At 44.8% G+C, this 141,011-nt stretch overlaps 8 protein-coding genes across 17 annotated transcripts in view; 4 read left to right on the top strand and 4 right to left on the bottom strand.

Moving 5' to 3' along the window:
• The window catches only part of CLIP3 (CAP-Gly domain containing linker protein 3), a 36,795-nt gene extending 33,348 nt beyond the window's left edge, over positions 1–3,447 (bottom strand). For 2 of the 3 annotated variants that reach the window (XM_061596752.1, XM_061596750.1), the window contains exons 1-2: positions 3,060–3,195; positions 95–232 (exon numbers count right to left, since the gene is read on the bottom strand). In XM_061596752.1, the coding sequence (XP_061452736.1) occupies positions 95–230 (136 nt within the window). In that variant the 5' untranslated portion in view covers positions 231–232; positions 3,060–3,195. Of the gene's footprint in view, positions 1–94; positions 233–3,059; positions 3,196–3,375 lie in introns of those variants that run through there. The other variant, XM_061596751.1, reaches the window with a different exon arrangement.
• Positions 3,448–9,417: 5,970 nt separating this feature from the next.
• THAP8 (THAP domain containing 8) lies at positions 9,418–19,343 on the bottom strand. Its single transcript, XM_061596399.1, has 4 exons — positions 19,067–19,343; positions 16,811–17,003; positions 13,061–14,113; positions 9,418–11,966 (listed from the first exon to the last, which is right to left on the bottom strand). Exons 1-4 carry the CDS (start codon positions 19,147–19,149, stop codon positions 11,820–11,822), a joined length of 1,476 nt encoding a protein of 491 aa, XP_061452383.1. The 5' UTR covers positions 19,150–19,343; the 3' UTR covers positions 9,418–11,819.
• WDR62 (WD repeat domain 62) lies at positions 19,322–42,916 on the top strand. 3 transcript variants are annotated; one of them, XM_061596397.1, is made up of 31 exons: positions 19,322–19,337; positions 20,419–20,772; positions 22,591–22,682; positions 23,505–23,567; positions 24,075–24,132; positions 25,404–25,574; positions 25,996–26,130; positions 26,599–26,781; positions 26,894–27,054; positions 27,739–27,910; positions 28,553–28,690; positions 28,986–29,161; positions 30,482–30,573; positions 30,797–30,922; positions 31,204–31,271; positions 31,786–31,907; positions 32,966–33,041; positions 33,321–33,432; positions 34,941–35,004; positions 35,292–35,414; positions 35,539–35,675; positions 36,209–36,261; positions 37,543–37,734; positions 38,419–38,555; positions 38,865–39,001; positions 39,767–39,913; positions 40,343–40,469; positions 40,571–40,676; positions 41,537–41,603; positions 41,903–41,988; positions 42,300–42,916. In XM_061596397.1, exons 2-31 carry the CDS (start codon positions 20,665–20,667, stop codon positions 42,564–42,566), a joined length of 3,696 nt encoding a protein of 1,231 aa, XP_061452381.1. In that variant the 5' UTR covers positions 19,322–19,337; positions 20,419–20,664; the 3' UTR covers positions 42,567–42,916. The 3 variants fall into 3 exon arrangements, with proteins under 3 accessions (XP_061452381.1, XP_061452380.1, XP_061452382.1); XM_061596396.1 differs by lacking the exon at positions 19,322–19,337 and having other exon boundaries at positions 19,921–20,772; XM_061596398.1 differs by lacking the exons at positions 19,322–19,337; positions 39,767–39,913 and having other exon boundaries at positions 19,921–20,772.
• Positions 42,917–49,588: 6,672 nt separating this feature from the next.
• OVOL3 (ovo like zinc finger 3) lies at positions 49,589–56,334 on the top strand. The gene is made up of 4 exons (XM_061597764.1): positions 49,589–49,691; positions 50,704–50,837; positions 51,706–51,889; positions 56,045–56,334. Exons 1-4 carry the CDS (start codon positions 49,589–49,591, stop codon positions 56,332–56,334), a joined length of 711 nt encoding a protein of 236 aa, XP_061453748.1.
• A 958-nt stretch (positions 56,335–57,292) lies between these two features.
• On the bottom strand, positions 57,293–61,505 carry POLR2I (RNA polymerase II subunit I). The gene is made up of 6 exons (XM_061597480.1): positions 61,329–61,505; positions 59,858–59,912; positions 59,433–59,506; positions 58,487–58,561; positions 58,174–58,225; positions 57,293–57,526 (listed from the first exon to the last, which is right to left on the bottom strand). The coding sequence occupies exons 1-6, from the start codon at positions 61,385–61,387 to the stop codon at positions 57,464–57,466; spliced, it is 378 nt and encodes a 125-aa protein (XP_061453464.1). The 5' UTR covers positions 61,388–61,505; the 3' UTR covers positions 57,293–57,463.
• Positions 61,506–77,641: 16,136 nt separating this feature from the next.
• Positions 77,642–99,805, top strand: LOC133370628 (sphingolipid delta(4)-desaturase/C4-monooxygenase DES2-like). Of its 2 annotated transcripts, XM_061597212.1 has the most exons (4): positions 77,642–77,944; positions 79,287–79,319; positions 90,681–91,423; positions 97,671–99,805. In XM_061597212.1, exons 1-4 carry the CDS (start codon positions 77,863–77,865, stop codon positions 97,812–97,814), a joined length of 1,002 nt encoding a protein of 333 aa, XP_061453196.1. In that variant the 5' UTR covers positions 77,642–77,862; the 3' UTR covers positions 97,815–99,805. The 2 variants fall into 2 exon arrangements, with proteins under 2 accessions (XP_061453196.1, XP_061453197.1); XM_061597213.1 differs by lacking the exon at positions 79,287–79,319 and having other exon boundaries at positions 77,644–77,944; positions 97,671–99,803.
• Positions 99,806–105,733: 5,928 nt separating this feature from the next.
• LOC133370275 (sphingolipid delta(4)-desaturase DES1-like) lies at positions 105,734–128,685 on the top strand. 5 transcript variants are annotated; one of them, XM_061596366.1, is made up of 4 exons: positions 105,734–106,117; positions 107,457–107,522; positions 121,432–122,174; positions 128,009–128,685. In XM_061596366.1, exons 1-4 carry the CDS (start codon positions 106,036–106,038, stop codon positions 128,150–128,152), a joined length of 1,035 nt encoding a protein of 344 aa, XP_061452350.1. In that variant the 5' UTR covers positions 105,734–106,035; the 3' UTR covers positions 128,153–128,685. The 5 variants fall into 5 exon arrangements, with proteins under 5 accessions (XP_061452350.1, XP_061452351.1, XP_061452352.1 ...); XM_061596367.1 differs by having other exon boundaries at positions 105,737–106,117; positions 107,457–107,489; XM_061596368.1 differs by lacking the exon at positions 107,457–107,522 and having other exon boundaries at positions 105,744–106,117.
• Positions 112,532–113,089, bottom strand: LOC133370820 (zinc finger protein 22-like). Its single transcript, XM_061597685.1, has one exon. The coding sequence runs from the start codon at positions 113,087–113,089 to the stop codon at positions 112,610–112,612; it is 480 nt and encodes a 159-aa protein (XP_061453669.1). The 3' UTR covers positions 112,532–112,609.
• Positions 128,686–141,011: the final 12,326 nt, after the last annotated feature.

The following is a 141,011-nucleotide window of genomic DNA, read 5'->3' as shown; positions in this document are numbered from 1 at the left end:
ATATACACAAACTGGACTGAGACTGGCTCCAACCACTCCCCCAGCAAGATGGCCCCATTCTTTGAAAACGATGGAGTTACAGGACTGAACTCACCATAATCTTTGGGGAGCGGAGCTGGGGCAGAGGGATGGACAATAGGCTTCTTCCTCCTCTCCAGGACAGGGCTCTGGAACTCCATCAGCTGGTGGCCCTCCTCAGAAGGGAGTTCTGTCGAGTCGTCTTTGGTCATGGCTGTTAGATGTTAAGGGAGGGAAATACAGGAGTTTGAGTTCAGCAGCAGAATTTGAAATCCCCAAATATAGAGGCCTATCCCAGACCTAGAAAAACACCAACTACAGGACCTTTCTCTCCCTGCAATGCAAATTCGCCTTTATGTGTGCTGTCCTCCTTAAAGGACTGTAAAATAGGCCCAATCTGCACTGTACATTTAAAGTGGTATTTAACCTGTCATGGCGAATCTGACAGCTGCAGTTCTCAGAGTGGTTTAACAATCAATCCTTCTTCCCAGGGAACTCTGGGAATTGTATCTCTGTGAGGAGAATAGGGGTCTCTTAACAACTCACAGCATCCTTAACAAACAATAGTTCCCAGGATTCTTTGGGGGAGGCCAAGAGTGTTTACAGTGGTATGATACTGTTGCAGAAGTACAGTGCAGATGGAGACATAGTTTCAATTGTGGTATATATTTATTTAGCAGTGCATCTTGGGAGCTTCCAGACAGGGGCTTGATATTGGAAGCAGATCATTCATATATCGCAAATGGGTCATTGGCGACAGGGTGTTTGGTTTTTTCAACTTGTGCATTTTTCCTCAGAAAGGGTAAATCAAATGCAGGGAGGGGGATATAGGCTGGCATTTTGATGCCAATGATGTCCTGTGGACGCTGCATGCATGAGGAGTACCCATCCCACAGTAAACACCTGTCTGGAGGCACTCTTTATCCACCAAGAATAAAACCTGTACCTTGAACAGTTTATAGAACAGGGAAGTTTGGCTGGTGGACGTGCCTTGCACATTTTCCAGTGTTTCACAGATTTAAAAAGAGACACTTTTGTGCACTTGTAATTATAATTCAATCCCCTTCCTCTCTATTCCACATTACTTACTCTTACTTACTTATTACCTTTATACCCCACCCTTCCTTGAAGGAGCTCATGGTGGTATCCGTGGTTGTCCCCTCCCCATTTTATCTTTATAACAACCCTGGGAGGTAGGTGAGGCTGAAAGAAAGTAACTGGCCCAAAATCACGCAGTGAGCTTCATGGTTGAATGGGGATTTGAACCCAGGATTCCCAGGTCCTTGTCTGACACTCTAATCACTACACCACTACTCTAACCATTACTCTACACTTCCCCTCTTGCTCCTGCCTCGCTTTCTTCATTTACTAGGCAAGAACCCCATCTTCAACTGAAGCAGGATATGTAAACTATGGATATGTTGCCACCCTGGGCTCCTACTGGGAGAAAGGGCGGGATACAAATCTAATAATAAATAAACTGCTCTTGAAGGTCACTGATTCATAGGGTCGCCATAAGTCGTAGTCAACTTGGAGGCACATAACAACAACAATAAATAAACTATGCTCACCATTTCATCTTCATCATCATTATCATTATTAATTTAATGATGATGATGATAATAATCTATCCTGCCCTTCCTCCCAGAAGGAGCCCAGTGTGGTAAACAAAGGACAAGACACTAAAAACATTTTAAAATCATTTTAAAAATAACATTTACATTTTTTAAAAAATTAATATTACAAATGTTTTTATACAGTGTTTGATGGCACCGTGGATTGTATATGCTGCAACATACTTAGGGAATAAGCCCCTTTGGAGACAATGGGGCCCACTTCTGAGTAAGCATGCATCAGATTGAGCTGTCAAACATATTCAGGAACAGTTAATGTCTTGATAGGCAATCATGGGGGGGGGGGTACAGAGGAGAAGCCATGCAATGGTGTGCTGTTTTCAGGCAGGCAAATATCGGAGGAAGGATGGTCAGAAGAGCCAAATGAAATGAGAGTCTTGAGCATCAGGGTGAAGGCAGAATGAAAAGGTCATCACAGAACTGGTGGGGGAGATACGAAGCAGCTGGGAAGAGAGGGGATAGCAAATACAGGAAAGAAAGGGGGACACTCGGGTGGGTGGGTGGCCCTGCTAGAGGGACAGGGTGCTGTTTAGGAGACTTAGGAATGGATGGGGGGAGATGAGGAAGGAAGAGGGGGCAGAATGGTGTCGACTGGAGGGATTCACGGGGATATGTCACGTGGTGGTGGTGGTGGTGGGGAAAGGAGATGCAAAAGGACTAACAACAACAACAATAATAATAATAGGGTGTGGCCTCTACCACAGGTGATGGAAATGGATGTTGTGGTTCTGGAGCCTCTAGGTACAAATAGGCGTGTTCTTCTGGGAAGGTGTTGTTGGAATATGGAAGGCTGAAGGGGGGGGAAGGATGCCTGGCAGGGAGTCTAGAGGGTGGGATGAGCGAGGGTGCTTTGGAGTGGAGATGGGAATTCAGGCTGGAGATGGGGGTCTGACTAGGGGAATACAGGGCAGGGAGGAGATGTGGGGGGTTGAGTTAAAGACGTGGGGGGGGGTTCAGGAGTGCGTAGTGGGGGGTGGACCCAGGAGGGCACAGAGATGGGGGTAGGGCTGTCGAGAACAGGTCGCCCAGAGAATGAGGAGAGGAGGCTGCGTTTCTTGGGTAGTAGAAATATTTATTTCGATCAAAGACCAGCAAACAGAAAATAGAAAACACCAGAAACGCAGGGTACAGAAAGCAGAAGCAAAATAATAATAATAATAAGCAACCCTGCATCACTGATAATAATATATATTATTATAGGGGGAAGAATCTGTTTAGCAGAGGATTGAGATGGGAGGAATCTGGATTTGTGGCGGGGGGAGGCGCATCTTTGAAGGTCTTCTTCCGAAAGGGATGGAGGCGGCCACGGGAGAAGCGCTGAGCTCGGCCAGGGCCCGACATCCCCCCCCCCGCCGCCTCTCCCTCCGACTGCCCGTCCCCCTGTGGGGTGGATGGGGCATCCCCTACCGTGGAAGTCTCGTGGTCCCTCTCCTCGGCTGCCCGTGCTGGCTGTGCACCTCCTGCCTCCGCGGGGATGGAGATGGACGGGCGGTCAGAGCAGAATGGAGGAGACTCGGCAGCAGCAACGCTCATGCGCCGCCCCGCAGCATCAGCACCAGCCGCAGCAGCGGGCCGAGGCTCATCCCGCCTCCTTGGTGGCGGGGGGGGGCAGAGAAAGGGAGCAGCGCAGTGGCAAAATCCCCCCCAGTCAACTCTCTTCGCCCCCAGGTCTTCGTTTTGCAGCCCCCGCCCAAAATCGGCCTCAGCCGCCACACTGGCCTACCTTGCGGGCTTGTTGCGAAGGAAACGATCACGCGCGTGAAGAGTTCTGGAGCGCTTCGGGACCCACCAGACAGATAAAGGGTGGGTGCCCTCTTTAAGGCTAACATATTATGCTGAGGGCTTTCCTGGGATGATAGGGGGGTTGTTTGGTGTTTGAACCTTTCCAGTCTGCCTTTCGGCTCCGGTGGCAATCTGCGCAGCCAATAATTTAAGTACCAGATTAAAATAAAATAAATCTAAAATGGTAAACAACAACTTACATACAAGGCAGTAGGGCCCGTTCTCATGCTTTATTGTTAATTCCTCAATGTTTGCCCCCATTTTTTAAAAATTTTTTTAACTAATCCATTCTAATAACTTGTCTGTTTAATAAATCGATTCTACTCAGTTCAGTGGGACTTACTCTCACATAAATGTATATAGGATTACACAACTTAAAGGGTTAATCACCCTACAACTCTGCCTAGATGTGGTGTCTATGATGTCCAGTGGCTGAAGCTATAATCTAGATGAACCCAACTGAAAGTAAGCCCCCACTGAACTCAGTGGGACTTAAGTTCTGAGTAAACATACTTAGGATTTAAAAATTCATGCATACTCCCAGGTAAGAGCGAACAGCAGTCTTCGCCAACCTGGTGCTGTCCAACTGTTTTGGACTACAGTTCCCATCAGACCCTGCCTGTTTTAATCATTAATCAAATTTAATACTGTTAACTGCTTTGGGTGGTCTTTAGATTGCCAAGACAGGATATACATGTGAATATAGAAGTGTAATTTATATATTATATTGTTGCACACCTCCCTCAATCTCCGAGCGGTGAGATTTCAGGGGTCCCTGCGCTTCTCCAGGGTTTGGTTTCCTTTGGGAAGAAGGTCAGCGGAGTCTGTGGTGTCTTTATGAAATATGGTTTATTTATTTACACACATTCCAACCTGAGCTCAAGGATGGAGGGTATTCAATGCATCAGCAGTCCAATATCCAGCTTTTCCATCTGGGTGCAGGGACATCCTATAGCCATGATGCAGAGGGATAGCCTCTCTGCGTGCCTGCAGCCCCAGCCATTCTCTAGAACACACTCTAAAACTACCAGCACAAAACTTTCTTCAGCTCCGGGGGGGGGGGGAATGCTCTCCTGAAGAGCTTCAATAACGAAAGGATCTTCCTGGCCCATTTTACCAGTTGCAGGGGCAACTAAATAGGCCCATTGACTACCTGGCCACTCTTACTATCAAAACAAGGACTCATCGGCCACCAAAGTCAGTTCCTCATTCCAAGGTACAGGATTCCAAATCAGGGGCTGGAAAGGTGACCCACAGAAATCATCAGTTCCAACCCCCCATGCTCATAACAATATAATGAGAGCCAGTGTGGTGTAGTGGTTAGTGTTGGACTATGACCTAGGAGACCAGGGTTCAAATCCCCACACAGCCATGAAGCTCACTGGGTGACCTTGGACCAGTCAGTGCCTCTCAGCCTCAGAGGAAGGCAATGGAAAACCACCTCTGAATACCGCTTACCATGAAACCCCTATTTGGGATCGACTTGAAAGGAGTCCATTTCCATTTTTCCATATAAGTGTGTCATAGCTTATCAAGCAGTACAGCTAGGGCTGGACTTCAGGGCTGCTGTCCAGGGCCCCAAAAAACCACCTAGCAGTAGGAAACAAGCCCAGACTTCCGGGAAGGGTTGCTTTGCCTGTGCTGCCTCTGAGTCGAGCTCTCGTCTCAGAAGAAGCTTTTTCAGCTTTAAAATCAGTCAAAACGTTCTTTTTGACTGGTAAAGATTTTCTCCCGGACAGGGAGAAACGTAGAGATTAACCACAAAGCCTGTTTGTGTGGGGAGGACTGGATTTCATTTATTTATGAGAGAAGGTTCAAACTGCAATGCCGGACGGACTTTCATCAAGCTCTAGCTGATTACAGCGACACATTTATCTTTTCTTCAAAGAAAAACGGACTCTAACAGGCAGATAAGCATCCTTCTTTCTATTTTCTTTTTTCACTTGGTTTAAATTGTTGCAGCAAAAAAGAGATTTGTCAATGAATCAGCTGTGAAGAACTTCTGGGTGAGTTATGGCTTTTCTCTTTCACTCACGAAATTAAGGAGGAAAGAAATTGAAAAAGCTTATATTTGTTTTTATTGCAAAAAGCTGTCCTGGAGGTGCATTCTAAAGATACCAACGGAAGAGGGATTTCTATTTCGAGGAGGGGGAAAAAAATTATTATTTTTTTAGTCTATTTCATTTTGACGAATCTGCTTGTTCATGACGCCACTAATTGTTTTGATGTTGGGAACTAAGTTTGTTTTGTATTCCTGAACACATAAAAGATAAGGCAGGCTGTATTGTCTACACTGATGTCAGCAAGCCTGGAATATTAACCCAATTGTGGCTGAAATAATTTTTGTTTCTGTGGTTTTAAGAATGACAACCAGGAAAGTGATTGAGACCATGGAAGAAATTATGTTTCAGAAAATAATGGGTGAGATTGAGATAACGAAACAAACCCTGAGACAGGGTAGACAGGAGATGAAAATTGAATTTAACAAAATGACGCAGGAGCTTAAAGAAATAGGAGATTCTGTGAGAGAGGTGTTTGATGAGATTAGAGATGAGAAAAGAAAAATTAAAGGGAAGCTACAAGCCCTGGAGATTGGAACAAATGTGAAATTGGAAAAAGATTTGGAGTTTATGGATGTTAGAAATAAAGTTTACTGTTTGGAATTCAACATTGTCTCTGAAGAAATTAATGAAGATTTTGGTGGTAAAGTTATCAATGTCTTGGATAATTTTCTGGACTGGAATGATGTGATGGAGCTTGACATAGAACAAATCTATGGAGTTGGCTACAGATATGTGACAGTGGAGAAACTCTTAAGAGATGAGCCAGTGCATTTTGTAAAAAAGAAGAACAGAGATATGACTTTGCAGCAATATTTCAGCAACATATTCAGAATTCTTGACTGGAATGATGTGATGGGGCTTGACATAGAAAAAAATTATGGAATTAACTACAAATATGTGACAATGGAAAAACTTTTAAGGGATGAGCCAGTGCATTTTGTAAAAAAGAAGAGCAGAGATGTGACTTTACAACAATATTTCAGCAACATATTCAGAATTGTGGCAAGGACATATTTGTGATGAGGGAAATTCCCATCAGACTCTTGTTATATGACTATGGCTATGACAGCAAGATCATCATGGGATACTGATAATGGATGAATGGATACTGAAACCACTGGATTTAACAGGACTATTGAAGATGGAAGATGGAATTAATATTGATAATGGAAGAATGGTTATGGAAATTATTGGACCTAACAGATTTGACGAGATGGATTAATCAATATGTTTATTTGGACTATGGCTGTGACAACAAGATTATTATGGGATACTGATAATGGAAGAATGGCTACTGAAATTACTGGACTTAACAGGATTATTGAAGATGGAAGATGGAATTAATACAGATAATGGAAGAATGGCTATTGAAATTATTGGGCCTAACAGATTTGAATTAGATGGATTAAGCGATATGTTTATTTGGAGAAAAATTGAAAGATATCTCTCTCAAGGAATTGAAACCTCTCTTGGACTTTTTGTGGAAAGAATAAAATAACGTTTATGAGATTTGATGATTAATTAAGATAACTACTGGAGGAAAGTGATTTTATAATATAATTTTAGAGACAGGATTGTTATATATTGTAGACCTATAACTGATCTGCAACAAATCGGAAGTCAACATTTTATTTTATTAATTGTTTTTGTTTTGTTTTGTTTTTTGTCTTTGAAAATTTGAATAAAAATTAATGATTAAAAAAAAAAAAGCAGGAGCAAACAAGCCCTGCGTCCGCACCTGGACTGGCAGGGACATACCAGTGTTGGCCCCAGTTGCTACAAGCATCCTTTTCCTTGGTAAAATTAGTCAGGGGACAGCTGCCCAGGCATGTACATAGCTACACAGATACATGGTATTATTTTTACTTTACAAATATATGCCCTTGTTCTGCTACAATATAAAGCTTTTTCCCAAAGTCAAAGAGTTTACCCTCAGGACATCAGAGGCAAACTCCATTTTATGTCCATGCTCCTGATTGAACCACTGTGGAAGTATACAGTATTGTACCTTAAGCAGGGGTGGGCCCCTGCCTAGGACCCTGAAGAGCTGCTTCCAGACAGAGAGGAGAAAAGTGAGATGGACGGGTAGTTTGGGTGCGAGGAGCCCAGAGTGTCCTATTAGCCACTGCTGCAGATGACCAGAGTTTTTGCATTTTTGAGAGAGTGGATCATTTTTATCAGCTTTGCTTTTTCCAAATCATCCAAGACTTTATAAGCCTCTGTTGTGCCCCCATTTAAGCCATACAGTCTTCCTCTGTTGCTTGCTTCAGTTGTCCCAGCCATCTCCCCCTTTACTATGAGGCTTTTGGCAATCTAAATTTTAATGAGTAATACTGGAAGCCAAAAGTGCAACCTTGCACAGCCAGCATTTGGGGAAAGCGATGCAGAAGCCAGATTGCAACTGCTGTGCCCAAACTGACTGAACAGGAGAGCTGGTGCTTTGAGTCTCCAACTAGGGAACAAAGGAGGTTTTGCCAGGAATTCTGTTGGCAGAGAAGCCGAGGAGAATCCATTACCACAAATCAACTTCAGAAGCCTCTACTCAACCCATTCCTCCTCTCCCACTTTTATACACTTGGTGTATATAAAACAGTATGCTTGTAATTAGTATGGGAACAGCACAAAGGGATGGAAGAGCTTTGACTGTGCAGCCATTCAGGGATTAGGCTGTCTCTTTAAGCAGCTGAAAAGGGAACAATAAAATGCCAAGCATCCCTAAGAGGGCAGCATGTGTGGGTGTGAATGTCAGCAAAATAGCCACTGCCCAATAGCAGTGTAGAAATGGTGCAGAAACAGGATGTCTGGTCCATTAGAAAAGCCTTCGCCAACCTGGTGCTCTACAGATGTTTTGGGCTACAGTTTCCATCAGCCCCGGCCGGCTGATGATCGTTGTGGTCCAAAATATCTGGAGGGCAGCTGGTTGGTGAAGGCTGTAGTAGATCATGATCTACAGGGACATTTTTTTTTAATCCTTTTATTAGAACACGCTGTTAACATTCACAATGTGATGCACAAGCTTCAGTGTTACACAGAACTCTTCTGGAGGCTAGATTTTAAAAAAAGATTACAGTCAGTAGTAAAAGATGTTTCTGGAAGATACACCTGAGGAAGTCTCATTCAGGTTCACAAAGCACAATATGAACTTTTAGCTGATCCTAATTAAATTGCGTTTTGCTCTCCCTGTGAATTATGCAGAAACGGGATTTTTTAAAACTGCCATAAAGTTATAAATCACTTTTAATTGTGGCAGTAAGCTGCCCAAAGAAACGTCATTAGACAGTATATAAATATTACAATAAAAGATACATGGGAGGCCTCCCTACTCCTGAACAATAGTGACAGTGACACAATACCCACTTCACCTGCCCTGTAATCCACCATTGCCTTTCTCCAACCTCCAACTAAAACATTCAGAATCACAAAGTTTGAAGAGACCTAAAAAGTTATTTGATTTCCAATAGGATGTCCTAATAGCCAGGGCTGTGGGTATGCTGTGGTAAATAAATTCTTCAGCCCATGTTAACTGTGGGGAAAACAGCTTATTTTGCATAACGTTTTTGGATTTGTTAATCACAGGGAAGGAAGAGTTGTGCAGGTCACTGAGCTCTGCACTTAGCTACTGGAAACTACTAAGCTACACCACTGGCCACCCATTTTTCCAAATCATCTTTGCAGCCAAAAGGGCAACAAAAGCTCCCTGTTTATCTTAAAATGAAAGCAGAGATTTCCTGAAAACTGAATTCTGTACTTAGTGTCACATTCTGTACTCACTAGGTTCCTGCAGAATTCTAACGACCAGCCCAACTTGTGCCATGTTGTCTTTGTTGGGTAGGGAGGATATCCAATGATGGGTATTCAAGTCTTCCACATTTTAATCCAGCCAAAGCCTCAATTTACAGAAGGATTCTCAACGGTTACCCCATTTTTCAACATGTTCCATTTATTATTTTTTAAAGTATTATTTTGGCACTGTTAAAACACACATTATCACTCCCAATGAGGTTCTCCCTCCCCCCTCACCTCTTTCAGCCCATCACCAAGATCTACAATCACAATGTCATTTTTTTGTTTTTGCCTTTTCTCCAATCCCTGGGTTAATTTTCAAGCACAGAGACCCATGTTAAAAAAAAATATTAAAGACTTAATAACAATAAAATATATTTATAACAACATTCACTCACACACACAGCTAAATAACTCTTATTTAGCGGGGAGCTGGGAAGACTGGCTGCCAGTGGACAAAAATATTGTACGAAATGGAAGCCCAAGGTGGAGGAACAGGAGGGCATCCTCAAACCACACGTGTCTGAAAAGAACAAAGCCAGAGGGGAGAAAGACTGAGGGAAGCAGGGAAGACAAGAAGAAGTCAACATTCCTGCAAATCCTGCCTATATTATGTGTGGAGATGGGAACGACTTATGGAAGCAACTTCCATTACTGAGGCAGTCTGCCACTGAAGACCAGTTGCTGGGGGGGCTATTTATCTTCAAGCCCTGCTGGTGGCCTTCCCAGGGGCATCTGATGAGCCACTGGAAGCAGGATGATGGACTAGATGGACCCTCAGGCTGACCCAGCACGGCTCTTACAGTACGATGTAAAAGCATGTGGCAATTGGCCCTTGGTGGGAAATAACAAACCTAGATAAACCAGATATGCCTTTTGCCAAAGCTCTGTTTGAGATCTCTTTCCCCCTACCCCCCCATGTGATTATATCATGTGAAGGGGAGAACTGGGATGAGGCCATTGGCCCTGTCCCGCCTTCCTCATATTCCTGTCGCTGGCGATACCACTTTCCATGTGTTAAAAGGCTCTCCTATGGCCTGTAGAATCCTGACCTTCCAGGGTTCTAAATTGCACGAGATTACGTAAGAACAGGCGTTAAGCCCCCCAAGTTGTAGGCACAGCTAGTGCACTCCTCAACACCACCCCTCTGCCCATCTGAGGAATTTTGATCCCCAAGCAGTGCTTAAGAACTTGAAAACTGGCATATTCCTGCTATCCTGCTCTGACTCACAGAGGCTTTGTTGTCACTGAAGAGAAAAGCTTCGGATCATCAACATTTTGGCAAAGGACATGAAAAGCATGGTATATAAATGATTGTGCATATCCAGTACCTTCCTAAAGTTTACTAAATTAAGACAGTTGATCCAGGTTGCTTCCTTCATCTCCCTCTGCCCTTTGCCTTCAATTGGCTGCGGCCTGCTTGAGCTACCTGACTGAAGAAGAATGTAACAGAAATCATTTTTAAAGAGACCATAAGGAATTGCAATAGTCAACACAAACGCAAGCACTAAATCTGAACCGAGTCAGTAATTACACAATCAATCAAGCAGCTGGATAATTGAAATGATAAAAGTGACTCCCTTTTGAGTACTGGAACTTTAGTATTTCAGTTCTCTGTGGATGATGCCATATTCTTGCATATGATTTCGTATGTGCTGAATACAATCTCATGGTTTCCATCTGGCTTTTGCAGTAGGCAATGCTGGGACTGCCATTCTTTAGGGCCTCTTGAAAATGGTTTGGTTCCATTACATATTCTTCACCAAGGGGTAAACAGTGTGTGTCTTTTATGCTTTTCTTCGCTCTATGAAAAGCTATCTCCCCTCACCACCTGATGGCACCTGCTCTCAGGCACCAGGATTCCTTATGATCCCTCATATGCCCAGGTACAAAGGATCTGTGGGGATGTGCAGCAAAGACCCTGGGCCTCCCGCCTGCCTTAGGGTTAGTGTGGAATGTGATGAGATGCCACTAGTCGCTGCGGTAAGTTATGCTGCAGGTGGGAAGACAGAGGACCACAACACACACACACAGCCCTGAAGCTGAGCCCTTTAGAAAGGCACCTGGGAGGACCCGACAGCCAAGTGCAAGAAGTGCACCTCTCTGAAAAAAAACACAGCAGTTTGGCCACTGAGATGGAACTGGCTCCCAGTCTAGGGTTTGCTAGAAGGGCAATCTGGAAAGGACAGTCTGATGATAATAATGAACTAGGTGACAGCAGCAGCTTCAAGGCTCAGGTGCAGAGGAGGAGGTGAACACACACACAGCCAGTGGTTCATTCCCACAACCAAGACAGTTTTATATACAATTATTTCAGATGGGGGGGAACCTCCCCCAAAGACTTTCCCACAAAATAAGGTGCCGCAGCAATAAGGCCATCACTTATGCAGCCGAAATCAGAAAAGGCCCAGCAGCACCACATCTGTGATTCTTGCAGCGGAAGGGTGCAGGCTCCAGATATCATCTGGACAGATGCCTTCGGCCAAGTCAAACGCAGAGGGGCGGGCTGGCTCCCGATTGCCTTCCACATCCTCCAAGGTTACTGTTCTTCCACATGGATGATGGTCTCGTTTCCCTCTTCCGGCAGCTGGGGCACAGCATAGACCAGCGCCTGGTCACTGTCCTGGCAGATAATGGCTACTGCGCCACCACTCTCGGGCACAATTGTGCTAGACTGCAGGCAGGCCTAGTAAGGTGAGAACAAAGGTGGGGTGTTAAAGGTCCCCAATACCTCATGGTTGTTGGAAATCATGGGAGTGGGATGGGGTGCATCTCTCTCCAACAAACGCAACAACCTACACTGTGTCGCCTCTCTTCTTTCTTCCAAACACTTCCTAAAACCTGTCTTTTCTACGATTCCTTAGGAATCACCCTCAGGCCTCCTCCCCAACAGTAACAATCCCCAAGCATATGTTAACTACATTTGCTGAGGTTCATTCCCTGTTACTTCTTCCGTTCCACTCTTTTCTTGCTTGTCTCCCCCACCAAAACTGAAATGTAAACTTATGTTTCTTGTGGCAGGAATCAGTCATATGTTGCTTTAAAAAGCAAACACAGTATGTAAATAATGATGCTGCATGTGGAAGCTCCACTCTTTTTGCCTGTTGGAGGCTTTGCATAGGCACAGAGATCTTCACCAATGTTTTAGGAACATGGGAGGCTGCCTTATATTGAGTCAGATCATTGGCCTGTCTAGCTTAGCATTACCCACACCAGCAGCCTTCACATTTTTCAGACCCAGATCCGCCTTCAACCCAAGCATGCACTTGGGGATCCATTTCTGAATGTTTTATCATGTATTTGTATGCAATAGTGCTGCCATCGCAACCCACTTAAGATCTGGCCATGACCTGGTAGCGGATCCTAACCCACCAGCTGAAGCCCAATGATCTACATGGCCTGGCAGTGGCTCTCCACCGTTTCAGACAAAGGACGCTCCCAGCCCTACTGAGAGATGCCAGGGATTGAACCTGGGACCTTCTGCATGCAAAGCACGTGCTTTACCGCTATAAGCTATGTTCCTTCCCTTATATCAGGTGTGGGGAACCTGTGGCCCTCCAGATGTTGCTGAACTCCAACTTGTTGCTTGCTGGGGCTGATGGGAACCAAGCCTCTCTCTGTACTTATGAGAATTAGAATTTTTTTCTTTAAAGGGGGGAAAAAGCAGAAGCTGGGAAATCCTGGTAGACCCAATCTCACACCCGTGCATGCGCAAAGTGGCCTCTCAGTCCCCAACTGCTGATGCAGTCCGATGGCACCCATTCCCCCGCGCCAGCTTACCATCTCCAGGAGTTTCAGCTTCTCCTCGGACACCAGGTTCTCCTTCCGCAGCTGCTCCACTACCCCCTCCATGGCTTCCAGCTTGGCACAGTGCCGGCGGTGCCGCTGCTGGAGCACCTTTACCTTCTTCTGCAGGCTCATCACCACTTCCACCAGCTCCGATGTCGTCCCCTCGTACTTGTGGTAGCAATGCTCCTCCAGCTCCTCCACCAGAGACTCGGCGGAGCTCAGCTCTTCCGGCTTCACTTCCTCGGTCGGGGAGGCCTCTGGAGAGGCCTGGTTGGAGACGATGGGGACGGTGGAAACAATGGGAAGGCTGAGGGCGGAGGAGAGCACAGTCTCGGGGGGAGTCACACCCGAAGAGGGGGCTGCTGCAATAGGAGCAGTTGGGATGGTCTCAAAGTAAGCCACCATCTCAGTAGAGGACTCCTGCAGCGAGCTCAGGACGGCGGCGGCGGCGGCGGGGTTGGCCTCCAGAAACGGCTCAATGGAGACATTCTCAATGATGAGGGCCCCCTGTTCTGCTGCCAGTGGTTGATCTCCCACCAGGGCCTGCAACGGCGGCTGATTGGCCGCTGCTGCCACCACCTCACATGGCACCGCGACTTCTGCACAAAATGGCTTGGAGGCCCCCACGGAAGAGCTTGGCATGGCTTCCAGAGCCGACGGTGGCAGCGAGGCCAAGAAATCCACCACCTGTTGGTCCACTGGGTCCGGCAGAGGCTGGCCTGGCACAGCCTCAACTGGGGAAGCCACCGTCAGAGTTACAGCCTTGAGGGGCTCTACGATTTGAACCAAAGGTACCAGGTTCACAGCCCCAACCAGGGACCCTGAAAGGGTATGGAAGTCTAGGTCTGAGGCAGAGGACTGGGTTTCCACATAGATAGGGGCAGCTGCCACACTGGGATCAATGGCTATGGCAAGTGTTTCCAGGGTGCTTGGCTCTGGGTGGTTTATGGCTCGGGGTTCTGGCATGCTCTTCTCCCTGTGGCATTCGAGGATGAGCTTCTTGCCTGGGACATCTGAGGGAGTCCTGGCAGGGTTTTCCCTCTTCTGCAAAAAGTAAAAGCAAGCAAGCAAATAAATAGCTGTCTTTCAAAGATACGGGGTTACCAATCTCTACACCTGACTAGCTACATACATACAACACAGTCTTCGACCTGAAGTTTACAATATAATAGACCTGACACAGAATAAAAAAGGGACATGAAGGAGAATGGAGAAAAAAGCACAACAAACACTGTGGTGGTGCCTTGAAAAAGACGAACAAATTCATTGTAGCATTGAGCTGTACTTAAGACCAAGAATGATGTGCTGGTCCTTTAGGTGCTGCAAGATCCTTTGCTGTTTTTGCTGCAAGAAATGAGCATGGCTACCCCCTGGAAATCGCCAAGCACGAGCTCTTCAAAGAGTTCTGCTGACGTGTCATGGCCTAAATGGAATGGCTTCCCTGGAGCCAGAGGCCAGTTGGCCCCAGCAGAATCGATGGAAGGGACTCCTTGCCTTGCTTCTTCCTCTGCTGCAGGAAGGAACATTCCTAATGGCCCTGTACTCCCGCTTTTTAAAATGGTTATTGTTGACTGCATTGTATTTTATTATGTATTGTATTATTATGTATTGTTGAATTTAATGTTGTACGTCGCCTAGAGTGGTTTCGGCCAGATAGGCGACACAAAAATTAAATGTATTATTATTTATTATTATTATTATTAACCCACATGTAGCTTGCCGGATTGCTGGACTCCTGCAATCCAAGAGCAGGCATGGAACAGTGGTGTAGATCTGAGCTGGGAAGTCCTCAGTGCAAATCTCACCCAGGCCACACACTTAGCAGGCAGCCTTAGGCAAGCCAATCTCTTCTCAGACTCATCATTCCATCTTGACTAGTGCCAATTATCAGGAATACATGGTTGGCCTTTGTTGCAGAAGTTTGCCATCACCTCCAAATCCTATCAATTTCACACTGCACTTCTGCCTCCGAGAATTCTGCAGGAACAGAGCTGATGCTCCTCTGACATGCGGCACTTCAGAAAACAAGACACCTTACTGCGTTTCTGGAAGTCAGCCTAAGATCTGACAAACCCTCCTGCTCTTCCTCCAGGATCGGCAGCAGACCCTTGATAATAATGCTGGCCTGCCACCACAGTGTTTTGTAGGGATTACAGAGAATGTGAACAACTCTGAGCTCTGTCGAAAGTGCTATATAGATGCTAAGTACTGTTATCCAGACTAAGCCACCCATTACAGGAGCCCACAGAGAAAGGGGGAGACCACAGCAGAGAAACCACTCCTATCAGGCTGCAGAACACAGAAAGATGGGAGGAAGGGCCACTCCCTCAGCTCTGCTACCAGACAAGTCCATCGTCCTCTCCTTCAACTGTTTTACATTCAAATTCATTATAATACCTTAAGAAGTGGTGCCTGTTTGCCTCCCGACCCGGATCCCCTTTTCCTTGTATGTTTTGTAATTAAGAACGTAAACCTGTGGCAGGGCCTATTTTGTTTGTTACTGATCTCATGTACGCCACTCTGGAGGCCTTTTCAGATAGAGAGAGGAGAACAGCGCTTTCAATAAATGCACACATTTATACAATACCACAATGAGTAGGGTACAGAGTTTGAGTGACCAAGAACAAAAGCCTGACCGTTCCCTCCTCCAGACTTTTGACCCTCTTCAGTGAGCCTTTCATCTCTTATCTTGTGTAGCTGAGCATTTAGGACATGTGTTTTTAACTGTTTTGCCGTGTTCATAGTGACTATTTCCCTCAAAACAGGCTCACAACGGAGCTTAGACACGGTTCTCTTCAGTGCTATTAATCTGCATTGCAAATCACATGACAAATGTTGTTTACTCTCAGGTCCAAGTCCAAGACGCCGCAAAGATGGAATGTGCAGTAGCCACCAAAGGGATTTTCTAAAAAGCAGAGCATGTCTAACACGGCCCATTAGCATGAATAGGTTGTGGGGGCAAAGAGACATACAGCTCCCCAGTACAAATGGAACTACTGTCTTCAGAAACCTCACCTCCCAACTACTACATAGGGGGAATTTAATATAGGAAGGATATCTGACCATTGCTGTGTCTGAAATTAAACTGGCTGGCTGCTGCGGGTACATGGGCTCTTAAACATGGGTACACGTCTAAGATCATTTAATAACCTTCTGGTACAATGTCATTTCTTCCCCCCCACCCACTATTATCCACCCTGAGCATTTAGGGCAGAACGGGCTCAAAGTCTAAATTCATCTCGTTTAAATGCTACGTTATGGGTGAGGAACCCTTTTCAGCTCAAGGCTCACATTCCTTCATGGGAAACCTCTAGGGTGGGGTGGGAGGGATTCATCTGCTAGTAGTGGGTGTGGTCAGAGGGGAAAATGGGCCAAGCAGTGGGCATGGCACTCACCTTTGTACAGAAGGCAAGATTCCAGCAACACAGAAGTCGGTGCTTTCTACATGCACATCTCTCTGTGCTCCATCCAGGCAAGCAAGAGGCACTGTAACAATTCCAGGACGCTCTAGAGAAAAGCACTCAAGGAGAGGTGTACCCTGCGGTGGGCACAGCCTGGGGAGAGTCCCAAGGGCCAAACAGAGAGGTCTACAGGGCTGCATTTGGTCCCTGGGTCTGGGGTTCCTGACTCCTGGGCTATGTGTTTAGTATACTTATGCATCAGCTCAACAAAAACCTCAGCTTGAAAAATGGCCCACTTCATTCTCAGAGGTACTTTCTTGGCAGGCAGTCACACACTCACCAGCGAGCCATCCGGTGTCTGGAAGATCGTGGGAATGGCGTCAGGCTTCAGGTAGCGCACTCCCCAGCGGTATTCAAAACAGGATGGTGCAAAGTGCTCACTGCACAAGTGCTGATGTTTCGTTGGGACCCACTTTTCTTGGTTCATCTGGGAAAGCCATTGCTGGAGACGTTCGGGGTTGTGCAGAGGAAACCTGCGCAGAGAACAGACAAGAAGCGATTAAATACCAAAATCTAAGTACATGTAGTTGAAATAAATGCATGTTCTCCTCCTGTTTAGCCCACTTCCTTCCCCTTCATCTGCTGTCTTCCTCATTTCTCCTGGGAAGGGGAAGCGTAAGGGGCCATTTGCAAGGAAAGGGTCATAGCTCAGTGGGAGAGCATATGCCTTGTGTGCAGAATTCCAAATTGCCCCCCGGACTCGTTTGTACTGGACACTTTCGAATTCCCTTCCCTTAAATATTAAGACAGGCACCATCTCTGTTTCCATTTTGGCACCTATTGAAGACCTTCCTCTTTCAACAAGCCTTGTAAGTACAGACCTTATCCCAGTCTGCGTCTGTGTTGGAATTGCTTTTAGAGCTGTTTTTAAAGCTGCTATGTTTTGATATGTTTTAAAGTTATTTTGTTTTTTTAAGATATTTTAGAATGTGTTTAATGTTTTTGTTTGCCACCCTGGGCTCCTTCTAGGAGGAAGGTGCGATATAAATTTGTTAAATAAATAATATAAATACAATAAAGAAAAAAACTGTCTCCAGCATCGCCAAGTAGGGCTGAAAATGTCCCCTGCCTGAAACTCTTGCTACCATTCAGTGTAGAGAATACTGAGCTAGATTGACCAATGGTCTGCCTTAATGCAGCTTCTGATGCTGCTAGCTCAGTGGCAGAGCAGAAGGTCACAGGTTCAGTCCCCAGCAGCATCTTCAGATAGGGCTGCAAGAGATTCCCTGTCTGAAACCCATGAGAGCCACTGGCAATCTGTGTAGACAATATTGAGCTGGCTGGACCTATGTCTGACTTGGTAAAAGGCAGCTTCCTATTTTCTTTTTCAGGCATGTAGGCCTCTTGGGGCAGGGAACCTGTCCTTTCCCTCTTTGTAAAGCACTGTGCACAGGAATAGTGTTAAATAAATAAATATTCTGACTCGCTTAAGCAGCCTTTCACTGAAAGCTGATGTAGACTGGTGTGAGCCACCCTCATTTACAAGGAACATATAGCTCAAGAGTAAAATGGGATAAGAACCGTAATCGAATCTCCCATCTCTTTGAATTTATTTTAAAAGCAGCCATGTAGTGTGTTAATTGTGACCAAGATCAGAATCACAGCTCTGGGGGCAAGGGGTTATTGCTTTCCTGCCTCTCTGTTTCACCCAGTGTAACGCTCCCCCTGACATTTCCCACTGGGAAAATGAGGAGGAAGATTTACATTGGGCAAAGAGCACTGGGGCGGGGAGGGGGGCAGCTCTGAGAATGGTTGCCCCAGTGCTGCTGATAGCACAATCCAACCCCATCCTCCTCTTTTAAAAGAAATGTAAAAGAAGTAGGATCTCCTATCTCCAAGACATCTCCTCAAGTTTGGCCTGTATCCTACTTATATCAATCAGACATTGAATTCAGGAACCTTAACAACTAACGCAACAGTCCCCTTTGTTCGAGACTTAAAAGGAGATGACCAGTGGAGCAAAGGGATCAGGAGACTGTCCCACAAAGATGTTTTCTGATAAGGAGGGAGGAACCTCTTCTTACTCCAACACCTCAAGGTAACATCCCACGTTTGAAGCTCTACAAGCAAACGGCTAAATGGTAGCAATAACTCATCCTGATTTCTTCTGTAACGAGTGACACCCAAAGCTGCTTGCAAAGTACACCACACTGTTCCAAAGCATTACAAAAGGGCCAGGCAAAGGTGATGCTAGGCAAACAAGCAGCAGAGCGCCTTACGCTCAAGCTAGCAGCTCGATACACTGTCGTCTAAGGAACCACCCCACCCCACAGCTCCCTGCGGCCCACCCCTCGCCCCCTGCGGTTGGCACCCTCCACATTTCCTTGGCTGCCCGACGCCCAAGGGGGTGCAAGGCGCTATACGCGCGTACGGGAAGAGCAGTCCCGGCTCTGCACCGACCGGGGGAGCTTTGTTCCAGGTGCCTCTCCACAGGAGTAGCTCCTCGTAACATCACAACGCTCCCCCGTGACATCACAACCATTCCATCCCAGGGACGTGGCGTGACATCACGTTCCCCCACGAAAGTTAAACTGACTTGTAGAAACTGAGGCGCTGGTTGTCCGGCCGGGGCTGCCCCGCGGAGTTGGAGCAGTTGGGCGCCCGGCAATACTTGGTCATCGTCGCCCGCTCCGTCGACGGCTCGCCCCGGCCTGCGCAGTGACAAACACCTGTGGAAACCGAGCACAGCCCAGCCGCACCGACTCCAACGCACGTTTGTTGACGCCGCGACGTCAGAGCTGCCCGCTTCCCCCCTTTCTTTTTTTGTTCCGGGCTCTTCCTCTCAGGCCTTGCGCACGCGCAGTCGGGTAAGGTGAAGCTAACATCCGGGTCATTTTGGATTTCAGTCGCGAGCGGGCGGGACTATAGAGATAGGAAAACGAGAGAGTGCCGACTCTACAGTTCATTGGCGAGTAGAGTATCTCCCTCTCCCCCCCCAATAAACAAAAATCTAAATAAGGTGTATTTTCTGAGGTCTCATTGCGTGTGGGAAATTTGAGTTAAAGAAATATGAAAAGCTTTTTTAAAAAGTGTACGTTTCCTACGAAATTATTATTTTATTTACTAAATTTATATCCCACCACGAAATAAGACCTGAGTTAGATAAAGAGCTTCTATTTTCGCTGCTGTTTTTTTTTGTGTGTGTGTGGGGTCGGAGAAGGGTTTTGCTGCTGTTGCTCAGTTATTTCTGTATTAAATTCCTGAGTTTTGCATGCTTTCTGACTTGGCAGCTGCCATTTGTTGCCCTCCCGGGGGGACAAAACAGTCCAAAATTGGCGTCCAGTGCCAACCCGGGAGCTGGAAACCACGTGTGACTCTCAATTTATTAAAACTCACAAGAGGCAACGCCATGAAACGTAGAGTATATATTTAAAATAGGCAAACATTAAAGAGTCCTCTGCTAGCTTCCAGGATAAGCTTTGAAAGGACTGGCTGCTATTGAATTCAGTGGGACTTACTTCTCTTTCTGGACTTGCTCTCTTAAGGAATTTATTGCAGCACCGGTGTATGTGTTCTAGAGTCCGTTTCAGCAGGTGAAACAGCTTTAACATAGACTCGTAGAATTGGAAGGGACCTATAAGGCCATCTAGTCCAACCCCCTGCTCAATACAGGAATCCAATTTACAGCATCCGCGACAGGCAGCTGTCCAGCTGCCTCTTGAACGTCTCCAGGGTTGGAGAGCCCACCAACTCATGGGTCCCGTTTTCATATCGCTCTAACATTTAGGAAGTTTTTCCTGAGGTTCAGATGTTATTTCCTCCTGTAGTTCGAGATGTTTTTCTATCGACAGTTGCGTGATTTATCACAGCTGGAACAGGTTTTCTTAATTTATTATTAATAACAATGATAATGAATTTTTACAATTAAAATTATTGTGCGGGGCGAAGACAGACTCGAACGAACACCCGAGTGAAGGGGCGGGGCCTTCTCATTGGCTAAGCCGACAGATGCCTTCGAAGCGGAAGGCCGTTGGCTGCACTTAGCGGTGACTGACGGCGATACACAGCCAATGGCAGAGCAGTGGCGGTTTTCCGCGCGCAGTTTGGGACGGTTACGCCACCGGTGGAAAGGAGAGCGCGGCGCTGAGGGAAGGACCGGTGGAGGCTTAGCGGCAGCTTGAAGGCCCACGAGAGATGGCCGATGGAGGCGGATTTTATACGCGAGTGCTGGGCTCCGGCGCAGACTCGCCGCCACTCCTCAGCCTGAGGCGAAGGTCGAAACTCAAGTGGCCAGAGGAGGCGGTGAGAGGGGGTGTGGCCAACAAGCCGGGAGGGGTGGGCGCGTCTGAAGATGGGCGGGGCTAGTTGGAAAGCCGCAGGAAGGCGAGAGACAGCGTTCGAAGGGGTGGAGTTTGGAGGATCTGTAGGCGTGGTTAGGCGGTGTTGGCGGGTGGGGTTAAAGCGTAAACATAAGAAGAGCCTATTGGATCGGACTAATGGCCCGTTGGTCCAGCATCCTGTTCCCACAGTGGACAAGCAGATGCTCCGATGGGAAGCCCACAAGCAGGACCTGAGCGCAAGAGCACTGTTCCCTACTGTGGTTTTCCAGCAACTGACATTCGAAAGCATATTGTGTCCGCCTGTGGAGGCAAAGCACAGCCCTTGTGGTGGCTAGTAGCCACTCATAGCCTTTTGCGCCACGTATTCAGCTAATGCTCATTTAAAGCCATCCAAGTTGATGGCCATCACTGCCTCCTGTGGGAGCGAATCCCATACTTTGAATGATGCGCTGTGTGAAAAAATCTTTTCTTTTGTCTGTCCTGAATCTAAACTTGTGATATCCGCAAGTTCTAGTGTTATGAGATAGGGAGAAAAGCTTTGCGCTGTCTACTTTCTCCATGCCTTGCATAACGTTATACTCTTCTGTCATGTCACCTGAGCAATAGCGACACTTCTGGGATCTGCTCCCTTACCCCATGAGTCTCAACTGTAGCACAGGCTGCTTTGAAGGAATTAGTTCCTCTTTCAGAATTATTTCTCTGCCCATTGAATCAGATATGTAGGTGTTATATGCTGCATTTGATCTCCCTGCTTTGAGGGACATGGACTGGATGCGTCCATCTTGGTGGGTTCCTTTTTTGAGATATATTTTATTGCTCCTACCTGGAGATGCCGGAGATTGACTCTGGGGACATTCTGCATGTATCAGTAATGCTTGTTACTTGATCGATGTAAACTTTAAATAAACCATGTTTTAACAATGTAATCAGTAATGTTCATGTACAGTATTAAAAACCAGTTAGAACAGCTCCACAATTTTACTTGTACTGTAGATATAAAAATATTAAAAAGCAAACTTCTGGTGTATCTTTTTCTTCAGCTCATGAACAGCGAGGGTTCGGGTGCATTTGGTTCCATACTGTTCTTTAGGGCTGCCATGAAGACTTCTGTGCCTTTAACAGCAGTGTGACATGCAGAAATTCAGTCGACATTAACTTTTCTCATCACTAGAAATAAAAGCCCTGCTGGATCCATCTAGTTCAGCATCTTGTTAAGTAGATGTTTCTGGGCCACCTAGAAGCAGGGCATGAAAGTGACAGTTTTTCCCTCCTGTTGTTCTCCAGAAATTGGTGTAGAGTTGTATTCTTATTCTGAAGTTGAAGGTTGCATATTGCCATTATGATTAATGGCATTGACATATGAATACCAGGGAAAGCCTCAGGCTGAATTTCTGCTTGTTGTTAAACATGAAAAATAACTATACTTAACTATACTAAAAGACACAACCTCTTTTCTTGCTTTCAGGGTGAGTGTGTATGGATACTGATACTAAGGCAGTATGTGTCTGAATGCCAGTTGTCAAAATTGCAGGAGGACAGAGAGAGCTCTGGTACTCAGGTCCTGCTTGTGGGCTTCCCAAAGACACTGGGCCGTTGGCCTGATTCAGCAGGCTCTTCTTATGTGCTGAGGCCTGCTGGCCCAGTCAGAATGTTGGGCAGGGCAGAGCAAACACTTGCTTCTTGCTCTGGTTTCCCTTTGGATGTTCACATCATCCCAGACAGATCATAGATTTATATGTGCTAATAGATGTTACTGTTTTCTTTGCCTTGTTTTGGATAGGTTATGCTTGAGAAAGTGTTGGGAATAACTACTCAGACCAGCAGTGCTTTAACTTGTGACCCAAACACAGGGCAGATAGCGTATCCAACAGGGTAAGTGCTTTGTCATAGTGGTCATATAGCTAGAAAGTTAGTGGCCAGGTGCTCAGTAAAACTGATGGTTCAAACAAATAAGCTGTGCTATGTATTGCAAGGGATATTTGTTTGCAAATTTTATTGGGGGTTGGGGGAGATTTTTGTGGTCTTAAATATGGCAATTGATTAGATCCATAAGCAGAAGTCATTGCTGTGGTATGTGTCGATTATCCTCTGCATGCCTATACACTAATATTCTATAAGTTGTGTTGCGAGAGGGGAAGGGAGTTTGTGACCTGTCATATTGGCCTCATTTGCACATAATACTAAACCATACTTAGTGCTACAGGAGTAATCCTGGACCATCCTCGGGCTTGGATGGTTCCCCTTTCCTCTCCTCCTTTGGTACAGCTATGAGGAAGTGACTAGAAGGATTTGATTCCATTTTCTGTGAAATATGGTTGTTGTCATGTCTGAACTAGGAACTGTGATAGATTTTAGCTATGGTTTATTTGAACAATCCAGAATTATAAAACCAGTTTGAAGGTGGCTTGTTTGGTCAAACTAGCTAAAACAAGCCTGGTTCAGATGGAATAAACTATTGTTAGTTTCAAACAAGAGGCAAATGCTTCGACTTTCCTCCTTGAGACTGTGCTGGAGAGGGAAGGAGGAGGGCACAAACCCAAGGAGCAAAGATGGCAGCGATGCTGAACAGCTTTTGTATATGAGTATTCCCCTCCTCTAGGAACATTTTTCTAGGCTCTAAATGTTAATCACTTTGCCCCATTTCCAGTCTGAGGAAATTCTTCCACATGTAAATGTCTTGATCTTTCTTTCCAGATGTGTGGTTGTGATTTTAAATCCTCAGAAGAATAAACAGAAGCATATTTTTAATACTGCTAGGTAATGTATATGTGCATTTTCATATCACTCTTGATAGTTTGCATGCTTTTACTCCAAAAGTTGCTGCTTGGATGTAGATTCCTGACAAAGTATGTATGAGTGCAGCGTATTGATAAAGATTTCCCAGACGATAGAACATTTTCTATGTTGTTTCATTAATCAGTTTATTGGTTTTGACCTATGAAGTGGCTAATTGGAAAAAAATGGTTAATCATCAACAAGAACAGATGCATGGGGTGGAATATGACTTTAAAGTGCCAGAGGTTTAAGGGTTCTTTGTTGTCTCCTTTCTAGAATTAAGAACTTAATTTTGGCAAAAGCTTTTGTGAACTAGAGCCTAAAATGTATCATGCATTTGAAAAACTGGGCTCTAGTCCACACACATTTTTTTCTACAATAAATGTTTGTTGTTTTTGCTGTAATAGGCTGACATGACTATTCTTTGGAAATCATTTTTGTGAAGAGAGAAAATGGAACTGTGTTTTTTTTCCCCTTTCCCACTTTTAGGAAAACTGTGAGTGCTGTATCTTTTTCTCCTGATGGGAAATACATTGTAACTGGTGAGGTGAGTTTTGTGTTATAAATCATGAAATTATTATAAATCATGCATAAATCGTACACACAAAGAATGTAAAAGTCTTAAAGGTCTAGAGATACAAGATAGGTGCTAATACGTTTTTCAAGTCCACGTTTATCACTTGTAACTTGTGGCAATGTCTAGAATTCCCCTTTAGCAAGAGATCTACATCTTGACCAAAGCAGTTACTATCTTCTTTTTTTCTTACTAGCCAGTAACTGCTAAGAATATATAAAGAGGCATCCTTGTTGTCTTAAATATGGCAGGCACAGGCCATCACAAAATACTGAAATACGAGAGATTAGGATTAAAATGCCAGTTTAAGATGTAAGGTCTAGGTGCATAGTACGATTTCATGTTGTGTTTTAAAAATGACTTAATTAGGCATTCTAGCCATCTCCTTGTGCTGGATGTTTCCAGTGTGCTTCCTTCCACATACCTAAATGGTTCCTCCCTTCTTAGAGCTCATTGTAAAGCAGCACAGATAGTAGTTGTGTAAGAATATGCCAGTAATAACTACAGTAACAACAATGTGCAGAGCAGACTATAACTATCCTATGGGTATTTCATGAGGGGGATAGTAGAACATTGAGGTCAGAAGGTAGCACCTCTCTTTAAGACTAGAAACTAGCCACATCTCCAATGTTTTGCATTTGAATCTTGCTCATTTTATCCCACTCTTCAGCCAAAGAAGGTTTACAGAGGCTCAGAATCTAAGAGACATGACACAAATGGAAAGGGACTGGGGATTGTAGACTCAGATATACTAAGGCTACATCCACACCATAAGTTTAAAGCACATGGCTTCTCCCAAAGAATCCTGGGAGCTGCTTTGTTAAAGGTGCTGAGAATTGCAGCTTGGTGAAAGGTAAACTACAGTTCCCAGGATTCTTTGGGGGAAGCCATGTATTTTAAACGTGCTTTAAATATATGTTGTGTATGCAGCCTAATTCTTAAGAGATCTTGGAGAGAACAGCAGGAATGGGGAAAAAATGGAGAGAAACCAAACGTTGCTGGTTTTTCAGCAAAGCCCTGCTGTGTCATGTCTCCTCTAGCCTGATGGAACAGCCGGTGTAGATGGCAGTTGATGGAGGAAGTAGCCTGAGGCAGCTGGTCTCTTTGCAGGACCTCTCCATTGGCTCCGCTATTTTGCCTCTCTCCCCCTCTCCTAGCCTGATGAAATTAGGGTTAGCCGTAGCCCAGACTGAAGCCCTGCACCAAGCACTGTTATGGGTTTCCTCATTTCCTTGTTCCTGCAGAATGGGCACAGGCCGGCAGTCCGAGTGTGGGACACTGAAGAGAAGACTCAAGTGTCAGAGCTCCATGGCCATAAGCATGGCGTGGCATGTGTGGCCTTTTCTCCCAACATGAAGTACCTTGTCTCGGTGGGATATCCGCATGACATGATTGTCAATGTGTGGGACTGGAAGGTAAGAACTGCTGTGTGGGACCGATGGGCTCATAACCGCTGTCACATTCAAGGGCAGGAATTTTGTCTGAGATGTTAAGGCAGCCTCTGTCAACCAGGTGCCCTCCAACTGTGTTGGCTGAGGCAGATGGAAGCTGTAGTCCAAACTATCTGGAGGGTGTCAGGTTGGCACAGGCTGTGTTAGGATGATTCATTGGGGGGGAAACATGCAAAAGAATCTGGAATGTACAGTTTCTGCGACAAGAGAACCCAGATCCTAAGAACATAAAGGGAAAAAATACAGTTCTGTGTTCTTAAATTTACACCGCTCCAACCAGAAAAGATTGGCATGGTACTGTCTTAATGGGTTCTGTTCAGGATTATTCATGCCCTTTGTATATCTTCCAGAGATTATTGGTGGGTACTTATTTTTTGCCTTGCAGAAGGCCACACTCATTGCCTCCAATAAAGTGTCTTGCAAGGTTATGGCCATCTCCTTTTCAGAGGACAGCTACTTTGTTACTGTTGGCCATCGGCACGTGAAGTTCTGGTTCTTGGATGTATCCAGGGAAGTTAAGGTAACCCCTCTGTATCCTGAAAGCTCCTTTCAAAATAGCTTCCTGGTTATATTAAGTAATCTGGCTCCGTTGTACAACTTGTCCCTTCCATTATTTATTAATTTTTCCATTATTTGTCAGAAACCCTTCTAAGCCAGCTACGTTTCTTTGCAACTGTATGGATCAACTCCCCACCCTGATATTCTGAGCATTCTAACAAGGCCCTCAGATTCTATATTTAAAAATCTGTTTGCAGCCTCACTCATGTGACCACAGCCATTAATGTGTCTCACTGACAGAAGTAATTAACCAGTTTGTCTTCTGTTGAAAAATAAAATAAAATTAGGATCTGTTGCCTGTGGATGCAGAGAAGTTTTTTCTGCACTATGAAGGCATGGTGAGAAAAACAGTTGTTAGCCAGTGTCTCGCATTGAGAAAACACGGCAGGCTATCTTAAACACTGAGCTTGAAATATTCTGCTCATTTCAGGTTAAAGAGACAGTTCCACTTGTCGGTCGCTCTGGCCTTCTTGGAGAGCTTCACAACAACATCTTCTGTGACGTGGCATGTGGGCAGGGCAAAATGTCAGGTAGCACGTTCTGCATTTCCTATTCTGGGCTCCTCTGCCAGTTTAATGAGAAGCGTGTGCTGGAGAAATGGATTGATCTGAAGGTATGATCTGAAGGCCTCTTTAGGAGCCATTTTTGTTTCTGGTACAGCTGTTGGAAGATAAGACTCCTGCTTCTTTGTAATCTAACTGTACACACTTTTTTTCTTTTTTCAGGTATCTCTAGCCAACAGCATTTGTGTTAGTGAAGAATTTATATTCTGTGGTTGTGCAAATGGAACTGTGCGCATCTTCCTCACACACAACTTACATTACCTCTCGGACTTGCCAAAACCGCATTACTTGGGCATTGACGTAGCTAGAGGAGAAGTGCTGAGGTACAAAGCTCTGAGATGCAACATGCCAAGAATATGGGCTCAGTTATTTGCAGGCACGTAGCTAAGCAGGAGCTTAATGCTTTGATGCTGGTGCAGAGGGATGCACAGGTCTTTTCTTTTATTTTTCCCAGCCTGCCAGGAACTCTGCTAGAAAACGTGTTGATGTGTTTAGGCTCTTGGTTCACAACTGTGCTGGAATACGTGGTTCTTGTATTATTTTTAGCACAATGCTACCATCTGGTGTTTTAGTTTCTATCATGTTTTGTGCAGTGGGGTGTGTGTGTGTGTGTGTGCTTGTGCATTAAGCAAGCAAGAAATGTAAGGAGGACATCATTTGTTAGCAGGCTGTTGCACTGCCTGGATCCACCATGGCTGGAGTCTTGCCAGTCTTAGCTACATGAAAGTCCAGCTCATGAACCTGAGCTATATAGCAAGGTGGCTGAACAAGAGGAAGGATCCACAATGATGCTTGTAGGCTTGCAGACACTTAAGTCTTCAATCCACATGAAGCTTAACTTTCCCTAGTGTTGGGGACCTTTTCATTTTGGTTTTGTGTTGTCACTTTCCTGGCACTTAGCTTGAGTTCTTTGCAGCTTATCTAAAGCATAACCTTGTAAAATGAAGTTCAACCATTTGGTGCTTTTTTGGTAATTAAGAAGAATACCCATTGATCTTTTCAAAAAGGCCAGATGCCATCTACCCAGATACTGTTGCCTTGGCCTTTGATCCCTCCCATCACTGGCTCTCCTGTGTATACAAGGACCACAGCGTGTACATTTGGGATGTGAAGAACACTGGTCAAGTTGAGAAAGTGTGGTGTGACCTTTTCCACAGTTCATTTGTATGGAATATTGAGGTAAGGGAATGCTTCTCTTTGGAAATGATATGAAGAATTAACAAAATGGCATTTGTTTATTTATTTCATTTGTATGCCTCTCTTCATGAAAATCACATTATAAAAGTGAATTAAAAATATAGCAAAAATCATTCAAATTTTAGTTAGTAATAGCTAAAACGCACACATCGTCAACTATAATCAAATACAGCAGTGGATAAAAACAATTCAAACCAAATTACTCAGCAGCACGGGATCGTAAACAGGTGTGCCTTAAACTGGTGCCCAAACTGACTACTGTTGGCACATGATGCACCTCCAGAGAGACAGAGAGTTCCATAAATGAGGCGCCATGACAGAAAAGGCCCCATCTCAGATCTCCACTCATTGGGCATTGCCCAATGGCAAGACCACAAAAAGTGTCCCTCCTGCAGATTTCAGCTACCAGGGTGGCTTATAAATTCGCTGGGTTGGACCTATTTAACTGTTTCTCTTCCTGGACAATTTGTCTTTGCAGTTGAGCATCTTGATGTACCTTTTGATTCAGTTGCCAAGAAAGTGGATTGTCCTCATCATGCAAAAGAAACTTGGGCCATCCTAGCTTCTGGAGTTTGTGACTGATTTTTGTGTTTCCTCTTTTGATTCTTTGTGGATATATCTAAGGTTTATCCTGAGTTTGAAGACCATAGAGGCTGTTTACCCCCAGGATCCTTTCTAACATGTTCGTCAGACAATACTATACGCTTTTGGAACTTGGAAAATGGCAAAGAAGTGGATTTTCAGAAAAACATCTACAGTAATGTAAGCATCATTAAGAGGCAGGTCCAGACTTGATATGTTACCAGATTGCTGCAAAAAACACACACCCCAACCCTGAGTTGACTTGCATCAGTGCGGGAGTGGTCTGAGTGCATTTCAAGGTCTGAAAGGCATGCTAGTGACCATAATTGACTGAGGATTTGCTAAATCAGTTCCCTCCTGGTTTGTTACTAAGCATTCCTATTATTATCTTTTGGGTGAGTTTTCTTTTTAACGCAATAGCATACATGCGTGTGTGTATAGTTATATCTATAAAAATATTCCTTTCTCTATGAAGAACTTGCTAAAGATTATGTATGTGGAAAATAACATCCAGCATTTGCAAGATTCAACAAATGTGCCAGACCGAGGTGAAAACACCAACTTCCTCGATGTGAAATCTGGTGTCCGTGTGATGCAAGTCAGCCCTGATGGCCAGCACTTGGCCTCTGGTGATAGAGCTGGAAATTTGAGGTGGGTCTTGGGGTCTGTCATGCTGCTTTTGGGACAGCTAACCTCTGGACTCCTGGATGATGTTGGTGCCAGCTCCCATCCGCCTCAGCCAGCATGGCCAATAGTCAGGGATAATGGGGATTGTACTTCCAACAGTATTTGGAAGGCCATAGATTAGCCACAACCTCTGGAGGGCCACAGGCTAGCCAGTCCTACCCTACTTCTCTATCATGTTTCCATTAGCGACACAATAGTTCTGCCTTCAGCAAGTGCTCCCAAGCACTTTAATGAGGATATCTTTTAAATGGGATTCTGCCATCATTTATGACTCGAGTGCCTATTTCAGCACTGGGTCTGGGAGGAGAGCCTCCTTCTGATTTCAGCCTTTGTTCAGGGCTGTGTGTGCTGTGCTGCCTGCCCTGAGTGCCATGGATGGACAGGATATTTTTTTTAATAATTCCTTCTAATAGTGAACTCAAGTGGCCAAATGCCTATCGATTTGGAAAGAAAATGAGGCCACTCAGAAATACTATAGCAGTTTCTACGTACTCCTGGGACTCACTAGGCATGCAGAAGTATATATGTTTGCATATTTAAGAGAGAAATAATTCTAGGACGTATGAATTTTTTAGGTGTCAGTTGAGAAGTGTGGGGGAGGGGTGACCAGAGGGGTGGGGAAGTGGCATTTGCCTGATCAAACCCCAGCAACTTTTAATAGATATCCTTCAGGAAGAGATAAGGGTGGAAGGGCAGGGGGGATGAGTGCCATGAATTTTTTTAAAAAAACATGTCTCTTCCCTGTACTGAGCAGATGTTACAGAAAGAAGGAATGCCGCCCTGGGCTCCTGCTGGGAAGAAGGGCAAGATATAAATGAATTCGGAAGGAAGGAAAGAAGGAAGGAAGGAAGGAAGGAAGGAAAAATACCCCCCTTCTCTAACGCCAAACATGGATCCATTAGTGCTATAAAGTACAACAGAGAAGGCCTCAGAGGGTTGGGAACAAAAACATGTCCCCTGTCTACATCTTCTCTCTCTCCCCAAAATGTGAGGTCTGACCAGGACTGCCAGGCTCCTGTTCCTGGGCAAGAAGACTCCTCCTAGGGGGTGGGGATATACTGCCACTTTTCCTGCAGGTCCCACTTATTCTGTATCTAGTGCTAGATTCTGTGTGTTCATGTAAATGTGGAACCGACTTAGCTAAGGTGTTGTGTACGCCAGTCACCCACAGTGGGTTTCTATCTGGATTCCTCAAAGCGAGCAAGCTCCCAAGAAATGCCACCCTTAACAGCACTGTGTTCAAATACTTTAAAAAGCTATAAAAATGTGGGTGTTGTCTTACAGGATACATGAGCTAAAATACATGGATGAAGTGATAAAAGTGGAAGCCCATGACTCAGAAGTTCTCTGCTTACAATACTCTAAGCCAGAAACTGGTAAGTTTCCTAATCTGAAAATGTATACAACTGACGTTTATTCCAGATTGGTACATGTTGGATTTGTTTATGTGTGTGTTTATATATTCATACACACATACACACACACTCGCATTTACTCCCTTCACTTCTGCCTTGCTGGGATTATGGGGACTGTTTTGTTAAATTGTTTTTAAGTCCCTTTCTGAAATGCATAATTCAGTGTCCTTTCTGCCATCTACAGGGATGGCTCTGCTGGCCTCAGCAAGTCGAGACAAGTTGATTCATGTGCTAAATGTGAGGAGAAATTATAAACTAGAGCAGACGTTGGATGACCATTCCTCCGCTATCACTGCTGTGAAGTTTGCTGGTAAGTTGCCCAGTCTTCTGCGTTGACTGCTTGTATTTCTCAGAACCTGTATGTGCAATTGCGATTGCACGGATCACTTGTTCTTTCTGTGTTCTTGTGCAACTCTAGTTTCACTTGGTTTGCATGGAAGAAGTTGATAGTACATTGTTTATAGTGCTTTATTGTAAGCCACTCTGGTAAATGTATTTGAAGAGTGGGGTCTAAGTAAATATTAGGAGGTTCTTCTCCAGACTCCATTGGCCTCCACAGTTGTTCTTTTTTCCTTTCTTTCTCACCTACAGGAAATGGAGCTATTCAGATGATTAGCTGTGGAGCTGACAAAAGCATCTATTTTCGCAGTGCGCAAAAGGTGCTTACAATTCATTTCCAGAATTTACTGGGACAAAGTGTGGTGATGGCCCCTCACTTTAGATGCCTTCAGAAAGAGGTTTGGGCAGGTTCATGGAAGAGCCAGAGTTCTGTTGAAACAGCTCTCAGCCCTGCCGGCTGTGCAGACCCTTCAGGCTCAGAGGCAGAGATTAAATGAATGCCAGTTGCTCAGAAGCAACAGCAGGGGGAGGGCTATGGCCTTCTGTGGCCTGTTTGTTGTCCTCCCAGAAGCAGGATACTGGGGTGAAGCAGCCCCCTTTGGGCCGATGCACCAGGACTGCTGTTGTATATTGACCAGAACAGTTTGTTTTCCTCTCCCAAAGATTTGTTGCCAGCTAATAAAAGGGCATCTTCCTCCTTTTGTATCTAGATAAAAGTTATACAGATTCATTCTGACTATATCCTGTGTGAGCTTGCTACAGACTCTTACACCATTGTTGGGATAAAATCCCTGCACCAATTCAGATCCTAATTGGGTTGGTTTCGCTCCACAGGTTGCGGAGGGAATTAACTTTGTCAGAACTCATCACGTTGCTGAGAAAACAACCTTGTACGACATGGACATTGATATAACACAGAAATATGTCGCGGTGGCTTGTCAGGACAGAAATGTCAGGTAAACTCTTCCATAATTTCAACTTCCACGCTGGTGCCCAGCAGTTGCAAATACTTGATTGTATCTTGGAACTGCAGAGTTTTTAGATCTCCCGCAGTCCTGAGCACTGAAAGAAAAGAAAGAACCTTTGTCTGCCATGTTCCTCCTCCTGATGTCCAGTCTTTATCTTAACCTGGCTACACTCTTACAGTTCTGTAGCGCTCTCTATGTCCATCCTGTCACCTTGATTATTGATTGACTAATCCTTGATACCACTCAGGCCGGGGGAGAAAGATACGCTGCTCTTGCGCCTGGAGAGTGGCTGCTGCATCATCCACGTGCTTAGCTCCAAAGGGGAAGGGACAACCGCAGCTTTCAGAAAATTGTGTGGGATTTCTCTATTGCTGTTGGTCTGCAGTGACTGGGTCTTGAGTGACACCATATCCTATGTTCTGTTGTCATGATGTGGGCTACTTCCCCTGCTCCTCTTACTGAAATGAGATGGCAGTTCCTTGCGCCAGGTTTGGTGTAAAGTTGCACCATCGACGGGAGAATGGCCGTGGCTCTGGTGGAAGTGTGATCCTCCCTTGTCCCACTCATGATTCTGCCCTGCCAGCATAACTGTTGTGGCGGTGACTTATCTTGTGTCCTGCTGGCCTCGTGGGCTTCTGCCGAGTCCTCAGCCAACATAACTCAAGTATAGCGCTGCTCTCTGAAAGTGTTGAGATAAAAACATGAGGCATAGTCTCCTTGGAGATCTCTCTCACAAGCCTCCATTGGAATGAATGAGAGATGCACTCTTGCCCGACTCCCATTCAGTCTGACGGAGGCTTTTGTAGGGAACACTCCCAGAGGTTTTGTCCACAGATTTCATTTATCCCATTTAAGCACAAGGCATGACTTGTGTGCATTGAAAGGGCATGTATTTCTCTGAGAAGAGGACACCTGTTTGCACAATGAACTGCTTTTACAAAGGCTTTGTATGCAGAACATAAGGCCGAACATCAAAGAATAGCTCTTCAACTGTGGCAGACTAACAAGCTGCTGCATGCACCAACCATAACTTAACCTTCCTTCAGGATATACAACACTGTCAGCGGGAAGCAGAAGTGGTGCTATAAAGGCTCGCAAGGCGATGACGGATCCCTACTGAAGGTAACCAAGTTAATATTGAAAAACTGCATGTAGCATTCATGTTTCTTCCCAGTGCAACAACAGATATTGTTGTCCACAGTTGGACACAGCCCTTACGGGATGTGGCCTAATGTCTCAAAGCGCTATTGCTTTCTACATAATAGTCCTAGGAATGCCAAATGCACTTGTTTAGTTGAACCGAGAGTAAGTGATCCATTATTCAGCCAATTGTGAAGTGTTTAATAGAAATTAAAGTAAATCTGAGAGAGTGAGGTCGTTTCGTTTCCAATCCCTCTGTAGGTCCAACTGGATCCTTCCGGAACGTTCTTGGCCACCAGTTGCTCAGATAAGAGCATTTCCATTATAGATTTCCACTCTGGGGAGTGTGTTGCCAAAATGTTTGGACATTCAGGTTTGTTTTGCAGCGTTGCTGTTTTTGGGTTTAGTTATTTTCCAAGAGCATATCTTGGTCTCCCTTTTATGTCCTCTTGCTATAAATATGCATGCTAATTACTTTGGAGGCAAACTCCCAGAAACTCTCCCTTGAAGAAATAGGATAGAGTTCTTCAGTACCCATTCATCTCCCTATCAGTCATCGTTCAGTTGGCTTCTTGTGCAGAGAATGCCTAGAAAGTTGCATGGTCATGCCATTTTGCTGGCTGACTGGATATTTCACTCTGGTGCAACATTTCACAGTTCTCAGACTGCTAGTGAATGGTGGGAACAGAAGCCCCCTGCTGCCATCCAGCCATGTCAGTTTGGCACGGAGGCTCTACAGCAGGGGTGGGGAATTAATAGCATGGACAATGGTCAGGGGTGGTGGGAGCTCCAATACGTAGAGGACCACCTCTGCTCTACAGTCCCAACTAGGTGCACATGATGTCATGTGACACCACTGACCCCTTTGTGGGCTTCTTCTGTGGGAACTAGGTCATCTGACTCTTGGGATCTTGGTTTTTCCCTTTTGTGCTCCAGTCGTCAGTCTCTGTTACTGAGTAATTTCACCTGCTTGGGACAGGAGGCAAGGGCAATGTGATCACTGCCTCTGCATATCCAAAGAAAAACCTCAACTACCCCTAATTCAGACTCATACATCCTCTGGCAGAGAAGCTGCTGCTTGTTCACTCCATGTGGACTCCACTCCAGTGTGGAGCTTACCTAATCCCAATATCTATTTCTTTTTCCTTTTTCACTGCTTTCCTATGTTGTCAACCCACAGTTGGTTTCCAGCAGGGTTCTTGCTCTCATGCTGATCTTTTCCTCCTCCTCCTCCTCCTCCTCCTCCTCCTCAACTCAGTCTTTACAAGAAGGCTGTCAGTGTCAGTTTTCCTTCTCAGTCGATGGCTTGTGTCATCTTCTGCGTGTATCAGGCCAGCTTCTCCTCCCCATCAGATGTGTGAGGTAGAAACCACTTTGCAGGCTGCAGGCCGTTCATGTCAGTGTGTCTCTTTGGAGGTGGACACTTGGTTAATGTTTATGTTTTAATTTCAAGTGCAGAACAGGGTTTAAACTGTTAGGGTGCAGGATTATTGCAGTCTACTGCTCTTGCGAAGGCATGCACCATTTAGCCATTGTGGCTAATAGTCACCTGATGGGCCACTGCCACTATGGTCTGTTGTAAAGTGGTCAAATCCCTTTTAAAAGCCATCTAAATCCAGATGCCATCAAATTCCAGATTTTGTGTGACCTTCCTTTTGTCTGCATTGAACCCACTGCCAACTGATTTCATTGGATTGCCCCAAGTTCCAGTATCTACTACAGCCTGCCCGTATCTGGTGCTCTCCAGCTGGCTTGGACTACAAGTCCCATCAGGCCGAGCCAGCACAGTCTCATTTCCATAACTAGTAGTGATAACTAATATGAAACAGTGATTGGTTAAAACTAATTCAATAGAACAACCGATGTTTCTTTAAATTACAGAAGTCGTTACAGGGATGAAATTTACCTTTGACTGCAAACGCTTGATCACCGTCTCGGGAGACAGGTCGGCAGCTTGAACTGTAAAAGATGCTTGTGTGAAATTGAAACTTGTTGATACAGGAAGGCATGAAAGTGGGATGATGTGATGTACCTTTGGTGCTCAACCTGCTTTAAGAGAAGAGCACCTCTGGATGAGGCTTCCAAATGCTTGTAGCATGTTGAGATCTAGGCAAGACAGAGCAGCAAACACAGGGAGAATTCAATACTCCATGAATATTGAATTCAATACAATTCAATGGAGAGGCATGGAGAATTCAATACTTCTATTGACACTCTTCCCTCTATCTCCAGTTGTATCTTCATATGGCATCTTAGTCCTGAAATTACCACCTGCATGAAACAGCACTTGATGGAACTGGATCAAGTCCGGCAGAAGAAGAAAGCCAGGGAGCCAACGTGGTCTCATCAGGTCAGGTACTGAAACAACCTTTGTGTTTCGGTCTTGGGGTGACACTCTCTGCTCCTGTTGGGAAGACTAGGGTGATTCTGCCATTCTTATGCAATGATGATCTCTCCCCGCTGCTATCATCTCCTTCAGGAGGGAGACCTTTGTTGCTGTGCCAAGTGGAAGAAACCCCTGTGGTGCTGAACATCTGGCTGATTATGACACCGAGGAGGAGAGGGAAGAGGAAGAAACAGCTCTTCAGACTCCTCTGAAAGTTGACCTTGATGCAGGTATGGAGGCGCTCCACCCTTCCCAAGGGAGAGTGAGGCCATGGAGATGGGCAGGATTTTGAACAGACACCACAATGAACTGGAAGCCACCCCCAACTGCATCCTCCTTCAGGATGGCCCTCCATAGCATCTCTTTGGCTTTTTGCTCTCCTCTTGCCATCTCTCTCTCCTCCCCGCGCCCTCCCCCGGTAAAATTCCTTATAACATTTTGTTAGAATGCAAAGTGTGGCTGTAGCTGGATTATGCGCATCAAGAGTCCTGAGAATCTATACTTTGCTTTACTTTTTTTTTTAAAAAAATCTGATTTATCATTCCGGTTTCTGGGAACTGGTAGATATAGATTCTACATGACCCAGTTCCACTTTTGAGTGTTTTTTTGGTTGTTTTGATTATCATATGCAAAGGTGGGAGGGGATTTCTTGTTTCTGGTATAAGAATGTTGCTTATCTCTATGGAAAGTTTAACACTGCTATCACATTGCTCATCGTAATTCTCTCTCTCTCTCCCTCCCTCCGTTTCCTGTTGCTCTCCAGCTCCTGCTTGTATCCTCACCAATGGCAAAATGCCCATGTGGGCAAAGAGGCTGGTATGTAATGTGGTATTACAATAAAAAAGAGTTGTCTTTTATATATGGATTAGTTAGCCTTTGCCAACCTGTCACCCTGCAGGTGTTTTCGACTACAACTCCCATCAGTCCCACACCGTGCTGATGGGAGTTGTAGTCTAAAACACCTGGAAGGTACCAGGTTGGCGATGGCTGGATTAAGAGATGTAGAATCTTGGGCACCTAAAAAGCCCTGGGAGGACCAAAGTGGCTGCAAGCTCCTCCTCGGGAACTTGCACATTCAAGCTGCGTCATGGATTGGATTGGCGCGATGTATGAACGCTTCCAGTGGCACCAACTTTAAGCATGGTTAAGACACGAGGTTCTCTCTTAACTACAGTTAATGCTAACCTGGATTAACCTGGCATGCTTAACCATAGTTCAGGCAGGCAGCAGGACTTGCCACTCCAAAAATGAAAGAAACAACGCTTCTCCAACGTAACAGTCGAGCAGTTGGGTGCATTATGGGTGCACCAGTCGAGAAAGTGCAAGGATATTGGTGCTCGGATATTGGAGAATCACAAAGGGACAACTTTAAGACGAGAGTCAGAGCTTGGAGAAGGGCCATTGCTCGGCGGAGTATCTGCCGTATATGCAGAAAGTCCAGGTTCAATCCCCAGTGGCATCTCCAGGTGGGGCTGTGAGGGACTCCTGCCTGAAACTCCGGAGAGCCAGTCACTGGCCAGTTCTGAGCTGGATGGACCAGTGGTCTGACTTGGTATGAGGCAGCTTTCCACGCTCTTGTGGTATGCTGGGTTCTGAAGAAAGGCAAGTGGTCCTCGTCAATAGCCAGATTCCTGACCATCAGGAAAAACCTCCTAACTGTTAGAGCCATACGACAATGGAACAAATTACCTGGAGAGGTGGTGGGCTCTCCAACACTGGAGGCATTCAAGAGGCAGCTGGAGAGGCATCTGTCGGGAATGCTTTGATTTGGATTCCTGCGTTGAGCAGGGGGTTGGACTTGATGGCCTTATAGGCCCCTTCCAAGTCTATGATTCTAATATGTCAGTAATAAAATTGAGAACTTACATTACTGTGAACTGTGGATCATCAAATGTTTGAATTTTTTAAAAATTGCAGATCTATGCAGAAAAAGCTTACGTACAAAGGAAATGAAATATTTGTAGGCTAGGGTGTTTTGTTTTTAAGCTAGCAGCCATGAACACATTCCATGGTTATTTATCTTTCTTGGTGGTTTTTAACCCATGCACATGAGTGGAATGAAAACACAATGCTTCCTTTAAACTTCTCTCTCTCTAGCTTGGAGAGGCAGATAATTCGGACAGCTCTACCTTTAACTCCAGGGTGAGTTATCAACCACAAGGGCGGTGGGCTGAACGTGCTGCCAAGGAGCCACTTAAGATCATGCTGGACACAAACTTTAGTTACTTAAACAGCAGCATGAATGACGACGAGCTGGAACCACAGAGACTGGATCAGCTGCTCTTGGAGGTGAGCAATGCTTGCTTGGTACAAGGGGCTTCAAGGAGGTTTCTCTCTCCTTTGCTGCCCCCCCCCCATTTGAGAAACAGACCCCACATCCTTTGGGTCCAGGAACAGGAGCCTGGGGATAAGCCTTGGTACTAATTTTCAGTGGTGGGATTTATTCCTGGAGCATATGAAGTGTATGCCGTTCAGTGTGCGTAGAGGTTCCTTTTATTTCACCAGTGAGCCCCCATCCACCTTGGACAGTGTGGTCTCTAGACACACTTGTGTGGCTCCTGTTCATTTAGTGGAGTTTGTGCAGGAGGCTTATAGTCTATTGGATCAGAACCTGCCTCTCTCATGCTGTATGGTTTTAAATGGCCTGGACACTTGAGGAAGCGGCTGCCTTGGATTCCTCAAGGAGTTGAGTGCATTTTCCAGCTAACTCATGACTTTTGAGTCTCTGATTAAATCTTGAGTAGATTAATTGATCGGAGCATGTCATATTCCCAGCTACTGTCTGTAAACCTGTTTTGGAACCATTTCATAGCTCTTGGTGTTCTGGCTCCAGAACATTTCTCGTTTCCGTCTTTTCTGCAGACTTTTCTTGAATCTTCTTAACATTGGAAGGAGAGTCATGAGGACTAATTCCATTTTGTAAAAAAGAAACATATAGTAATCAGGTAGTTTTTTATTTTTATTTTTTGCAAGTCCAAGAACTCCCCTAGCAGCATAATTGAAGATTTCAAACAGCCAGATCTGTCCTCCGAAGAGGAGGTGATGGAAGAGCTTGAAGTCAGCAGGAGCAGCCTCCCCGACGTGCAGACGAGCCCATCCGAGGGAGAAAGGTTAGTCCTTGCTGAACACTCAGGGCTGTAACCCTAATCATCCTTATCTGGAAGGAAGTTCAGCTGAACTCTGTGGAGCTTACAGTTAAGTCCGTGTGTTTAGGATAGATCCGCAAGACTGATGGATGGGAACCTCTTCTGCAGAAGTCCTATTGATGGCTGCCCCTGGTCTAGTTTGTGGTTCACTGTTCTGTTGTCCTATGGGATCCTCGTCCCTGAAAGTTTTGAAATAAACTTGAAATGATGAATGAATACTTCACCCCCACCCCACCCATAGAAGCATTGGCATTTTGTACCTGTTTTTTAAAGGAAATACATGAAGGAGCTGCACCTCCAGCCAGCTTATCTGAACGAAGGTGCTGATACGAAAGAGAAGCTGCCAGATAAAATCTGCTCCGTCACCTCCTTGGTCTCCGAGGCATCTGCTTTGGGCCACCAACGGGAAGGTACGTTTCCTCACTAATCCTGCCAATCCCTCCTGCTCACACCGAGGAGCTCTTTGTGGGCCTGAGCTGCAGAAGGACTTGCACCCCTCAATGGGCCATTGCCCTCCCTCGAATTAGTGCCAACTTCCCCAGTGGTCAAGGAAGCATGAGGACTTGGCCCTTGAATCCCTGAAGTGCATGTGAGAGGAAGGGAAGGAGGCTGGCTTTCTGTGCCTGACAAAGGAAAGTGGATGGGCAGTCTCTCTTGGCCTCTTTCCCCACCCCACAGATTGAACTCGGGGGAGGGCAGCAGGAAGGGTGTCTGCTGTCATGGTTGTCATAACCCTCCTAAGAATGGCCTTGTATGAAAGGTAGGTGAAGAAGAGGGTTTTACAGCAGTGGAATCTGAGCTTTTTCGCCCCAGCCAGCTATGAGAAATGAAGGGTGTCATAGCAGGATAAGTAAGGCAGAGGCGGCTTATGCCACATTGTTCAGAAGATCAGTGGCGGCTGGTGGCTCCATGTCAGTAGGGGAGTGGAATCCACTCCAGGTTTTAGTCCAAAGTTTCTGCACCTTGGACAGCTGCTTGAAAGTTCGGACTAAAACCTGGAGCGGATTCCACTGCCCTGCTGACGTGGAGCCGCCTGCCACCATTGGTAGGAATGGTGGGAGCAGATCTCTGGCCCAGCACCCAAAATGGCTTTTGCAGTCTGCAGCCTGAGCTCCCCTCTGAGCTTTTTCCTTCCTTCTCCCCCGCCTCCCTGACTTTGAACAACATGCTGGTAGACCAAGAGTCTCTAGTGTCAGAGGCAGAAGGAGAAATGACCGACGTGGACGAGAACTTCCAGCAAAGCAACTCTTTGCCCCAAACCCCAGAAGAAGAGAAATTCCTCCGGCATCACTTTGAGACGCTTGCCAGTGCTCAGGCTGAAGGTAATGCAGGAGCTACCGAAAGGATAAGAATGGCACAATTGCCGTGCTGTCCCCATAAGCACAACCCTTGCCTAACCGGTGAAGAGGGGTCGTTTCTCAAGGAAATGCACTCTTTTGATTTGCTGAGTTTGGACTAGACACCCCTGTAAGAGACAGACCTCATGGTAGTAGGCCCTGCTTGGGTCATTGGCACGTCCACGGCTGATCAGATGTCATTTGCCCTGGACCGGCATTCATTTTAGCTATTGCTAAAATTGGCAATTTGACAGTGTGAACAGGCCTTTACTCATCTAGGAATGAAAGGCCAAGGGCCAATGTGCCCCACACCGAAATATGGATTCCCTTCCTAGTTTATCCATGCCTGTGCCTTTTGGTACCAAAGCTACTGAGAAAGAGAAGCTCACGCTTGCTCTTCCCTTTTCCATTCAGAAAAGTTTGACGGTTGCCTAAAAGATCTCAAGCCATCTGAAGAGGAGGATGAGGAGGGTGCCTTGTTCCTGAACCCTCGCCTGAGCATTTCTGCTATGTTCCTCTCTCGCTGCCAAAGAAATAGCAGGTTGGGAGATTTTTATGCATATATATATATATATATATATACAGATAAATCCTCCATTAATGAAGAAGCTGAATCTGAAAGGTTGTGCAAATTTCTCACAGGTTTGCAGCTGCCTTTTTCCCAAGGGTCCATCAGCACTCTCAGACTGCCGCTGTAGAGCAGGAGAAGGCGGAGGCCCTGCTGCCCAGCGAGCTCAAGAAACTGGAGGCACGTTGACCACCTGAGCCATGAATGAGCAACTGGGCTCGTTTCTTTTATATTGTAGATGTGGAATATTCAGCCCATTCTGCAAAGGTGGAGCAGGGCCATACCTTGGTGGCAGAGCGCATGCTTTGCAGACAGAAGGCCTCAAGATCACTTCTAGGGATTCCCAGTTAAAGGGTTTGCGGTGGCCGCACTGGGAAGGACCATCTGAGAGCCGTTGTCTGTCAGAATAGACGGACCAATGATCTGACTTGGTATAAGGCAGCTTCGTGGGCACACATCATCTCAGAGCATTCACAAACTTAAACAATTTGAAACTGGTTTAACTTTCATAGCTTCCACCAAAGATCTCTGGGAGTTGTAATGTTGTGTGTGTGACTTGTGTGTGTGTGTGTGTAACTCATGAGACATCTTTTATTACAGGTGTAGGGAACCTCTAGTCCAGATGTTGCTGAACTACAACTCCCATCAGCCCCAGCAAGCATGGCCAATGGCCAGGGATGATGGGAGTTGTAATTCAGCAACATCTGGAGGGCCAATGGTTCCCCACACCTGATTTGCTACATCTCCCAAGTGAAGCCTTCATCCTCCAGGTGTTTTTGACTACAGCTGCTATCAGTCACAGCTAGCACTGGTGGAAGTTGTAGCCCAAAACATCTGGAGGGCACTGTGTTGGCAAGGGCTGCTAAAATGTCTGAATGCTCTAGCCTCAGAACCAACAATTTATCTGGCCACCACTTTGTGCTTCCAGCAGTTTTGTAGACAAGGGACTGAGGCATTGCTTTTTGACTTTAATGTATTTAAATTGAAAGTAGAACCCTTAGAATTTGATTTCTAACCATCTGTAATACCACTGGTTTTAGAAACTTTCAGAAGAAACTCACTCTGAGTTGAAGGAAAAGCTTGATGCTAGAACATACAATATCTCAGGTAGGAAACTTTCTGGAATGTTGGGTTTATGGTTTTGTCATATTGCATAGGCTGAAGTTAGGACCCCCCCCCTTTTGAATAAACATCCATCGCTGCAGGGTATAGATTTGACTGTCACTGTGTAGGATTTCCAGAAATGCCAGTTTATATGATCAGTTGCCACCTTCCTGTTGCCTTTTTGAGATTGAAAGAATGCTGTTGGATGCATTCCACTCCCACCCCACCTTGCTCCTCTCCTTCTGGTAAGGCTCCAAATGTGATCATTGATCTCTCTCTCTTTTTCCTTCCCATGTTCTCAGAAGCACAGGTTCTTGTCAGAAACTTTGAAATGAACCTGCAACCTCTGTGCACCAAATTTGAAGAGACTTTGCAGCTTTACGATAAGGTAAGATATAGGGCAGGCAGGTACATATAACTTTAAAAAATAATAATAGCTCTGGATTCCTCAATCCAAATCTTCTCAAACCATATTTATGCATCAGATTGACCTATCACATGTCCTAGGTGGTGTTTTAGATTGGGTTGTTGGGTGCTACTGCTGTCACACACACCCCTCAATTGCTTTTTCTTTTCTGATGATGCTGTGGGTGTGGATAGTTGGCTCGCTGCCTTGTTACTGCACCATTTTGCGCATGGGTGCTAATACTAGAATTCCTATGGATCCGAGTATGAAAATGTCCGTCCTTTGCTACATAGGTGACTTCCTGTAATGACTCTACTGAGGAGGAGCTTCTCCATATAAAGAACAAGCTGGTTAGTACTTTCTGTTGGATGAAAAATGAGCTGGACTCCAGAGCTATCAAGAACAACACAGATGTGGCAACAGCCACAGATGGCCCAACCCACTGGCTGAAGCACCTTGAAGACAGCGAGACCCACTCTCTCTTAAAGCATTACTCTGACTCACTGCTGAGTATGGTCCAGAAGAAGTTGGATGAATCTCACAAAGCAGATGTTGCTTGAATCACCCCAAGCAATGACTCCACCACCACCTAAAAAACATGATTGTAGTGCTGAGCTCCAGCAAACGTGGACATCGATTTCTGTGTAACTCCTGAGGAGTTGGCTGCTAAGACAGAGCTGATTTAACATGTTTACCTCTTGCGTTTATTTTGTGCAATTCCCCTTCTTTTTTTCCTGACAAGCTGTTGCTGTTTGAAAAAGCTAAAAAAAGAACACTTCTGAAAAGCTTTTTTTATAAGAATGAGTGTAGTAAGAGGAGAAAATGGGTGTTCCCCCGTGGTACTTTCGTGTGTGTGTCTTTTGTAACACTGCTTTGCAACAGAAGTTCTTAAATGTTTGCTGTTTTTTCCCTAGGTTTAAAAAAATAATAAAATTTTATTAGATTTTGAAAGGAATGTGCCCATGTTTATATTTTTATTGGGTGGAATCCACCGTTGAGTGGGCATATTTCCGCTTGTGCAGTGGAACTTCACATCACCGCATGCCCCCCAAATCTGCTCCAGACAGTCCCCTAACCCTCTAGAGAAGAGAAAGGGAGGCCAAGTTCCATTGCACAAGCAGGAGTCTCTTCCACTCACACACAGACACTGTTGGATTGGGTGGTGTTCAGTGCTAAGTCAGGTCTATTAACTTCAGTGGGTCTACTCTGATTAGGACTTAGTTGAATACAACCTATTGTACGTGAGCCTTGGAAATAGATGATCATTGTTAAGAACATCCAGAGGGATACCTGTTGCAGCAAAAATGAAGTCTTATTGCACCTTAAAGTTTAAAGGATGTATTATGCCATAGACTCCACTAACATTTATGACATAAATTCTTTAGTTTTTAAAAGTTACAAGATTTTGTGCTGTCTTTTTAAGATTTCAGTTCAATTTGGAGCAGAGCTGTGCACATTCTCATGTTTCTGCAATGACCACACAAAGTGATTATGAAGATAAACCTTAAATATGTGGTCTGTTTGAACAATTCCCCATATGAAAAATTCCCTGCACATACCTAATTTGATGACACTGAGAGATTCTCGCCTAACCTGGGCTGCAGTCTACAGTGGTAGAGGTTGCACTGTTTTAATAAAGGACTAAGATTGCCACACTTAGAATAACCTCTCCTTGCCCCTTGCCCAGATAAATCGTTGTATCTTATTTAATTACAAAGCATTACAAAGCTGTATGTAACTCCTCTGGGGCCTGTGCGAGATGGGTGGTATAATATTTTGGTGTCTAGTATTAAAACATGTTTTTTTACCTTTTAAGTGTGTTCAGCACCTTACAAACTTCATATAACTTACAGCAGCCCTAAAAGGTAAGCTAATAGTCCTATATTGAAGATTAGGGGAGGGGAAGATTAATTAAATAATTACTTTGCTGGATCTGGTTTTATAAAAAGTTTGGAAATAAGTTAGTTACTTGTGAACAAAAAGGGAGGCCATGATTCTATGGGACATCAGACCCAGCACCCCTCCTTTTTTGAGTTAAAGGATTTCAGGCTGTTTGATCCAGTCCAAAAGATTTCAGTGCTGCTGATCTGATCTCTCTTTATCTGCACAGTAACTACAGTTGAAGACAGAACAATGGACTTCAGTCTGATTCAGTAAGGCTCAGTGGACTGGTAAAACACCTGTTTTGCATGCAAAAGGTTCCAGGCTCAGTCCCCAGCATCTCCGGGTAGGGATAGGGGGAAAAAAACTATCTGAGATCCTGGAGAACTGCTGCCTGAGTAGACAATATTAACTCAATGTTGAGAGATCAGCCAATAGGTTTGACCTGACATCAGGCAGCTGTCTATGGTCCTGATTTTTTATGTTCATCATGTAAACACGTTAATTCACTTTTCCAAATGCCACACCTTTTATATAGCCAAAGCAGCACCTAGGTTTGCACAAGACACCCTCCCCCCCTCAAAGTGGAGAGAAACAAAAGAAATGGCATCTAAATAAATAAATGCAATAAAGCAACAATCCAATGAGGGCTGAGAATGGTCACTGATGTTGAGGTGACCACTATCTTGGATGGTTTTAGAAGGGGATTAGACAAATTCATGGAGGATAAGACTCAATGGCTACTACTATTCATGATGGCTATTGCCATCAGAGACAGACAGGATGCCTCTGACTATCCGTTACTGGAGCTCATGATCGGTAAAGGGCTATTGTGCTCATGTCCTGCTTATCGACTCTGCAGTAGTTAACCACCATGAGTAAAGAACTGTGGACTAGATAGGCCTTTGGTCTGTTCAAGCAGGAGTCTTACGTTCTTAAGACTGACTGTTGAGAGGGAAAAATGGGAAACGGGAGGGCAAGGAATGGAATGGAGTATCCTAGAAGGTGGCCTGGCTTAGCTGAAACCCTGAACAGGAGTACTTCCGTGGCAACATTTTGTTTATTTGTTATTTATTTATTATTAGCATTTATTAGTTGCTTGTTTTCAATAATAGAACTCAAAGCGACTTACAAAAAGGAAGCAAAAACACAATAATTGAAATAGCTTGCAACAAAAGCAGACAATTACAAAACAATTTCAAACAAAATAATACAACCATAACGGGAAAAATAACAAATAGCAAATATTACAACAATACAAAAACTATTTTGTTGCAGCTCCTGCTAGCGATACAGTAAGCTAAGACCTCAGGTGAACTTTCTGGCTTGGATTGTTAATCAAAAAAATTTCCAAGAGACTGGTTGCATGAAATCAAACTGCTCAGAAAGCTGTCCATGGAAACAGGTTTATTCAAATCTGAGCAAGACATGGAAATGTGGCTCTGTTTGAAAGGAGAGATTTGTTTGCTTTTAATGTGTCATAGGTACAGCCGAGAGCATCTGGACCAAGTGCTGGAAAAACCCACCGAGTCAAGGCTACCCAAGCAGCAGCTTCAAGCCCCTGGGCTTGCTAACCGAGTTAAGGGGAAGGGCCTGGACCTGAACAGTAGAGCATGCAGAAGTTCTCAGGTGCAATCCCTGGCAACGCCAGGCAAAGCTGGGAGAAGACCCAAATCTGGAGCCCCAGAGAGCCCTGCCAGTCAGTGCACAGTAAATGATGCTGTGCTAGATGGGCCACTGGTCTGACGCAGAATTGGGCGGTTTCCTATGACCCTGAGGTGTATATGTTGTAGCAGATGCAGGTAGCCCCCTTGCACCTTTTAACGCAGGCTTCACCAACCATGCTGGCTGGGGATTATGGGAATTGTTATCCAAAGCATCTGGAGGGCACCAGGTTGGCGAAGGCTGCTGAGGGAGTTTGGGGAGGCACAAGTAATCAGATGGGGTGGGAAGGGGTTATGCCTGGTGAAATGTCTGTGTCTCTTAATAATTCTGTAGAAGAGACTTCCCAGGAGGATCCCTACGCCTGTGCAGCCTCTGAGACGGGCTCCTGTCTTGGATGAAACTTATCCAGTTTAAATTCAGTCAGAAGGCTCTTTTCTGACTGGGAATAATTTCTTCCGGTTAAAGAAGAAACGTGAGATTTCCCACATAGCTTTGTTTTGATTGTTGGAGTCTGGAATTCGTCAGAATTGTCTGTCTTCCAGCAGCTCAGACAGAGCGAGGATTTTTATGCTAGCTCAGCTGGATAAGTGACCCGTTTTTTTTATATGGATTAACAGGCAAACATCCTCCTGTCTACATTCATCATTTTCTTATCTATACAGCTAAAGAGATTTGTCAAAGTAACAGCAATTGAGATAACCTAGGTGAGGTAAGACTTTCCTTTTTTTGTTCGTGGAGCTAGGGGGGAAGAAAACATAAATAGCTTATCTTTTTTTTTTATTGCAAAAAGCTGACATGGAAAATGGCATTCTAAAGATTACAACGGGCGAGAGATTTCTGATTGGAGGAGATAAGAAATCTTTTTGATCTATGGTTGGGACTATTTTTTCTGATCTACTTTTTTTTTTGACGAATCTGCTCATTCTCTCTGCTACTAGCTATTTCGACGCTGTGAACTAAAGCTGTTCTTACACTTTCAGGCAGATAAGAGATAAGGGCTGTCTAGCGTGTGACGTTAGTTTGTTGGAAAAATTAACTCCTTTGTAACTGGTTAAAGAAATAAGCTGCTCTTTGTTTGGGACATTGAAAATTGAAGGAGTTTTGTTCCTTTGGCTTTAAGAATGACAATTAAGAAGACCATGGATGTACAAGAAGGGACTTTATCTCTAGACATGTTTCAGAAAATAATGAATGGGATTAACTCAATAAAACAAGAACTGAGAAATAACAGACAAGCGTGGAGTATTGAATTTTACGAAATGAGACAGGAGCTGAAAGAAACTCAGGATTCTATGAGAAAGGAGAATAAAGATAGATCTGGAAAACAAAAAAAAGATGAAAGAGAAATTAAAGGCAAGGTTCAAATTATGGAGATTGGCTTAATTATGGACATGAAAAAAGATTTGGATTTCCTGGCTGTGATGGATCCTGGAGACAAATATTACAGTTTGGAATTCAGCGCTGTCCCTGAAGGAATTGAAGAGATTGGAGATAAAGATATTATCGGTTCAAAAAAATTCTTGGACTGGAAGGATCTGATGGAACTTGAAATGGAGAAAGTTAACAGAATTAATCCCTGTCTTGTGTCAATGGAAAAACCTTCAAGAGATGTACTAGTGTATCACGTGGAAAAGAGGAACAGAGATGCGGCTTTGCAACAATACTTCAGTGATACGTTTGGATTTGATGGCAAGAAAATATCTGTGATGGAGGAAATTCCTATCAGACTTTTATTATATGACTATGACAGCAAGATTTTTGGGTGCGTAAAGATGGAAGATGGAAGATGGACCCAATATGGATAATGACAGAAGAGCGATTTAAAATCACTGGACTTAGTAGATTTGATGAGTTGGATTAATTGGCATGTTTATTTAGAAAAAAAAATTGATTGACATATATCTCAAGGATTGGAAACTTCTCTTTGACTTTTTGTGGAAGATTAAAATGATATGATGTTAATGAGATTTGAAACCAACTAAGATAACCGCTGGAGGAAGGTGATTTTATAATCTATTAAGAGATAGGTTTGTTATATATTATAGATTTATAGCTGAACGATGACAAATCGGAAGTCAATATTTTTATATATATGTATTTTTTTTGTATTGTATTAGTTATTGATTTGTGTTGTTTTCTTTTTGTATTATTTTGGTTTTGAAAATTAGAATAAAAATTAATTGAAAAAAAAATAATTCTGTAGAAGAGACAGCATTTCGCATCCGCCTGCCAGGAGTATAAGCAGAGGCCCATCCTGTGTCTCCCTCCAAGTGTAGCTCAGTGGGAAGGTTCTAGCCACTGCCTCCCCCAAGCCTGCTTTATGGGTGGCGGGCAAAGGGCGGTGGAGGATCTGACGCAGGCAAGCTTCTCCTTTCATGTGAGAAGATGGGCCCGTGGGTGCAGGATCTGGCTGAAGTACATGAGATGGGCAGGTTTGTTTCTGTAGAAGGAAGGCAGGGCAGCTTTTCAATCCCCCCGGGGGTGCAGGCTGCTTAGGGCTTTAAAGGCCCAAACCGTTGAGCTAAACCCCATAACACACCAGTGACCAGTGAAGATCTAACCGTAGTTTGTTGTTTACTCCCAAAGATGATTTCTGTAGGATGTGCTTGCTTATTTCATTCCGTTCACCTTCTCCTCAGCTATCCGATGGCGCTGCGGTGGTGGTGGAGGACAGGTTGGCTTGTTCTCATTTCAACGTACTGTTTTGGGGTGTGTTTCCCAGTTGGTTGTTGAAGATGAGGGGAAAGGCACAGATCCTGCAGCTGTCCTGCCAAAGAGACTCACTGGGTAACCGTCCTCAGCTCCCCCCTCTATGGTCAAGGGTAGGATTTGCATAGGGAGGATGGAGAGCTTTTGTTGCCTTTGCAGTTAGCAGCACAGCGTATGCAAAGGAGCTTGGTGGGTTCTCATTTGGAACACACACACACCACAAATGGTTATTCAAATTGCCAGGATATCCCATGTTGCTATTTTAAACAACACAGGTTCTGACTCACTTATGTCTCCAGAATCATATCCCTGTCTGCTGGACTCTGCTGAGATTTTGGATTTTATTTAACAGCAGACCAGGTGAGTTGTGTGACTTGTGGGTGCGCTTCCTGTTTTTGCTAGGAAGGTGGGTGTTAGGAGGAGGAACTGATGGGAGAGCCTAAGACTGCTTTTACGTTTTTTATTTAAATTTTTACTGTTTAGTCCCTTTAGTACCACTTCTATATATATATGTGTGTGTGTGTGTTGTATTTTATGTATTTAATTGTATTTTATGTATTTTAATTTACTCTTTTTGTATTTTTATTGTGTACAATCTTATTATGTATGTGTGTGATTTTATTGTAAGCTGCCCTGAGTGCCCTGTTATAGGGCAGAAGGGTGAAATAGAAATATTTTAAATAAATAAACTGTGGTTGTGGCCTCTGTTCTAGGAAGGTAGTGGGATGATTCACATATCTTAGGGGACTGAGTTCCATGTTGCCCTTTAAAAAAGTTCAAAACCACACTTTTGTCTTCTATCAGGAAGGTTAAAAGCTGGATTTGGCTTTCAGCACATGGTTATGTGCCCAAACACGCAGAGAGGGATTGTACAAAGGGGTAACGGTTGCTCCAGAAGATTCCTTAATTTGGAGGAAAGGGAGATGTTCTAGTACAGGTAGCATCAGACATCTTTCCGATGTCCAGCTACAGGAGAATGTTCAGGGTAGAAAGGTTTTAAAATTATGAGCCAGGCCTCCTTATTTCCTTAGGAAAGGAGCTGGAATCTAATAGGTATGTGGTCTAAGGTTATGGGCTTCTTGGATTTTGTTCCCTTCTGCAAGAGGAAAGTGAGGGCTATACACTAGAACAGCACAGATTAGGAATTGGGATATCTGGATTCTGGATCGGCTTAATGATAAATGCTTCCGTTTCCTTGGCTTTGTGACCTTTTTTGTTTTAAGGTGTGTTCCATTGTTGGTCACTCATAATCCTCAGATTTTGCTCAGGCTGACGTGTCAAAGTGGAAATACTTCCAGGGAATTCCGAGCCTACCATCACATCAGCCATGCCTAAATCTTTCCTGGTAAAAAGGTGCAGCCCGATGCGGCTGGCATCCCGGAATTGGGGAATGCTCTCCGACCAGCTCCGGGGAGACTTGTATATCCCAGGTAGGTAGGCTAGTTAAACACTTTTTGCACTGTTTTTGCCCTGAATTAGATTGACTGGCTGCAAATACATGTGTGCTTGAAAGGGTTCTTAAAATATGCAAGGCTGACCCCTTTGAAACCTCATCTGAAGCCACAGAAGAGGCTTCTGGGTCAGGCCAAGGATCCACTGAGCCCAGCATCCTGTCCTCACGGTGGCCAGATGTTCACGTGGGAAGCCCACAACCAGGACCTGAGCACAACAGCAACACCCTCCCCACTTGTGATTCCCAGAAACTGGCATTCTGAGCCATACTACCTCCAACAATGGGGGTGGAACAGCCATCGTAGCGAGCAGCTATTGATAGCCTTATCCTCCATGAATTTGCTCTGCTTCATTAGGAAAAGAAATGAGATGTCAGGCCATTTCCTAGGATTCTCAAGTAATGACTGAGGTGTCTTTGGGATGCAGAGAACCTACAGATTTACTACAGACATCCTAGCTGATCCCTAGCTGTCATAGGAATTGCTAGATTGTTAGATTAAGGACTTGCGATTAAGGGCAAAATGTGATTATTTTGTAAAGACACATGCAGGCTACAGTCACTTCCTCTTGAGCTGGGGTAGTGGGACAATGGCACTAAGATATGTCACTATTTGGCTACAGCAGAGGGAGAGAAGCAAAGCAGGGTCACTGCAGAGATCATCTCTATCAGGTCCCTCTTTTCCCTGAACTGCTTCCATTTCAGCTCATCATTATAAGAGCTACCTTGACGCCAGACTTTGTTTTCCTCTTCCCTCCTCATTCCCTTTCTCCTTTTGTGTTGTATCATTTAGGTTGTAAACCAACAGGCAGGGCCCACCTTGTTCTCATTACTCTTATGTAAGTTGCTCTGGAAGCCTTTTTCTCTGGAAGAATAGGGTGAAAAATGATATATGATAAATATACCCGCTGCCAGTCAGTAGGGAGACAGTACGGAACTAGATGGACCAGTGGATTGACTCAGTATAAGGAACCGTCCTATGTTCCTTGCAGACCCCAGGATTCTCCGAGGCAACACCATGAACATGTGGGAAAGGACACACGAAGGGGACCCCCACCAAGGCATCATCCAAAGCCTGTGTCATTCTCAGCCGGTTCCCATGGGAAAATATCCTAGGAACAGCAAGGTAAGTAAGAGTGGGCCAACTAGCCACACAGTTAGAATAAAGGAATGCTTGGAATCCATTTAGTTCTCCCACCAGCTCTGATCCTGCCATGGACATTTTCAAAGAATGTTGACGCAGGGCCCATGTAGCAAGACTTTTTGGTGGAGGGCTTTAGGGGAAAGGGGGTTGTACTGTTGTTAGGGCGCTAAAAGCATTCCACATACATTGTCTATCTCAGCAATCTTGATAAGAGCCCTGTAAGGTAGGCCAGTATGGTCCCCCCAGATTACAGTTTGGGAACAGGGGGAGCAGTTGAGGCTGAGAGGCGATGGCTTTGCCCAAATGCTGCATTGTGAGTTCATGGCAAGAGAGGAAGATGGATTTCAGCTATGATGTCGCTTTGGTGAAATTGGGGCAGAGACACCCTCCCTGTTCTGCTGGTTCCAGTGTGTCTCCACCTCTCTCTTCTGAAAACGGGCACACGATGCTTGTCAAACCCCACCCCTTTTACTGTAAAAGCTGGTGGGAGTAGCTTCAGTGTTTTTTCTTTTTAATTCAGCTTCAGAGATTTTGCAACTGACTGGCAGATCAACCTGTTCCAGGTGTGGCTAATGGAAATGCCTTGGGGTAGGCAGCTAGTGTGTTTATAGCCTTGAACCATGTGACGCTCCTCCTCCAGTCCCTTCGCTAGCCCTATCCACCCATCACAAACTCCCTTTCCTTTGGCCCACCATATCTCTTTGCTATTATCTTCCAACATAGCCATGCCTGGTACCTTTGCTCTCATAAATAAACAAACCAGGTTGCAGAAGGCTGCATGTTGTCTATTTCATCTGTGTCAGTTTAAAAATCTGGTCCTCCAACCCCCACTTCTTTTTCCTTCGTCTAGGGCAGGAGTCCTCCAGCGCAGGCAGAGTTGCAGTGCTGCATGTGCAGCAAGCGTTTCCCATTGCAGCGCATGCTGAACCGCCATCTCAAGTGCCACAGCTCAGTCAAAAAGCACATCTGCAAGTACTGCGGCAAGGGCTTCAATGACACCTTCGACCTCAAGAGGCACCTGAGGACACACACAGGTGGGCACAGTCTCCCTCAGGGGCCTTGGCTTGCTTCTCAACTCACAAACATGGATACTTTTCTGTTAACATGCCAAGGAGCTGAGGGCAATTTTTAAGGTTCTCTCTCCCCTTTTTATCCTCACAACAACCCTGTGAGGTAGGTTAGGCTGAGAAATAGTGACTGGCCCAAGGTCACATAAGTGAACTTCCAGCAAGAGCGAGGATTTGAACCTAGCATTCTCCAGTCAAAGTCTAACACTCTTACCACTAGACCATGGTTGTTCTGAATCCATAGTGGGTTGGAATCTGCATGGTATCCACCCACCTCTGGGTTGAATCCAGGCCTTTGGGCTCCGTAATGTTCCTGGTTGAAACATTGCCCTGCCCTGTTCCCTCTGCTACCAGACAGCAACTCTTCATTTCGAACAACTTAGGCTGGTGGCCCAGCTACGCCCATATCTGGACAGGGAACATCTTACTTCAGTTGTTCATGCTCTGGTAACCTCGAAATTGGACTATTGCAATGCACTATACGTGGGGCTGCCCTTGAAGACGGTTCGGAAACTGCAGCTCATGCAGAATGCAGCGGCCAGATTAATAACTGGGACCAAGCGGTCGGAGCACATAACACCGATTCTGGCCCGCTTGCACTAGCTGCCTATATGTTTCTGGGCCCGATTCAAAGTGCTGGTTTTAACCTATAAAGCCTTACATGGCACGGGCCCGCAATACCTGATGAAACGTCTCTCCCGATATGAACCTACCCGTACACTGCGCTCAACAGCGAAGGCCCTCCTCCGGGTGCCTACTTATAGAGACGCACGGAAGGCGATTACAAGAAAGAGAGCCTTCTCGGTGGTGACCACCGAACTTTGGAACACCCTTCCTGACGAGGTTCGCCTGGCGCCTACACTACTATCCTTTCGGTGCCAGGTGAAAACCTTCCTCTTTGCCCAGGCATTTTAACATTTTAACATTTTTTAATATTTTTTTAATATTTTAGTATTTTGTACTTAATGTTCTAACAGACAGTTAAATTGTAATCTGATGACCAGGTCGTTTTTTAAATTGTATTGCTGTGTTTTTACTTGATGTGCACCGCCCAGAGAGCTTGCTATGGGCGGTATAGAAATTGAATTAAATAAATAAATAAACAAGCAAAGGGTTCTTATTATTCTGAAACACCCATATGTGGGTGTATAGACAGATAACTCACACACACCATTAAGATATTAGAAAAGTTCTTCTTCATTGCACAGGAGAATAAACCATTCAAAATAGCCATAAGCAGCATTAACTTAAACCATATCTATTTTAAACCCCGTCTTCTATAGTGTTAATTCTTTGCAGAAATAAAAATCCCAACCGATTAAATTTAAAGGAGAAACTCCTTCAATAATAATATGTTGCAATGTCAAATACATCCCCTTTAGGCCTGATACAATCTTAATGAAGGATTGACCAATCAGCAAATTAGGCTAATGCAAAATTGCACATCACTTTAAAACATTATGAACAGTTTTGTAAGCCTATCTCTTCAAGATTTGAACCTGTGTATTGATATTTCAGTCTAAATTCACAGTCCAGCTAACTTGCTTCTGCCTGCAAGTCTACTAAAGAAGCTAACCTATGGCCCCATCTGCACTATACATTTCAAGCAGTTATCATACCACTTTATAAACAGTTCCCAGAGTTCCTTGGGAAGAGAGATTGATTGTTAAATCACTCTGGGAACTGTAGCTCTGCGAGGAGAATAAGGCTGTCCTAAAAACTCTCAGCACCCTTCACAAACTACAATTCCCAGGATTCCCACTGAGCTATGGTTCCCCCCCCCCACTAGCAAGAGGACTGATGCCACCTGTTGAGGCGTCTGGTTGGCTGCTATGGGAAGCAGATGTGCTGGACTCGCCCTTTAGTCTAGGTAGGTCTGAAACCCCAAAGGGTCTGGGAGAAACCCAGTCAACGTAGACAGTACTGCACCACAGCCTAAGTATGTGCCAGCTTCCCATGATGAAGCAGAGTTCATGTGCTGAAGCTTAGCCCAATCAAGGCCCATTATGTCTGTAGGTGTAGCACTGGGGAGAAATCATAGAAGAGTAGAGTTGGAAGGGGCCTCTAAGGCCATCGAGTCCGACCCCCTGCTCAAGGCAGGCATCCAAATCAAAGCATTCCCGGCAGATGGCTGTCCAGCTGCCTCTTGAAGGCCTCCAGTGTCGGAGAGCCCACCGCCTCTCTAGGTCATGGGTTCCATTATGGCTCTAACAACCACAACTCCTCCATATAGTTGTGAGGTAAACTTTTGTTATAAGAATATTTTAATGATGTAAACACAGTGTAAATCGTTAACTGTAAAAAGAAAGGGGGAAAAACCCCTTCACTTTTACTCCTGGCCAGAGCCAAAAAGAATATATGAGGAGTATACAAGGTCTACTATCCAAAGTTGCTCAGAAGATGACAGCGGGCATGCTGGTTTTTATGTACAGAGCAGCAGCATTCAACAGGGGCCAGTTTATGATTGGTTGTGCGGTGGATATTCCAATCAAATCTATTGGTCCACACTTAGAGGGCAGCGAGGGTTTGGAATTCTATCAGAAAAACTGATTGGCTGGAGGGTCCTGCCTGAAGGGAATATAAGGTCAAGTTCAGCACAGTTTGGGGGCTCAGTCAGGCAGTCCATGGTGAACTGTGAAGAGGTGCAGTGAGAGATTCAATGAGGATCTGAAGGACACGGAGAGAAAGAGAGAGGTTGACTGAAACAGCAGCAGCTGGCCGCTAAAGAGGACAGAGGAGCCTACATGGAAGGTGAAATCGCTTGAGGCGAGAGTTGAGGAGTCTGCAAGAGAAAGAGGGAGAGAGCTGAGGTCAGAGGGGCAGCGAGTGGAAGCTGACCAGAGGGAAGACTTCTTGTGAGAAAGCTGGAAAGGGACCAGAGAGTAGTGAATCCCGACCAGAGGGAGGACTTGCAGTAAAGTCCTCTGGCCAAGCTTGGGAGTTAGCTGGGGAGGAGTTAGGAACACTAATTTAAGATTCTATATTCAAGAGGCAGCCGGACAGCTCCCTGCCGGGGATGCTTTCAGCTGGATTCATGCACTGAGCTGGGGGCTGAACTTGATGGCCTTAGAGGCCCCTTCTAACGCTGCTGTTCTATGCTGAAGATGTTTTAAAGACTTTTTTATATTCTTTTAGTGTTTTATCACTTGTTTGCTGCTGTTGGGGAGGAAGGTAGGGATATAAATTTAACAATAAATAAATAATTGGCTGTGGTTATTGTACAGGGAAAGGAGGAGCAGCAAGTACCTAGCTATCATGTTAAAGCCAACAGCAGCATAGTGAAGTTTATGTGGCATCTGTTTGAAGTAACAGTAACATGTAATAACGTCCTGTATCTAATAAACCATTTTTTTACAACTTACCAGCAAGTAACCATGTTATATTAATTTTGAGCTTTAATAAATTATAATATCTGTTTTACTCCTAAGTCAAAGAACAACAGCTCCTGTCTGTTTTGTCCCATGCCTATAACTACTGTATTTGTAAAAGGATAAAGGGTAAATAAAAACGTTTGCAATGAACAGCAGCAGCAGAAACAGGCAAGGATAAATGAAGCCAGTATTTGCGTTACTTTAGGTGGCTTAAAGTGGTGGCAAACGGGTGGGATAAGAAAGCACCCTGGCGACAGGTCTTGATAAAGTAGAGGCCGGGGGACGGGATGTAGAGGCCTAGGCCAGGTCTGGGGAACCTTTCTCAGCCCAAGGGCTGCCTTCCCTCGCAGGCAATCTTTCAGGGGCTGCATGCCATGAGGGGCAGGACCAAAAGCAAGACTGTGGAGGGCAACTGAAGTGATTCCTCCCTTTGTACATCCCAGCTACACAAATCCACCTCCATCCAGATAAGGAAGAGGCATTATCACAGTTCAAGACCTCCTGCCAGCCAGGCAAAAGCATGCAGGGCAAGGGAAGGGAACCAGGATCGGTAGGATACTTGGCCTGGAGAGTCCCGAGGGCCAGAAAGAGACGCCTAGAGGGCCACATTTGGCCTCTGGTCTAGGCCTCCACAAGCACCAGCCAGCCAAGGGAAACGGCCATACAGCTAGTGGATGCAGGTTATCTAGGCCTGGTTCTTTCATGTCCCTTCTGCCCTGCAGTTAACAAAGCTGCCTTGGCTCCTCTGCAGGCATCCGCCCATACCGCTGCCGCGTCTGTGACAAAGCTTTCACCCAGCGCTGCTCCCTGGAGTCCCACCTGAAGAAAATCCACAGCATCCAGCAGCATTACGCCTACCGCGAGCGCCGGTCCAAGCTCTTTGTGTGCGAGGAGTGTGGCTTTACCTGCAGCGGCAGCGACGAGTACTACAGCCATGTGCGCCAGTGCCACCCCACCAACGGCCTCCTGGGGAGAGACTTCCAGAAGCTAGTGCCGGCTGACCACACCAAGCTCCACATTCTCTACCCTTCTGTATACTGAGGCAAAGGCCAAAGGGCAGGGCTGAGCAAACTCCCTCCTTAAAAAAAACAAAATCCAAATCCCATGGAAGAAGCTAGAGACTGGCTAAATCATGCATATGAGCGCATTTATACTCCTTTGGCATAACTTACTTCTGCTGGCCTTGGAAATGGCAATGAGTGTCCGTGCTGACCTGGCATTTTCTCTAAGGGTTGGATGGCTCACCCTCCTCTGCCTTGAGATTTCATCCAGCAGCTATGTTAAAAATCATGTTGCCAGTCAGAAGGACTAGAAACCTTTTTTAAAAATGAAAATGGATCCACAGGCTTTCTCTCAAAGCCCTGCTGCAGGTCCCCTCACCTTCCAAAGAGAGCGGGAAAACTAGCAGGGACAGGGCCTTTTATGTGCTGGCTTCCAAGCTGTGAAATGCTCTCTGCAGGAACTTTGGCCTACATGACTCTCTTCTAAGCACCAACTAAAACCTTTTTCACTTGCCCAAGTTTTGGGCAGCAATCTGTGATTTTTCTTATTCATAATTTATCTGCTGTTCAATAGCTGCTGCTTCTAGTTTAGGATATTTGTAATAGGTAGTGTTTTGTTGTAAGCTAGCTTAGGGTCTCAATTGGTGGAGAGATGGCATATAATTAAATAAATCTGATAATGGTTAGGGGAATGTTTTGTCCCTTTTCTGCTTTGAAGCAGCAACACAACCAATGTTCACGCTGAACATTATCTTGCTTTATAGCTCATTTTTTAAAATAAGTGTCAGGACTCCAGCAATCTTGAAAGCCACATCTCTAAATTTGACTGTAATGAGGGAAAGGTGGACACACCACACAGGCTCAGAGGCCCTTCCATATTGCACACAGCCTGAAGCCTACATGATGCAAATCTTTTGCCCCGCTACTTTAACTCTATGAAAATATGATAACCCTGGCTGGCCCATGCAGGAGGGCTTAGGAAAGCACAACTCTGAGACTTTTGTACAAATATTAACCATTGTTATTAACAGTGTCAAAAACAGAAAGGCAACCCAACTCAAACATGGAAAGGCAGTAGTTAAATCATCTGGCAATTTCCAAAAAGGAGAGGAATGGGGGGGGTAAGAGCTAAACAGAACTGATGGAGGGGCTTGATGTCTCCAAACACTTCACTCCGTCCAACGGTGACCACAGTGTGGGGCTGTGCAGACATAGTAGAGTCGCATGGCATCCTAAAACAGAGAGGGGAGGGATGAGACTGGTATCTCATGCATCTAACAGTCCTTGGCCTGGTGATCATCAAGACATTTGGGAAATAAGGCACAGAACCAGAAGCCTTTCTCAAACTACTATAGACCCTAATCCTGAAAAGTCAAGAGTTCTAGAAAGATCTCCATTATACCTGCAGCACACCTAATGCTGTTTTGTTTGAGCTGTCCTCACCACAGAGCCACAAATTGTTTTGCACTGGGAACACCCTTTGAGAGAAGAAACCTGAAAGGGTGGTGGTTGTTTTTTGGCAAGCTTGACTGTCTTTTAACGTTGGTTGAGACACACACCCTTTCTTTGTTTTAGAGCTAAAGAGACTCCGAACTCCATGTAAATCACTCAGCTGGTTTGAAGAGACTTGTCAGTGAGACATTTGAACAGTGAGTAGCACAACCAATGGAAAACAGACATGCAAATTAGGTGGGAGTCAAAGGAGCCAGCTGAAATTCTGCTACTTGAAGGTTCTGCTCCTCAAGAGTTTGATGTAGGGGGAAACCTACAGGATACGATGCAAGGGGATAGGGGGGTTCTTGCTGAAAACATGTGAGAGGGATGTTGCCAGTAATTACAAATCATTAGTTGCCTCAAAGCTAGGAACAAGTCTCCTCACCTCAGCCCTTGCACTGTGAGACTGGAAAAACACGGCTTCCTTGTGGCCACACCTGGAAGACAAAGTAAAAAGACCTGATTATGAGGCAGGCAGATCCTGAAACAAGTCAAGAAATGCCCTAACCTGGCACTTGCCCCGCAGACATTTTGCACTGGCTGGGGCTGGGGGGAGTTGTAGTCCAAAATGTCTGGAGGCACCAGGTTGGGGAAGGCTGGCCTCCTCCAATGGCCTTTTAAGCCTTGTCCGAGACTGTTGTACGCTAAGTGCATTTGTCAAACTGTTCAAACAAAAATGGCAATAACTCCATACTCACTTTTGACAGGGGTGGTCCTCTGTTCGGGGCAGAGTTGGATCCTGAGAAACGTCAGCAATGATCTGGGTTAATTCACTGAAATAAATTTTTTATAGATGTTTAAACATTAGTTCTCTCTCTCAAAAAAAAGATTGTCAACTTTTAGCCATTTACCACACACAGATTGTAGCAGCTTACCCCACACACAGACACAACAGCCCAAGGTGAAAATGCACTTAACAACCATTATCTAATAAATGCCAATCTGTTACCATAAAAACCCAGCCCTCCCTCACTCCTCTAGCTCTTTTGCACTTGCCCTCCTAATTGGCACCTAGCTGTTTTTCTACTGCCTTTTTTAAAAAAAGCCTTTCTCACCCACTCCCCACCCGGCACCTGTCTTGGATCCTATGCTTCTAATGATGTGGTGTAAAATCTACATCTCATTGCTGAGTCATGTTCAGTGTGCGATCAACTACAGTTCCAAGTAAGCTTTCCACGTTTCACTTGTCTGACCATGCCCATGTACTTAAGAGTAAAATTAGTCTTGATTTTTTCCACAGGAATATTGGAAGCTGCTTCAGTCAGAGTCATGCTCTTGGTCCATCTGACTCAGAACTGTCACCGTAAACTGGCAGTGTCCTTCCAGGGCTGCAGACAGGGGACATTCACAGGCCTCCCTGGAGATGTTAGGGATTTAAGCAGGCACCTTCTGCGTGCACAACAGGTGCTCCACCGCTGCGCTACAGTCCTTTCCCACATCCCATAGTTTGGTGATGAGCTGCTGTTTTGGGGGGTCCCCATGCCACATCAGGAACACGGTGCAGGGAGAGGGGGCTTTAACCCTTTGCCCCCTGGTCCCGATCGGAATTGGGTCCTCTTACACCTGCTCTTTGCAACGGGATGAAAAGATCACCACAGCCCAGCACTGTCTTCTGTGCCACTTGAAACAGCGGTCAATACTTACTCAACTTCATGCGTGATCTTATTGACATAGATGCAGCTGTTGTCAGCCTCTTGCTGGTAGTCACAGTTACGGCACTGCAGGGAGCAAAGACAGAGAGCCACGTGTTCGAGCTCCTATCAAGGCTGGACCAGAGCAGTATGCAAAGACTGATGCCTAGAGAGAGAAACTGCCTGGACATCAGTGATCCATGCCCAGCAATCTCAAAAGGTGAGCTGAACCTGCCTCCCAAGGTCTGCAACTCTAAGCTAGCAAGCACAGTAGCAAAATGGCAGAGCTCATCCATTTCCCAGTAGAAAGTCTTTCTTAGGCAGCTGGGCTGCAAAAGGATGCCACAAGTCATAACTGATACGCCACAATGGCCCAAAGTGAAACTCCACATTCAGAGACCGTCTATCCGATGGCGAATATTACCACTTTACACTCACTGCATAGAGAAGAATCCTGTTCTCTTTGTCTTCTTTGGGGTACAACATGTTGTTGCTGTTAAATAATCAGAGAGAGAGAGACCAGGAAGAAAGAGATGAGTGAGCTGCTTGGAGTAAGGTGGGATGCAATGCAATTAAACAAACAAATAAAAAAAACATGGGTGTGTGACACAAGCAATCAGAGTCTTGGCATTTTTAAAATGTTGGAAAAGAGCACTTTTTTTTTTAAGTATCCACAACGGTCCCAGAGAATGACCTGGTTTGCATGACATGGTAGGCCAAATTATGGCTTACTGGGAACTCGTAGGGTCCCAGAGAGGAATTGCAGCTGCTTTGCTCCTCCCTGGTCCGCAGGTCCTGGTTCAGATGACAAGCTAAGTCAAGCCTTGGCTTAGGTCAGCATGGTGCTAGAGCAAAAACGACAAGGGAGGAACTAAGTGGCTGCAAGCTCCTCTCTAGTAGCCCACATTATCTAGTAAGCTGCCGTTTCACTTATCCTGTAGTGCAAACCAGGCCAACTTAGTGCAACCTGGCAACTTTTCAGACTTTAGCCATGCAATCCAATACATGGCTGCCCACTTAGTTCAAAGGGATTCACTTCGAGTAAATGGGCAGCATTCCTCTACACCCTCAGCTGGGAGTAGGTTGGATTTATACTGCTTGCTTCTGAGCAGACGTGTATAGGATTGTGCTTTTTGAAAAACACTTTCCCAAATGAATAATCCAGTGACCAGTCAGAGGAGACAGACAGGGCAAGTGTATGTGTAACAGTATCATCGTCATTAGCATCCTGACATAATTTATCATCTATTTCATTTATGAATTGCTTCTCATGAGGCATCCTGAAGCAATTTATGATACTATAACTGTTAAAATAATTGCATATATAGCCTATTTTTTTAAGAAAAGGTATGTATCACTTTAAATAGCAGCAGCACATCCATTCAAATCCAATACAGGCACCAACAGGAATAAAGATCTCAGTTTAGAAGGCTCATTGGTAGTGTTGTTGTTCCTAAGATAGGAAGCAAGGAGGCTGCCTTGTACTGAGTCAGACCATTGGCCCATCTAGCTCAGTCTTGTCTACACTGACTGGCAGCAGCTCTCTAGGATTTCAAGCAAGGAGTCTTTTCCCAACCCTACTTGAACCTGTGGCCTTCTGCATGCAAAGCCCCATCCCTGACCACTAGAACAGTAATCATAATAGTAATAATCGTATTTCACCAAGTTCAACTTCTCTAACACCTGATCTGCTTGCTGGGTGCTGACACCCACCACAGTCCCTGACTGTTTAGCAATGGCTTTCTTTACAGCCGCCCTTGCTCAGTCAAGGCGAGGTAAGGCGCGCTCGCTGAAGGGTTTTGTGGGTGCGGGGGAGAGACGGGGAATAAGCCCCCGCCATGGCTCCAATAGCCTCGCCCCGCTCCCCTGCAACCCTTCAGCGACAGCCCGGCCTCGTCCGGGGCCTCACCATTCCTGGCAGAACCGGATCCCCACGAAGCCTGGCTCGTAGGCCCCTTCCGACTCCATGGCAACCGCCCGGCCTGAACTCGGCGGGAGTGCGCAGGCGCGAATCGGGCAGCGGGTTTTCCAGTCTTGGGCTTTGCTTTGCTGTCGACGACTGCGCAGGCGCTCCTGCTACTATGTATGGACCCCACACCACTTTGCTACGGCGGCCGTCAGAGGCCACGATAGATTCGAATGCGGCCGTTCCGGCTGTCGCTGGGGGAGAGTGAGGCGGCGCAGGGAGGTTAATGGGGACGGGTACAGTGGCGTCACTAGGGTTGGTGTCACCTCGTGCGGTAACTCATGGTGTCACCCCCATGGACCTCCTCCCGTATCAGACCATACAGAATCCTTAGTAGTGTTTTTTGTACTGTTACTCATAAATCGTAATTCCCATATATCACTGAATGTTATGGCAATAGCAGTGACATAAACAACTAGCAAATTAAAATTACACCTTTAAATTACAGTATCATACGCACAGCCCAAATTCTTGCTCTTATTACTAATGGGAGTTAATTATCTTGCATATGCCCATAGTAAATTTTCAGATACTTTCAGACCCTCAGCAATTTTCAAGTGGTCTATGTAGAAGAAAAGTTTGGGAACCCCTGGTATAAGACACCTGCTTATGTCCCTATGCTGCTCTCGCCCCTCATTTTGGTGCCTGGGATGCATGCGTGTGGACACACCTCCTTACAATTATGGAAAGTGATTCTTAATAATAAGTCTCCAGACACAAAGTTACATAGGTATTTATCAGTTGTTTAGTAGAAAATTCAGAGCTGCAGGGTCCCTTCATGATAGTTACAGCCACGTACACCCTTTTTTGCTCCTGGATTAAGAATGAGATCTTTGTTAATGGATTCTCTCACAACAAACATCTCTAGGAGCCAATCAGCATGAAAGTGGAGAGCGTTAGCAACTGAGAAGAGTCTTCTCAGTGGCTGACTCACCTCCTTTCACTCTGATTGGCTCCAATCTGCAGAAAAGGCAAGGAAGCATATTAGAAGACTCTTCTCAGTGACTAACACACTCCCTTTTCATGCTGACTGTAGGATGCTTGGAGACATAGGGACCCTGCTCCCAAAAAAGCAGAGGGACTAAGATCCCCTGGGTGACTACCCTCCTGGTACTTATGGACATGACCGTAATATATTTTGTGACGTGCAAGTTTGACATTATTTATTAAGTGTGTTTAGGATTACACTGATGGCATTCCCAAATATGTACTTTCACACAGACTTTGGTTTTCCATAACACAATGTTTGTCCAAGCCTCCACACTTGGGGGGGGGGCACTACTTGCACACCCCTTCCATAAGCACATCAAAGTTGGATACACACCTGAACCAAGACCCAGACAAAAGGGCACTCAAAACAAAAAGGTAATAATTACAGTGGCTGAGTAGATCTTGTACAGTGGTTATACTGACTGGGCAGCCACTGTCCTTCATATTTTACAAAATACTTTTTCCTATACAAAGATTAAATTTCTGTGTATGAAAAAGTAATATATGAAGTGGTCTCAATAGGGAGAAAAGTAAACAAGTGAATGGTGATCCAAATGTTTTTCATTCTCACGTTATGAAGCTAGCTGCCAGATGATGTATCACCTTCCCTACGCATGCAGCATAGACTGAAAAAACAGCACCCAAGCCACCATTCAATACGTGCACGTGTTCTTTCCAACATGAACCTACAGGTCTCAAAAAGTAATGTGTGACAAAGTCCTCAAACACCTTCTAACATGCCTCAAACATGGTCTCTTGTTCTACCAGCAGGCCTTCACACCATCACTTTGCCAAAACATAAGGATAGGTAAATTGCTTTTAGGGAGGTTCACAATTATGATTTCCTATTTATTTAATCTAAAAATATTTAAAATACATAAAAACAGCCAGGGGAAGATATTGGAGAAATATAAAATAAATACAAATAATAAAAAGGGGGGGTGAAAAGACCTTAAATGTGCTACTCACCATCTCTCAGCCTATCCTCCCCTCAGGATGAAAACAACAGAGAACCATGACCACCCCCAGGAAGAAGGGCACACTTAAAATGTAGAGGAAAAAATCATCTACAACCATAGTGTGAAATCAAATACTTATTGGGACACAGTATGAAGAAATATTTATATAAACATGACTCTCAAATATGTTTATGAATTACACAATCTTTAAATATATTTATAGTGCAATCCGATGTTTGTTTACTCAGAAGCAAGTCCCAATGTATTCAATGGGGCTTACTGAAACTGGGAAGTGTGCAGAGAACTACAACCTCAAGTGATACGGAACTTGTTCTTTCAACTTGTTCTTTTAAGTTGAGACCTTATCCAAGTCTGAGTCTGTGTTGGAATTGCTTTTTAATATGTTTTTAAGCCTTTTCTTTTATTTAAAAAAATGTTTTTTTAAGCTTTTCAAAATTATTTTCAAAGATGTTTTAATATATTTTAAAGTCTGTTTTTATGATGTTTTAAAGTGCTTTTAGTGCTTTTGTTTGCCGCCCTGGGCTCCTACTGGGAGGAAGGGCGGGATATAAATCAAATAATAAATAAATAAACTTCATTCACCCAACCCAAAATTCAGAATCATGCCTCTTTAGGCTGTTTTCCAACTGTTTATTCTTGCTTTGTGGTTATTGGATTTTAAATGGCTTTATTTCTTGTTGTGAGCTGCCTTGGTTTCCAACCCTACCTCACAGGGTTGTTGGAAAGACTACACACACACACTGCAGATGTATAAATACATACAGCCCATATAATAGTTTATTGTCAAACCAGTTGGTCATTGCAGAAAAATCAGTATTAGTTTTTAAAAAATCAGTATTAGTTTCCTACAGAATAAAAACTGTAATACCTAAGTAAGTCCTGCCTACTTGCTTTAAAATAGGACTGGAGGAGGGGGGGACAGAAAGACAACACAAACACAATTCTTTTTTACATTCAATTCAGTCCCATTGATTTTCAGCACATTCATAACCATGTCTACTCAAAAGTAAATCCTATTGAATTCAATAGGATTTACTCTGGAGATATGGGATTAGCAAAGCTTTTACCCCCACAAAAGCAAGTATTGGGAAGGTTTTGGAAACACTGCCCAGGATCTGACTCCTACACACAAGAGGGGAAAAAACTGAAATATATATACTTACCCAATTTATGAGATTTTCAGATAAACGGGGGGAGGGGGAACCACCATTTTCTGGCCTTGCAATGAGGTTTACTAGACACTGCCACAGGTCAAACAAACACTTCACTGATTGGCTGCAATCCTGAACGGCCGGGGTTAAAGCTACAAAGTGCTATACAGTAGTTTAAAAAAAGATTTAATGGGGCGGATGACGTTTTTATGTATATCTCGAGAACTGGACCACATAGAAATGTTTTTTTTTAAATTAAAGCTGAGAATCACCCCCTCTGATGGTGTCACCTGGTGTGGTCTGCACCCCCCACACACCCCTGGTGACACCACTGGGGGCGGCTGACATTTTTATGTATATCTCAAGAACCGGACCACCTAGAAACTTAATTTTTTAAAAAAATTAAAGCTGAGAGTCACCCCCCTCTGATGGTGTCACCTGGTGCAGTCCGCACCCCCCGCACCCCCTAGTGACACCACTGGATGGGTATCTATGTATGTACTGCCTTCAAGTCGATTCCGACTTATGGCGACCCTATGAATAGGGTTTTCATGAGGCTGAGAAGGTCACTCAGTGAGCTTCATGGCTATAGGGGGATTCGAACCCTGGTCTCCCAGGTCGTAGTCCAACACCTTAACACCACACTGGCTCTTATGGGGACGGGTAGCATATACAAATTCACCTCATTGTGCCAATTTACTTGCCTCCACAGAAACAGACTGATGATGTCGCCAGGCCAGGGAGACATTTATGTGGTCATTACAATGACGTCATCTGCCCGGGAGTATTATGGCTTCTATTCAGGGCTGGCACTCTTTTGGAGTCTTACATCTTTCACAGCAGCTGCAAGCTATTAGGCCTCGTGGAAATGGCATATGGATTTTTTCCTGGCTTGGAGAGCGTAGGCTGTGTAAACACACTACATGTAAATCACATGATTTCCCCAAAGAATCTTGAAAACTATAGTTTGTTATGGGTGCTGGGAATTGTAGTTATTTGAAGAGCAAACTACAGTTTCTAGGATTCTATGGGGGAAATAATGTACTTTAAGTGTATGGTGTATATGCATCTGTTGTTGTATATATGCCTTCAAGTTGATTTCAACTTATGGTGACCCTATGAATCTTTTGTGGTTATATTGATAGGGTTTTCATGGTAAGAGGTATTCAGAGGTGGTTTGTTTGCTTGTTTGTTATGGGTGCTGGGAACTGTAGTTATTTGAAGGGCAAATGACAGTTTCTAGGATATTTGGGGGAAATAGTGTACTTTAAGTGTATGGTGTACATGCATTTGTAGTGATGGTGAAAGAACTAATAACAATCCTAAGCATTGCAGATACACACTGTTGGAGTCTAGAAGACTGGAAAGTTTAAGGGCCCATAACAACGATCTTTGGGGAACTCTGGTTTGACATGAGAGAGTTAGTAAAACTCACCCCCTTAGTAAGATTTGTAAGAGAGTGCCATTGTTGGGGCAAAAGGTCACAAAACCACATGACATCCTGTGCTTACCACAAGAACAGAGAACTAACACTGATTGTCTGAAGTGTGTGTCATAAACAGGTTCTTAAGATCAAGGTGAATGTGAGCTTTGCTCCAATCTATTGGTGTCAATGATGTACAATTTGAATAATAAAGGTTTCTAGGTTTTCATATCTTACATTCAAGAGGGGTCTCCAGGAGGATGAAGAGCTAGAGATATATTAGAAGTTTAAGTGTGATGTAGATAGTTAAGTGTGATCTATTACATTTAAATGGTAAAGGAGTTGGGTGATATAAGATTTTAGTTTAAATATTTAGAGGGGAGATCATTGTGGTTGCTTGTAAATAAAGTATAAGGAAGGTACCTCAGGCAGCCAGTGTGGTGTAGTGGTTAAGGTGTTCTCTGAGGTGGGCTCTGCAGCAGAGAAACCTGCTCCAATGGTCAGATGAGTCTCCTTTGTTAAATCTAATAGAGTGGCCAGGTGGTCCAATGGGTCTGTCAGGTGCCCATTAACTAGCAAATGGGCCAGGGAAATCCTTTTGTCATTGAAACTCTTCAGGAGAAGCCCCCTTCCTGGGGCCTGAGAGAGGCTTGTGTTTTTTTTAGTTGAGTCTGAAGAAAGGCTGAGAACTGGAGACACACAGAGAGGCTGGCTCCTTGCACCATGGCTTTAGGATGCCTCCTGTCACTGGCGATCACTCATGGCCGAGTAAGATTGTCTTCCAAGACACAGTAGGGCCCCGCTTTACGGCGTTCCGCTTTAAGGCGTTCTGCTGATGCTGCGGCTTTCATTTTCAATTTTAAATGTATTTTTTGCTCTTTTGCGATGTTTTGCGATGTTTTGCGCCATTTTTGGCCCATTATAGTGAATGGGGTTCCGCTTTACGGCGATTTCCGCTTTACAGCGGGGGTCCGGAATGGAACCTACCATATAAGCAGGGCCCACCTGTAAGGTCTTTAACGGTGGGTCCGTAAATGACTGTGGAGGCCAATTCTGGATCCACACAGCCTCCCACAGTGAGGACATAAGTTTCCAGATGGAAGATGGTCGCGATGAGGATTTGCTTGACGTGCCTTCCGCTTAGCTCGTTTGTCCCTTTCGCCCTGTACTCGTGCTTCTTCAAAGTCCATAGCACCTTTGATAATGGCCGACCTCCAATTGGGACACTCATGGGCCAAGACTTCCCAGTTCTCAATGCTTATGTTACATTTTTTTAGATTAGCTTTGAGAACATCTTTAAACCTCTTTTGCTGTCCACCGATATTCTGTTTTCCATCCTTGAGTAGCTGCTTTGGAAGACGGTGATCAGGCATTCGAACAACATGGCTGGTCCAGCAAAGTTGATGTTGGAGGATCATTGTTTCAACACTGGTGGTCTTTGCTTCTTCCAATACGCTAACATTAGTCTGCCTATCTTCCCAAGTAATTTGCAGAATTTTCTGGAAGCAGCATTGGTGGAATCTTTCAATAATAATAATAATAATAATAATAATAATATTTTATTTATGAGTCGCCTATCTGGCCGAATTAACAGCCACTCTAGGCAACGTACATCAATACAATAAAATACAATATAAAACAATGAGGGCCACAATCAATAATTAAACTAAACACTACAATTCTGATTAATAACAGTATTAAAAGCTAACCCACCCCAGGGATCCCGTAGGCCTGCCTGAACAGCCAGGTCTTCAAGGCTCGGCGGAAACCTATCAGGGAGGGGGCATGGCGAAGGTCGAAAGGAAGGGAATTCCACAGGGTGGGGGCCACAGTCGAGAATGCTCTCTCTCTAGTCCGCACCAGCCTCGCTATTTTAACTGGTGGGACTGAGAGAAGGTCTTGTGTGGCTGATCTCGTCAGGCGGCATAATTAGTGATGCTGGAGGCGCTCCTTCAGATAAACTGGGCCAAAACCATATAGGGCTTTATAGGTCAACACCAACACCTTGAATTGGGCCCGGTAAACAACTGGTAGCCAGTGTAGATCTACTAACACCGGAGTGATATGATCACGGCGACGGCTGTTCTTAATCAATCGTGCCGCCGCATTCTGTATCAGTTGTAATTTCCGGACCGTTTTCAAGGGTAACCCCACGTAGAGCGCATTACAGTAGTCTAAGCGGGAGGAGACCAGGGCATGTATCACCCATGGGAGCAGATGAACAGGAAGGTAGGGTTGCAGCCTCCTTATCAGATGTAATTGATACCAAGCTGCCCGGCTCACTGCTGAAACCTGAGCCTCCATGGACAGTTGGGAGTCAAGAATGACCCCGAGGCTGCGGACCTGGTCTTTCAGGGGTAATCTTACCCCATTAAACACCAGGTCTATTTCTCCTAACCTTCTCTTGTCTCCCACGAGCAACACCTCGGTCTTGTTGGGGTTTAGCTTCAGCCTATCCCTTCCCATCCATTCACTTACGGATTCCAGGCACTTGGACATGGTGTCCACAGCCAACTCTGGTGAGGACTTAAATGAGAGATAGAGCTGAGTGTCATCTGCATATTGGTGGCACTGCAGCCCAAATCTCCTGATGATGGCCCCCAGCGGCTTTACATAGATGTTAAATAGCATGGGGGAGAGGATAGAACCCTGTGGCACTCCACAATTGAGAGGCCAAGGGTCTGAAACCTCATCCCCCAATGCCACCCGTTTATATCTGTCTGAGAGATAGGAATGGAGCCACCGTAGAACGGTGCCCCCTATTCCCAGTCCCACCAGGCGATCTAAAAGGATACCGTGGTCGATGGTATCGAAAGCCGCTGAGGGATCCAGGAGGACGAGGAAGGTATATTCTCCCCTATCCAACGCCCTCCTCATATCATCCACTAGGGTGACCAAGGCTGTTTCAGTTCCATGTCCAGTCCTAAAGCCCGATTGGAATGGATCTAGATAATCTGCTTCATCCAAGTGTGTCTGTAACTGTTTGGCCACCACTCGTTCAATCACCTTGCCCAAGAACGGTAAATTAGAGACTGGGCGGAAGTTATTTAACTCTTGGGGATCCAAGGAAGACTTTTTCAAGATGGGCTTTATTACTGCCTCCTTGAGGGCTAATGGCATTGTACCCTCTTCCAAGGATGCATTTAGCACTGCCTTGATCCTTTCGCTCAGTCTCTCTTTACAGTTCATAATAAGCCATGAAGGGCAAGGATCCAACAGACAGGTGGTTGGCTTCACAGTAGAGAGCACCTTGTCCACGTCCTCAGAAAGAAGAGGCTGAAACCAATCCCACCGGACCGGAATGCAACTAGCCGACCCTGGCTCACTTCTTGTGTCCACGGCGTACGGAATCGTGCTCTTCAGGCGCTCGATTTTATCGGCAAAGTGTTTAGCAAATATGTCACAGGAGGCTTTAGAGTGCTCCATGGGTTCCTGAACAACTGGACCGACCAGGTTTCGGACCACTTGGAACAACCTCCTGGGACAACACTCTGCGGATGCTATAGAGGCAGCAAAAAATTCCCTCTTTGTTGCCTTTGTTGCCACCTGGTAGGCAGCTATTGCTGCTCTAACCAGTGTCCGATTGTCTTCAGAACGAGATTTCCGCCACCGGCGCTCTAGTCGTCTCACCTCCTGTCTCAGACCCCGGAGCTGTGGTGTATACCAGGGTGCTATCTGAGTTCTATTCAGGGGGAGAGGACGTTTTGGAGCCACCCGGTCTACTGCCCTAGTGATGTCCCTGTTCCACTCCATCACCAGGGTTTCGACCGGGCGCCCTTCAGCCGGCTCCAAATCTCCCAGCGCATTCAGGAATCCTGTAGGATCCATCAGGTGTCTGGGGCGGACCATCCCAATAGGTCCTTGTCCCCTGCGGAGGGTGTGTGGCATTGAGAGGTCTATATTCACCAGGTAGTGATCTGACCATGACACGGGGTTAGAAAGAACAGTCCCCATTTTCAGAGCACTTCCCTCCCCTCCCGAGACAAAAAGTTGGGAGTGGCGTTTATAGATGGTCAATGTTTCGCAGGCGTACAGTAAAGTCGGTAGCACAATGGCTTTGTAAATAAACATGTTGGTCTCCCTTCGAATATCCCGATCCTCAAACACTCTATGCTTCATTCGGGACAATGCGGCACTCACAGAGCTCAGACGATGCTGAATTTCAGCGTCGATATCAGCTTTTACAGAGAGATGGCTGCCAAGATAAGAAAAGTGATTGACATTCTCCAGCGTCGCACCATTAAGCTGGATTGATGGTGCTACAGAGGAATTGGTTCACACTTGCTGATGAAGCACTTTGGTTTTTTTGATGTTAAGCGAGAGGCCAAGCTTTTCATATGCTTCTGCAAAGACATTTAGGATAGTTTGAAGATCTTCCTCTGAATGTGCGGAGACTACATTATCATCGGCATATTGAAATTCTATGACAGAGGTTGTAATTACCTTACTTTTTGCTTTCAGCCTACTGAGATTAAAAAGCTTTCCATCTGTTCGATATGTGATTTCCACGCCAGTGGGAAGTTTCCCCTCAACAAGGTGTAGAATCATGGCGATAAAAATAGCAAATAAGGTCGGAGCAATGACACATCCCTGTTTGTTGTCTGATCCCATTTTGAATGGATCACTTTGAGAGCCATTGTTATCCAAAATTGTTGCCGTCATGTTGTCACGGAGGAGTCGCAAAACATTCACAAATTTATCAGGGCATCCAATTTTCAGAAGGATGGTCCAGAGAGCAGTTTGATTTACAGTATCAAAGGCCTTAGTCAGATCAATAAACGCCATATACAGAGGTTGGTTTTGCTCCCTGCATTTTTCTTGAAGCTGTTGTGCAGTGAAGATCATGTCCATTGTCCCCCTGGAAGGGCGGAAACCATTTTGGAATTCAGGGAGGATGTTTTCTGAGATAGGTAGGAGGTGATTTGCGAGGATCCTTGCAAGGATTTTACCTGCGGTAGCAAGAAGAAAGTTGCCTTGGTAGTTCCCACAATCTGTTCTATCACCCTTCTTGAACAGAGTGATAATTATGGCATCCCTAAAGTCTTCCAGGATCTCCTCTCTCATCCAGATTTTTTCGATGAGCTTATGAAGTTGTGTAAGTTCAGGCCCACCTTCTTTAAAGACTTCAGCAGGAATCCCATCAGGTCCACTATCTTTGTTATTCTTTATCTGATTAATGGCTTTACTGACTTCATCCAAATTAGGGGATACTGCAAGCTCATCTCTCATTTGTTGTGGGATTTGCGAAAAGACCTCATCAGCCACAATAGTTACGATTAAGGAGGTCGTGGTAATGCTCTTTCCAATGCAGTGCAATAGACTCTTTGTCCTTTAGAAGTTTGGTACCATCTATTGAATGTAAGGGATTTGTACCATAATTTGTTGGTCCATAGGTGGCCTTTGTGGCATTAAAAAAGCCCCGTGCATCATGAGCATCTGCAAAATGCTGAATTTCTTGAGCTTTCTTTATCCACCAGGCGTTCTTAAGTTCTCTAGTTCTTCTTTGGACCTCAGCCTTTGCAGTGGCATAGATTTTTTTCTTAGCAGCACGGTTAATGTCTTTTTGCCATATCTGGAAGGCTTTCCTTTTCTTGTCAATGATATGTTCAATCTCACTATCATTCTCATCAAACCAGTGCTGATGTTTCTTAGTTTGGTATCCAATAGTTTGTTCACATGCTGCAAAAATGGAAGTCTTCAGTTTAATCCAGTGTTCCTCAACTTTTTCAGGGAGTTCTGTAGGTAGATGTTTCTTGAGAGTTGTTTGAGATCTTGAAGGGCGTGGATGTTCATTTTACGCCTTGGTTTTCTTCCTTGGAGCCTACGTTGAGGAACAATATTAATGGCCATAGTGGATCGAATTAATCGGTGATCTGTCCAGCAGTCATCAGCACTCGTCATGGCCCTGGTGAGGAGTACATCACGACGATCTCTGGCACGGACAATTAAGTAATCCTGGAGATGCCAATGCTTCGACCGAGGGTGCTTCCATGATGTTTTAAATTTATCTTTCTGGCGAAAGTGTGTTTGTGATAACAAGATTATGCTCTGCACATTTAATCAGAAGTAGAATTCCATTCAGGTTGCTAATGCCAACTCGTTCTTTTCTAATGGTTTCTGGCCATAAATTAAAATCACGCCCAACTCTTCTATTGAAATTGCCCAAGAAAGTCCTCAACGGCAGAACAGGTGTGTAGTGAAAGTGGGGAGCTCTTCCCCATCTGCTCTCACTGTCCTAGGAGTCAATCCCCGGCCTTGGGCAATTGATCCCAGCAAATCCTGGTTTGCCAAGGTTGTGCACGTCAACACCAACCCTGCAAGGTAGTACTGCCACCACCCTTCAACTGGTTAGCTACTCTGGGGCAAAGGGAACCCCAGAGCCCACTTAAACAACACCTGAGCCTCTCAGGACCAGAGTCTAGATACACTCCTGGCCCCTTCTGAAGTCTTAGGTAAAAACGTTTCTCTGTTACACGGTAGTTGTGGTCAAATGGCAAGGACTGAATTTAGGAACTGACCCCTCTCTCTGGAATAAACACACGTTGGTTTAAAGCAATTAAAGTTTATTAAAAAGAAAATAAGCAAAGCATAAAAAGGTTACAAAAAGCAAAAAGGTACACACAAATAATTTGTAGCAGCAAATTGAATCCTAAAACCATACACCCAAACAGGTAAGGTACTTAGTAAAAAAGGTAAAGGAAAGTTTCTTGGCACAAATCAAAATAACAAAGCTATCTGCCTTAGCTATACTTACAAGAGCATAGGATCTTTCAATGGATAGCCTTCTTCCCCTCAGGGAGTTGCAAGTCAAGATGTAAATGGAGCCACAACAGAACATCACCATAGGCAAAGTGGTGCTCCGAAGTGGGACACAAACCCAGAGTTCTGAGCCTCCTCTTATGGAGGAAAATTCCCTCCCAGCCGGAGACAATTAACCAATTAACATTTTCATCAAAGGGATGAAAAAACGATGTTCCCACAGCACCTGGCGCCTCCTCTTGGTTTCCCATAACAAAGCAAGGAGTTTTACGGCCTTGACGGAACCAGGCCCCTTCCACTGATAAGAAGGTGCAAAATTACTGTAAGGTGGTACAGCTGTGTAATAAAAATTACCAAGTCACGGTGATGAAAGAACATCAAAGATTTAACTGCTTGCTAGCAAGCTAACAAGGAAGATGTCAAGGGGAAGAATTCCCCATAACGCTTTGGGAGTTAGCCATTTTAACTGCAGGCCAGGGTTGTTGACCATTGAACCGCACTGTCACTGAGTTTGTTTTCCATCAAGTCTGAAAAACTGTAGCTAGGGGGAGTTATGTCTTTGCCCAGTCTGGGAACGGACAGCCAAGGCTGTTGCTATGGTAACCATCGCGATAGACTGGGAAAAGTTCTAGCAGCTATCTGTGTTGAGCTGAGTCTTCTGTGTATTGCCTCTGAACTGAGAGGTTGTCTTCTGTGTTTACCTTTGGAGAGAGATGTACCAGAAGGGGGTGACTGAAGAAACTCTACACGTATTTACTCTTAAGCCTTTGGCCGTAATGTCTTAATAAAGACTCTTAACATGATCTAATGCTCTGAAGAAGTTTCTTGCTCATCTTAACTCCAACGTAATGTATGCTGTTTCACGCAACAACGCACACACTTCAACAGGGTTATGGGCCCAGATCCACAGCGCATTACACGGGAGTAAGTTGCTGGTCTGAACGGCAGACGGAGTTCCAGAGGGCAGCTTGATTGATTGTACCAGACAGAGGTGAGCAACATGGCTGTAAACCTGTCTGGGGGAGGCTTGCCAATGGAAAGATTGACGGAAAAGAATTATGGCAGCTGGAAGCCGAGGATGCGGGCTTTGCTGATAAAAGAGGATTTATGGGACATTATAGATGGACCACCCCTGGCGGTATTGACCGCGGCCTGGAAGCGCAAAGATCAGAGGGCGCAGACGTTTATAATCTTGGCTCTATCGGATTCTCAACTGATGTGTGTGAGAGATGAGCCGTCGGCTAAACAGATGTGGGACGCGTTGCAGGATTTGTCCAGGAATGGCAGCGGAGGCAGAAGGCACAGAGAGCCATGCAGAAGGAGGCTGTCGAAAGCAAACAGGATTACAAGCAGCGGCTGAAGTCTTGTTATGCCTGTGGGGCTCGTGGGCATCTTCAAAGAGACTGTGCAGTCAAGCGCAACTCCAGGGACGGAGGCTTGAAGCAGGGAAGTGTGAACTTTGTTTGTAAACAGAAGTCTCAAGATTTAGGACCTGTTGACTGGATTGTTGACAGCGGGGCGAGCCATATATTAATCAAAGACAGAAGTTTGTTTTACACTTCAGAAAATGTGCAGGATTTTGTGCAACTAGCTGATGGATCGCAAAAGATTGTGGAAGCCCGAGGTCTGGTGAGATTTGACAAGTTGGGAATACTGTCAGATTGTTTGTTTGTACCAGAACTGAATCATAACATGTTGTCAGTCAGAAAACTGGTGAATTCTGGGTATTGTGTAACATTTGATAGAGGGAAATGTTTTGTGCAGAGAAGAGGCAAAGTTGTCTGCCAGGGATTCATGACACAGGGGCAGTTTAGAATGACCATGGGTGTGAAGTGTGCTGATGCTTTGAGTTTAATGGGGCGGAAAGGGAATGACCGCCAGAGCTGTAAAAAGACAGCTGTAAAAGGCACACAGTCAGTATTTACTGCTCACATGGAATCTTCATGTAATGCAATCAGGTTAATGCCTAAGAGAGTGCAAAGCAGCCGGGTACACATTCCACAGAGAAAAAGAAGAGGCAAGCTTGCACCCAGAGAACAACAAGAATCTGTTTGGTTGCCAGAAACACAGCAGTTAATTCTGAGCAGAAGCATTAAAGTCTCAGAAAAACCTTGGGATCAAAGGGAAACAGTCATTCTTACAGGGTCAGATGACACACAATCACAAACATTTAAGCCAAATCCAGACATAAAGGTGGAGGGCACACATATTCCTCTCAGGGATGCGTTAAATGAGCTCATTTGTGGGAAACGTAGATCGAAGAAACGCAAGGTTGAGGAAATGGAATCTCCTGCGCAGGCTGTGCCAAGTACCAGCTCAAATGGGGGGGCAGAGAGAGCAAAAGTCCTAGTGCCTGAAACCGCCTGAAAGATTCACTGTGGGATTAGTGACCAGTCCTGGAATGCACAAACTGGTTGAAATGGATCCTGACACGTTATATATGACATGTGTTCAGCCAAAGTTTGATTGAATAAAGTGTTAGCTAAATGTACAGAGATGTTCTGAACTGTACTGAAATGTAAGCTGTATTGCAAGATGTATTGGAGAAATGTATTGTTGTTATTGTTGTAATGAGTTACAGACATGATGGGAAAAAGGGGGGATTGTTGACCATTGAACCGCACTGTCACTGAGTTTGTTTTCCATCAAGTCTGAAAAACTGTAGCTAGGGGGAGTTATGTCTTTGCCCAGTCTGGGAACGGACAGCCAAGGCCGTTGCTATGGTAACCATCGCGATAGACTGGGAAAAGTTCTAGCAGCTATCTGTGTTGAGCTGAGTCTTCTGTGTATTGCCTCTGAACTGAGAGGTTGTCTTCTGTGTTTACCTTTGGAGAGAGATATACCAGAAGGGGGTGACTGAAGAAACTCTACATGTATTTACTCTTAAGCCTTTGGCCGTAATGTCTTAATAAAGACTCTTAACATGATCTAATGCTCTGAAGAAGTTTCTTGCTCATCTTAACTCCAACGTAATGTATGCTGTTTCACGCAACAACGCACACACTTCAACAAGGGTAAGGCTGGCAAGCTGGCATGACAAGGTGGAGGATAACAATGTGTATGTTACAACAGCTGTGAAGGCGGATGAAGGCTGCAGCAGATGAAAAACTTCCAATCATCATGGTATCCATGCCATTGGATCAAAGCCTTTTTATGTCAAGATTGTGTGTTGATCATTGTGCACCGATCTCCCCACATAAAACAAATTCACGCACAGGCGTCTTCCAACCAAACCAAACCAAAAGTCCCATGGCGATTGGCGAATGGCAACGTGGGCAGGACTGTGAAATCCGGAAGCCCCTAGTCATGGACCCGCACATGGGCGGTGGATACAGACTCAGTTGTCCTGGCTCAAGGACTAAGGCAGTTGAGTAGTTCAGCAGCTATATCCACAACTGAGCAGTCCAGGATCGACTCTGCTCACCCTGTATGGGGAAGGGGCTAGAAATGGTGCCCTAAACATAGTCTGCCTCTTCTCTCTCCCTGACTGGATCACCGCGTCCAGTGGGGTCACCACTTAGCGGTCGCAAAAGACAAATGAACTTTGGAACGTGGAATATACGGACATTGCTGGACAATACAGATAGTGAACGTCCTGAATGCAGGACTGCCATCATTGCGAGGGGGTTGTGACATTTTGATATTGTCATAAAGACACCACAGATTCCGCTGACTTTCTTTCCAAGGAAATCAAACTCTGGGCAAGTGCAGGGACCTCTGAAGATCTCTCACTGCTCAGAGATTGGGGTGGCACGCAACAGTAATAGGTTTATTTTGCTTGCTGAAGAATGTGGGGAGTGTGTTCGTTTCTATTTCTTGTTATCAATACAATTCTTCTTTCAAATGATCAGCCTTGCTTCAGATCCCTGCTTTTGCTGGGTTTTAAGGAGGGAGGATATTTGTACATGGAGTGAATACAGGGGTGATAGTAGGAGTGTAAGGGGACCCATCAGTATTACCTGAGCACAACAACACTCTCCCCTCTTGTGGTTCCCAGCAATTGGTATTCAGAGGCATACTGACTCTGACAGAGGAGGGAGAATGTAGCCATTGTGGCTAGTAGTCATCGTTAGCCTTATCCTCCTTTAATTTGTCTATAAAATAGCAGCAAATGTTGTAGCCCGGCTCCTTCCTATTAGGGGAGCTGCTCCAGCCCCTTGATCATTTTAATTGCCCTTGACTGCTGAAACGTTTATAGCTCTACCATATATCCTTTTGCAACCAGAACTATACACGGTGTTCCACGCCCATTAGAAAGAAAAATAAAATGAAAATAAAAGCCTGTGCTCTGCGGGGGAGTTAATTCCAGGCACTAATTGCTCAATTCCTAAATAAGTGCTCAAAGTGTCAAGTGAGTCGCTCTGGCTCATCTCTTGGCCAGTGCTGTTCCCTCCATGCAATGTCGATATTTGTCTGTTATGTAAGGAAGACCAAACTGGTTGAGCAGGTGCTTTTGTGTTGCATCAAGTGGGGCAGGATTTGGGCTTCGTGAGGATATTATATAATAATAATAATAATAATAATAATAAATTTTATTTTTGAGTCGCCTATCTGTCCGGGTTAGCGGACACTCTAGGCGACTTACAATATCATAAAAAAACACTATACATCACAATTAATTAATTGTATTTGTTGATTGCATTGTATTTTATCTTGTATTTGTATTGTATTTTATTGCATTTTAATGTGTACGTTGCCTAGAGTGGCTTCGGCCAGATAGGCGACACAAAAATTAAATTTATTATTATTATTATTAATTTAAAATCAACTTCAGTTAATATTCTGAGAGGCATCGCCGAGTGGCCAGAGGACAACAGGAGGAAGCTGTTGAGATAAGACACTAAGTCATTTCCCGAGTAGGGAAAGGGTTAAGCAAAAGCACTGTTATCATGAAGGCAACACAGCTGCGTCAACTTGATGTTATCATGCTATATAAATGAAACAGACAGAGCAATGTGTGTGGGGAGAGGTGTACGTAACGAATGTATTGAATACGTCTGTTTTGTTGGTCTATGTCCTATAAAGTATAGCATTTGGTGAATCGTGCACAATTGTGTGGACTCAGTGTTTTCTTCGGAGCCGCTACCCTGAGCAAAGTACTCCAACAGAAGCACTACCTGAGGGACTCTCCAGAAGAGCCAAAAGAGCCTTGAGTCGGGCTTGGAGAGGTCCACATGGGGAACACGGGAAGCAGGGATGACTTTGAGTGGGTCTACACCGATCAACCACACACAGACAGAAGGAGAGAGATCCTGGGTGAGTTCCTTGAACAACTGGTTGGTTCTGCAAGGGTCTTTTGGTGAGGAGACTGGGTGGGCACGAGAAGGCTGGTGGAGGAAGTGCGTGAATTGGGGCCAGATGGGAAGGGAAGTAGGACTAGATTGAGATGGCTACTAGCCACGACGGCTGTGTTGCATCTCCACTGTCGGAGGTGGTATGTCTCTGAATACCAGTTTCGGTAAATGAGGAGAGCACTGTGGCACTTGGATCCTGCCTGGGAGGCTTCCCGTTGGGGCATCTGGTTGGCCACCAAAAGGACAGGATGGTGGATTATGATGGGCTTTTGGCCTGATCCTCCAGCAGGGCTCTTCTTATGAAGTGGCTCCCAGGCCTGAGGTTCCCCATCCCTGTCTCAAGCAAACCTGAGCAGTACTGATGTGTCGCTCTCAATGTGCTTGGGACTTTACAAAGCGCAAGAGGGTCAGGTCCCTGCCCTGAAAGCCTTGCAGTGTAAAATTTCACACAGGACGGGGTAGCATTCTGGGAACTATAGTTCCCCCTCACAGAGCTACAATTCCTAGCACTCTCTATAGTTTCCAGGATTCTTGGAGGGAAGCCACGTGCACTAAATATGCTTTAAATGTTTGGTGTGGATCAGCCCTAAGTTTCTAGCAATTAGAGCGTCTGAGACATGAGGCAAAATGTACAGGCAACATCCTTCTCTTTTCTTGTGAGAAACTGTGCTGGTTTATGGCCGCCTTGCTGCCCAGCAGTCTCCCTGTCTGAGCTGACAGAGACGGTCTCGGAGGTGGTGCTGAGAATTCCCAGACTCTTGGATCTGGGAGTCTTCCAACAGTCATGCCACTAACTCTGGGGCATCTCAGGACTTCATGGCCGCTGTGACAACCATAAGGCTGTCCCAACTTGTCATCGGCCCAATGCATATCATTACTGGTTTCTGCTAGTAGGATGGTATTGTCTGCACATCTTAAATTATTGATATTTCTCCCTCCAATTTTCACACCTTCATCTTTCTCCAATCCCGCTTTCTGTATGATATATTCTGTGTATAGATTAAATAAATAGGGTGATAAAATACACCCCTGTCTCACACCCTTTCCAATTGGGAACCAGTTGGTTTCTCCATATTTTGTCCTTCCAGTAGCCTCTTGTCCAGAGTATAGGTTGCGCATCAGGACAATCAGATGCTGTGGCACCCCCATTTCTTTTAAAGCATTGCATAGTTTTTCATGATCTACACAATCAAAGGCTTTGCTGTAATGTATAAAGCACAGGGTGATTTTCTCCTGAAATTCCTTGGTCCGTTCCGTTATCCAATGTATGTTTGCAATATGATCTCTTCCCTTTCTAAATCCAGCTTGGACATCTGGCATTTCTTACTCCATATATGGTAAGAGCCTGGATTCAAGATGGCTATTAAATTGGTCCGCCCCCGGAGACTAATGAATCCTGAAGGTTTTCAAAGGGCTCTGGGGGATTTTCCAGCTGATAGGACTGGCGCTCCTGTTGAAGCCCTGGCTAATCTGTGGAATGCAGAGATGACCCGGGCTGTTGACACGATCGCTCCTGCGCACCCTCTCCTTTGTAGAGCTCATACAGCTTCTTGGTATACTCTAGAGCTGAGAGCGATGAAACAAGACAGAAGGCGGCTTGAGCGGAGATGGAAACGAACTCCCGACGAATGCAATTATGCGCTGGTTTGTGCTTCTACCAAGTTGTATGTAGCAGCGGTGAGGGTGGCGAAAAAACAACATTTCGCCGCCACTATTGAGTTATCTCTCTCCCGCCCAGCAGAGCTTTTTAGAGTTCTCCGAGGGCTACTCCATCCAGGCCTACAGGACACGGTAGATACATCGGTGGCCCGCTGTAATGAGTTTGCTGAGCACTTTCAGCATAAGATCTCATGCATCCGTCGGGACTTAGACTCCTATTTTATAGCAGTTGATCCTAGTGAGGTGTCCGGAGCACAGTTTTGTCATGTTTTATTGGATGAGTTTCAGTTGGTTCAGCTCGAGGACGTGGACAAGGTGCTTGGACAGGTATGTGCAACCACCTCGGTACTTGATCCTTGCCCCTCTTGGCTAATAAAAACTAGCAGGGATGGAACAGTTGGCTGGGCCAAGGAAGTGATAAATGCCTCTCTACAAGATGGAGTGGTCCCTGGCTGTCTGAAAGAGGCGGCGGTGAGACCACTCCTGAAAAAACCTTCCTTGGACCCAGAAAATTTCAGCAGCTACAGACCAGTAGCGAATGTTCCATTCCTGGGCAAGATCTTGGAACGAGTGGTTGCCGGCCAGCTCCAGGCGTTATTGGATGAAACCGATTATCTAGATCCATTTCAATCGGGTTTTAGGCCTGGTTTTGGCACTGAGACGGCCTTGGTCACCCTGTTTGATGACCTATGTCGGGAGAGAGACAGAGGGAGTGTAACTCTGTTGATTCTCCTTGATCTCTCAGCGGCTTTTGATACCATCGACCATGGTATCCTTCTGGAGAGGCTTGCGGAGTTGGGAGTTGGCAGGCCGTCTCCAGAAGGTAGTGCTTGGGGAACATTGCTCAACACCGTGGGTTCTGCAATGTGGGGTCCCGCAGGGGTCGGTTTTGTCTCCCATGCTTTTTAACATCTATATGAAGCCGTTGGGTGCAGTCATCAGGAGTTTTGGAGTGCGTTGTCATCAGTATGCTGATGACACGCAGCCCTACTTCTCCTTTTCATCCTCCTCAGGTGAGGCTGTCGATGTGCTGAACCGTTGCCTGGCCGCGACAATGGACTGGATGGATGAGAATTAACAAACTGAGGCTCAATCCTGACAAGACTGAGATGCTGCTGGTGGATGGTTTCTCTGATTGGATGGTGGATACATACCCTGTCCTGGATGGGGTTACACTCCCCCTAAAGGAGCAGGTCCGTAGTTTGGGAGTCCTCTTAGACTCTTCCCTCTCACTTGAGGCTCATGTAGCCTCGGTGGCACGGAACGGAATGCGTTCTACCAACTTCGGTTGGTAGCCCAGCTACGTCCCTATTTGAGTAAGGAGGACCTCACATCAGTTGTACATGCTCTGGTAACCTCGCATTTGGACTACTGCAACGCGCTCTACGTAGGGCTTCCTTTGAAGACAATTCGGAAGCTACAGCTAGTGCAAAATGCGGCGGCCAGATTGCTAACAAGGACCAAGTGGTCCGAGCATATAACACCTGTTCTGGCCTGCCTGCACTGGCTCCCAATATGCTTCCGGGCCAGATTCAAAGTGTTGGTATTGACCTATAAAGCCTTATATGGCGCGGGACCACGATATCTGTCGGAACGCCTCTCCCGATATGAACCGGCCTGTACACTACGGTCTACTACGAAGGCCCTCCTCCGGGTTCCGACTCATAAGGAGGCCCGGAGGGTGGTGACAAGATCCAGGGCCTTCTCAGTGGTGGCCCCCAAATTGTGGAACAGTCTCCCCGAGGAGGTGCGCTTGGCGCCAACACTATTATCCTTTCGGCACCAAGTTAAAACCTTCCTCTTTTCCGAGGCATTTTAATTTAAGTTAACTTAATTTTAAATGTGTTGTAATTGATTTTAGATTATGTTGTTTTTATATGCTCTATTGTATTATATTGTTGTGATTTTATTGTACTCTTGTTGTTCACCGCCCAGAGAGCTATTGCTAGTCGGGCGGTATAAAAGTGTAATAAATAATAATTAATAATAATAATAATAATGCCACCATTGGAATCCTCAGGCTGCTATGAGGAGTTTAAAATCAGCCCGCAACTTATACGGAGAAGACAAAAGAACCCAAATTACTTAACCTACAAGCAACAACAATAAAGGATGGTTGGTGCTGGATGGTGTCTCAATCACCCACACAAATCGCCAAATTTGTGGCTGAAGCAAATTCGCTGCTAACAACGCTAACAGAATTCATTGTAAAAAGGGAGTTATATACTGATTCAGAGACAAAGACTGTAAACACAGACACCCAGACTTCTCAGACAACCCAAAGGATAGACCTCCATCTAGTGGCTAAAAAAGAGAAGAGCTGTAAGCTTCCAACCCAAGCTGTAAAAAAGAGTAAAAATGTCAAATCTACCAGTCAGGAGTCATCGTAGATGTCACATGAAATTTGAAAGATTCTTCAAGCTATTGGAAACAACAAAAGAGCCAACTGAAAAGAAGAGAAAGAGAAAAAGAAAGAGAAAGAAAAAGGAAAAGAATGATAAGATAAAGATTAAAGTGCTTTCTGAAGTGGAAAACTCCCAATCAAGCCCAAAAGAGAATATACAAGGACTATCAATCTTGGAAAATAAGCCAGAAAATCTTAACTTTAACCTGCGAATACAAGATACCTATGAGCAGATAGCAATGGATATGGACAATATTAAACCTTCACACTCAAATCAAAAAGATAGGCTGTGGGAGTTAACCCTAAGTGAAAAAAAGTTGGCAATAATAAATTTTCCAAAGCCAAAAGGATATCTAACGCAAAAAGAAAGAAAGAAACATCTGATAAAAACTGTGAACGAATCATCTCCCGGACTTATACAGATGAAAGACATTATAAACATCAACTACCTTTTTTACAACTATATTAATGCGAGAGCCGTAGTAACATTCTCGTCGAAAGACAAAACAAGTCTATTCTATCGCAAGAGAGAATTGCTGGCAGCACAAAATATACACAGTGTTAGCATTTTTGAAAATTTAGCCCCTCCGCAAAGACTAACGGCATCTTCTTTTAATAATAATAAATCTCCACCTCTATTTAAAGATGAAGTGTGAGAGGTGAATTCGACCATGCCGGTTATAAAAGAGAAGATAAATAAAGAGGCAAACCAATTCTTACCGGAAGAACTAACTCTACTAGATACCTTTGCCACTTTGTCTTTCGAGGCAAAGGCAGAAATTTCGACTAAACTTGAAAAACTAATCACAGCACTAAAGGAAATGGATCGTAACGATGAAAGCCAGAACGTAAATACCTCTACAAACAAGAAAAGCATAAACCAAGAGATACTCGAACCGCCTAGGAATAAGCAGGACAACAAAAGGTAGAAAGATTCCCCTCAAATACCAACAGGGGTTAAGGAATTGGAATTACAATTGACTAAGCCAATTATATCAAGACAGAACAACACTCTGAGACCAAGAGAGAACGTAAGCTTGGAGTCAACTCCCCCCTGTCAAAGTACCAAATGACACAATAGCAATTCAAAATTCTCCACCCTAAAGATCTTATCGTGGAACATTGCCAGGTGGTTTAACAAAGCCACTGACATACCATACATGAAATTCTTGGAGCAATTTGATATATTACTCCTACAGGAAACTTGGACAACGGATGAGATGGGATTTGATGGATACTCGGCATACCAACTAGAAGCCACCCCTAGTTACAGGGGAGGTCGCCCAAAAGGACATTTATTTCAACGGCAATTAATGTTCCCATTATTAGATGTGAACCTCTATCAGGATTGGCTAATGCTGTAATTATAAAACTCCCATGGCACCCCGTGATATTACTTAATGCGTACTTTCCACCAAGCAAAGATAAAAAATCGGGCACTAACAAAATGGTTAAGTTAGAGGGATATATAACTAAGCTAACTCTATGCCATCCAGACGCTTTATTAATAACGGCTGGAGATTTTAATGCCAGAGTGGGCCCATCGGATGAAGCTCTTTTCATTAAATATCAAATGGCAGCCCCCTTCTTGGATGGCCCAACTCTCATGCCTACAAGACAAGCAAAAGACAGAGGCACTAATTATACAGGTCTCTGTCTAATGCAGATGATATTTAAACTAAACCTAATCCTTCTAAATGGACGTACTCTGGGAGATTTAGAAGGAGAGTATACATATCTCTCATCTAGAGGTGCGTCTATAATAGATTTAGGCATTGTCTCCCAAGAACTCTATCATCTAATTGGGAGGTATGCGATCATAGATAGGCCTGAAAGTGACCATTCACCTGTAAATATAGTGCTGAAGTGCAGAGAAGGTCAAATATATACTGACCTGCAAACATTTCCAATTTCCGACTGTGAAATTCGTCCGAGTAGACTTAAATGGATATCTAAATTAGAAAAGGAGGCCACAGATAGATTAAATGCCCCCGATAGTCTGGCCCTAAAGGAACTTATGCTTTCAAATAATCAATCGATTGACCCCTATTATCAATTTCAACAGCTAATAAAGAAGCTTCAGGCGATCTTGATGCCAAGTACAAAAAACAAACCGAAAAATTGGACACAAAATTCCAAATCATGGTTTGACTGTGTGAGAAGTGTATATATTGTGTTGCTTTTTCAGAATATGTTAAGGATAAATAAAATGTGTGATTTTTATTGTTAAGAATAAATGGTTAATAGGTTAATAGACTGTTTGCAGTAGATAATTCTATAGAAGCTGGAGTTAATGTAGATAGAGAAAAGGGGCTTTTTCTTAGAATAGGACATCTGTCTGAAGTTCAAACAAAGCAGCCAGAACAGACAGTTTGTGGTCAAGTTCTACTTTAAAATAGACAGGGGATTTACACTTGACTAATTCAGCTGATGTTTTTAGCCCTTCATTGCTTTATTTGATGTAAAGGGAGTTTTTATGCTTAGTTAATGAGGAGGGGAGGGGAATAAAATGCCATATATGGGAAATAATAAATAAGGGTATAAGGTAGCCTAAAACTGAGGAGTGGGAGATGTAAACAGGGAAGGAGTTTCATGTGACAGGGACAGGCGGATCTGATAGGCTGTGAACCCTGGAAGTACCTGACCAATGGGGAAAACAGGGGAGGGCATGAAGCATCGGGCTAGGGGATAAAAGATTTGTACCAATGTCATTTGGGTGTGTCTGCCTTCTGGTAGGACACCCATCCTTGCAAGTACGAAATAAAAGCTTTTAAAATTGATTCACACTTGTCTCTGTTGTGGGTCTTCCACAGGAGACCATTTTTGGGGTCTCATAGGGAGTTTTTCCCTTAAGGAAAACCACGTTTCTTACAACCGTGATTGTGTAGAGAGAGAAAAAATATCTAATTGCTACTTTTAAAACATATAAGCAAAATAGGTCCCAAGAGTTACTACAGGCATACTGTGAAGCCAGGAGGCAGTACAAACAGTTAGTTATTAGAAAAAAGAAACTAGGGTTGAAAGAAGCATGGCATCGCCTTACTTATGCCTCCAAGTTAAAAAATTCATCTTTACTTTGGAAACTAATAGCGAATAATTGGCCAAAAACTTATACCAACTTGGATTGTTACATTTCTCCACAAGCATGGGAAAATTACTTTGCAAACCTATATACGAACGATCTAGATTGTCATTTTCGATATAATGGAAATATGATGAATTTATTTATTTATTTATTTTAAACATTTATACCCCGCCCTGTTTTCGGAGGAACTCAGGGCGGCTTACAATAAAACAGAAACAGTTAAAAAACATCACTATATTCAATTTAAACAATTTAAATAAATTAAATACAAAGTAAATTAAAAACTAACTACTATAGTTAAAAGCCCGTCTGAATAGAGCAGTCTTCACCTGTGCACGAAAGGCCGATAATGAAGGGGCCAACCGAACCTCGCTAGGAAGAGAGTTCCACAGATTAGGGGCAACGATCGAAAAAGCCCTATTCTGTGTCTCTGTAAGAGAGACTTGCGAAAAAGGAGGAGTGAGAAGAAGGATCTCGCTGGAGGATCTTAGAGTCCGAACTGGTTCATAGAGGGAGAAGCGCTGCGACAGATAGCCTGGACCTAAGCCGTACTATGTACATGAATGTACCTGAATGGGAACCCGTCACCGTAAATGAAATCTTAGAATTGATATCTAAATTGAAATCAAATAAAGCTCCAGGACCAGATAACATCCCTGCAGAAATTTTTAAAACTAATGCGATATGGTGGGCCCCAGTACTTGCGACCCTTTTTTCTCATATTGACCATACTATGCAAATACCTGGGGACTGGGGTATGGCCATAATTGTGCCAATATATAAAAAAGGCTCACTGTTTGATCCAGCCAATTTCATACCAATAAGCCTATTAAATATAATTAGCAAATTATATGCTAACCATCTACATAGCAAATTAATTACATGGACTGAAACCGAACATATTTTGGCACAAGAACAAGCAGGATTTCGGGCGAGCCGTTCAACTATTGACCATGCCCTGGTCCTACAACATCTGGTAGAGAAATATACTGAAAAAACTAGGAGCTCTCTATATACTGCTTTTATAGACTTAAAGACAGCTTTCGACTCAATATCTAGAGCCAAACTATGGGAAAAACTAGGCAATACTAATATTGATACTCGCTTGCTGCTATTAATACGAGGCCTTTATGAGAATACTTATCTCCGGGTCAGATGTAACAACAAAGGTCACCTAACAAACCCCATACCCACATATAAAGGAGTAAAACAAGGCTGTATATTGGCTCCGCTTTTGTTTAACATCTATATAAATGCAGTAGTCAACAGTTTAGCAGCAGTTCCCTTGCATCCCCCAAGGCTAGCGGAAATCCCAAGGCATATATTAGTATATGCAGACGACTTAGTACTAATATCGAGAACCCTCATTGGCTTAAAGCGCTTGCTATCTGCTTTGGCAGTTTTTGCTTAAAGGAGCATCTTATAATAAATCATGACAAAACAAAAGTTATGATTTTTACAAAAAATAAAAGGTCGAATCATCTTTGGCGCTTGAATGGCCATTTAATAGAACAAGTAGTAGCCTTCAAGTACCTGGGGATAACTTTCCAATCATCTAATTCCTGGCAATTACATACGAAAATGGCAATCTTAAATGTGAAAAGAACATCGAAAGCTTTGTTATCCTTCTTTTATAATAAAGGGGGACAGATTATACCTGCAGCTATTAAAGTGTTTGTGGCAAAAGTAATACCACAGTTGATCTATGGTACACAAGCCAATACTTGTTTGAAATCTACATCACTTGAGGCAGTCCAAAACTCTTTTCTTAGGTCTATTTTAGCAGTTTCCCCCGTGTCCCAAATTTCATCCTAAGATTAGAAACAGGATTACCTTCTATAGAATCCCGTATCTGGTGTCACAGAATCACCTTTTGGTTGAAATTAATATTTAACCCGGTGGGATTGGCTCCCCACACTTTAAGTGACAGTTTCCAATCTTCATGGAAAAAGATGGTATCAGATAAAATATTAACCCTAGGCTTCTCTATTTCAATGATTTTAGCTATGGGCTATATAAAGGCCAAGGTAAACATCCTACAGCGGGTCAGAGACATTGACTACCAACAACATCTGATGTTAGTTAGAAAGCATAGATATAATATCAAACCCTTGGCTCCTATGGCATATCTATCTAATCTCACGTTACCTAAATGGCGCAGAGCATTTACATTGGCAAGATTCAACATCTTACCATCGGCGCTGTTAGAGGGCAGATTTTAAAAAGTTCCATATAATGAAAGAAAATGCCCATGTGGTAACGATGAAGTAGAAACAGTCATGCATGTTCTGTTATATTGCCTGTTCTATTGTGTCCTTAGAGACCAGTTAATTACTCCCATTTTAAACTCATTTCCCGGTAAAAGTGATATATGCTATGTGGACCACCTATTGTCTGACCAATCCATCGCAATAACGGAGAAAATTGCCAAATTTTGTGCCGTAGCTATTCAATGTAGGAAAACTCTGGTATTTTGAACGTGACAACAACTTTTTAACTTGATTTGAATTGTTTTTAAATAGCCCATGTTGTGGTAAATATTTGTATGTTGGAATATTTTGATATTTTTGGTCTGTGACCGCAATAAATCTACTTGACGACATGGTAAGAGCCTTTATTGTAGAATCTTGAGCATTACTGTACTTGCATGGGATATTAAGGCAATAGTTCGATAATTATTGCATTCCCTGGGATCCCCTTTCTTTGGAATTGGGATGTATATTGTGTTGGACCTAACGGTAGCATATTGTGTTTTTTCTGTAGAAGATGTGATGAACGGGTTAAACCACAAAGGAGCTAACAGAAAGTAACCACAGCTGTATGTCATTAGCTCAGAGATAAGAAGCTAGCAAGCTATAAAACCTGTTGTAAAAGAATGCGTGAGTGTGGGGGGCGAAGGAAGCTAACATAGGAGATGGGTTGTCTCTATGTCTGTATTGCTTCTGTATAGGGTTAAGCCAGTAAAAGATTAATTGCTTCGAGTGTCTCGTCCTTGGGAGCCTTATGATACGCACTCTCTCATCGCACACACACAGGGCATACGCCTCTAACAAACGCTGCCAACATATTGAACGCTTCCAGTCTGTTGGCCATTGTTTTCTTTTCCATATTTGTTGACAAAATTTTTTTCAGTTTGGACAGATTCAGTCTGAGCAGCTTGTAGCAGCTCTATTGGTATGCCATCTGTTCCTGGTGATTTGTTTCTTTCAAGTATTATAACAGCAGCTTTCACCTCACATTCTAAAATTTATGGTTCTTCATCATACGGTTCCTGTATGAATGAATCTGTCATCCTGGCATCTCTTTTATAGAGTTCTTCACTGTATTGCTTCCATCTTCCTTTTATTTCATCTCGGTCAGTCAGTGTGTTCCCCTGTTGATTATTCAACATCCCTACTCTTGGCTTGAAGTTCTCTTTGATTTCTCTAATCTTTTGGAATAGGGCTCTTGTTCTAACTTTTTTGTTGTCCTCTTCTATTTCTTTACAATAACTACTGTAGTAGTTCTCTGTCCCTACGTACTAGTCACTGTATTGTTGCATGCAGGGTTCTAACCGTGTTTCTATCTCCTTTTGCTTTCCTTCTCTCTTTAACCATTTTAAGAGGTTCTTCAGTCATCCATTGAGGTCTTTCTCTCTTTTTAGCTAGAGGTATTGTCCTTTTGCATTCTTCCCTGATAATAGCTCTGACTTCAGTCCATTGTTCTTCTGGTTCTCTGTCAACTAAGTTTAAAGCCTCAAACCTGTTCCTTATTTGATCTTTATACTCTTCTGGGATATTATTTAAATTGTGTTTTGGCATTATGATTGCTTTGTTCTTCTTTACCTTTACTCTGATTTTCGATATTACCAGTTCTTGATCTGTACCGCAGTCTGCTCCTGGTCTTGTTTTCACAGAAACTATGGAATTTCTCCCATCTTCTGCTTCCAATCATATAATTGATTTGATTGCTAGATTGACCATTTGGTGATGTCCACATGTACAGTTGTCTTTTCAGTTGCTCGAAAAATGGGTTTGCAGGAAACAAATTATTGGCTTCACAGAATTCAATAAGTCTTTCTCCTGCTTAATTTCTATCTCCTATGCCCCATTTCCCTCCAATTCCTAGTTCTTCTCTGTTCCCTGCTTTTGCATTCCAGTCCCCCATGAGTATCAGAACATCTTGTTTTGATGTGTGATCAATTTCTTCCTGTACTTCTGCATAAAATCTCTCTAATTCCTCTTCTTCTGCATAAAATCTCTCTAATTCCTCTTCTTCTGCTGTTGGAGCATAGACTTGGATGGTGGTTATGTTAATAGGCTTCCCGTTAAATCTCATGGACATCATTCGCTCAGACCTTGTGTTATAGCTCCTAATTGCTTTTGATACATCACTTCTCACTATTAAAGCAACCCCGTTTCTTCTTAATTTCTCATTTCCTGCATAAAATATTGTGTAGTTGCCTGATTGAAAGTGTCCCATTCCCGTCCATTTTAATTCACTCACACCAAGTATTGTGATGTTGATGTGTTAGATTTCTTGCTTGACGATTTCTAACTTTCCCTGGTTCATGCATCTCAAATTCCATGTTCCTATTGTGTACGTCATACAACTTCAGACTCCTTTTGCAACTGTGCACATCAGCCTCTGGGCTTCCTTTCGGCTTTGATCCAGCTGCATCATTAGTCACAGCACTACTCGTACTTGTCCTTTGTTCTTCCCCAGTAGCTTGCTGAGTGCTATCTGGCCTGGGGGTTTCATCTTCCCGCACTATCTTGTATTGCATTTTGGATAGTCTGTTCATAAGGTTTTCATGGTAAGAGGTAATCAGAGGTGGTTTACCATTGCCTACCTGAGTTTAGATGCATCTTCGTCTGGTGTCTCAGCTTTGGCCATTCCGCCTTGGGTGCCCCTGCTAAGAGTCTAGTCTCTTGGTCTAGACTCCTGATGGCATTGCTCTCAGCTTCGTTGACACTCTCAAACCCTCTCACCATGTTAAGGTGTGCATCCTAGAGGAGGGCAAATAGGATACCTTCATCATAATCATAAATGCCCTTGTGCAGCCTTAGTGCTTGACAAGTTATGTTCCAAAGTTCCCTCTCTATGAGTTTCTGGTTCCTTCCCCTGACAAGTAATTTTTATCTGTTTTGCTGATCATGGGAGTTGGTTGCTCCCATTTTGATGATAAATTATATTTTCATCTCAGTCTTCCTCCACTGATCTCAAGGCAGTGTGCCTGGTTCCCCACTTTTATCCTCATGACAATCTTGTGAGTTTAGTTAGGTGGGGGGGAGAGGGAGAGAGAGAGTGATGGGCCCACGGTCTCTCACAAAGCTTTGTGGCCGTAGGGATTTGAACTCAGATCTCTCCACTCTCAGGTTAACCACTGCACCAAGAGAACTGACATAGCACAATCCTATTAATGTTTACTCAGAAGTCGCACTCTGTTCAATGGGGCTACTCCTATGTATCAGACTGCAGCCTCTGCCTTTCTTGACAAGCCGACTGGGGCCACCTTCAGTGCCACGCCAACAAATGTGATTTCTTTCTTTCTCTTTCCCTCAAACACAGCCAAATATCCTGAGATAAAGAAGCTGATGGGCCCTGATCCCAACTTGAAGTGGGTGGTGACCCTCATGGTTCTAACTCAGGTGGTGGCCTGCTACCTGGTGAAGGACTTGCCATGGAAGTGGGTCGTCTTCTGGGCCTATGCCTTTGGGGTCTGCATCAACATCTCCATCATGTCGGCCATCCACGACATCTCCCACAATGTGGCCTTTGGCAACAAGAAAACGAAGTGGAATCGCTTCTTTGGCATCTTTGCCAACCTGCCCATTGGTCTCCCTTTGGCCACCTCCTTCAAGAAGTACCATGTTGACCACCACAGCTTCTTGGGGGTGGATGGGCTGGACATTGGCCTCCCCACTGAATTTGAGGGCCGCTTCTTCAACACCACACTGCGGAAGGTCTTCTGGATCCTTCTGCACCCAATCTTGTTCATGTCCCGGCCTTTATACATCAACCCCAAGCCCTTCTCCCAAATGGAACTCGCCAACATTGCCGTTCAGCTGGCCTATGACCTTCTCATCTACCACCTCTGGGGAGCCAAGTCCATTCTCTATATGGTTGCTGGCACTGTCTTGGCCATGTGCCTTCACCCCACCACGGGGCTATTTATTGCCGACCACTACATGTATGCCAAAGGTCACGACACCATCTCCTACTACGGGGCCATGAACTGGATCACCTTCAACGTGGGCTACCACATGGAGCACCACGATTTCCCCAGTATTCCAGGAAGCAAGTTACCTCTGGTAAGTCCCAACAATCTCTTGGTGGTCATGCAAGAATTGCAGACGTTGTGCAGGGGAGGATACTCCATTTGGGCACAGAATTGTAGAATCATAGAGCTGGAAGGGCATCGAGTCCAACCCCCTGCTCAGTGCAGGAATCCAAATCAAAGCATCCCTGACAGGTAGCTGTCCAGCTGCCTCTTGAAGGCCTCCAGTGTTGGAGAGCCCACCACCTCCGTAGGTCATGGGTTCTGTTGTTATACTAACAGTTAAGAAGTTTTTCTTGATGTTCAGTCGAAATCTGGCTCTAAAATCTTACAGTGTGATGGATTTTAATTGCTGCAAGCCACTTTCAGAACTCATCCTGGCAGAAAAACAAGGCAAATATAATCAATAGAGCTCAGTGGTAGAAAATATAAAGTTCTTCATCTATTGGAGCCTTGTCCCCCACATAAATTGAAAGAAAAAGGCATGGATGCACAACCTGTATGTTACTGCTAGGGATAGAAAGACCTGTCAATTTCGGTTCTCTCAGTTTCTCATTTTTCCAATGTTAAATTCAGTTCTCTACATTTCTGTAGTAACCTGCGATTAAAAAAAAATCACCATTTTAGTGCGGATTTCTCCAAATAAACACATTTTTGTAGGCAGTTTTGACAAGGCCCACATTTTTGCAAGCCATTTCTCATCACATCATGCCTTTCTGCCTGTTATTTTCACTCATATATTCATTTTTATGCACACTTTCCTCTAATACATGCATTTTTAGAAATATTGTTGAGTTAGTGAACTGCATCCCAAAATTTGGATAAATGCAAATTTGGAAGGATGGCTGTGTTTCGGTTCTCATATTGTTTCGGAAAGTGTGAATTGATAAGTTCTGCTTGAAATGTGAACTGAATCGAAATTCTCACCCATCCCTAGTTACGGCCCATATTTTTATAGCCCTCTACAAGTGATAAGTTTAGAACTTTAGCAAGAACAATCTGTCCTTCCCCAGCAACTCACTGGGTGGGAAGAAGAGAAGGAAAGAGAAAGGGGGGCAGAAAGAGAGAAAGGGGTGGCCTTGCCCTCTTCCTGATCTGGCCCCTTACACTCATAGAATCACTGAACAGTAGAATTGGAAGGGGTCTATAAGGCTATCTAGTCTAACCCCTGCTTAATGCAGAAATCCAACTTAAAGCATACCCAACAGGTGGCTGTCCAGCTACTTCTTGAATGTCTCCAGTGTTGGAGAGCCCAGCACCTCCCTCAGTCATTGGTTCCGTTGTCATACCACTTAACAGTTAGGAAGTTTTTCCTGATGTCCAGTCGAAATCTGGCTTCCTCTAACTTGAGCTCATTATTCCCTGTCCTGTACTCTGGGATGATCGGGAAGAGATCCTGGCCCTCCTGTGTGCGACAACCTTTTAAGTACTTGAACAGTACTATCCTATCTCCCCTCAGTCTTCTCTCCTCCAGGCTAAACATGCCCATTTCTTTCAGTCTCTCCTCATCGGGCTTTCCCCTGATCATCCTTGTTGCCCCATCACCACTGGGATGATTTACGTTATTCTGCTGCTCTGCATTTCAATCTGTGCTTCTATTCCTGTTTTTTAATGAGCTGCCATTTTTATCTAATTCTATTGTCAAATAGCTTGCCTGTTTGTAAATTAGTTTTTTTTAAAAGTGCATTTCATTGTTGTTAGGCACTGTGGCTGTTTGCCCCCTAGAAAGGCAGAGTATAAGCATCACAGATGCAGGTTCAGCCTGTTTGAGCCCATTTCCTGTTGATCACTACCGAGGAATTAGTGATGAATAGCTGGTTGTTGTTTTTCAGTCACGATAACTGAATTAATTGCATTATTGCAGCACCCATTTTCTAGGTGCTGTAGAAAACAATATAATCCCTGCCCACAGTTCTACAGTCTAAAAGAGATGATACAAAGTGGGCACAAAAGAGCCTTGAATTATTATTCCTTTTATAATAATTTTTTGCTGGACACTAAATAATGGTCACAGCAGGAGCTATTTCAGAGTAGCTCAGTTCCAGCATGGCACATTTTGGTAGGATAATCCCATCTCGCCTGCTAGAGTAGGGTTGCCAGGTCGGAGCCATCCAAAAACCTGAGAAAATGGGGGCGGGCCCTAGTGACATCATGGGGCGGGCCCTGGTGATATCATGGGGCAGGCCCTAGTGATGTCGTGGGGCGGGCCCTAGTGATGTCATGGGGCGGGCCCTGGTGACGTCATGGGGTGGGCCCTGGTGACATCACGGGGCAGGCCCTGGTGACATCATTAAACATGATACATTGTATCAACCGCAGTTGCTTGGAGCATACCATTCAAAAAAAAATTATCTGATCGGAGATTAAAATAGAAATCTTACCTAAAATAGGGTGTTCCTAGGTCCATCTGAAGTGACAAGGTCATTCTTTCTCACAAGCTTAGGGTGATGCAAAATCGAAATGGACTGCCTTCAAGTTGATCCCAGATAGGGTCTTCATGGTAAGCAGTATTCAGACAGAGGTGGTTTACTATTGCCTTCCTCTGAGTCTGAGAGGCAGTGACTGGCCCAAGGTCACCCAGTGAGCTTCATGGCTGTGTGGGGATTCAAACCCTGGTCTCCCAGGTCACAGTTCAACACCTTTAGGGAACATTTAATCTAGCTTACTTGCTTCTGGCAAGAAGGGTTTACGTGCCCTCAGGCCAGGCCATTATTGGAAGAAAGGAGCTTAGTGTTGCAGAGATGTTAGATGGGAGCACAGATGGATGCCCCTGAAGGCAGCAACTGTAAACATGCTTATTAAGGAACTAAGCCCCATAGAACTCAATAGGACTTACTTCTGAGTAGATATGGTTGCAGCCATGTTAAACAAATTAAACCAGAACTATCACTAGAAGCTAAAATGATGAAACTGAGGTTATCATACTTTGGGCACATAATGAGAAGACGTGATTCACTAGAAAAGACAACAATGCTGGGAAAAACAGAAGGGAGTAGAAAAAGAGGAAGACCAAACAAGAGACGGATTGATTCCGTAAAGGAAGCCACAGACCTGAACTTACAAGATCTGAACAGGGTGGTTCATGACAGATGCTCTTGGAGGTTGCTGATTCATAGGGTCGCCAAAAGTCGTAATCGACTTGAAGGCACATAACAACGCCTTCTTGCCTGCACTATCTAAAAGTAACATTTGTAGGGATGAGAGAGCTGTTTTATGGCACCAACTATCCCAAATAAAAGGCACATTCAAACCATGTCTGCTGCTACATACATGCTTTAATCTGCTAGCCCATAAGAGACTCCCATGAAAGCACTATAGTCCAGGAGGCCTCCACCTTAGAAAGTGCCCCCACTACATTCCAGATCAGTTCCAGCCTTGGGAGGGGACAACTATATTAATAGGTTGCTCATTGCTATTGTTGAGTGGCAGATGCCTACAGAAAAGGCATCAATGTGCCAGTTTTACAGTAGCATTAAGTTACTACAAACAAATAATGCAGCAGAGTTACAACACCAGGACTGCACACTGCTGCACCCATGTTACTGCTCCCCATATTGGTGTCTCCAATAATCCCTTTAGCTGTTTAGCAGGCAGGTGGGTGTTCTCACTTGTAATCTGCATTTCAGAAGATCATTAGATCCAGAAGTGTAAACTCCGAATCTTGCATTAAGATCCACAGACTACAAAAAAAATTCATTCATTCTATACCACGATTCAATCCACAGCCTAATCAATTTGGACAGATACTGAGATGGAAAGGGTATTTAAAAGCCTAAGTCTGTGGGAAAATTCTGCTAACGTCTGTATGCTGTAGTCCTTTAATCCAAACACTCTCTTAGTGTCATGGATATTATCTGAACTTGCTAAGCAAGTTACAGCATGAAGTCTTTTCCCCTGCAAGAATGAGATTTTGTAGGAGGGGAGAAAAAATGACAGGAATTAAGAGATTTCGAGGGGCATGAAAAAAACTGTCATCTCCTACTGTGGCCAGGCTTATCTGTGCACTGATGAACACTCTTCTAGTTGACAGGGCCTTAAATGTAAAAGCTTCTCAAAGCAGCTGTGGCCTAATGAGCAGTTTTAGCAAACAGCAAGGAACCTGCTGGTTAAAATATTACGAAGAATTTTAATATGGGAAAGGCTTACAGGGAGCCATTATCTAATATCTACATTTCTTAAATTTGGTTAAGCTACTTGACTCTACCTTTCCATTTTGATTTTTGCTTTGTGAAACCCAGCGAGGTTTAAAAGCTTGCTGTTACCAAATGGAATTTCTGCCTGCCAAGGTTGAACAAATTTTAAGAATGGAGATGAGTGCATTACAAAAACAAAGTAAAGTACAAGAACCAGTCATCATCATATTAAAAAAATACAACATTATACATTAAAAGGCCTGGGAAAATAAGAAAATGTAATATTGGCTACCAAGCAAACTTATCTGGAGAGGAAGATCTATAAAGAGGTTGTCACAACTAAGAAGGCACCCTCTCTGGTCACCACTTGCTTCACCTTGTCATTTCGTAGTAATATCGTGAATTTACAGTGTAGCTTTTTAAAACTTAGAATTCTGAACCCAGGAATAGATGTTGCAGTAGGTCAGTTTGAACAGTAATTTGAGACTTCATAAACCCATGTTTTATGAACCTGGGAATGAGCATCCATTTTTTAAAAAATGTTAATCTTTATTAAGTTAAAATCAGTACAATGTCCAATTCGTTTTTACCTTCATTTATCACAGCAGGGGGACTGGCTCTGAGGCTGCCATGCCGCATGGGCGCCCTCTCGGCAGCGGTTGCTAGTCTCAGCCGGTTCCCCTGCTCCGGAAAGGAGCAGCGTGGCGCCGATGGGCGGGAGCGGCCGCGATGGGGCTGAGGAGTCTGTGCGTGCGGTCGTTCTGAATCCGGTTGCGGGAAGAAGGCCGCTGGTGGAAGGAGCCGGTTTGAGGCCGGGTCGTTTGTAGGCCGTCGCGCAGAGGGAGAGAGGGGGGGGGAGAGAGATTTGTCTTGAGTCTGCTATACTTAGTGAAGCTTGAGTCTGCTGTATTTAGTGAGCGGCCTGCCAGCCTCAGCCAGTTCCCCTGCTCCGGAAAGGAGCAGCGTGGCACCGATGGGCGGGAGCGGCCGCGATGGGGTTGAGGAGTCTGTGTGTGCGGTCGTTCCGAATCCGGTTGCGGGAAGAAGGCCGCTGGTGGAAGGAGCCGGTGGTTTGAGGCCGGGTTGTTTGTAGGCTGTCGCGCAGAGGGAGAGAGAGAGAGAGAGGGAGAGAGAGATTTGTCTTGAGTCTGCTATATTTAGTGAAGCTTGAGTCTGTTGTATTTAGTGAGCGGCCTGCCAGCCTCAGCCAGTTCCCCTGCTCCGGAAAGGACGGCCGGCCGCTTCACTAAATACAGCAGACTCAAGCTTCACTAAATACAGCAGACTCAAGACAAATCTCTCTCTCTCTCCCCCCCTCTCTCCCTCTGCGTGACGGCCTACAAACGACCCGGCCTCAAACCGTCTCCTTCCACCAGCGCCGCGGCCTTCTTCCCCCAACCAGATTCGGAACGACCGCATGCACAGACTCCTCAGCCCCATCGCAGCCGCTCCCGCCCATCGGCGCCACGCTGCTCCTTTCCGGAGTAGGGGAACCGGCTGAGGCTGGCAGGCCGCTCACTAAATACAGCAGACTCAAGCTTCACTAAATATAGCAGACTCAAGACAAATCTCTCTCCCCCCCCTCTCTCTCCCTCTGCGCGACGGCCTACAAACGACCCGGCCTCAAACCGGCTCCTTCCACCAGCGGCCTTCTTCCCCCAACCGGATTCGGAACGACCGCACGCACAGACTCCTCAGCCCCATCGCGGCTGCTCCCACCCATCGGCGCCACGCGGCTACGGCCTCCGCTCACCACCCTCACTTCTGTGGCCGGCGGGAGCGTCCAGGCTCTGCTGCACAGGGGGGGCCGCAGCGGTAACTCAACTCCTCCTCCTCTCTGCAGTCCCTCCCTCAATTACAAAGGGCGGGGCGGGAAGGCGGCCAGCCACAGCCTTCACGCATGCGTGTGTCAATCACGCATGCGTGGCTGAGCGGCACGCTCAAAAGCCGGAGATTAGCCTTTTTAAAGGAACTATGGCCGGAGGCCGGAGACGGCCCCCTTTTGCTGGAGACTCTGGCAGAAAACCGGAGACCTGGCAACCCTATGCTAGAGGGCTGACTTGATTTGAGACCCATACAATCAAGACCTTTTCTTTCTCTTGTTGCTGTTTCTGTCTGATTTTCAGTGATGTTTCTGTCCTTCTGCAGGTGAAGAAAATTGCCCCCGAGTATTACGACAACCTTCCCTACCACAGTTCCTGGGCCCTTGTGCTTTGGGACTTTGTTTTCAAAGAGACGCTGGGACCCTTCGCCCACGTGAAGAGAACCTATAAGGGGGGCAGCACCTTATAAAGCAGGGAGGCACTGCTGGTGCCCCTCCCTCCCTCTCCCACCTGCAAAGCCTCCAGTTCTTCTCCTACCCCAAAGAAGGGGGAATTAATAAGGAAAGGACAACCAAAAAGAAACATGATAAAAGATAAGAACAAGAAACCTGAGAACTAAAACTGATTACACATGAACTCAACAAAGAAAATTTTAACAGAGCTATTAACTAAGTAAGATAAACCATAACAAGGTATTTCAAGTTATTCATTCTAATCCCTTTTTTCCATTTGTTTTGTTATGGTTTATCTTACTTAAGATTGCCCTTGACAAAGGGCAGTGACGTCACTAGGGTTGGTGTCACCCGGTGCAGCCCGCAGCACCGTCTCTCTGACTCTGAGTGATCGCGTGCATGGCGGAGCGCACGGCAGAGCATGTGCGTGTGGCCGAACGACAGGGCCCAGGAGTGCGCCGCCGTCTCATTGTCTGCCGCTGCTTCCACCTCCTAACAGCCGGCACACCACGCGAAGGGCTCTCATTGGTGCCTAGGTGGAGCCAGGGGCGGCGGCTCTGGGTGTCACCCCCGTCTGGTGGTGTCACCCCTGTCTGGTGGTGTCACCCGGTGCGGCCCGCACCTGCCGCACCCCTCTAGTGACGCCCCTGACAAAGGGTTGTGCCAACACCCCAAACACGTTGGGCTGCAATAAAAATTTCTCATATTCTCCGCTCTCTGCTGTTTGCTGATTTTAGGTTTCATAGCACTCATTACCCCTCAGCTCTGCTAGAGTGTGGGGGGGGGATCGAAAAGAGCATGAGAACCATCCATTAATTCCATCCATAAAATCTGATGTGTTCCTTTGTACTTTGGCTCTGCGATATGACTTAGAGTAACTCAGTCCTTCAACTATTGTAACTTGTTTTAATTAAGATGTGCCTTCAGAGTTTTTCACTTTGATGTTAAATGGATATCCAGCAATTTATTTTATGCTGATATATATATTTCTGTTTTTCTGTTTCTGCAATGATGGCTAAGGCCTCCTAGAATGCATTGTATTGGTTGTAGTGTGCAAGATATGAATAAATAGCATACACTGTAAAGACTGTTCTGCTGCCTCAAGTCTGACTCCCAAATAGAAGCCTGAGGGAAAATAAAAATCTATTGGACTGCTGATGCTTTGAACCCCTCCATCTTAAGCTGAGCTTGGAATGTGTGTAAATAAACAAACCATATTTCATAAAGACACCACAGAATCCACTGGCCTTCTTTCCAAGGAAACCAAACCCTGGGTAAGTGCCAGAGGGCTGACTTGATTTCAGACCCATACAATCAAGACCCTTTTCTTTCTCTTGTTGCTGTTTCTGTCCTTCTGCAGGTGAAGAAAATTGCCCCCGAGTATCACGACAACCTTCCCTACCACAGTTCCTGGGCCCTTGTGCTTTGGGACTTTGTTTTCAAAGAGACGCTGGGACCCTTCGCCCACGTGAAGAGAACCTATAAGGGGGGCAGCACCTTATGAAGCAGGGAGGCACTGCTGGTGCCCCTCCCTCCCTCTCCCACCAGCCAAGCCTCCAGTTCTTCTCCTACTCCAATGAAGGGGGAATGGGTGTAGTGAAATTAGGCACAGCTTGGGAATTATAGTACATGCAGTGTTAATTTGATACAGTATAGAATGGGTTAACCTGATCTAACATAGAACTAGAAAAACAAAATTCTTCAAGGTGCCTGTGAAGGCCAGATGTTCTGCTAGCTTGTTCATCCCATGTAACAAGTTACTATTCAAGTAGATAGTGCCTGGAATGTATCGTGTCAAGAGGAGGAGGTAGGAACAGCACGGATGAGCGCTCAAGGCCAGGACGCTGGCTCAATGCAAGACAAAGAAGCCTGGGAAAAGTTACAGACAAGATGGGAGGGGCTGTGTTAGGAGGGCTTGAGAGCATATATCACTTGAGACCTTTGTAATCATGCTTTAGACGGGTTTTTCAGGCACGAGCTGGATAACCTGCTCTCCTTTTGCAAAAGTTATTAGTAATCAATAAAAGTGTTGACTTATTTGGTCTCCCATCTGGTGTGTTATTGGAGCTTCCTCCAGATGTAAAGAACCATTTTTTTTGGTGTAACATGGGTAGAGAGAAAAGAGTTACTGACGCTGCTCTCGAAACCAAATCCAAATTGCGTTTTTGCAAAGGGTTGGTAGTAAAGTCAGAGCATGTCTTGCAGAACTGTGGCTCTTATTGCTCCACCTCTTCCTCCAGTGACCACCCGGAAAGAGAATTATTATGTTTGATCTCAAGGTACTCAAACTGTGTGCGTGTGGATGTGCAAACCTTTGAGAGGTTATGTCTCCAAATGCTGGCTCGCCAGACAAGCAGGAAGGGCAGACCTTCGCTTGGCATCGGTGCCAGCCAGAATCAGCCTCATTCTGTCACCTCTTCCAAGCTGGGGTGGGTGGCAGGAGAATGTGGGTGAGGATGGGTGACAAAGAGAAGGGGAAGGCTCTCCACCCCCCGCCCCCTATGTGTGGGATAGGGAAGTCAGCACTTCCAAAGGGGAGGGGCCCAGGGATCCCCCGTCTCCTCGAGCCCGGCGAAGGCAAAGAAGGGATGAGCAGAAAAGGGGGGAAGGAGGGGGATCTCTCAGAAGAAGCGCGAGGTTACGCGCCCACCTCCCTCCTTCATAAGTGTCGTAGAGGCAGGAAAACTTTGCTCTGTCAACTTTCTTTCAACGCTGCAGGATCAGGTAGTTAGGGATGGTAGTGATTTAGAATAGAGGTTTGCATGAAGCGCAGTAAATATAACGTGGACATCTCCTTAATAAAGAAAGAATTTCTTACATCATCGAGTCTGGTTATTGAGTCCCAGTCTGGGCGCGACACAGGGCTGTTTTCAGCACTAGGAGCTGAAAATTCCCAGTCATTCTCTGAACTGGAAGCTGAGGAAGACCAATGAGAAATTTCTGGAGACGACTGCCCTCCCGGTTCTTCGAAGTCACGGGCTCTCTGGACCACAGCTACTTTAGTTCCCTTGTTGGTTCCAGAACTCGGCTTTTTAATTAATTGGGGACACTGATCCTTTTTGTGACCCGGCTGCTTGCACAAAAAACATGAATTCTCCAAAACTGCTTTACTCGGTTGGTAAGCTGCTGGACGCGCTGTTGAAACAATGGCGGTGGCAGAAGCGGAGCTCTCTCCTCCGACTTGACTACAGGCGGCCATTCATTTCCATTCATTTCCTCCTCCTGCCTGCTGGCTAACTTTGAAGTTTCCCGGCTTTTTAACATAAGCCTTAGGCGATCCATCTTTATCCTGAAAGGAGTCAAGTTCGTCAGCATGATGTCATGCTTCCTAGATGCTCTTTGTTTTTTTTCCTCTCACAGCAGCCGCAAGCTCTTTTGGCAGCATCTTGTAAAATTTCTCAAGAGTGTACACTGTCCTTAACTGCTCAAAGTATTAGCTTTTGCAGCTGCAATCCACAAATCCATTGCTTGAGCAGTACGGGTGCTTAATGCTGAGAACGTTTCTTTTGGCTTTTTCTGCAAAGTCTCAAACTTTTGGTAACACGCTCTAGTAGATAGAGCGAATTAAGCGGCTGCCAACTTTACAAAGTTCTCGTAATCATTGGCTAACTCTCAAGGGAGTTTGCACATTAAACTTCTTAATTCTCCCTTTCCTTGAGTGCGTAGGATTTTCATCCAGTATTTTTTATCTAATGACTGGTCCAAACACGCTTGCTCAAAGATTAAAAAGAATTCTGAAATATCGTCTCCCACTTGGTAAAACGGAAAGTCTGCTGGATCAGCTCCACCCAAGCACACTCTTCCAGATCTCAGTTCTTGGCTCGGTGGGGCGTACGCCTGCTGTTGTTGCACAAGAGTAGTCATAAGCGCCATTTGTTTCGAGAAGAAGTTATGCATTTCAGCCCACATATCCATGGGTGGCACACCCCTGCTCTGGCTGGCTTGACTCTCCATACTTCATCGACTCCGTACGGGTGACGATGCCAGTTCTCCCTCCGGAGTAACTGTTTGTAACGGCGGCACCTCAGCGCTGCCTCCTGCTGCTTCGAAATTGCCTTGAGGTAAGAAACTTGTTTGTTCCTCATCGCTACTTTCAGCAGCAATCTGATCCAATGCCTTCTTTTGCTTAGATCTCGTAGACATCCTGACTTTACAAAAATAATAAACCTTTGTGCCAGAAACCTTTAACTAAACAATTTCCAATTTTTCCAAAATGTACCTTTTTAAGCATATGTTTACCAAGAGATAGGTTCAGTCCTTTTCGGTCCCAAACGCTGCCAACATGTAGCGAAAGCGGGGAGCTCTTCCCCATCTACTCTCACTGTCCTAGGAGTCAATCCCCGGCCTTGGGCAATTGATCCCAGCAAATCCTGGTTTGCCAAGGTTGTGCATGTCAACACCAACCCTGCAAAGTAGTACTGCCACCACCCTTCAACTGGTTAGCTACTCTGGGGCAAAGGGAACCCCAGAGCCCACTTAAACAACACCTGAGCCTCTCAGGACCAGAGTCTAGATACACTCCTGGCCCCTTCTGAAGTCTTAGGTAAAAACGTTTTTCTGTTACACGGTAGTTGTGGTCAAATGGCAAGGACTGAATTTAGGAACTGACCCCGCTCTCTGGAATAAACACACGTTGGTTTAAAGCAATTAAAGTTTATTAAAAAGAAAATAAGCAAAGCATAAAAAGGTTACAAAAAGCAAAAAGGTACACACAAATAATTTGTAGCAGCAAACTGAATCCTAAAACCATACACCCAAACGGGTAAGGTACTTAGTAAAAAAGGTAAAGGAAAGTTTCTTGGCACCAATCAAAATAACAAAGCTATCTGCCTTAGCTATACTTACAAGAGCATAGGATCTTTCAATGGATAGCCTTCTTCCCCTCAGGGAGTTGCAAGTCAAGATGTAAATGGAGCCACAACAGAACATCACCATAGGCAAGGTGGTGCTCCGAAGTGGGACACAAACCCAGAGTTCTGAGCCTCCTCTTATGGAGGAAAATTCCCTCCCAGCCAGAGACAATTAACCAATTAACATTTTCATCACAGGGATGAAAAAACGATGTTCCCACAGCACCTGGCACTTCCTCTTGGTTTCCCATAACAAAGCAAGGAGTTTTACGGCCTTGACGGAACCAGGCCCCTTCCACTGATAAGAAGGTGCCAAATTACTGTAAGCTGGTACAGCTGTGTAATATTTATTTATTTATTTATTTATTAGATTTATATATCGCCCCATAGCCGAAGCTCTCTGGGTGGTTCACAACATAAACATCCAATATACAATTAAAATATACATTAAACAACTTAAAATAAAGTAATTATACCAGAAACCTAAACATAATTAAACACATAAGCAGCTACAGAGCTCAACACTAAAATATTAAATATTTAAAAAGTATTAAATTGGTTAAATATTAAGATGTTAAGATCTTAAATATTAAAATATTAAATATTAAAATATTAACATATTTAAAATGCCTGGGAGAAGAGGAAGGTTTTTACCTGGCGCCGAAAAGATAACAATGTTGGTGCCAGGCGTACCTCATCAGGGAGAGAATTCCATAATTCGGGAGCCACCACTGAGAAAGCCCGTTTTCTCGTTGTCACCTTCCGGGCTTCTCTCTGAGTAGGCCCCTGAAGGAGGGCCTTTGATGTTGAACGCAGCGTACGGGTAGGTTCATATCGGGAGAGGCGTTCCATCAGGTATTGTGGTCCCAAGCCATGTAAGGCTTTATAAGTTAAAACCAGCACCTTGAATCGAGCCCGGAAGCATATAGGCAGCCAGTGCAAGCGGGCCAGAATCGGTGTTATATGTTCGGACCTCCGAGTCCCTGTTAACAGTCTGGCCGCTGCATTTTGCACGAGCTGTAGCTTCCGAACCGTCTTCAAAGGCAGCCCCACGTAGAGTGCATTGCAGTAGTCCAATTTAGAGGTTACCAGTGCATGGACAACTGAAGCAAGGTTTTCCCTGTCCAGATATGGGCGTAGTTGGGCCACCAAACAAAGTTGATAGAAAGTACTCCTTGCCACCGAGGCTACCTGTGCCTCTAGTGACAGGGATGGTTCTAAAAGAACTCCCAAACTACGGACCTGCTCCTTCAGGGGGAGTGCAACCCCATCCATGACAGGTTGAACGTCCACCATCTGGTCAGGGGAACCACCTACTAACAGCATCTCAGTCTTGTCTGGATTGAGCCTCAATTTATTCGCTCTCATCCAGTCCATTACCGCAGCCAGGCATCGGTTCAGCACCTTGACAGCCTCACCTGAAAAAGATGAACAGGAGAAGTAGAGCTGCGTGTCATCAGCATACTGGTGGCAACGCACTCCAAAACTCCTGATGACGGCAGCCAGCGGCTTCATGTAGATGTTAAAAAGCATGGGGGATAGTACTGACCCCTGTGGAACTCTGTATTGGAGGGCCCAGGGTGCCGAGCAAAACTCCCCTAGCACTACCTTCTGGAGGTGACCCGCCAAGTAGGAGTAGAACCACTGCCACGCAGTACCTCCAACTCCCAGATCAGCGAGTCTCCCCAGGATACCATGGTCGATGGTATCAAAAGCCGCCGAGAGATCAAGGAGAATCAAAAGAGTTACACTCCCCCTGTCTTTTTACTGACAAAGGTCATCATACAGGGCGACCAAGGCCGTCTCCGTGCCAAAACCGGGCCTGAAACCAAATTACCAAGTCACGGTGATGAAAGAACATCAAAGATTTAACTGCTTGCTAGCAAGCTAACAAGGAAGATGTCAAGGGGAATTCTCCATAAGGCTTTGGGAGTTAGCCATTTTAACTGCAGGCCAGGGTAAGGCTGGCAAGCTGGCATGACAAGGTGGAGGATAACAATGTGTATGTTACAACAGCTGTGAAGGCGGATGAAGGCTGCAGCAGATGAAAAACTTCCAATCGTCATGGTATCCATGCCATTGGATCAAAGCCTTTTTCTGTCAAGATTGTGTGTTGATCATCATGCACCGATCTCCCCACATAAAACAAATTCACGCACAGGCGTCTTCCAACCAAACCAAACCAAAAGTCCCATGGCGATCGGCGAATGGCAACGTGGGCAGGACTGTGAAATCTGGAAGCCCCTAGTCATGGACCCGCACATGGGTGGTGGATACAGACTCAGTTGTCCTGGCTCAAAGACTGAGGCAGTTGAGTAGTTCAGGAGTGTCAGCTCTTCACTGAGACAGCAGTGTCGGTGGGGGTGCAGGCAGGGCTGGAGATTCCTTGGTAATTGCCAGGCCGTAAATCCTCAGCCGGCAGCTTGGCTATAAATCTGCCAGGCTAGCAAGGAGGAAGCAAGATAAGGGCAGAGGCCGTTCAAAGCTTACGTGCCAAGCCAGAAACCCAGAAGAGACGTCAGTGAAGGTCCGGGTCTAGTTTGCCGAGAGATCAGTCCAAGTCAAGTTTCGGGGGATAGGAAGACCCGCAGTGGTCACGCCTGACGTTGTAGTCAGCAACAAGCTGAAGCCAAGGTTTGACTTTTAAGGAGCAGGTTTGTCAGCAGGTGTGAGCCATCAGCGTTTTGGCCTTAAGTGGACAGGCCTGCCCCTCTTCTGCCTGACCTTCTGCTGTCTACGTTCTGCAGGTGAGGGGGGAGTATCCTGTTCACTGTGGGCTTCAGCTGTGTCTGGGGTGCTCTGCAGCTGAGGGGGAGAAGGAGCTGGGTTCTCAGGAGTTTCCTCCATTTCTCCTTCTGGGTCTGCTGCTTCTGGGTCTGCTGCTTCTGGGTCTGCTGCTTCTGGGTCTGCTGCTGTTACTCCCGAGTCATCCTCATCTGATGAGTCCTCTGACGGGGCCATGGCACAGGGCAGGATTTGGGCTTCGTGAGGAGTTTCTGAGAGGCATTGCCAAGTGGCCAGAGGACAACAGGAGGAAGCTGTTGAGATAAGACGCTGAGTCATTTCCCGAGTAGGGAAAGGGTTTAGCAAAAGCACTGTTATCATGAAGGCAACACAGCTGTGCCAACTTGGTGTTATCGTGCTATATAAACAAAACAGACAGAGCAGTGTGTGTGGGGAGAGGTGTACGTAACGAATGTATTGGATACGTCTGTTTTGTTGGTCTATGTCCTATAAAGTATAGCGTTTGGTGAATCGTGCACAACTGTGTGGACTCAGTGTTTTCTTCGGAGCCGCTACCCTGAGCATAGTACTCCAACAGAAGCGCTACCTGAGGGACTCTCCAGAAGAGCCAAAAGAGCCTTGAGTCGGGCTTGGAGAGGTCCACATGGGGAACACGGGAAGCAGGGATGACTTTGAGTGGGTCTACACCGATCAACCACACACAGACAGAAGGAGAGAGATCCTGGGTGAGTTCCTTGAACAACTGGTTGGTTCTGCAAGGGTCTTTTGGTGAGGAGACTGGGTGGGCACGAGAAGGCTGGTGGAGGAAGTGGGTGAATTGGGGCCAGATGGGAAGGGAAGTAGGACTAGATTGAGATAGCTACTAGCCACAACGGCTGTGTTGCATCTCCACTGTCGGAGGTGGTATGTCTCTGAATACCAGTTCCGGCAAATGAGGAGAGCACTGTGGCACTTGGATCCTGCCTGGGAGGCTTCCCGTTGGGGCATCTGGTTGGCCACCAAAAGGACAGGATGGTGGATTATGATGGGCTTTTGGCCTGATCCTCCAGCAGGGCTCTTCTTATGAAGTGGCTCCCAGGCCTGAGGTTCCCCATCCCTGTCTCAAGCAAACCTGAGCAGTACTGATGTGTCGCTCTCAATGTGCTTGGGACTTTACAAAGCGCAAGAGGGTCAGGTCCCTGCCCTGAAAGCCTTGCAGTGTAAAATTTCACACAGGACGGGGTAGCATTCTGGGAACTATAGTTCCCCCTCACAGAGCTACAATTCCTAGCACTCTCTATAGTTTCCAGGATTCTTGGAGGGAAGCCACGTGCACTAAATATGCTTTAAATGTTTGGTGTGGATCAGCCCTAAGTTTCTAGCAATTAGAGCGTCTGAGACATGAGGCAAAATGTACAGGCAACATCCTTCTCTTTTCTTGTGAGAAACTGTGCTGGTTTATGGCCGCCTTGCTGCCCAGCAGTCTCCCTGTCTGAGCTGACAGAGACGGTCTCGGAGGTGGTGCTGAGAATTCCCAGACTCTTGGATCTGGGAGTCTTCCAACAGTCATGCCACTAACTCTGGGGCATCTCAGGACTTCATGGCCGCTGTGACAACCATAAGGCTGTCCCAACTTGTCATCGGCCCAATGCATATCATTACTGGTTTCTGCTAGTAGGATGGTATTGTCTGCACATCTTAAATTATTGATATTTCTCCCTCCAATTTTCACACCATCTTGGTCCAATCCCGCTTTCCGTATGATATATTCTGTGTATAGATTAAATAAATAGGGTGATAAAATACACCCCTGTCTCACACCTTTTCCAATTGGGAAGCAGTTTTTTTCTCCATATTTTGTCCTTCCAGTAGCCTCTTGTCCAGAGTATAGGTTGCGCATCAGGACAATCAGATGCTGTGGCACCCCCATTTCTTTTAAAGCATTGCATAGTTTTTCATGATCTACACAATCAAAGGCTTTGCTGTAATGTATAAAGCACAGGGTGATTTTCTCCTGAAATTCCTTGGTCCGTTCCGTTATCCAATGTATGTTTGCAATATGATCTCTTCCCTTTCTAAATCCAGCTTGGACATCTGGCATTTCTTACTCCATATATGGTAAGAGCCTGGATTCAAGATGGCTGCGAGACAGTGAGTACAGTGAAAATCGCTGCTCCATAGCCCAAAGTAAATTTACAAAGGAAAGGATAATTGAATAAGAGCTACTACATCTGTTACCGATATCATTTTTATATCTCTTTATTTTACTACACTGCTTTTATTCTTAAAATTACCCGCTACATGAAAGCCGAGAGAAACTTGGCAGAAGTAGAATCCTCTGACCATAAAATAAACAAACAAGATAAGGAGACCTTGTACTTTGGAAGCTAGGACAAATTGATAATAGTAACCAAAAACAAGTAGAATTATTAAAGTTTTTAACATTTTAAACGCACCAGAGTCGGACTAATTAAAAGACGACAATCCCTGCACTTGATTCGGCTAAATATGGTTCTCACCAGACAAAAATGCAAAGACTTAGGCATTAAAGAGGATATGCAAATGGCCTCTGGAGGAAAGCAAGCTAAAATGACTTTTTACTACCAGTCGAATGAGAATGCAACCAAGACAAAAGATAAGGCAGAGTCGAAAGAAAATTTGATACACGAAAATTTAGTTACTGATTGGGATGCAAATAACTTACCACCATGGCTTCCAAATAATGAAGGGAAAAACAGCTTTTTGAATTTAGCACAAGAAATCGAAGAAGCAGAGGGACTGGGAGTCTCCCAGGATTTGTCGTGGTATATGAACGAGACTAACAGGCCAGTAGTAGACGAAGAGGGCTCAATGTGTTATGAGAAGGACATGCCAGGTAAGGGGAACGCGGCCCAGACATGTAGTGGCTGTGCCTTGTTCCGGTCCTACATCCCATACCCGCAGGGTCGTTGGTTGTCCTCTCAGCCAACTCTCAGATCTCCAGTTGCTGCTTTTAAATGCCAGATCGATACATAATAAAACCTCCCTCGTCCACGACTTGATTGTTGACGAGGCGGCCGATCTGGCATGCATAACCGAGACCTGGGTGGGTGAGCAGGGAGCAGTTAGTCTCTCCCAGCTCTGCCCACCGGGGTACCTGGTCCAGCATCATGGTAGATCTGAGGGTCGAGGAGGTGGGGTTGCTGTGGTCTATAAGAGTTCCATCTCACTCACCAAGCACCATGTCCATGCAGTTACTGGTCTAGAGTGTTTGCACCTTGTGCTGGGCCAGAGGGACAGACTGGGAATCCTTTTGGTGTACCGTCCACCTTGCTGCCCAATGGCTTCCCTAACTGAGCTGACGGAAGTGGTCTCGGAGGTATTGTTGAGATCCCCCAGACTATTGGTACTGGGGGATGTCAACATCCATGCCGAGGCTACTCTGTCCGGGGCAGCTCAGGACTTCATGGCTGACATGACAACCATGGGGCTGTCTCAATATGTTAGTGGACCAACACATATATCGGGACATACTCTAGACCTTATCTTTGCTACTGGACATGGGGATAGTGATCTGGATGTGGGGAGTCTTACATCTCTCCCTTTGTCATGGACAGATCACTGCTTGTTGAAGTTTAGACTCTCAGTGGCTTTTCCCCTCTGCAAGGGTGGGGGACCTATTAAATTGGTCCGCCCCCGGAGACTAATGAATCCTGAAGGTTTTCAAAGGTCTCTGGGGGATTTTCCAGCTGATAGGACTGGCGCTCCTGTTGAAGCTCTGGCTAATCTGTGGAATGCAGAGATGACCCGGGCTGTTGACACGATCGCTCCTGCGTGCCCTCTCTTCTGTAGAGCTCATACAGCTCCTTGGTATACTCTAGAGCTGAGAGCGATGAAACAAGACAGGAGGCGGCTTGAGCGGAGATGGAGACAAACTCCCGACGAATGCAATTATGCGCTGGTTTGTGCTTCTACCAAGCTGTATGTAGCAGCGGTGAGGGTGGCGAAAAAACAACATTTCGCCGCCACTATTAAGTTATCTCTCTCCCACCCAGCGGAGCTTTTTAGAGTTGTCCGAGGGCTACTCCATCCAGGCCTACAGGACACGGTGGATACATCGGTGGCCCACTGTAATGAGTTTGCTGAGCACTTTCAGCATAAGATCTCATGCATCCGTCGGGACTTAGACTCCTATTTTATAGCAGTTGATCCTAGTGAGGTGTCTGGAGCACAGTCTTGTCATGTTTTATTGGATGAGTTTCAGTTGGTTCAGCTCGAGGACGTGGACAAGGTGCTTGGACAGGTACGTGCAACCACCTCGGTACTCGATCCTTGCATCTCTTGGCTAATAAAAACTAGCAGGGATGGAACAGTTGGCTGGGCCAAGGAAGTGATAAATGCCTCTTTACGAGAGGGAGTGGTCCCTGGCTGTCTGAAAGAGGCGGCGGTGAGACCACTCCTGAAAAAACCTTCCTTGGACCCAGAAAATTTCAGCAGCTACAGACCAGTAGCGAATGTTCCATTCCTGGGCAAGATCTTGGAACGAGTGGTTGCTGGCCAGCTCCAGGCGTTATTGGATGAAACCGATTATCTAGATCCATTTCAATCGGGTTTTAGGCCTGGTTTTGGCACTGAGATGGCCTTGGTCACCCTGTTTGATGACCTATGTCGGGAGAGAGACAGAGGGAGTGTAACTCTGTTGATTCTCCTTGATCTCTCAGCGGCTTTTGATACCATCGACCATGGTATCCTTCTGGAGAGGCTCGCGAGTTGGGAGTTGGCAGGCCGTCTCCAGAAGGTAGTGCTTGGGGAACATTGCTCGACACCGTGGGTTCTCCAATGTGGGGTCCCGCAGGGGTCGGTTTTGTCTCCCATGCTTTTTAACATCTATATGAAGCCGTTGGGTGTGGTCATCAGGAGTTTTGGAGTGCGTTGTCATCAGTACGCTGATGACACGCAGCCCTACTTCTCCTTTTCATCCTCCTCAGGTGAAGCTGTCGATGTGCTGAACCGTTGCCTGGCCGCGACAATGGACTGGATGAGAACTAACAAACTGAGGCTCAATCCTGAGAAGACTGAGATGCTGCTGGTGGATGGTTTCTCTGATTGGATGGTGGATACATACCCTGTCCTGGATGGGGTTACACTCCCCCTAAAGGAGCAGGTCCGTAGTTTGGGAGTCCTCTTAGACTCTTCCCTCTCACTTGAGGCAGCCCCTTGCTGAGATTAAAAGCAGCCAAAAGCTTAAACAGCCCCGCCCCTCGCTCAGGAAGGAAGCCTGCCTTCCTGCCTTCAAAGGAAGGAAGCCTGAGATAATACTAAAGAGTTAAGCCCCAGCTGATAGTTGAGCCATCAGCCTCAAGTAACACATCATTGGCTGGCAGCAGTAGCTGGGAGGAACCAGCCACACATATAAAGTCAGAGCACCTAGCGAGGGAGCCTACTCCACGAGCTAGAGGGAGCCCCAGCTGATGAAGCGTCAAGGCCCCAGCTGACAAAGCGTCAAGGCGAGTTAAGCAGCAGTTTGGCAGCAGGGCGAGGAGGCCAGGGCCCCCCACTCTGCCCTTCTGTTCCCTGACCTCAACTAAACCACAGTCTCCAACCTATTGACCAGAGCTTGGAAAAGTTACTTTTTTGAACTACAACTCCCAGCAGCCACAGCCAGCATGGCCACTGGATTGGGCTGATGGGAGTTGTAGTTCAAAAAAGTAACTTTTCCAAGCTCTGCTATTGACGTAATAAACCTCAAACAAAACTATGCAGGTAAGAAGCCAGCAGGCGTGTGGGGGCTTTCCAGTGTTTTGCACAGCCTGCAGCATGTACAACTATCTGCCTGTTGGACAGAAGTCGTGGGTGTGCTCTCAGTGCAATGAGCTCCTGGCTCTCCGGGAACGACTTCATTTCCTTGAGGCCAAGGTGGCGGACCTGGAAAAGCTGAGAGAGGCAGAGAGGTGTGTGGAGGAGGCCTTCAGGGACGTTATAGCTGTGTCCCACTCCAGCGATGATAGCTCTCCTGCTATCATGGAGAACAATGGTCTCGGGGAAGGAGAGCATCCAGCTGAGGAAGAGGGAAACGATCCCTTAGAAGGGACCCATTCCTTGGGGGATGAGCAGCTATCCTCTCGTGCCGAGGATATATCTCCAGGGGGTGGAGGGATCCTTGTAGTGGGTGATTCGATCATTAGGAACATAGACAGTGGGGTGTGTGATGGGCGTGTAGACCGCAAGGTGTTTTGCCTGCCTGGTGCGAAGGTTGAGGATATCGCCCGTCGTTTAGATAGTTTGGTAGACAGTGCTGGGGAGGAGTCAGTGGTCGTGGTGCACGTTGGCACCAACGACATGGGGAAATGCAGCCGTGAGGTCCTGGAAGCAAAATTTAGGTTGCTAGGTAGGATGCTGAAAGCCAGGACCTCCAAGGTGGCTTCCTCTGAAATGCTACCAGTTCCACGCGCAGGACCAGCCAGACAGGCCCAGCTTTGCAGTCTCAATGCGTGGATGAGACGATGGTGTCAGGTGGAAGGGTTTAGATTTGTTAGGCACTGGGGAACATTTTGGGACAAGCCGGGCCTGTACAAAAGGGACGGGCTCCACTTGAACCAGAATGGAACCAGACTGCTGGCACTTAAAATTAAAAAGGTAGCAGAGCAGCTTTTAAACTGACTGAGGGGGGAAACCCGACAGGAGCTGAGAAAGGTCCGGTTCGGAATAAACCTCCCCCCTGGGATAAAAACCAAAGAAATGATGAAATTTTAAAAGGGGTAGGCCTAGAAGTAGGCATTGTGAGAGCAGGGGCACAGGATATAAATTCAGAAGAGCAAAATTACCACAGGCCTAACCACAAGTGCCAAAGACACTTGAAGAGAGACACTGCTTACAAGTGCCTGTACGCTAATGCTAGGAGCCTCCGAACCAAGATGGGAGAACTGGAGTGCTTGGTCTTAGAGGACAGCATTGATATAGTGAGCATAACGGAGACCTGGTGGAATGGAGAAAACCAGTGGGATACGGTTATCCCTGGATATAAATTTATTTATTTATTTATTTATTTTATTTTATTTTATTTTATTTATATACCGCCCTAAGCCAAAAAGGCTCTCTGGGCGGTGTACATCAGAAATAAAACAAGCACAATATATAAATACAATAGATATAACAGAATAAAAACAAACAAACAAACAAGCAAGGAACCAAACTACACCAAAATACAACAATAATGCAATACTGTTAAAATACACTATAAAATACACATAAGATACAGTTTAAAATGCCTGGGATTGATACGGCTTCTCTCCCATGTGGACTCGTGTGTGTTTCACAAGACCCGAGTTATCAGCAAAACCTTTCCCACACTCAAGGCATTTATAGGGCTTCTCTCCTGTGTGAATTCTCTTATGTTGTATCAGAGTTGAGTTCTGAGCAAAACATTTCCCACACTCTAGGCATGTATAGGGCTTCTCTCCTGTATGGATTCTCTGGTGGGCCACAAGGTACGATTGGCGAGTAAAACATTTCTCACACTCCAGGCATTTATAGGGCTTCTCCCCTGTATGAATTCTCCGGTGTTTCACAATATTCGAATGTTGAGCAAAACATTTCCCGCACTCCAGGCATTTGTAGGGTTTTTCTCCTGTATGGACTCTCTGGTGCGTCACAAAGGTTGATCTCTCAGCAAAACTTTTCCATTTATCATGAAACAGCTGTACTTTGTTCCTCCACTTTGCTATGCAGAGCACCTGCATGACACATTAATCAAAACATCCTCTTCACGTTTTCTCTTTTCGGCATCTTCCCCCCCCATACCCCTCCTAATGGATACAGAAAATCCATTTTGTAAAGGCAAAACGTTGTACAATTCCCTCAGGTGTTCCTGACCTAAGGCCCAGCCATTCCAGCCTAATTGGCTGGTAATCGCCTTATATAAACTATATCGGAAGGACAGGGAAGGACGTATTGGTGGCGGAGTCGCTCTATACGTGAAAGAAGGCATTGAATCCAGCAAGCTCGAAACCCCAAAAGAGACAGACTCCTCCACAGAATCGTTGTGGGTGGTGATACCGTGCCCCAGGAGGGACTTAATACTGGGAACGATCTATCGTCCCCCTGATCAAAATGCTCAGGGAGACCTTGAGATGAGATATGAAATCGAGGAAGCATCCAAACTAGGAAATGTGGTAGTAATGGGTGACTTCAACTACCCGGACATAGACTGGCCGCATATGTGTTCCAGTCATGACAAAGAAGCAAAGTTTCTAGATATTCTAAATGACTATTCCCTAGACCAGTTGGTCATGGAACCGACCAGAGGGATGGCAACCCTGGACTTAATCCTCAGTGGGGAGCAGGACCTGGTGTGAGATGTAAGTGTTGTTGAACCGATTGGGAGCAGTGACCACAGTGCTATTAAATTAAACATACATGTAAATGGCCAATTGCCAAGAAAATCCAACACGGTCACATTTGACTTCAAAAGAGGAAACTTCACAAAAATGAGGGGATTGGTAAAAAGAAAGCTGAAAAACAAAGTCCAGAGGGTCACATCACTCGAAAATGCTTGGAAGTTGTTTAAAAACACTATATTAGAAGCTCAACTGGAGTGCATACCGCAGATCAGAAAAGGTACCGCCAGGGCCAAGAAGATGCCAGCATGGTTAACGAGCAAAGTCAAGGAAGCTCTTAGAGGCAAAAAGTCTTCCTTCAGAAAATGGAAGTCTTGTCCGAATGAAGAAAATAAAAAAGAACACAAACTCTGCCAAAAGAAATGCAAGAAGACAATAAGGGATGCTAAAAAAGAATTTGAGGAGTACATTGCTAAGAACATAAAAACCAACAACAAAAAATTCTATAAATACATTCAAAGCAGGAGACCATCTAGGGAGGCGATTGGACCCTTGGATGATAAGGGAGTCAAAGGTGTACTAAAGAATGATAAGGAGATTGCAGAGAAGCTAAATGAATTCTTTGCATCTGTCTTCACAGTGGAAGTTATAGGGCAGATCCCTGAACCTCAACTAACATTTGCAGGAAGGGATTCTGAGGAACTGAGACAAATAGTGGTAACGAGAGAGGAAGTTCTAGGCTTAATGGACAATATAAAAACTGACAAATCACCGGGCCCGGATGGCATCCACCCGAGAGTTCTCAAAGAACTCAAATGTGAAATTGCTGATCTGCTAACTAAAATATGTAACTTGTCCCTCGGGTCCTCCTCCGTGCCTGAGGACTGGAAAGTGGCAAATGTAACGCCAATCTTCAAAAAGGGATCCAGAGGGGATCCCGGAAATTACAGGCCAGTTAGCTTAACTTCTGTCCCTGGAAAACTGGTAGAAAGTATTATTAAAGCTAGATTAACTAAGCACATAGAAGAACAAGCCTTGCTGAAGCAGAGCCAGCATGGCTTCTGCAAGGGAAAGTCCTGTCTCAGTAACCTATTAGAATTCTTTGAGAGTGTCAACAAGCATATAGATAGAGGTGATCCAGTGGACATAGTGTACTTAGACTTTCAAAAAGCGTTTGACAAGGTACCTCACCAAAGACTTCTGAGGAAGCTTAGCAGTCATGGAATAAGAGGAGAGGTCCTCTTGTGGATAAGGAATTGGTTAAGAAGCAGAAAGCAGAGAGTAGGAATAAACGGACAGTTCTCCCAATGGAGGGCTGTAGAAAGTGGAGTCCCTCAAGGATCGGTATTGGGACCTGTACTTTTCAACTTGTTCATTAATGACCTAGAATTAGGAGTGAGCAGTGAAGTGGCCAAGTTTGCTGACGACACTAAATTGTTCAGGGTTGTTAAAACAAAAAGGGATTGTGAAGAGCTCCAAAAAGATCTCTCCAAACTGAGTGAATGGGCGGAAAAATGGCAAATGGAATTCAATATAAACAAGTTTAAATTATGCATATTGGAGCAAAAAATCTTAATTTCACATATACGCTCATGGGGTCTGAACTGGCGGTGACTGACCAGGAGAGAGACCTCGGGGTTGTAGTGGACAGCACGATGAAAATGTCGACCCAGTGTGCGGCAGCTGTGAAAAAGGCAAATTCCATGCTAGCGATAATTAGGAAAGGTATTGCAAATAAAACAGCCGATATCATAATGCCGTTGTATAAATCTATGGTGCAGCCGCATTTGGAATACTGTGTACAGTTCTGGTCACCTCATCTCAAAAAGGATATTCTAGAGTTGGAAAAGGTTCAGAAGAGGGCAACCAGAATGATCAAGGGGATGGAGCGACTCCCTTACGAGGAAAGGTTGCAGCATTTGGGGCTTTTTAGTTTAGAGAAAAGGCGGGTCAGAGGAGACATGATAGAAGTGTATAAAATTATGCATGGCATTGAGAAAGTGGATAGAGAAAAGTTCTTCTCCCTCTCTCATAATACTAGAACTCGTGGACATTCAAAGAAGCTGAATGTTGGAAGATTCAGGACAGACAAAAGGAAGTACTTCTTTACTCAGCGCATAGTTAAACTATGGAATTTGCTCCCACAAGATGCAGTAATGGCCACCAGCTTGGATGGCTTTAAAAGAAGATTAGACAAATTCATGGAGGACAAGGCTATCAATGGCTACCAGCCATGATGGCTGTGCTCTGCCACCCTAGTCAGAGGCAGCATGCTTCTGAAAACCAGTTGCCGGAAGCCTCAGGACGGGAGAGTGTTCTTGCACGCGGGTCCTGCTTGCGGGCTTTTTTTATTATTAGTTTAATTTAGTTTAATTTATATACCGCCCTAAGCCCGAAGGCTCTCTGGGCGGTGTACAAAAAGATAAAAACAAGCACAATATATAAATACAATAAATAATAAAAAACAAACAAACAAACAATAACGAACCAAACAACATCCAAAATACGGAAATGCTGTTTAAAATACACTTTAAAATGCCTGGGACTATAAAAAGGTTTTCACCTGGCGCCGAAAAGATAGTAGCGTCGGCGCCAGGCGCACATCATCAGGGAGACTGTTCCACAGTTCGGGGGCCACTACTGAAAAGGCCCTGGTTCTAGTCATCACCCTCCGAGCCTCTCGATGGGATGGTACTCGGAGGAGGGCCTTAGATGTTGAGCGTAGTGTAGTTCTTCACTGTATTGCTTCCATCTTCCTTTTATTTCATCTTGGTCAGTCAGTTTCTCCCATCTTCTGGAATTTCTCCCATCTTCTGCTTCCAATCATATAATTGATTTGATTGCTAGATTGACCATTTGGTGATGTCCACATGTACAGTTGTCTTTTCAGTTGCTCGAAAAATGGGTTTGCAGGAAACAAACTATTGGCTTCACAGAATTCAATAAGTCTTTCTCCTGCTTAATTTCTATCTCCTATGCCCCATTTCCCTCCAATTCCTAGTTCTTCTCTGTTCCCTGCTTTTGCATTCCAGTCCCCCATGAGTATCAGAACATCTTGTTTTGATGTGTGATCAATTTCTTCCTGTACTTCTGCATAAAATCTCTCTAATTCCTCTTCTTCTGCCGTTGGAGCATAGACTTGGATGGTGGTTATGTTAATAGGCTTCCCGTTAAATCTCATGGACATCACTCGCTCAGACCTTGTGTTATAGCTCCTAATTGCTTTTGATACATCACTTCTCACTATTAAAGCAACCCCGTTTCTTCTTAATTTCTCATTTCCTGCATAAAATATTGTGTAGTTGCCTGATTGAAAGTGTCCCATTCCCGTCCATTTTAATTCACTCACACCAAGTATTGTGATGTTGATGTGTTAGATTTCTTGCTTGACGATTTCTAACTTTCCCTGGTTCATGCATCTCACATTCCATGTTCCTATTGTGTACGTCATACAACTTCAGACTCCTTTTGCAACTGTGCACATCAGCCTCTGGGCTTCCTTTCGGCTTTGATCCAGCTGCATCATTAGTCACAGCACTACTCGTACTTGTCCTTTGTTCTTCCCCAGTAGCTTGCTGAGTGCTATCTGGCCTGGGGGTTTCATCTTCCCGCACTATCTTGTATTGCATTTTGGATAGTCTGTTCATAAGGTTTTCATGGTAAGAGGTAATCAGAGGTGGTTTACCATTGCCTACCTGAGTTTAGATGCATCTTCGTCTGGTGTCTCAGCTTTGGCCATTCCGCCTTGGGTGCCCCTGCTAAGAGTCTAGTCTCTTGGTCTAGACTCCTGATGGCATTGCTCTCAGCTTCGTTGACACTCTCTCTCTTTTTTAAAAAATAATTTTTTATTCAAATTTTCATAAAACAAACAAAACAAAATCAAAAACATAACACAAAAAAAATAATAAAAAATAAAAGAAAAAGAAAAACTTGACTTCTGATTTGTTACAGATCAGCTATAAGTATATAATATATATCAAACCTGTCCCTTAATACATACAAAATCACTTTTCTCCATAGTCTATCTTAATTAATCATCAAATCCCATTATCATCATTTCATTTTTATCTTTCAACAAAAAGTCTAAGAGAGGCTTCCATTCCTTAAGAAATGTATCTGTCGATTTTTCTCTAAGTAAACATGTCAATTTATCCATCTCTACTAAGTCCATTAATTTCAATAGCCATTCTTCCGTTGTTGGTGTTGATTCCATTTTCCACTTTTGTGCATATAATAATCTTGCTGCCGTAATCATATATAATATTATTCTTCCATATTTCTTTTCTATTTGTTTATCCATAAAACCCAATAAAAAAAATTCTGGTTTTGACTGTATATTTATCTTTAGAATTTTTTGCATCATCCTACCTATCTGTGCCCAAAATAATTTTGCCTGTTTACACAACCACCACATATGATAAAATGATCCTTCTTGTTGTTTACATTTCCAACAAACATTAGAAACATTACTATACATTTTTGACAACTTTTCTGGAGTCATGTACCAACGATACATCATTTTATAGAAATTTTCTTTAAGATTATAGCATAATGTAAATCTCAAGCCTTTTTTCCACATATTTTCCCATTGATCCATTTGTATATTATAACCAAAGTTTTTTGCCCACTTTACCATACACTCTTTTACTTGTTCTTCTTCCATATCCATTTTCAGCAAGAGTTTATACATTTTCGCAATTATATTTTCATCATTTGTACACAAACCTATTTCAAAATCAGATTTACTGATTTCAAACCCATACATATTCTTATAGAAGAGTATATATTTAAACAGAATTTGCCTAAAATTACAGATTTTCAGAGACAAGCTATTAATGGTCCTATTACGTCAAGAGAAATATCTGAAGCTATAAGTAAAATTAAATTAGGAAAGGCGCCAGGACCGGATGGACTATCAGCAGTGTATTACAAATGTTTGGAGGAGGAACTCTTATTACCTTTACAGTATACAATGAATTCTATTTTGCAAGAGGGAAAGATACCGGACAGTTGGAAAAATGCCAATATAACATTAATACCTAAAGAGGAGCAGGACCTAACCAAAACAAAAAATTATCGGCCGATATCTTTATTGAATAATGACTATACATTTTTTACAACGATTTTGGCAGAAAGAATGAAAATAATATTGCAACAATTTATTCAGGAAGATCAAGCGGGGTTTCTACCTAAAAGACAATTACGTGACAATGTCAGTGTCAGGCCCAGGATGTGACTCAGGAACCAGACCAACGGCTGTAGTTAATTCGTGTTTTATTAGGGTAATGTCCAAACAAAGACTGTGTTTTCTCATGAAGCAATACAGGGATACAGGTCCTGCGGCATTGGGAGAAAGTTGACAGAGCAAGGGACTTCTTCCCGCCTGTTCTTTAAGAAGGGGCCAAACGGGCGCGCAATCTTTCGCTCCTCCTTAACTGCCCCTCAGGTACTGCCCGCCTTCCCCCCCTTCTCTCCTGTCTTTTCAGCTGTCTGCGTGTGCGCGGTGAGGGGGGAAGCATCACCCCCTCCTCTTCTGAAGTTTCCGATTCCAGGATGGGGGATAAGGGAGGGGCTGATGGTAAACTGCCTCCCCGCTTTTCGGCTGTGAGCAGCCCTCCCTCTTCCCCCTCTTGCTCTGAGCCTGAAAGAGGGGGAGGCGTGAGAATGTCCAGGGAGGGCTCAGGCTCCCCGTTGCTAAGTGACCTTATCACTGGCAGTTCCTCTGTTTCGTCTTCGCTCCAAAGGGGGGAAGTTCCTCCCCCTTCCCTCTGCCATCCATCCGAATACTCTTCTCCCAACTCTCCGGGATCCAGCTCCCCGGGATTGGGACCCCAGCTCTGCCTTCCGACACCCAGGAATGTTTTGAATGTGTTGGAATACTTAGAACAACGAAATGATAAACAAGCAGCTTTGATCTTTTTAGATGCTGAGAAAGCATTTGACAATTTGAATTGGAAATTTTTGTTTAAGGTCTTGGAACAAATGGATTTTGGAGATAATTTTATAAAATGGATTAGATCTATTTATACATCTCAGAAGGCACAGATAATTGTTAATGGGGGGTTAACGGACTCATGTGAAATACAAAAGGGTACAAGACAGGGATGTCCATTATCTCCTCTTTTATTTATCTTGGTCTTGGAAGTGCTGCTTAGAGATATAAGGCAAGATAAAAGGATCTCGGGAATAAAGATAAAAAAAGAGGAATACAAATTGAGAGCATTTGCTGATGATTTGATAATCGTATTAGAAAACCCTTTGGAAGGAATTAATGTATTGATGGACAAATTAAAAGAATTTGGACCGTTAGCAGGATTTAAGATCAACAATCAAAAAACAAAGATGTTGGTGAAAAATTTATCTTCAAGGGAACAAAAAGAGTTGATGGATAAGACAGATTTTAAAATAGAGGAAAAGTTGAAATATTTAGGTATTATTATGACAAATAAAAATTCAAAGTTGTTTCATAACAATTATGAAAAACTATGGACAGAGATTAAGAAAGACTTGTTAAGATGGGATAAATTACAATTGTCATTAATGGGCAGAATATCCGTGATAAAAATGAATGTATTGCCGAGAATGATGTTTTTGTTTCAAACAATACCTGTAATATCCTCTGATTTACCTTTTAAACAATGGCAAAAAGATAATTCTAAATTTGTTTGGCAGGGAAAAAACCCAAGAGTTAAATTTAAATTATTACAAGATGCCAAAGAAAGAGGAGGACTGGGATTACCAAATTTGAGACTTTATTATGCTGCCTGTTGTTTAGTCTGGATAAAGGAATGGTTATTATTGAGGAATAAAAGACTATTGGATTTGGAGGGCCATAATCTGAAGTGGGGATGGAATGGATATCTATGGTATGATAAAGTAAAAGTTAATGTGGATTTTAATAATCATTTTATAAGACGTCCTCTGTTGAAAATATGGAATAGATATAAACCAAGGTTTTACTCGAAAATACCATTATGTGTCTCAAGTCAAGAAGCATTTTATAGAAAAGAGAAATGGTTAACTTATCAAGAACTTTTAGAAAATGTACATGGAGAATATATAATGAAAGAGAGAGAACAACTGATAAAGGAAGGATATAGTTCTCAATGGCTTGCCTATTTACAATTGTTAGAGAGCTTCGTTGACACTCTCAAACCCTCTCACCATGTTAAGGTGTGCATCCTAGAGGAGGGCAAATAGGATACCTTCATCATAATCATAAATGCCCTTGTGCAGCCTTAGTGCTTGACAAGTTATGTTCCAAAGTTCCCTCTCTATGAGTTTCTGGTTCCTTCCCCTGACAAGTAATTTTTATCTGTTTTGCTGATCGTGGGAGTTGGTTGCTCCCATTTTGATGATAAATTATATTTTCATCTCAGTCTTCCTCCACTGATCTCAAGGCAGTGTGCCTGGTTCCCCACTTTTATCCTCATGACAATCTTGTGAGTTTAGTTAGGTGGGGGGGGAGAGGGAGAGAGAGAGTGATGGGCCCACGGTCTCTCACAAAGCTTTGTGGCCGTAGGGATTTGAACTCAGATCTCTCCACTCTCAGGTTAACCACTGCACCAAGAGAACTGACATAGCACAATCCTATTAATGTTTACTCAGAAGTCGCACTCTGTTCAATGGGGCTACTCCTATGTATCAGACTGCAGCCTCTGCCTTTCTTGACAAGCCGACTGGGGCCACCTTCAGTGCCACGCCAACAAATGTGATTTCTTTCTTTCTCTTTCCCTCAAACACAGCCAAATATCCTGAGATAAAGAAGCTGATGGGCCCTGATCCCAACTTGAAGTGGGTGGTGACCCTCATGGTTCTAACTCAGGTGGTGGCCTGCTACCTGGTGAAGGACTTGCCATGGAAGTGGGTCGTCTTCTGGGCCTATGCCTTTGGGGTCTGCATCAACATCTCCATCATGTCGGCCATCCACGACATCTCCCACAATGTGGCCTTTGGCAACAAGAAAACGAAGTGGAATCGCTTCTTTGGCATCTTTGCCAACCTGCCCATTGGTCTCCCTTTGGCCACCTCCTTCAAGAAGTACCATGTTGACCACCACAGCTTCTTGGGGGTGGATGGGCTGGACATTGGCCTCCCCACTGAATTTGAGGGCCGCTTCTTCAACACCACACTGCGGAAGGTCTTCTGGATCCTTCTGCACCCAATCTTGTACATGTCACGGACTTTTTACATCAACCCCAAGCCCTTCTCCCAAATGGAACTCGCCAACATTGCCGTTCAGCTGGCCTATGACCTTCTCATCTACCACCTCTGGGGAGCCAAGTCCATACTCTATATGGTTGCTGGCACCGTCTTGGCCATGTGCCTTCACCCCACCACGGGGGTATTTATTGCCGACCACTACATGTATGCCAAAGGTCACGACACCATCTCCTACTACGGGGCCTTGAACTGGATCACCTTCAACTTGGGCTACCACATGGAGCACCACGATTTCCCCAGTATTCCAGGAAGCAAGTTACCTCTGGTAAGTCCCAACAATCTCTTGGTGGTCATGCAAGAATTGCAGACGTTGTGCAGGGGAGGATACTCCATTTGGGCACAGAATTGTAGAATCATAGAGCTGGAAGGGCATCGAGTCCAACCCCCTGCTCAGTGCAGGAATCCAAATCAAAGCATCCCTGACAGGTAGCTGTCCAGCTGCCTCTTGAAGGCCTCCAGTGTTGGAGAGCCCACCACCTCCGTAGGTCATGGGTTCTGTTGTTATACTAACAGTTAAGAAGCTTTTCTTGATGTTCAGTCGAAATCTGGCTCTAAAATCTTACAGTGTGATGGATTTTAATTGCTGCAAGCCACTTTCAGAACTCATCCTGGCAGAAAAACAAGGCAAATATAATCAGTAGAGCTCAGTGGTAGAAAATATAAAGTTCTTCATCTATTGGAGCCTTGTCCCCCACATAAATTGAAAGAAAAAGGCATGGATGCACAACCTGTATGTTACTGCTAGGGATAGAAAGACCTGTCAATTTCGGTTCTCTCAGTTTCTCATTTTTCCAATGTTAAATTCAGTTCTCTACATTTCTGTAGTAACCTGCGATTAAAAAAAAATCACCATTTTAGTGCGGATTTCTCCAAATAAACACATTTTTGTAGGCAGTTTTGACAAGGCCCACATTTTTGCAAGCCATTTCTCATCACATCATGCCTTTCTGCCTGTTATTTTCACTCATATATTCATTTTTATGCACACTTTCCTCTAATACATGCATTTTTAGAAATATTGTTGAGTTAGTGAACTGCATCCCAAAATTTGGATAAATGCAAATTTGGAAGGATGGCTGTGTTTTGGTTCTCATATTGTTTCGGAAAGTGTGAATTGATAAGTTCTGCTTGAAATGTGAACTGAATCGAAATTCTCACCCATCCCTAGTTACGGCCCATATTTTTATAGCCCTCTACAAGTGGTAAGTTTAGAACTTTAGCAAGAACAATCTGTCCTTCCCCAGCAACTCACTGGGTGGGAAGAAGAGAAGGAAAGAGAAAGGGGGGCAGAAAGAGAGAAAGGGGTGGCCTTGCCCTCTTCCTGATCTGGCCCCTTACACTCATAGAATCACTGAACAGTAGAATTGGAAGGGGCCTATAAGGCTATCTAGTCTAACCCCTGCTTAATGCAGAAATCCAACTTAAAGCATACCCAACAGGTGGCTGTCCAGCTACTTCTTGAATGTCTCCGGTGTTGGAGAGCCCAGCACCTCCCTCAGTCATTGGTTCCATTGTCATACCACTTAACAGTTAGGAAGTTTTTCCTGATGTCCAGTCGAAATCTGGCTTCCTCTAACTTGAGCTCATTATTCCCTGTCCTGTACTCTGGGATGATCGGGAAGAGATCCTGGCCCTCCTGTGTGCGACAACCTTTTAAGTACTTGAACAGTACTATCCTATCTCCCCTCAGTCTTCTCTCCTCCAGGCTAAACATGCCCATTTCTTTCAGTCTCTCCTCATCGGGCTTTCCCCTGATCATCCTTGTTGCCCCATCACCACTGGGATGATTTACGTTATTCTGCTGCTCTGCATTTCAATCTGTGCTTCTATTCCTGTTTTTTAATGAGCTGCCATTTTTATCTAATTCTATTGTCAAATAGCTTGCCTGTTTGTAAATTAGTTTTTTTTAAAAGTGCATTTCATTGTTGTTAGGCACTGTGGCTGTTTGCCCCCTAGAAAGGCAGAGTATAAGCATCACAGATGCAGGTTCAGCCTGTTTGAGCCCATTTCCTGTTGATCACTACCGAGGAATTAGTGATGAATAGCTGGTTGTTGTTTTTCAGTCACGATAACTGAATTAATTGCATTATTGCAGCACCCATTTTCTAGGTGCTGTAGAAAACAATATAATCCCTGCCCACAGTTCTACAGTCTAAAAGAGATGATACAAAGTGGGCACAAAAGAGCCTTGAATTATTATTCCTTTTATAATAATTTTTTGCTGGACACTAAATAATGGTCACAGCAGGAGCTATTTCAGAGTAGCTCAGTTCCAGCATGGCACATTTGTTGGGCTGGTGACCAGTAGGCATTACTGTCTCTAGTAGTTTTCCATGAAGCCTGCAAGTTTGAAGACGTAACTGTGGTTAAGGGGGAGTTATGTCTATGCCCTGTCTGGGAACGGACTGCCAGGGCCGTTGCTATGGTAGCCATCTGATAGCGACTGGGAAAGTTCTAACAGAGTCTGTGTGTTGTCGTCTTCTGAATTATGCCTCTGAGCTGAGAGGCTGTTTTTTGTGGTTATCTATGGAGAGAGATGTACCAGAAGGGGGGTGACTGAAGAATCTCTACATGTATTTACTCTTAAGCCTCTGGCCTTAATGTCTTTCTATAAAGACTCTTAACATGCTCTGAAGAAGTTTCTTGCTCAACTTAACTCCAACGTAATGTATGCTGTTTCACACAACAACGCACACACGCCAACAGTGGTAGCAGAGGATGGTTGCGCTCCACAGCGCATTACACCGGAGTAAGTTGCTGGTCTGAACGGCAGACGGAGTTCCAGAGAGGGCAGCTTGATTGATTGAACCAGACGGAGGTGAGCAACATGGCTGTAAACCTGTCTTGGGGAGGCTTGCCGATGGAATGGCTTAATGAAAAGAATTATGGCAGCTGGAAGCCGAGAATGCGGGCTTTGCTGATAACAGAGGATTTATGGGACGTGATTAAGGAAAAACCCCCGGCAGTACTGACCGCGGCCTGGAAGCGTCGAGACCAGAGGGCGCAGGCGTTTATAATCTTGGCTCTATCGGATTCTCAACTGGTGTGTGTGAGAGATGAGCCGTCGGCTAAACAGATGTGGGACGCGTTGCAGGATTTGTCCCAGGAATGGCAGCGGAGGCAGGAGGCGCAGAGAGCCCAGCCGGTGGAAGCTGTCAGAAGCAAGGAGGAGAAATGTGCCGAACCGGAGCAGGCTGCCGAAAGCAGACAGGAAAACAAGCGGGAGCAGCAGCGGCTGAAGTCTTGTTTTGCCTGTGGGGCTCGTGGGCATCTCCGTAAAGATTGTGCAATCAAGCGAAACTCCAGGGATGGAGGCTTGAAGCAGGGCAGTGTGAACTTTGTTTGTAAACAGAAGTCTAAAGACTTGGAACAAATTAACTTTATTCTTGACAGCGGAGCAAGCCATATATTAATTAAAGACAGACGTTTGTTTTACGTTTCAGAAGAAGTGAAAGACTTTGTTTTACTTGCTGATGGATCGCGTAAGAACGTTGAAGCCCGTGGTCTGGTGAAATTTGACAAGCTTGGAATAATGTCAGACTGTTTGTTTGTTCCGGAATTGGCTCATAATATTTTATCAGTTAGCAAACTGGTGAGTTGTAATTATTCAATTTTGTTTCACAAATACCAATGTTTTGTAATGAGGGGAGATCAAGTGTGCATGCAGGGAAGCCTTAATGATTCACAGTTTAAAATGTCCATGGGTGTGAAGTGTGCTGATACCTTGAGTTCAATGGGGCGGAAAGGGAATGACGGTCAGGGCTGTAAACAGACAGCCGTAAAAGGCATGCCGTCGGTATTCACTGCCCAGATGGAGGTAGTTCACAGAGAACTAGAAGAGCCAGCATCATTTCAAGCAATCAGGCTGATGCCTGAGGCAGAGCAGCACAAATGGCAGCAGGCCATGCAGGAAGAATTACAAGCCATGCAAAAGAATGGCACATGGACATTAGTAAAGTTACCCATGGGTAAAAAGGCCATAGGTTGCAGATGGGTGTTTAAGAAGAAGAAAGCAAGTTCCGGGGAAGTACAGAGGTACAGGGCACGTTTGGTTGTCAAGGGATTCACCCAGCAGCATGGGACAGATTATGATGCTGTTTTCGCCCCGGTTGTGAAACATGAGTCCATTCGTGTGCTGCTGAAGCTGGCAGCGATGCAGAACATGAGTGTAAATCACTACGATATAGGGACGGCATTCCTACATGGTGATTTAAGAGAGGAGATATATATGGAACTGCCTCCGGGTTCTGTGTCAAAGGAAGGGTTCGTGTGTAAACTGCATAAATCAATATATGGACTGCGGCAAAGTGCACGCTGCTGGAATGAGAAATTGGACAGAGTGTTGCATGGAATGGGATTCCAAAGATGCAAGGCAGATCCATGTGTGTATATAAAGAGACAGGGGATGAAAACCACGTTCTGTGCAGTTTACGTTGATGACATCATGTATTTTTATCATGAGCAGCAAGAGGAACAAGAATTTAATGAGCAACTGGGCAGGCAGGTGGACACAAAGAATTTGGGGCCTGTCACACACTATTTAGGCACGGATATTGTGCGTGCAGAAGATGGAAGCATAACATTGAGTCAGGAAAGTAAAATAAATCAGATCATAGAAGAATGCAACATGACAGAATGCAATGTTGTGAAGACTCCAATGGTTGTGGCTTTCCAACAGAATGTGCAGGAGACGCCTTGTACAGATCCTGAGAAGTACAGGTGCATAATAGGGAAATTGCAATATTTGGTGAAGGTGTCTCGCCCAGACATATGTAATGCAGTCAGTATTTTAAGCCGGAAGGTAGAGCATCCTTCAGAGGCTGACTGGCAAGGGATTAAAAGGATAGTGCGTTATCTGAAAGGCACGAAGACAAAGAGTCTGGTTTTGTCAGGAGCAAAGACAGGAGGTCTTGAATGTTTTGTGGATGCAGATCATGCAGGGGAGCTGAGCAGTCGTAAGTCAACCTCTGGCATAGTTGTGATGTGGCACGGGTCATGCATTGACTGGAGCAGCAAGAAACAAAATGTGGTTGCAACATCAAGTGCAGAAGCCGAGTATGTGGCCCTATCACAGGCCTGTAATGAGCTACAATGGTTCGCAATGCTCATGCAGGAGATAGGCATTGATATGCAATTTCCGATTACTGTATATGAAGACAATCAGACCTGCATTAAGATAGCCACATCAGAAGCTCATACCAAGAGAACAAAACATATTAGTGTCAGATACTTTCACGTAAGGGATTGTGTGCAGCAGGGGTTTGTTAACCTAACATTCTGTGACACTAACAACATGGTGGCTGACATAATGACCAAGCCTTTGTGTGAGGAGAAATTTGGCAAACTGGTGACAAGGCTTGGAATGAACCAAAGTTTGAGTGAATAAAGTTTTGAACTTTACTGAGATGTAATTTTGAACTGTACTGAACTGAAAATGTATGATGCAATGTACTGAAATGTATTGCAAGAGGTATTGTAGAAATGTATGACTGTATGACTATGTATTATGGAGATGTATTTCATGTGTATTTTGCAGTCTTAATGGAAAAAGGGGAGACTGTTGGGCTGGTGACCAGTAGGCATTACTGTCTCTAGTAGTTTTCCATGAAGCCTGCAAGTTTGAAGACGTAACTGTGGTTAAGGGGGAGTTATGTCTATGCCCTGTCTGGGAACGGACTGCCAGGGCCGTTGCTATGGTAGCCATCTGATAGCGACTGGGAAAGTTCTAACAGAGTCTGTGTGTTGTTGTCTTCTGAATTATGCCTCTGAGCTGAGAGGCTGTTTTTTGTGGTTATCTATGGAGAGAGATGTACCAGAAGGGGGGTGACTGAAGAATCTCTACATGTATTTACTCTTAATGTCCTTAATGTCTTTCTATAAAGACTCTTAACATGCTCTGAAGAAGTTTCTTGCTCAACTTAACTCCAACGTAATGTATGCTGTTTCACACAACAACGCACACACGCCAACATTGGTAGGATAATCCCATCTCGCCTGCTAGAGGGCTGACTTGATTTGAGACCCATACAATCAAGACCCTTTTCTTTCTCTTGTTGCTGTTTCTGTCTGATTTTCAGTGATGTTTCTGTCCTTCTGCAGGTGAAGAAAATTGCCCCCGAGTATTACGACAACCTTCCCTACCACAGTTCCTGGGCACTTGTGCTTCGGGACTTTGTTTTCAAAGAGACGCTGGGACCCTTCGCCCATGTGAAGAGAACCTATAAGGGGGGCAGCACCTTATGAAGCAGGGAGGCACTGCTGGTGCCCCTCCCTCCCTCTCCCACCAGCCAAGCCTCCAGTTCTTCTCCTACTCCAATGAAGGGGGAATGGGTGTAGTGAAATTAGGCACAGCTTGGGAATTATAGTACATGCAGTGTTAATTTGATACAGTATAGAATGGGTTAACCTGATCTAACATAGAACTAGAAAAACAAAATTCTTCAAGGTGCCTGTGAAGGCCAGATGTTCTGCTAGCTTGTTCATCCCATGTAACAAGTTACTATTCAAGTAGATAGTGCCTGGAATGTATCGTGTCAAGAGGAGGAGGTAGGAACAGCACGGATGAGCGCTCAAGGCCAGGACGCTGGCTCAATGCAAGACAAAGAAGCCTGGGAAAAGTTACAGACAAGATGGGAGGGGCTGTGTTAGGAGGGCTTGAGAGCATATATCACTTGAGACCTTTGTAATCATGCTTTAGACGGGTTTTTCAGGCACGAGCCGGATAACCTGCTCTCCTTTTGCAAAAGTTATTAGTAATCAATAAAAGTGTTGACTTATTTGGTCTCCCATCTGGTGTGTTATTGGAGCTTCCTCCAGATGTAAAGAACCATTTTTTTTGGTGTAACATGGGTAGAGAGAAAAGAGTTACTGACGCTGCTCTCGAAACCAAATCCAAATTGCGTTTTTGCAAAGGGTTGGTAGTAAAGTCAGAGCATGTCTTGCAGAACTGTGGCTCTTATTGCTCCACCTCTTCCTCCAGTGACCACCCAGAAAGAGAATTATTATGTTTGATCTCAAGGTACTCAAACTGTGTGCGTGTGGATGTGCAAACCTTTGAGAGGTTATGTCTCCAAATGCTGGCTCCCCAGACAAGCAGGAAGGGCAGACCTTCGCTTGGCATCGGTGCCAGCCAGAATCAGCCTCATTCTGTCACCTCTTCCAAGCTGGGGTGGGTGGCAGGAGAATGTGGGTGAGAATGGGTGACAAAGAGAAGGGGAAGGTGCCTGGCCAGCTGCACCAGGTGGGTAGGCAGGTGATGAAGAAGGCAGAGACATTCAAGCAGCCTCCTCTCACCTGGGGCCCTTCAGATGCTTTAGACTACAATTCCCAAGCTGGGGCTGATGGGAGTTGTAGTCCAAAATATCTGGAGGGCCCCAGGTGGGGGAAGGCTGGCTTGGAAGTAGGGCAGTCAGTTAACTGATTAATCAGGTGAGCTGACTAATGTATTAGTTGAAACGGCATAAGTCTGCATATGCAAAAGAAACCCCATCCCTCCAACCTGAATAGTTCGGGGGGGGGAGAGAGAAAAAGCACAATTTCTTTATGTTTAGAAGATGTGCAAAGGTCCTCCCACATCCAGGATGGAATGCCTGTTCTACGAAAGCAACAAAAAAGCAAAGGGGAAGCACCCAAAAACAGTCCAGCCAAGAAGAGGAAGACCCTCAGGGTGCCAAACGAGCAAACAGCAGAGAGAGGAGGAAATGAGAAATTTTTATTGCAGCCCAGCGCATTTCGGGTGTTGGCACAACCCTTTGTCAAATCTGCAAAAGTATATATATATATGAACAGGATTAAAATCAATATTACAGAGTGAATTCTCAAATATAAAAAGAACTACATACATATAGAATGCATTGTATTAGTTGTAGTGTGCAAGATATGAAAAAACAGCATATACTATAAAGAGTGTTCTGCTGTCTGAAGTCTGACTCCCAAATAGAAAATGTCTGGTACCTCCCTAGACTCAACAATTCTTGAGTGGGGTCTCCTCCACTGTATTCTCCACCTACAGCAGACGACTGCTGTTAATAACCTGTGAGCTTAGGTGATCTAATGTTTGACATACAAGGACTCTGTGTAGATACGTGGGAAGAGAGAGAGCAAGAACCTTTGACCCTCTGCGTATACTGGCTATGGGGTTGTTTGGCCGGTAACAGAGATGATGCCTGTCTAATATTTAAGGGGAGGGAATTCCAAAGGGTCGGTGCCACTACACTAAAGGTCCGTTTCCTATGTTGTGCAGAATGGGGCCTCCTGTTAAGATGGTATCTGCAGGAGGCCCTCACCTGCAGAGCACAGCGGTCGACTGGGTAGAATCACAGAATAGTAGAGGGGCCTATAAGGCCATCAAGTCCAACCCCCTGCTCAATGCAGGAATCCAAATCAAAGCATTCCCAACAGATGACTGTCCAGCTGCCTCTTGAATGCCTTCAGTGTCGGAGAGCCCACTACCTCTCTAGGTAATTGGTTCCATTGTCGTATGGCTCTAACTGTTAGGAAGTTTTTCCTGATGTCCAGTCAAAATCTGGCTTCCTGCAATTTGAGCCCATTATTCTGTGTCCTGCACTCTGGGACAATCGAGAAGAGATCCCGACCCTCCCCTGTGTGGCAACTTTTCATGTACTTGAAGAGTGCTATAATATCTCCCTTCAGTCTTCTCTTCCCCAGGCTAAACATGACCAGTTCTTTCAGTCTTTCCTCATAGGGCTTGGTTTCCAGTCCCCTGATCATCCTTGTTGCCCTCCTCTGAACCTGTTCCAATTTGTCTGCATCCTTCTTGAAGTGCGGAGACTTACAATTTGCTTTTCAAAAGTTACATTCTCGTCTTCTCCTTGATTGGGTGGTTGATAGTAGACTCCAAGCACCACATTCCTTTTATTACTTGCCCCATTAATTTTAATCCAGATACTCTCCGTGGAGCTACCAAGCTCATCTTCCTGAATTTCTGTGCAGGAATATATATTTTTAATATATAGTGCGACTCCACCTCCCTTTCTATTCCTTCTGTTCTCTTTGAACAAGTTATATCCTTCAATTGCTGTATTCCAGTCATGGGAGTCATCCCACCAAGTTTCAGTTATACCTATCAAGTCATAATTACTCTCCTGTAGTAAGAGTTCAAGTTCGTCCTGTTTGTTTCCCATGCTCTGCGCATTAGTATGCAGACATCGAATACCATGTGATTTATGGCTTGGCTTCCTTACTACTTTTTTCTGAGGACTATTACTAGGCCCTATTAGAGCTGATCTCTCTGTTCCCATTACTGTGCACAAACCTTCATCAGTCGTTACCACCAAGTTTAGGTCTCCCTCCCCCTTAGGATTCAGTTTAAAGCCCTCCTGATGAACTTCTCCATGCTGTAGCCAAACATATTCTTCCCAGTCCTTGTGAGATGCAACCCATCACTTGCCAGCAGTCCATCTTCTAGGAAGCATAGCCCGTGGTCCCAGAATCCAAATCTCTCACATCGGCACCACCTTCATAGCCATTCATTCACATGGAGTATTTTCCTTTCCCTTTCTACTCCTAAGTACTGGAAGGATGGATGAAAAAGCTATCTGAGCCCCAAAGTCCTTGAGTTTCCTTCCCAGAGCTTCATAGCCTGCTGTGATTTCTTCATAGCTCCATTTGACAGTATAATTTGTTCCCACATGGATGAGGAGAAAGGGATACCTGTCGGTGGGCTTGATGAGTGATGGCAACCCTTCCATCACATCTCTAATCCGTCCTCCTGGTAGACAGCATACCTGGCGAGTCCACGGATCTTTTCGGCATACTTGGGTTTGAATCCCTTGCAATAGGGAGTCTCCCACTATTAGTACTCTTCTTGTTGTGGGGCGTGGTTTCATTGCCCCTGCTTGATTGAGCTTCAGCCTCTTGCTCTTTGTCACACGGGGTCTCCTGTAATTCTTCCACCACAGGCTGTCTTCCAGTCTCATCCTTGAGTGGTTGAAAGCAGTTCCATAGTTCCACTGGTGAAGGGTGTCTTCTAGCTGTTCTGCTCCTGTCACCCTTTCCCACGAAGTTTCCTCCACTTCGTTGTTCCTCTCCAAAGCAGCCTCCTCTTCTGCTACCACATGCTGTTGCTCTTCCACCTCCACTTCTCTTTGCTGCTGCTGTTCCAGTTTTCTGTCTAAGAACTCCTCATCTTCTCTTATAATCGTCAGTGTGGCCACCCGCCGTTCCAGGCCTCTCACTTTTTCTTCCAACAGGAGCTTGCACTTGTTGCACGTGTACGCCATGTTGTTCTCAGGCAAGAAAACAAACATGGCACACACCATGCATATCACAACCACTGGAGTATCCTTCCCATTCATTCTCTCTTCTACTTTTTGTTTCTTTCTAACTACTTGTTTTGGAGTGGCCTGTGCTTTGTCCTGTCCTACTTCAGGGTAAACTTGAGAGTCCCACTGGTATGTGGTGCGCTGTACAAGGAGAATTGGTAATTTATTTATTTTTTAGGGACACTGTGATGATCCTGTATTAGTGTAAATAGGGTAAGTGCTGTTTGTATAGGAGATACATGGTAAGTGGAATGAAAGAGGAGGGGGGGTGAATGGGCAGTAGAATGCTGGATGATTGGCTGAGTGTTTAAAATGGCTGAGCGTATAAAAGGAAGAGAGACAGTGGAATCTGGGTGGATGTGATGTGATGAAAGTGAGTGGGTTGTTTTGGTGGGTTTTAGAGAGTTGTTTGCCAGGAGAGCGTGGAGAAGGAGGGGGGTGGAGTTCGGATTAGTATTAGATAAAACCATATGCTTATGTGCCTTATGAAGAAATCTTGTTATCTTTGTTATCTTTGTTATATTTAATAAATACTTAATTTGGTTTACCGAAGGCCTGATACTTGGCTGGGGTTTCACAGACCAGAAGGGAGGGTAAGGTAATGACCAAGGCTGAAGGGAAACTGTAACAAATGGTGGCAGCGGTGAAGAGAATAACAATACAAGTATTCAGAGTCTCTGGGAATACTGGTATTAGGACGTGACTGGTGGTTGCCTAGCAGGGGGATCTGTTGAGATCTGTGCTAGAGTGGGGAGAGAAACCATAAAAAAAGACAGTCCGGACTGGTGGAGTCCCTGGTGGTGCCTAGTGACAGGCAGTAGCCACGAGCAGGTAGGAACCTGACAGGGAGAGCCAGGGAAGGGCGTCACATGTGGTGGCAGTAGCGGTGGGATCCGAACAAAGGAGACTATGTCACAGGTGTTGGCTGTAGCGGTGGTACGAATACTAGGGAATCACTAACAGTGGTGTGGCAAACAGAAATAACAAAACAAGATTACTTGTGAGAGTGACTGGCAAAGAGTGTGTGGCAAAGAGTGAGTGACCATGGCTGAATATATAAAAATGAAAAGAGAGGAGCTGGTGGAGAAGTGCATAACATTCAATTTACCTCACGAGGTTAAAGGGGTAGATGAATTGAGGGTAGCACTTATAGGATTTGCAACTGCCCAGCAAAAACAACCTGTCAGGGAAGAGACCCCAGAAGGATACTCAAGCAATCCCGCTTATATAGAGTATTTGAGAGAGAAGTTAAGATGGGAACATGAGTTGGAAACTGAGAGATTGAGGAGGGAGGCTGAGGAAAAAGACAAGCAGAGGGAGTTGGAAGCTGAGAGATTGAGGATGGAAGCTGATGGGAAAGATAAACAGCGAGAGTTGGAAACTGAGAGATTGAGGATGGAAGCTGAGGAAAAAGATAAACAGAGAGAGTTGGAAACTGAGAGATTGAGGATGGAGGCTGAGGAAAAAGACAAGCAGAGGGAGTTGGAAACTGAGAGATTGAGGATGGAAACTGAGAGAATGAGAGTGGATGCGGAGATACAAGGGGAAAGATTAAAATTGGATAGAGAGAAATTTCACTCTGAGGAGACAAGGAAAGACAGAGATGGAACAAAAATAAAAATTACTCCAAAGGACTTTGCTGTCTACGAGCCTGGTCAAGATCCTCAAATTTATCTCACAACCTTTGAAAAGGCAGCTCAGTTGTGGGGGCTACCTGAAGATAAATACATGCAGTATTTATCAAACCTGATCAAAGGGGAATTGGCAGAGGTATACCAATATTTCCCCTCAGACAGGCCCGTCACCTATGCTGAGTTTAAAGAGGCAGTCTACAAAAGATTCAGACTGGGGCCTGATTATTTTAGAAAGCTTTTCAGAAACTGCCAGATACAGACAGGGAGGTCTTTCGTGGAGCTGGGGGCAAAACTGATGGACATATTTGGGAAATGGCTGACAAGTGCAAAAGCTCAGTCTGTGGAGGAGGTGAAAAACCTTATGATACTGGATCAATTATACCATCAGTTACCACCAGAAATAAGGCTCCTGGTCAAAGACCGTTCTCCTACATCGGTGCAGGAGGCCGCAGAGATGGCGGATCACTTTGCCTCCAATAGAACTGGCTGGGTGGGGAAAACATCAAGAGATTTTAAACCCAGACCATATAATGCTGGCAGAAGGGATGTGGTACTACAGCGAGTGAGTCCTCCAATAAAATCTGAAGGGCACAGGACACCCCAGAGTGGATCTGTGTACCCTAAAAGTGAGGAGAAATTATGCTACAAATGTGGTAGACCGGGGCACCTACGTTTTCAATGTGAGGTTGCCAACCCCATTAGTAATCCTGCTCAGACAAGGGCAGTGAAAACAGAGCCCAAGGCTTTAGAAACAGCGAAAAAGGTTCAGTTCTGCCAGATAAACTGGACAAAAGTAACAGACTTGGATTCGAGTCTAAGAGAGGAAGTGTGTGTTCAAGGGGCAAATTATTGGGCATTGCTTGATACTGGTGCCGCTCAGACATTACTGAGGCCAGATTTAATAAAATCTGAGGAAATATTACCTCAGGAAACTGTGACTATCCAAGGAGTGAGGGGACAACCAGAAAACTTGCCTATGGCCCTAGTGAAAATGGAGTGGAGAGGAAAAGGGGGAGAATATAAAGTCGGTATTAATGCCCAACAACAAGAACCAGTGATACTGGGAAGAGATGTTATGGGGGCACAAGGAAAAATATATGTGGTGACCAGACAGCAGCTGGGCAAAGAAACAGAAGCCATGTTAACACAGGCTGAAAAGAACAGGGTGGAATCTGTTAGCCAGCCTCAGGTCACCATAGCAACCACTAGCAGGCCTGCTGAAGGAGACAAACTGTATCAAGTGGTCTCTGGGGAAGAAGCAGAGCAATTCAGGGAAGAGCTGCATAAAGATAGAAGTTTGAACCAAATAAAGGAACAAGCCCTGACCCAACAGATTCCTTTCACTGACAAGCAGAGGAATCAAGTTGTGTGTGAGAATGGGATTTTATATAGACTGTGGATGCCTGCTGAGAGAAAGGATGAATGTGAACCAGTGAAGCAATTGATAGTACCTAGCAAATACAGAACCAGATTGCTAGAGGTAGCCCACGACGTCCCATGTGCAGGACATCTGGGAATAAAAAAGACCAAGAGGAGATTGGCTGCACACTATTATTGGTCAAACATCTCCAAAGATGTAAAACAACATTGTCTATCTTGTGGTATATGCCAAAAGGTGGGGAAAAGTGGAGTAAAGACTAAGGCACCCTTAAAGCCCCTTCCTATAATTGGACAACCCTTTTATAGAGTGGGAATAGATTTGGTGGGCCCTTTTTCCAAACCCACAAGGCATGGCAAAAAATATCTATTGGTGGTGGTGGATTTTGCCACCAGGTACCCAGACGCAGAAGCACTAAGATCAGTAGAAGCCCCTGTGGTGGCAGAGGCTTTATTAAAAATCTTTATGAGGCTGGGTTTCCCTCATGAAGTGCTGACGGATCAAGGCAGTGTATTCATGGGAGAAGTGATGCAATGTATGTGGAAATGTTGTGGTCTAAAACATCTAAAGACCACTACTTACCATCCCGCCACTAATGGGCTAGAGTACAAAACGTCTGTAGTAGATTTTGTATTGGAATTCCGCAATAAATTAACATCAATGATGGAAGTGGTGAAAGAGAATCTCAGTCAAGCTCAGCAGAAGCAAAGTTACTGGTATGACAGAACAGCCAGGGAACGTGTGTATGATGTGGGAGATATGGTTATGGCGTTCATACCCAGGAAACATGACAAATTACAGGCTAACTGGGAAGGACCATATACCATCAGAGAAAGGCTTGACACAGTGACATATGTAATCACCACAGACCAATTAAACAAAAGCAAAGTGGTTCATGTAAATATATTAAAGCCTTACCATACCAGGGATGCACAGGTGTTGCAAGTTACCTTATTCCCTGAGGGAAGTAGGCCTGAACTTCCAGATTTGGTACAAGAAAGCAAAGACAAAGGAGGGGTAGATCAAGTGGAATGGTCAGAGGAGGTGAAGGAGGAAGTAAAAGAAGAGATTCTGAGAGTTTTGAAAAACTATGGGAATCTCTTTAGTAATAAACCTGGCCGAACCAGTATAGCCAAACATTCCATTAATACTGGAGATCATGCCCCAATCAGATCTATGCCGTACCATGTGAATGGGAAAGTTTTGAGTGAGATTAAAAAGGAGGTCGAAGATATGCTGGAACTAGCAGTGATCAGGGAATCCATCAGTCCCTGGGCCTCAAGTATTGTCCTGGTTCCGAAAAAAGATGGAACGACAAGATTTTGCATTGATTATCGGCTAATCAATAAAATTACGGTCCCAGATGCGTATCCTATGCCCAGGGTAGACGCAATGTTAGAGTTGTTGGGGGCAGCAACCATTATCTCTACGTTAGACCTCTGTAAAGGATTTTGGCAAATGGAACTAGACGAGCAATCCAGAGCCAAAACTGCCTTCAGTACACCAGATGGGTTATATGAGTTTGTGACCTTACCCATGGGACTAAGGAACTCACCAAGTTCGTTTCAGAGGCTAATCAATACTGTGTTGTGAGGCATGTCAGATTTTGCAGTGGCCTATATAGATGACATGGCCATTTTTAGCAAGTCGGTGCCTGAGCATGTGCAACACCTGACAACAGTATTAGAGGCATTAAGAAAGGCAGGCCTCACAATAAAAGCTAAGAAATGCCAGTTTGGGTTGAAGGAGGTGGTCTATTTAGGACATAAGGTGGGGAGTGGGAAAATCACCCCCTTATGGAGCAAGGTGGAGGCAATACAAGCGTGGCCTATCCCCTTAACCAAAAAGCAAGTTAGGGCATTTCTAGGTGTGGCTGGTTTTTATAGAAAGTTTGTGGAAAATTTTGGGGAAATCGCAACCCCCTTGCATGAATTGACAAAGAAAAAGTGTTGTGGGCGTGTGGTATGGACAGATGAATGTCAGAAGGCTTTTGATCTGCTGAAGCAAGCCTTGTGCCAAGGACCCATATTAATAGCACCAGACTATGAGCAACCATTCATCGTGGCTACAGATGGGTCGGACCTCGCGCTGGGAGTCGTCTTGCTGCAGGAGAGAGAAGGCACCAGACATCCAGTGGCGTATCTGAGTCGCAAGCTGACGCCGAGGGCGAAAAACTATTTGTCGGTCCAAAAGGAGTGCCTAGCGGTCGTGTGGGGACTGAACAAGTTGCGCCCATACGTGTGGGGACGAAGATTCACGGTAACAACGGATCATCGGGCCTTGTTATGGTTACAGACTATGAAAAACCATAATACTATGCTGCAGAGGTGGTCCTGGGCCCTACAAGACTATCAAGTGGACTTCCAGTTCATCAAAGGCAAGGACAATGTATTGGCCGATGGACTGTCAAGGCAGGTGGCTGGGACTGCAGTGACGTGACCAGATGGAGGAACAAAGAAAGACACTTTCCCCAGACAGACTTGTTTTAATTGTTAACGCGACGTATAAATCCTGGAACAGGAATAATACTCTGCCGTTATTTTAAGGGGGGGGAAATGTGATGATCCTGTATTAGTGTAAATAGGGTAAGTGCTGTTTGTATAGGAGATACATGGTAAGTGGAATGAAAGAGGAGGGGGGGTGAATGGGCAGTAGAATGCTGGATGATTGGCTGAGTGTTTAAAATGGCTGAGCGTATAAAAGGAAGAGAGACAGTGGAATCTGGGTGGATGTGATGTGATGAAAGTGAGTGGGTTGTTTTGGTGGGTTTTAGAGAGTTGTTTGCCAGGAGAGCGTGGAGAAGGAGGGGGGTGGAGTTCGGATTAGTATTAGATAAAACCATATGCTTATGTGCCTTATGAAGAAATCTTGTTATCTTTGTTATCTTTAATAAATACTTAATTTGGTTTACCGAAGGCCTGATCCTTGGCTGGTGTTTCACAGACCAGAAGGGAGGGTAAGGTAACGACCAAGGCTGAAGGGAAACTGTAACAAATGGTGGCAGCGGTGAAGAGAATAACAATACAAGTATTCAGAGTCTCTGGGAATACTGGTATTAGGACGTGACTGGTGGTTGCCTAGCAGGGGGATCTGTTGAGATCTGTGCTAGAGCGGGGAGAGAAACCATAAAAAAGGACAGTCCGGACTGGTGGAGTCCCTGGTGGTGCCTAGTGACAGGCAGTAGCCACGCGCAGGTAGGAACCTGACAGGGAGAGCCAGGGAAGGGCGTCACAGACACCCCCTCCTTGATCTCCCCTGTTGAACTCCTTTGCCAAACTCCTGTTTGCTCTCCCTGTTCCCTCTCTCTGTTCGCTCTCTCTCTCTGAAAGCTGGCTTGCATATATGTCCTCACCCGTAGACCAACTGAGACAGCTCCCTCTGCTCTGCTCTGTTAGGAGTCAGGAAACAGAATCGTATATAAAGGGTAAGATGATTTTTCAGGTATCCTGGTCTCAAGCTGTATAGGGCTTTGTACACCAAAACCAGCATCTTGAACTTTGTATGTGACCTCCTATCTCCTAGCTCCACCACTCTCCTCAACATAAGACAATAATGTATTTTGATTTTCATTTATGATGTATATGTATTGGTCTGTGACTGAAATAAAAAATCACTTACTAAGAATGTAAGAGAGGGCCAGTGTGGCATAGTGGTTAAGGTGTCGGACTACGATCTGGGAGACCAGGGTTCGAATCCCCACACAGCCATGAAGCGCACTGGGTGACCTTGGGCCAGTCACTGCCTCTCAGCCTCAGAGGAAGGCAATGGGAAACCCCCTCTGAACACCGCTTACCATGAAAACCCTATTCATAAGGTGGCCATAAGTCAGGATCAACTTGACAGCAGTCCATTTCCATTTTCAAGAACGTAAGAAGAGCCTGCTAGGTCCATCTAACCCAGCAGCCTGTTCTCACAGTGCTCAAGCAGATGCCTCTGGGAAGCCCGCAAGCAGGACCTGAGCGCAAGAGCACTCTCCCCCTCCCCTGCAGTTTCCAGCAACTGGTATTTGGAATCCAATTGTGGAGGCTGAGCCTAGCTATCGTAGCTAGTAGCCACTTGTCTTATCCTTCATGAATTTCTCTAAACCCCTTCTAAAGCCACCCCAGTTGGAGACTTCCCAGGAGGATCCCTCCGCCTGTGCTGCCTCTGAGACGGGCTCCCGTCTTGGATTAAACTTTTTCAGTTTAAAATCCAGTCAAAAGGGCTTTTTTGACGGGGGATAATTTCTTCCGGATAAGGAAGAAACGTGAGATTTCCCACACAGCTTTGTTGTGTTTGTTGGAGTCTGGAATTCATTAGAATTGTCTGTGAAAGAAGGTCTTCCAACAGCTCGGACGGAGCTAGGATTTCTAACTAGCTCAGCTGAATAAGTGAGCCATTTTTTTTTCTTCAAAGAAAAACGGATTAACAGGCAAGCATCCTCCTGTCTATGCTCATTATTTTGTTATCTATACAGTTAAAGAGATTTGTCAAGGAACCAGCAATTAAGAAAACCTGGGTGAGTCAAAACCTTCTCTTTTACTCACGGAACTAAGGGGGAAGAAAATAAAAATAGCCTATCTTTTTTTATTGCAAAAAGCTGGCATATAAATCAGCATTATAAAGATTACAACGGATGAGGGGTTTCTGACTGGGTAATTTTTTGATTTATAAGACTTCTGTGTAATATATGTCTGGGACTATTTTTTTTTTTTTACGAACCTGCTCATTCCTTCTGCAACTAGTTATTTGGATGCTGTGAACTAAAGTTGTTTTTGCACTTCTGGGCATATAAGAGATAAGGAAATCCGTACTGTCTAGAATGTGACGTCAGTTGGTTTGAAAGATTAACTCCTTTGTAACTGGATAAAGAAATAAACTGCTCTTTGCTTGGGACATTGAAAATTGAAGGAGTTTTGTTCCTTTGGCTTTAAGAATGACAATTAAGAAGATCATGGATGTACAAGAAGGGACTTTATCTTTAGATATGTTTCAGAAAATAATGAATGGGATTAAGTCAATAAAACAAGAACTGAGAAATAATAGACAAGCGTTGAGAATTGAATTTGACGAAATGAGACAGGAGCTGAAAGAAATTCAGGATTCTATCAGAAAGGAGAATAAAGATAGATCTGGAAAACCAAAAAAGGATGAAAGAAAAATTAAAGGCAAGGTTCAAACTATGGAGATTGGATTAAATATGGACTTGGAAAAAGATTTGAATTTCCTGGCTGTGATGGATCCTGGAGACAAATATTATGGTTTGGAACTCAGCGCTGTCCCTGAAGGAATTGATGAAGAGATTGGAGATAAAGATATTATCGGTTTGAAAAAATTCCTGGACTGGAAGGATTTGATGGAACTTGAAATGGATAAAGTTAACAGAATTAATTTCTGTTTTGTGTCAATGGAAAAACCTTCAAGAGATGTGCTAGTGTATTCTGTAAAAAAGAGGAACAGAGATGCGGCTTTGCAACAATATTTCAGTAATACGTTCGGAATTGATGGCAAAGAAATATCTGTGATAAAGGAAATTCCTATCAGACTCTTATTATATGACTATGACAGCAAGATTATTGGGTGCGTAAAGATGGAAGATGGAAGATGGAACCAACACGAATAATGGAAGAAGAGCAATTTGAAATTACTGGACTTAATAGACTTAATGAGTTGGATTAATTGACATGCTTATCTAGAAAAAAAAATGATGGACATATATCTCAAGGATTGGAAACTTCTCTTTGACTTTTTGTGGAAGAATAAAATGATATGATGTTAATGAGATTTGATACCAACTAAGATAACCGCTGGAGGAAGGTGATTTTATA

The sequence above is a fragment of the Rhineura floridana genome, chromosome 15 (assembly GCF_030035675.1).
Source record: "Rhineura floridana isolate rRhiFlo1 chromosome 15, rRhiFlo1.hap2, whole genome shotgun sequence".
Taxonomy (NCBI): Eukaryota; Metazoa; Chordata; class Lepidosauria; order Squamata; family Rhineuridae; genus Rhineura; species Rhineura floridana.
This window is presented reverse-complemented; position numbering and strand designations above follow the sequence as displayed.

What these genes read in the sequence shown, in the direction of transcription:
- THAP8 (XM_061596399.1), bottom strand. Translation starts at nt 19,149, where the DNA reads ATGACCAAGTATTGCCGGGCGCCCAACTGCTCCAACTCCGCGGGGCAG. An exon ending in AGACACCGGATGGCTCGCTG is followed by an intron (nt 14,114 to 16,810) that starts GTGAGTGTGTGA and finishes TACTTTTTGCAG; the next exon opens with AAGAGGGAAAACCCTGCCAG. An exon ending in AGCTGAAACTCCTGGAGATG is followed by an intron (nt 11,967 to 13,060) that starts GTAAGCTGGCGC and finishes TCACCTTACTAG; the next exon opens with GCCTGCCTGCAGTCTAGCAC.
- WDR62 (XM_061596397.1), top strand. Translation starts at nt 20,665, where the DNA reads ATGGCCGATGGAGGCGGATTTTATACGCGAGTGCTGGGCTCCGGCGCA. An exon ending in AGAAATGGATTGATCTGAAG is followed by an intron (nt 26,782 to 26,893) that starts GTATGATCTGAA and finishes TTCTTTTTTCAG; the next exon opens with GTATCTCTAGCCAACAGCAT. An exon ending in AGCCCATCCGAGGGAGAAAG is followed by an intron (nt 38,556 to 38,864) that starts GTTAGTCCTTGC and finishes TGTTTTTTAAAG; the next exon opens with GAAATACATGAAGGAGCTGC.
- OVOL3 (XM_061597764.1), top strand. Translation starts at nt 49,589, where the DNA reads ATGCCTAAATCTTTCCTGGTAAAAAGGTGCAGCCCGATGCGGCTGGCA. An exon ending in AATATCCTAGGAACAGCAAG is followed by an intron (nt 50,838 to 51,705) that starts GTAAGTAAGAGT and finishes TCCTTCGTCTAG; the next exon opens with GGCAGGAGTCCTCCAGCGCA. An exon ending in GCACCTGAGGACACACACAG is followed by an intron (nt 51,890 to 56,044) that starts GTGGGCACAGTC and finishes GCTCCTCTGCAG; the next exon opens with GCATCCGCCCATACCGCTGC.
- POLR2I (XM_061597480.1), bottom strand. Translation starts at nt 61,387, where the DNA reads ATGGAGTCGGAAGGGGCCTACGAGCCAGGCTTCGTGGGGATCCGGTTC. An exon ending in ATCCGGTTCTGCCAGGAATG is followed by an intron (nt 59,913 to 61,328) that starts GTGAGGCCCCGG and finishes ATTATTTAACAG; the next exon opens with CAACAACATGTTGTACCCCA. An exon ending in ACAGGATTCTTCTCTATGCA is followed by an intron (nt 59,507 to 59,857) that starts GTGAGTGTAAAG and finishes TGCTCCCTGCAG; the next exon opens with TGCCGTAACTGTGACTACCA.
- LOC133370628 (XM_061597212.1), top strand. Translation starts at nt 77,863, where the DNA reads ATGGGGAACACGGGAAGCAGGGATGACTTTGAGTGGGTCTACACCGAT. An exon ending in CATTTCTTACTCCATATATG is followed by an intron (nt 79,320 to 90,680) that starts GTAAGAGCCTGG and finishes CCTCAAACACAG; the next exon opens with CCAAATATCCTGAGATAAAG. An exon ending in CAGGAAGCAAGTTACCTCTG is followed by an intron (nt 91,424 to 97,670) that starts GTAAGTCCCAAC and finishes GTCCTTCTGCAG; the next exon opens with GTGAAGAAAATTGCCCCCGA.
- LOC133370275 (XM_061596365.1), top strand. Translation starts at nt 107,880, where the DNA reads ATGGTTCTCACCAGACAAAAATGCAAAGACTTAGGCATTAAAGAGGAT. An exon ending in TTATGAGAAGGACATGCCAG is followed by an intron (nt 108,247 to 121,431) that starts GTAAGGGGAACG and finishes CCTCAAACACAG; the next exon opens with CCAAATATCCTGAGATAAAG. An exon ending in CAGGAAGCAAGTTACCTCTG is followed by an intron (nt 122,175 to 128,008) that starts GTAAGTCCCAAC and finishes GTCCTTCTGCAG; the next exon opens with GTGAAGAAAATTGCCCCCGA.
- LOC133370820 (XM_061597685.1), bottom strand. Translation starts at nt 113,089, where the DNA reads ATGCAGGTGCTCTGCATAGCAAAGTGGAGGAACAAAGTACAGCTGTTT.